The sequence below is a fragment of the Opisthocomus hoazin genome, chromosome 5 (assembly GCF_030867145.1).
Source record: "Opisthocomus hoazin isolate bOpiHoa1 chromosome 5, bOpiHoa1.hap1, whole genome shotgun sequence".
Taxonomy (NCBI): Eukaryota; Metazoa; Chordata; class Aves; order Opisthocomiformes; family Opisthocomidae; genus Opisthocomus; species Opisthocomus hoazin.
Genome location: NC_134418.1, coordinates 2654904 through 2776799, shown reverse-complemented (window position 1 = coordinate 2776799; position 121896 = coordinate 2654904). Strand labels below are relative to the sequence as shown.

The 121896-nt window shown below is 47.3% G+C and overlaps 1 protein-coding gene across 1 annotated transcript; it reads right to left on the bottom strand.

The window, feature by feature from the left end:
* Positions 1-4401: 4401 nt before the first annotated feature.
* On the bottom strand, positions 4402-81311 carry GFRA4 (GDNF family receptor alpha 4). Its single transcript, XM_075420253.1, has 8 exons — positions 80996-81311; positions 23250-23528; positions 20460-20540; positions 16626-16971; positions 12966-13075; positions 11877-12011; positions 11456-11613; positions 4402-8811 (listed from the first exon to the last, which is right to left on the bottom strand). Exons 1-8 carry the CDS (start codon positions 81033-81035, stop codon positions 8665-8667), a joined length of 1296 nt encoding a protein of 431 aa, XP_075276368.1. The 5' UTR covers positions 81036-81311; the 3' UTR covers positions 4402-8664.
* Between the last annotated feature and the right edge of the window lie 40585 nt (positions 81312-121896).

Here is a 121896-nt window from a genome sequence, read left to right as displayed (position 1 = left end):
TTGAACCTGGCGTTTATGAGCCATGAAGGTTTCAGTCACCGCCGTCGCCGAAGACCGTGGTGCTACTTCATCCCATGGCATTAAACTTGGATTAGAAGCCCAATTCTCAGCAATTGCTGCCGAGCTGAGCGGAGCGTGCCAGTGTGAAAGCACAGCGTGGTGTGTCCAGATTTGAAATGAAGTGGGCAGGGGGCAGTGGTTTTAAAGCTCGTTTAAGCTCATTTTGGACAGCAGGATGCAAAGTAGATGTATGGGGCCGTGTTTCAGCCCTGCTCTGATTTCTCCTCTAGTGTTGTAGCAAAGAGGTTTGCAGGGAAGGAATGGAAGAGATTGTGGAGGCTCTCCAAGGCTCTGCCTACGTCCAGGATAATGCTCTTTGCTGTGTAACCTATCATTAATGAACGTGGTTGGGTAAGGAGCCAGAGAGGTATTTGCCATGCAGCTTTTCTTTCCACAAGACTTAAATATCAAGCACCGACAGAAAGAGGGGAGGCAATTTAAAGTCTCTTTAGAAAGCAACCAATTTAACTCAACCACCCTACAGAAAGCCTGGACTTTGGGTTGCGTTGGGTGTTGTTTCTCCTTACCCAAGTAAAGGGTGGGGTTTGGGGCAACTGTTGGATGGGTTACACATCACTGGTTGGTATTAAAATCATCTGTTGGTCTGGTGGAAGCACAAACGCTTGCTTTTTTTCCCCATTAATGGGAAGAGGGGAGGAAAGAGATGTGTACAAATGAGCCAGAGCTCCACAGCTACCACAGCTTACCATTCTGGAAAAAACAATTCGTGGAAATTTTTCTGTTTCTCCTTGGGGGTTTTGGTTTCTTAACTAATTAAGTAAGCAACAAAGCAGGGGATGGAGTGACAAAATGAAAACTCGGAGACATAAGGCAAAGTGGATGGGGGGAGATGTTTTAATTAGATGACTGATGGGACCTGCTGATGATTTTGTGGGCTGGTGATGGTGCTTCAGGGCCCAGGTGTCACCATCAGGTGGGCTGAACTCCCAGTGTTCCCCATTGCAGGGGCGAGCAACACTTTCCCAAACTGTGTGTGCAACACAGGTAGCCCCAACACCCAGCGTCCCACGATCCTGGGACACCAATCTTCACTCTGTGGCCAATACTGAGGTCAGGTCCATGATGTCCTTGGCCGGCTGTTTTCTCCGTGGTGGGTCCAGAGACTCAGTGACAAGCTCGGGTTTAGGGAGCTGCGCTAGGGAGATCTTTGGGGAAATAAGATCTGCCCCCAAACAAAAGAGCAAGATCAAACGGTTCAAACCACCTTGAGATGACTGATCGGACCCTTCCTCTCCCCTCCTCTGCCCTGTGTTCTTGGGTCCCCACTCAGACCTTCTCATGCATGTCCCAGAAGCCACATCTGCGGGGAATTTAGCCATAAAACACTGCCAGAATTGCCTCTGACTGGCTCTGACAGGGAGGATCACCACTTGCTTCTCTTTATTACCCTGCCTCTGGCGAGAAGCCCGGGGTGCAGCTCTGCATGCACATAGTTTGCAGCACCAGGGCTGTTTTGGATCTCACCCCACTGGTGGTCACCAGCGATGCCGCGGGAGGGTGGGATTTAATCTCTCCTGGTCCTCCCACTAGCTCCTGAATTTAGTTTGGAAGCAGAGGTTTAGCGGGGAGGTCTGGGTGGTGACAGCTGATCACGAAGCGCCGTCGTGATGGGGAATTAAAGCAAAGCATGGAGATAACTCCAGTGTCTGCATTTCTCCATCCGTCCCACCGGCAGCTCGCTGACGGTTTTATCAGCTCTGCAGCCACAGCGTGCCTCCGACAGCGTGACTGGCAGTATTTCCATTGACACGTTCCCTGGGATCCCTGCTCCTGACAGAAATCATTTCCACTTCTCCTTAGAAAAAAAAAAAAGGGGGGAAGGGGGGGAAAAAGCGCTTTGAACATTTTTCATGTCAGACCTCATTCTGCAGCGCTTCCCTTTGGCTAACATCCGTCATTTCCGCACTTGGTGCAGAAAGACGACGTTTTAATAACCCAGGCGAGATGCATCCACCCCTATCAGCACATTAGCACCGTTTGCATGGAGATAACGGATGGTAAATTGTTGTTTCTGCTTTAAACGTCCCCTCGCAGCGGTTGTACGTCAGCAGCAGAATTTTGCTTGTGCTGTGTCTACAGTCACAGCGCGATGAGGGATCGCTGGTCCCCGTCGGGTCCTGCCTGCGGGTGTCTCCTCCGAACCTCCAGAGATGCCCCAGGCTCATCTCTGTCCTGGGGGCTACAGAGGTTGTGGGACCTTTTCTCTGGGAATTGGGGAAAATCACTTCATCTGCCCTTGCTTCAGCATTTTCCCTGTCTGATGTCCTTGGCTGGAGAAGGAAGTGGGGCTCAGTTTTGTTTTGGGCACAGGCAGTGCCCCCAGAAACCATACCCAGCCCCAGAGACGTGATAGAAGTGAGGGTCAGGCAAAGCCCCTGCTAGCTATTACAGAATCATAGAATGGTTTGGGTTGGAAGGGACCTTAAAGATCATCTAGTTCCAGCCCCCCTGCCATGAGCAGGGACATCTTCCACCAGCCCATGTTGCTCAGAGCTCCATCCAACCTGGCCTTGAACCCTGCCAGGGAGGGGGCAGCCACAGCTTCTCTGGGCAACCTGGGCCAGTGTTTCACCACCCTCATTAGTGGTGCTCCTGCTCCAAAGCCTCTTCACCCTCAATTTAGGGTGATTTCCAGGCTTGCATGAAGCCAGTTGCTACGACCTAGCGGAGGGATGTCCTGACCAGCCCTTCGCCCCGTATCGATCAAACCACCACACGCCGTCCCGGCGCGTAACCCACCAGTCTAGACCCTGTGACCACAGGAGTCCCCTGGTCTCCTTCCAGGCCAGGTCCCCCCCAAAAACCAGCGTCCACTGGCAACCTGCATCCCCGTCTGGCCCTGGACTGACCCCCACCATGTCTTTGGGTGCTGACCTTGGTTGAGCAGCCACCTGCCGAGAAGAGAGGACAATACATCAAACCAACATTTTCACACCACTGATCAGGTTCAACAGGCTGGAACCTTCCCAGGAAACTTTCTTTGTGTCGACAAAATCCCAGCAGCCGAAACAGCCTTCACATTGTGGGGAAGGAAACAGCTTTGACGAGGGTCCCGAGTCGGGTCCTGACCCTCAGGCTTTGCTCCCCCTCTCCATCCTCAGCTGCTTCATGCATGCATGAAGACACGTGTGATTTTGGGGAGGAAAAAATGCAACGTTTCTAGCTTCAACCTTCAACTCGCTTTGTGTTTCAGAACCGACTTGAATTTCACTTGGTATTTTTGTATAAATTTTATATACATTTGTTTTCTAGAAAATCTTTTTCACCCAAAATTGGCAAGAAAACATTCAATTTGCCTCTAATCAATTTCTCTCTTTCTTTCTTTTTTTTTTTTTGAAGTTGCCAACTCACAGATGTTCGTGGCGCAAACAGAAGTCTCCCTGGCTGGCATGAACCGCCACCCTCCCTCCCCCTCCATCTCCCCTCCTCCTGTGCCCTGTGGGAGGGTGCAGCACCAACCATCCCCAGTTATTTCCACCCACCCGGGTTACTCGGTGGCATCTCCACATTAGTGGCTCCACGTGCCCCTAATTGCGGGCAATGCCTCCCTCCTCCTGTGCTGGCACCAGCTTTGAGCTAAATCTTCCCCAGATCACAGAATCACAGAATGGTGAGGGTTGGAAGGGACCTCTGTGGGTCACCCAGTCCAACCCCCTGCCCAAGCAGGGTCACCCAGAGCAGGCTGCACAGCACCGCGGCCAGGCGGGTCTGTAATATCTCCAGAGAAGGAGACTCCACAGCCTCCCTGGGCAGCCTGGGCCAGGGCTCCGTCACCCTCAGAGGGAAGAAGTTCTTCCTCATGTTCAGCTGGAGCTTCCTCTGCTTCGGTTTGTGCCCGTTGCCCCTTGTCCTGTCGCTGGGCACCACTGGAAAGAGTCTGGCCCCGTCCTCCTGACCCCCACCCTGCAGATATTTAGAGGCATTTCGAAGGTCCCCTCTCAGCCTTCTCTTCTCCAGGCTGAACAAGCCCAGCTCCCTCAGCCTCTCCTCATAGGAGAGATGCTCCAGTCCCCTCATCGTTCCCAAAGCTTTGTGTGCTTCACCCCTGTGTGCAGCACAAGCAGCCCCAGGACTCGCATGGGTCCTTGTCACCTTCCCGGGTGGCACTGACCTCTTTCCATCTCAGCAGAGTTGGTTTTTCACCTGCTGCTCCTCCTTGCAGCAGATCAGAGCTGGGCTTCCAGCCAAGCATGGGGCATTTGAGCCCCACACCTCTGCCATCCCCCCCCAAAAAAAGATCCCCACCAGCCGGGACACGCGGGCACGGACAGCCTGGCATCGCAGAGAAGAGCAAGAGGGTCAGGAAAATGCATGTGTGCTTTATTCATGGATATGTTTGAATACTGACATGTACAGAAGAGAGAAGTACGGGTTAGACCCCAGTAGCGTAGGCAGACATCAACCATCGTCCCCCGCGTGCACGCGCGTACACTCACGCACGTCTGCGCACGCAGCCTTTAGCATCCCCCTGCTACCCATGGGGTTATTGCTCCAAGACCGGCTCCCCGCGCAGTGCCTCCTTCCCCGCTCACGCTCTTGCTTTGACAGCAATGTGGTGTTTGGACATATACAATATTTTACGGGCTTTCAGGACCGCCAAACCACCGGGAACGGTGCTTGAGCAGCTGAAAAAAGAGAGTTCGGTGGCTACAGAAAGTTTGGCTGGTTCTGTTTTTTTCTATTTTTTTTTTTTCCCATGACTCTTCTTTGTGCTTACGAAAGTCCCCAGGTATGGAGTAATTCCTAAAAAAAATGTCTCCCCTGCTCTCTCTCTCTCGGCTCGCTCAGTCCTTTGCCTTTACAAGCAGCTGCTGTTACTTTGGTGATTAGTCAAGAGGCTTAAAAATGAAGATCCGCGGTTCACTTCGCAGAGTTCAACAGAGATGAAATTTCATCAAAAAAAAATTACTGTCTTATCACAAAGCAGAAGAAATGGCCGGTGTACGTGTGTCTCTGTGGGTGGGTGGGGGAATGGAATCGGGTTTCCTGCCTCCAGAAGGACTGCTCGAAAGCCATCCTTTTTTTTGCAAAGATCGATTGAGGAACAGGGTTGGAGGGAGGAATTGACATTAAATATTGGCAAAAAGGGTGAAATGATCAGGAAAAAGTCATGCAGGTTTTTGGATCACCTTTTGTTTTAATTCTGCGCAACAGGACGGTCCATCTGCCCACCCTGGCTCTTCCCTGCTGGGCAAGAGACTCGTTGCTGTGGGCCTTGCTGACTTCATTTTGAAGCACCCCCAGGCTATGGGGAACCCATGGGAGAACAGAACCTGACCTGGGACCGCGCTTGAAGATGGCCGTTTCCAAACTCACAGCCCAGGACAAATTCTGAGGACCGGCAATGAATTTTCAGACCTGCAACCTCAAGTCTGCACGTGCTTTTGAGGTCCCTCAATCAAGGGCGTGGGGAGGAAACCCAAGGGCGTGGGGAAGAAACCCAAGGATGTGGTGAGGAAACTCCTCTAGCAGGCACCCATTTGCACTAACTCACTGCGCAATTTTTTCAGGGCTTCCAGCAGATAATTGCCATGGTTGTTTGACCTTCTCATGCAATGCCTCTGTGATATGATCCATGGTAGTTGGCTGTCACCTTCCACAGCCTTGGGGCACTTTTAGCTGTTCATCTGCCGTCCTCCCAAATCTGAGGGCTTGAGAAGACACTGCAATGGGAATGAAGGGTCTCATTGGCCTGTGATGCTTAGAGACAACATCCTAAGGAGTCTTTAAAGCAAGATATAAATCCAGGGAAGATGATGATGTCTCTCATTGGAATTGTTAAAAACTGTTTAAGATAAATCTACCAGAAAGTGTAAACAGACCATTGGTCCTGCTGTGGGACATGGTGATGGACTAGGTAACCTCTGGAGGTCTCCTCCATCTCCGATAGTCTATGCATAGGATTCTCCAGATTGATTTTTCACAGCATACCAGTCCCAAGGGAGACCTGAAGTGGGGTTGCCAGGCATCCTGACCACCTAGAAAAAGTCCATCTCTTGCTGGCTGTCAATAGGAGAAGGAAAGGGCAGGGTGGCATTTCAACAACGCCACCAGAGAGTTACAAGAGATGCAGGAGTGTGCCGTGAGAGACATCAGGAGTGGGTACTCCTGGAAAGCAGCTGCCACTTGCACGCCTATCCTATGCAGAAGCTCAGCCCATGCAAGAAAATTATAGGCTGGTGGAGACCCAGCTTGCTGGGGCCAGATGTGTAGAGCAGGGCATGACTACAGGACTTGAAAGGAAAGCGGCAGAAGGTGGCAATTGACAGCATGCCCTCATGATGTTGAGGTAGTTCCTTGCCTTTGCAGGGCTGAGCATCAGGGTTTAATCCCTTTCTCGCCTGTGGCTCAGAGGACACAAGTTTTGCAGAGTGGCAGCTGGTAGTTGTGTCACTTGGTGCGCAGATGCCTGCACGGTCTCTCAGAGGACACTGATGTCCTGGGTAAGGGGTAGATGATCACAGTAACTCAGTGCACTTCTGTGGCACTTTGAAGGTAGGTGAGGGACTTTCCTGCCTGTAGCACTACCTCCCTGCCTGCTTTTCTGATCTGGCTGAGCCTTTTGGCAGAGAAGATTTCACGTGCGTATTTCAGCTCAGAGTGGCCCCCTGCACACAAGGTCTGGATCTTGGCACGTTCCTCTGCACAGCCCCAGATTAGGACAACCAGACGCCACAGCCCCAAGGACCTTGAGGAGCAGAAATTTGGATAGGATGCAGCCAGGAGGATTTCTGTGAGTGTCTTACACATCCACAGATGTTCATCTGACAACAAGAGTGGTTTCATATTGGACCAAACCCCAAGAATGTTGCTACAGCTTCTCAGCAAAATACGGAGCAAAAAAGAAATCAGAGGTTTTCTGCAGGGAATGTAAATAAAAAGCACTGGATTTTGCTGCGTCAGCTGCTGCTGAGCCTTTCTATGCATGCAAATGCTAAGGAACTAACGAAGTTCCTTGAAGGAGCACAAACCAAGGAATAAATGGGCTGCTGCAAAGCCCAGGCCTAAATACTCAGGGAGAATCTGGAGCTATTCCTTTGCCTCCTGTAGCAGTCAGCCTGGGTAAGCATTTATCCTGGGAAATCTTCTCACCCTTCCTTACCGTCTTCTTTCTTGGCTTGATCTAATGAGGCATTCTGTCCCCCAAGAAGACGCTGGGAGTCCGCAGCTCACCTCCTCTAGGGAAGATCCCTGAATGCTCAGGTAGCCCAAGGTCACGCATCTGCCTCCTTGTGCCCTGAGAGACCAGAGAGACATTTGTCCTCACTCTCCAGGTGGACTATGGTCGCAGCTCAGTGGAGCAGTCACCTCACCAGCCTTTGCTTAAACCACCTCTCGGCTGAGTAATTAGCAGTTGGCAGGAGGCAATGTCCTTCATGTGCTAACCTGGACACAAACAATTGCCTCCACCAGCTCTTCAAGGAGGGGAACCGTAGCAATCCACTCCCCAACTACAACATGATTCATGGCTTTGGCCTTTCCAAAAATTGGCTGGATATTTGTCTCCAGGGTGGTATCTAGCAAACCTTTCCTATCCTACCTCTTCCTAGGTAAACTAACGAAAACCCCTGACTGAAGACCTTGTGCCTCCCTGTGAGACTAGCAGATGCACAGATAGCATGTGAGAATGGGTTGCTTTGGGCTGACATCAAGTCCTGCCCACAGGCGTTCATCCCTCGTGGAGAAAGGTTAATCTGGAGTGGGACAAGACTGGCCTCTGGTTGTTTGGATGCAACAAAAAGATACCTACCCCAAACACTTTACAGGACCAGTGAATAGAGATGCTAGGATTGGGAAGCGAAGAAAGCCAGCCATAAACAAAACACAACACACGTGTTTCTTCCTGAAGACCATCAATACATGACACATGTTTCTCTAAAAAGGAGGCTTAGATGACAGCTTGGAGCTGCATGCTGGCTGCACACTGGCCATGATTTCAAGCAGCTGGATAATCCCTGCCAGCCAGTTTGTAGCATGGTTACTTGGTCCACCCCAGAGGCGTTTCAGGATCCTCGCCGGTGAACAAAACCAGCCAGTTTCTCACTGGTGCTCTGGTTTCTTAGTCTGAACTAGGTGGGCTGCCCTTCAGGTCCTGAACAACCCTGGAGAGGGTCTGAACTCCACATCGCTTGATGTGTCCTGTCAAGAGCCCCCCAACGTGAGTCAGGGCTTCAGGAAACCTCCCGACAGCTCATCCATCAAAACTCTTTCCCCTCTTGGCTGGGGCAGGCAAAAGCGTTTCCTTTGCATCTCTCATTTCTTGACTCGACTCTCTCCTTCACCTTTTCCAATGGAATTGTCCATGGCTCCAACCCCATCTGCAGAGAGCTGGAGAGACAACAACCAGTCTGTGGAGTGGAAAGGTGGCCAGGACCAAGAATGAGCTGGTTGTCGATGATGCTGATTGTATAAAATCAAATAAATTGGCAGAGGGATGAGGAGGAAGAAGGGATGCCCACACACTCAACTCTGCTTCCCATCCCTTCCCTCCACCCCCCTCCCCCCAAGAAAGTTACTGGTCTGGTTGTTTTATAAAGAAACCAACACAAAGAGAGTCTCTGCCTGGCGTGTGCCCACCCTGCTTCACATCACGAAGAGGCTCAGCACAGCCAGAGCGTGGAGGAGCCACATCTGCAGTGGAGAGGCTGCCCAGTGGGAGAGAGCTGCTGGGCTGGAGGTCCCTGATGACAGACGAGTGGAGCCCCGCAGGAGCCTCTCCTCTCCAGCCACCTGCAAGAGAAAAGAGGCAGCACAGGGTGAGCAGTGGGGTTGTTCCTAACCTTGGTCCCTCTGAGGATTTAGGGCCTGGGGACCGTGCAGCCTTCCCATGTTTGTGCATGTGCAGATGGACCAGGGCCAGTCTCAACACCCCAGCTCTAGTCTGGTGGTCAGCTTAGTGAGTACTGTGTTCAGTTTTGGGCCCCTCACTACAAGAAAGACATTGAGTTGCTGGAGCATGTCCAGAGAAGGGCAAGGAGGCTGATGAAGGGTCTGGAGAACAAATCTTATGAGGAATGACTGAAGGAACTGGGGCTGTTTAGTCTGGAGAAGAGAGGGCTGAGGAAGCACCTTACTGCTCTCTACAACTACCTGAAAGGAAGTTGTAGTGAGGTAGGGGTTGGTCTCTTCTCCCAGGCAACTAGTAGGGGCTGGTCTTTTCTCCCAGGCAACTAGCAATAGGACAAGAGGCAATGGCCTCAAGTTGCATCAGGGGAGGTTTAGATTAGATATGAGGAAAAATTTCTTTACTGAAAGTGTTTACAGGCATTGGAATAGGCTTTCCAGGGAAGTGGTTGAGTCCCCATCCCTGGAGGTGTTCAAAAAACATGTAGATGTGGCACTTCAGGGTAAGGTTGGGTAGGCATGGTGGTGTTGGGTGGATGGTTGGACATGATGATCTTAGAGGTCTTTTCCAACCTATGATTCTATGATTAGCTCTGTTGGAGATGGTGGTGGTAGCACTGTGGCATACAGCAGGGTCAACTCATGGGCACAGCACTGGCCATGCAGCCCACAGGTTTGGACACTGGTTGGAGGTGTCTTTGTGTGAGGTGGGTGCCTGGATGCCCACTCTGGTCAACGGAGATCCATGCAGCCCATGGAGCCACTGCTGGCCAGCAGCTTGACCCAGTGGCCTCTCCAGGTGGAGATGTCCCTTGGGTACTGAAGACAGCTCCACGGGGCTAGAAGACGCTTCACCAAACTGCAGCTGGGAGCCAGGTGACTTACTCCAAGATACAGTGCACATGTTTGTGCGACTGACTCCCACCATGGGTGCCTACACCCTGCAGACAAACGGCACCCTTCTGCTTTTACAATGTGTTGACATCTGTGGCTGAAAATTTGCTTTACTAGAGATTTCTATTTTCGTTAGTTGATAACTGAGATAATTTAGAGGTCTGAACTACTGTGAAGGTGGGAAGCAGGTTGACTAATCTATCCATCATAGCTTTCCTTCTCAGGTCCAGGGGCACCAACCTCATTAAACATTGAACAGGGCCTGGGTTTAGAGTTGAGTCCAAAGTCAAGACCCAGCTTCCCAGTTTCTCTTGCAGTATCAGTGGGGCCCATGTGCCAACAGCACTCCCACATCAGCAGAGGGATGTGCTGCTGTTGCGTGGAGGTTGGTGACACAGTAGGACCATTCTTGACTACAATCACTTTCTCCAGCTTCCCACTTGCTGGTGGCAGCAGCGGTTGGCTGTCTGGGCTGGATGGTCAGTGAGGAGGGAGGTTCACAGCTTCTCCATCACTTCCAGGATAAAGCTCTCAGTGCAAGTTGTGGACCTCAGGCCACTATTTGGATTGCACTAAGGTCTGAGGAGCACTGACTAGAAACAGCTCCTCCAGATCTGGGTGCCAAGTTTATGGCCTGATGAGAGTACGCCTGTGCTGTGCATGGCCACCGATGCCCTGCAAAGCAGTGAGGGAAGCTGAGGCCACATTTCTGCACCTCCCAACTTGCTGCTCTGTGAAAACAAAGTGGAGGGAGGCGAATCAGATGTTTTCCCAGCAAAATAAAAAGAGAAGAGGCTTAAAAAAACCCTGTGTGTAGAACCTCCCTGAAGATACCAGCTAGCCCATTGCAAAGCCCACGCTCAGCCCTTGGAATCTAGTTAAATGACAGCTTCTGTTACCGGAATGTTCAGTAAATCAGGGTCACTGTTAATTATTCAACAGTAAAATAATTCAATCTGAAAATTACTCTGGTGGGTGGAAAATCAAGGTCATTGCTTTTTATTTAAAAATAAAATATTTAATGCCTACTACTGCCATCATCAGTAAATTAATCTGTGACTTGTTTTAAAATAGTTTCAGTTGAATATGATTTTGATACTAACAATTTGCTGATGAGTAGAACCTTTCAGGTGAAATTTTCCAATGCTTAGAAAATCTTAGTCGGTTAAACCTCTATGTTACGACCTCCAGGATCCTCATGTCACGAGAGAGGAATCTGTGCCCCAGGTAGCTGAAACACTTGTCTGAAGCCATGCGGCTGCCCCACAGGAGGGTGAGGAGCCAAACCAGTGCTCCTGGCTCTCCTTCTAGACTCCTGAAAAGCCCATGGATGTTCCCAGGACTTCTAAAAAAAAAAGGTATCTCTCTGTAGCATCCATGAAAGAAAAGAGGTGACCAAGAGGCAGGAGGGCAGAGTCAGGGACAGGAGCATATAGCCCTGTGCTTGATGTTTGGGAGGAATATGTCAGGGCACGAAGAAGAAGGTAAATCAGGGACTCCAGGAGATGGAGGGGAGGTTGGATATCTGCACATGGCTGAAATGATGCAGATGGAAGAGGGAGCTGAGGTGAGGAGGGCATGGAGGAGGTATAGACATGGCCAAGCATCTCTTAGGGCCAGCTCAGCACTCTCCTACCTTGGTGGGCTGGAGGTGCTCGAAGCTGTTCTCTCTGAGGGTTGCCACGGCTCTGTTGGCATTTCGCTCCTGCTTGTACATCTGTGTGGTGGGGGGGATGGATGGGGCCACGGCTGCATTCAGGTAGGTCCCATTGCCAAAGGCCAGAATGGCATTTTCTTCGTGTGGAAAAGAGATGGAGAAAAGCATTGTCAGGACAACATTTCCAAGGAAAAGCACACGCATCTCTTTTCCAGTCTCCTTTGACTCCATCACCCTAATGCATACCCAAGGGTCTTCAGAGCTCCTGTGTCGAATGCACAGAGAGCTGGACACCTATAGACTTTTGAGGACCAAGATATCTTCATACCCACATGCCCAAGAAGCCTCATTAGCTTGCAGGTGATGCTGCTGGAGGAGCAATGTGCTGGGTGATACTTACGGAGACAGATGTTGTCGGTGAAGAGATGCAGAAAGCTCTCACACTCGTCCTGCCGGTTGCCGCTGGCGTTGCATGTGCACCAGGGAGCTATGCTGGAAGTTGAGTTGTCAATGTAGTTGGGTGTGATGGGGCTGCCTGCCGGGAAGGGTGGAGAAGTGTTACCGCACGGCTGGTACTTCAAGAAGGGACAATGATTTCCCTCCTTGCTTCTCTCTTGGGTTGCTGTGCTTACAGCCTCAGCTGAGCCCCTCCGTGATGGCAGCACGAGAAAACCCTTCAAGTGCTGGTGCCACAGGTCTGTTTTTCTCCCAGGGAGGAGAAGAGGGGCAGTCACAACCCTTTTGTTCACCCCACCACCACCAAAGCCTTCAATCAATTAAAACGTGCTGTCAGTCCAAGGAGTGGGCAGCTCGTGGAAACTCAAGTTCCCTAATAATGTTCAAAAACTGTATGTAAGTGTGCGTAAAGGTTTCTGTACTGTCATTGAAAAAGCCAAACTCAATCCCCAGAATGGTCAGGGACAACAAAGGAAGGATGAAACCAGAATGAAATCTTGACCCAGAAAGCTGTCGATCTATCCCATCCATCAGGATGGACCAGGTCGAACGGCCATTGGCACTTCTCTTTGGACTCTGGCTGTGCTTGTGCTAACTGCTGCCAGCTGGGTCTCTGCAGCATCTGAAAACCCAATCTGACATCCTCTGAAGGCATCAAGATGGCAGCGGATAGTGATTTCCAGTGGCATCACTGGTGCAGGCATCAGGGAACCCGTGACAGAGCAGACACCCTGGCACAGCCCATCTATTTCCACCCGAAAGAGAAGCTGGGATCTTGCAGCAGCCCATGGGCATTGGTTTTTCTCCCTTCGCCGTAGCTACCCTAAAGTTACTCCATGCTCATGGCTTAGGCTCCATCTCTAATCACAGCGGAGTAAAAGCCCAGCATCTCCTGGAGGTCCCAGTCACAGCTCTCCACCCTACCGTCCTCACAGCTTTTAGCTGGCCAGAGTAAGAGATGTTTCCCACCCCGAGGAGACATTTCCCACCCAGAGAGTGGGAGCGAGCCCAGCGGAAGGCCGCAGCCCCTTACCTATGATCCCTGTGTACGCCAGCAGACAGGCAGCGTAGCTCTCCCTCCGGCAGCCGCTCGCAGCCTGCGGGGACGGCTGGCAGTTGAACTGGAACTCTGCGTAGCGTGACCTGATGGAGAGAGAGCACCACACGGAGCGTGTTAGCACGGCTATCCGGGGTAAAAAGGGACATAATTAATGGCACGCTGGAGGTGTTTACAGAAGGGAGCACATTTGCAAAATCCTTTGCTGCTGTAGGTGTTGCTAAGCCAGTTTGAGCGAGTGTCATTTTGTTCTCCTGCCGCCAAAATAAACCCAGAAGCAGCTTTTATGCCTTTGAGATAAGACATGAATAGGTGCTGTAGTTAATGTTTTACAGGCTTCCTCTGGGACTGCCAGAAAGGTCCGGTCTTGGGAGAAACGTTTGTTTTCTGGTGTGTGCAGCTGGTTTTTGAGGGCAAAGCTGTTGCAGGCAGCGAGGGAATTCATTCTGTCTTGCCATTATCTGACTCTTCGGTAATAACTTCCCCTAGAGACCTAAGCCTTCATTTTTAGGCTGATTTGCTGAAAGAGGGAATCACTCTGGTCCAGTTTCTCTCTCTTCAAAGGCTGAGCTCTAAATGTAGCTGAGTGCATCCTCAGATTAAGGGAAATGCCCAAAGGCTCAGATATGAAATGCTCTACCCATCAGCAGGGCTCCTGCCACCTCCTCTGCTGCAGCACCCATTCTCAGGAGGAGGTTGGATCTGAAGCCTGTGGAGCAAGAGGTGTGTGACATACAGCTCTCACCACAGACCACCATGTCTTGGTTTTTGTGTTGTCCAGGTCAAAGCAGCTTTGAGTCACACAGTGGGCTTGGTGGGACTGTCTGGGCCATGCAGGGAAGTAGGTGCATCATTCAGCATGTGGGTCCCCTGCTAGCTTGGTTGCATAAACTCTATAAATTGTGCTGCCAGCCAGATATTTGGCACCCAATTCTTTAGGGATGAGTCAGTTGTTGACACATAGGCATCTAGCTGTGGTTGGACATTGTAGGATAGTTAAGACATCCACATAGGGCTTTTGGGTAGGACATGGGACCTACTGGAGTTTCAGATACGTCTAAACAGATGTCCCATGGCCAGATAAGAAGGCATCTCACATAGCATTTGAACTGCTTAGGAAACTCAAGCAAGCACTAGCACTGCCAACACTTGAAGGCAGGGCCCTTAAGAGAACAACCTGCAGTGTCTGAACTGTGAACTGGAGAGAGTCCAGTGGAGGGCTACGAGGATGAGGAGGCGACTGGAGCATCTCTCCTACGAGGAAAGGCTGAGGGAGCTGGGCTTGTATAGCCTGGAGAAGAGAAGGCTGAGAGGGGACCTTGGAAATGCCTCTAAATATCTGCAGGGTGGGGGTCAGGAGGACGGGGCCAGACTCTTTCCAGTGGTGCCCAGCAACAGGACAAGGGGCAACGGGCACAAACTGAAGCAGAGGAAGTTCCAGCTGAAGATGAGGTAGAACTTCTTCCCTCTGAGGGTGACGGAGCCCTGGCCCAGGCTGCCCAGGGAGGCTGTGGAGTCTCTTTCTCTGGAGATATTCCAGCCCCGCCTGGCCGCGGTGCTGTGCAGCCTGCTGTGGGTGACCCTGCTTGGGCAGGGGGTTGGGCTGGGTGACCCACAGAGGTCCCTTCCAACCCCGACCATTCTGTGATTCTGTGATTCCGTGTGACATCAAATGTTTGCTCTTCCTGGGCAATCTTGGAAAAACTGAGTGTGTTCCTCCTCCCAGACAGCCTCTCTCTTCCAGACGTGTTGTCGGTCGTCCTGGTCAGTGTCAGCACTCCCAGCTCACCCTCTCCAGCCCGATTCTCTCCTCCTCCCCCCAAGTCTTCTTTTTTCTCTTCTGTGTTTCCATGTTTGCCCCATACCAACGCCTTTCTCCTGTGCCCTGGCCAGGCAAACTCTTCTTGTTCAATTTTTTGCTGCATTGTTTAGGGAAGGGAGGCACTGATTGCAGGTTTTGTGTTATTCATGTTAGCAGAGCCCACCCCTGCAAGCTGGGAAATTCAGGGGGTTACAGCTGTGAAGAAGCTGCAGGAGGACAAAGCACTGCCAGCAGGATTAGACCTGGTGTATTTTACTCTGTTTCTTTAAAGTGCTGTGATTTGTTTCTGGCTCTCCTTGTGGTTTCTGCACTGCTAGCTTTGACCAGGTCACACATCAACCCCTTGCTCCCGCTGTGTCTCTAGAGGATGTTTTATATTATATATTCAGAGACCAAGGAACCAGATAATTAACAGCTGTGCTGCTTGCGGGAAATGGTTTCCAGCCTCCGGGGAAGCAACTTTTCTCCCCTTTGAACCTCTTCCTCTCTGCTGGGCCCACGTATCTTGTTAGGGAGAGGGCAGTACCCCTCCAGTTTGGATTCACTGGGCAGCCGGGGGAAATCTGAGCAAGAACTGGCGTGGCTCAGGGGCTTTGCATCTTTTAGGCTCAGCTTCAGGTGTATAGTTCAGTTCTCCTTTCATCCATGTCTCTGAGGTGCAGATGGGTGAAGATATTAGTACCAGTCCATCTTTCCAACAGGATGTTGCTGCTTTCACCTCCCTTTCTGAAAAGATATGATTTTTTTTAATTGTAATTTAAAGATGATGTGCTGGTAGGGGATGGCTGCTGGAAGTTCAGCTCAGGAAGTTCCAAAGCTCACAGTAATGAGAGACTGGGACAATACTGGGAGATGTGTCCTACACTCGCTCTTGTGCTCTTCTCCAGGTGTCTGCTCACAGCCACATCTGCACACAGGACACGGGGCTGGGACCACCACGTTTGGTGCAGTGTGGCTGCTGTTACGGTCTTACATCTCTTACTGACAGATGGGCTCCACTCCTGAGACCTGCACGTGGATTAACCTTCCGGAATATCAAGGATGTTTTGAGAAATAGGGGTGAAAATTGTACAGCTGAAGGAAAAAACACAGAAGGGGTATGCCAGTGAGTGTGCACATTGGGATAGGTCTCTGCACGTGTGCGTGCATGGGGCTTAAATGGGAACAGAGGAGAAAACCACCCTGGCCACATACTACAGGGTAGATCTGGAGTGACAGCTGTGACTCTGAGACCCCTATTGCAATCACTAGAACATCCAGCCTTGCAGCAGAAGGATATAGTTTTTATATATATCATTAATTTTTCTAGTTAAAAAAAAAAAAGAAAGCCATGGTTTAAGGCATCTACAAGTGCCTGTGACTGTTAGGATAGCTTGGGTGCTCCTGTAGGATGCTCTAAGCTAGGGGAGATAGACAGTGAGGAGACAAATTGGTGAAAGTGGCTGCAAGCACCACATACCACATTCCTGCTTAGCTTGCACCTTCCTGGAACTGTTCCCATAGCAGGTCTTTCTTTAGGAACAAAGCCAAAAACCCATAGAAAAGGTCTAAAAAAGCTCCAGAGCAAACTTCTCATATCTTCTCCTGCCTGTTAAGGCCTTCTCTATGGAGCATGAGACAAAGACAGGGGTCATGGGAAGGAGCCACTCAGGCAATGGCCTGTGTCAGTGTGTTGTGGTGGGATGGGTGCCTCCAGACAGTAGCCTTTGGGTGGGTGCCTTGGCTCTGGTCACCGGCTTGCCACCGGTGGATGAACCCCAGGCTTGTCCAAGGGACAGCTCTCCATGTTGTCCACCCCAGTGTGCGAACGTTACCTGCAAACGTAGTTTTCCCGGCAGGAGTCCAGAGGCGCCAGGCAGTTGGGCTTCTCCTTGGACTCGTAGGAGCAGGCAGGAACGATGGTCTGCCGCCGGCGTTCGGCACAGGCTGTGTCATCGCAGGGGCAGAAGAGAAGCTCGTGGGTGTACTCGGGCGGCACACGGTCGAAGAACTTGCGCAGAGCCTTGTGGCACTTGGAGCGGTTGCAGGTGTCAGCCCGGGCCAGGCGCCGGATGCAGAAGGAGACGTACTCTGTCCGCAGCCGCTGGCACATCTCGTCCATGTTGCAGGCTTTGGCGGCATCCAGACACCTGTTCACCTGGGTCACCTCGTTCTCAGACCCTGTGGGGTGGTGGGAGATGGTGATGTGGTTTTGAGCTGACCTCCCCGACAGCAGCACTACCCTATGCTGAGACCTTCACCCCCATCCTGGTCCCATCCATGGCCACCTTGGTGAAACCACCACCCACTCCAGCAAGGCAATGGCCAGGGTGAAGTCCACATTTGCTCTCTGTGTTCTGGCATGACCAAATCTACTTTCCCTACTCACCTCTCCCAAGAGATGCCACAGCCACACAACAAACCTCACACCCCAGAGCCCCCTCCAGCAACTTCTTACATTTAATAAAATGAAGCTTTTCCCTAACCTGGGCATCTCATAACACCTTACCAACATGAATTAACCAACTTGAGGCCTGGGGAGACCGCAGCCATTAGAAAGTCTGTCTGCTTATGGCCACGACTGGATCCACCGGTGTGATGGGATCTCTTCTAATGGACCTCCTTTTTCCAAAATGTTGCTCAAGACCAAACACTGAGTTAGTGACACAGTTGAGTCTCCTGATACATGGGTGGTCTGCACTAACACTTGCACCCCAGACTCTCTACCCCATGCAATGAGTTTCCTCAGGCCTCCAGAGGGTCAAGTCTGGCTTTGCCAGCAGTTGTGCTATGTTCATCCTGGGACCTGCCCAGCTAAGTGAGAGCTGTCTGGGTCTCAAAGCACTACGACAGTGCTCTGACTTCCCCCATCCAGACCAGTCCTGCCCAGTATGCCCATCTTCTAAGCAGTGACACTGCCTTTGTGGGATGGGGATCAGAGCTACAATCCAGCCTGATGTCCTGGGGCCTTGATGCTGCCTGCGTGTGGGTACATGTGGGTCTCTCCCCACACCCTTTGCCAGGTCACCCCTTTGCTGGCTTCAGCGAAATTGCTCTGCGTTTCCACCCTCTTAAAGAAGTGGGCAAAGAGAGTCCCAGATTAGCAATCTGGGTGGGAGAGAAGGGGCGGGCTGTGGGGCTGCAGGGAATGTGGAAAAAATCCCACAACAGTGAGGACAATAAAGTAAAAACTGTGGTGGTGGATGAGAAACACACTGTCTTCAGTATGCACGTAGGGTTCTCACGAGTTTAGATCCCAATGACCTCCTCTGCAAATAGGGAACAGATAAGAGTGAAAGATATTTGTATAACACTGATTTTAGGGCTCCTTCAAAGATGATTGGGGCTCTTTTTGTGGAGGGGGGAAATGCTACCGAGTCCCTGGTAGGAGTCATCTGAGACATTAGGTTCTGTCTGATCGTAGAGATAAGATGAAGGTTCTCCAAGCGTGAGAGAGAAAATGAATCTGAAGCCTTTTTTCACCTCTCTGAATTAAGCCCATGACCTAATGCACAGTAGAAGGACTTTCTCCCCAGCAGAAAAGGATTTTTCACAGAGGAAAAATCCCCACAATGATAAATTTCCAATGCAGAGTCAAGCCCTATCTTTGGCCAGGAGTTAAAACCAGCCAGTCACTGCTGACAAGTGTTTAAACATTGACAGTCTCTCTGAGCACTTCAAAACTGGTTGCCGTCCTTCATTTTCACTGGCATTATCAGATTCTCCTTCTCTGAGTATTTATTTTTCCCTTCCCATTGTCCCTGATGCTTGCGGTGAGCTAGAAGTCAAATTCCAAGTTTAGCAGTTATTTTATGACGGGTGAAACTGATGGTCGGTGTTCCTACCACGTAGATACTTCCCTTTAAAGATGCCCAGAGATGAACATTGTTAAAGCATCAGTTTACGCTGGGGAGTGTCAGCAAACCTGTAGGAAACAGTTACTTGGAAGGGTTTCATTACCCATTCAGCTAATGAATCACAGGGAACACGGCAGCTTTTCTCCTCTTCCCACACAACGACGGAGGATGTGCTTTTTTAAATCACCACTACAATTAGAGTGGAGGGATATAATTCCATTTGTACATTTTTAACTGTGGCCATATGTAGTTTATGCAGAATTGGGTGAAAAATATCTGTTGCTCCTACTTGGCATAGAGTCATGGGAGTGTCGTGTGTTTCAACAAGTTCTTGGGAATTTTTTTTTTTGGCAGATTTGAGAGAGGATCCTTTGGCAATGCTGACCTTATGATCCTGGGCACCGGACAGGCACAGCATGGCAGGTTATAAGTTATGTTATAGAAGGTGTCGATGAGTATAAATAGGGGAAAAGAGGTTAAACCACGAAACGTCATGTGCCTAGATGGATGCCGAGTCCTTTGGTACATATCCCTGCTGCTCTGGCCCCATTTGCTTTGCTGCCCAACCAGTTTCAGTTTGCCTTAAAAACCTGACAATGTGTTAACGATGCATAAAAATCCCCGTCCTTGGATTTTGCCATGCTCTGAAGAGCCCTGTATGACTTCCAGTGAAAAAGGAAAAGCTCCAGTAAAGAAGGCCATGACCCGGCAAACAGCTTTGTGCATGCTTCACTTTCCATGCTCAAATCAGTCAAGTGGAGTCAGCAAGGAGACGTGATGTCAGGGAGCACCCCCCTTCCCCTCGCTGCTCAGATTGTCGAGGGCTGATGGGTTAATTTGCTCCCGGACATTTTCACCTAACAAGTGCTCACCAGCGCAGGGACTGCAGACACCCGTCGGCTGCAGGGACCTGCTGCTCCTTACTCCCTTGGGTGCACTCCAGCTGTGGATGCCACCCCAGAGTCAGGTGCACATTTGGGAAGAGCTGCAGCGGGACTGCTGCTTTGGCACATCTGCCAGAGACACACGAGGAGTACGTTACCTGCTCCCAGACAGGTAGTCTGGTAACAAAAATCACTGTCAATAAAGCTTCCCCATGGCTGTGGTGCATAAGCACAGTCAAATGCTGGTTGTGGTGGCAGCTGTGGTGTTGGTGATGGATGGCTTAATAGCTACCGCATTGACCTTTTAACTGCTGAGCTGGGGGTTCATGCCCTCAAGGGGGTTAAAAGGTGTTGGGCAGCTCTGCTCACGTTATTAAGCAGATTACATGATGCAGAGCAGAACATGGGTCTGAGTCCTGAGGTTGCCCTCAGGGCATGGGGTTAAAGGCTGTGGCTGGGATCAACCGGTAGGTCGAGTTATTGACCTTTTTGCCTGCAGAGTTTGACACTGTGACTGATGTGGAAGCACCTCCTCATATTTAACAATACCCGAGCAGCTCCTGCTCGGCAGGTTGTCTGCATGGCACAGGTCATCCACTTGCTATGGAGAATCAGCCAATTTGTGATGGCTCGCTGGAAGAGGCCGTCCCACCATGCCCCTCAGTCCCAGTCCTTCACAGTATGGACATGAAGAAGCCAAAGAACGAAAATCACAAGTGCTTCCTCCTAGGACATGTTCTTCTACCAACAGTTTAGCACAGGAATCATAAGCAGCTCCTTGGAAAAATGATTGCAAGGTCTCAGCAATGCTTTGTGAAGAGACTAAAAGAGATCGTAAAGGACTGCCTTTTCCATAGCACTTGATCCTACAGCCAGTTCCCCCCTAGTTAGAACCAGTAAGTGCAAGAGCATCTTCCCACACACCTACCTGCGGTGATGGATGCCAGCCGGACGTAATCAAAGCCTCTGATGAACGGCTCATAAGGGGAACTCTCCAGTACATTCATGCCTGGGTTGAAAACAGAAGTTAGTGAGAAGGCAGCTGACGTTCCTGAGGGATGTCCGAGATATATGAGGTTCAACAGCTGTAGTGAAGGTTTGCTTGGTGAGTCCAAGAGGATGTATGCTCTAAAGGCCATAAGTAAACAGGTACCCAGACTCACAGGAACTTATGTATGACCATATACTAAAGAAGGGAACAGAATGTAACTGGCTTTCAAAAATATATCACAGCTTTGGAGCAGAACAGCCTCTCAAGGAACTGTTGAATTGCAGCTCTCGAGAACTCAAGTCTTGGGCCCCTTTACAGGGTTGCCACTGAGGACACCAGACTCTAGCACAGGCTCTTGTTCATGGGCAGAGTTCAAACCACCAGCTCCCCACATACATGGGGCTTCCATCACCATTCTTGCTATTTTCTATACATCCCTCCCTCGGTCAATGGTTCTGACCTATTTCTAGGACACAGTCAGGGCTGTGAACAGGGTTGTGTGTGTGGGAACACATGCCTTCATAATCATGAACATCTCTCCCTTTCTCCTAGTCAACAGCCCTTTCTTACTTGGCGTGGAGCTAATGACCCATAGCTCCCATGGAAGCTTCCCTTCTTCATTTTTAAGTTGCCAGGAAGCTAATTTTATTCAATTGGTTCTTCCTTTTCATCCGCTCAATGGTCTGTAAGTCCCCGTCATCCTGATGGATGCCACAGAATATTATTGAAGCAAACAGCTCGGTATTTTTTTTTTTTTTTATTAGACATTTAGATGGATATGGACAGCAACAGCAGATGTACTGGCTGGGATAAAAGAACTATCAAACCTCATGCTCCGGGCATATGCTGATCACCAGCTGTGGTCAGGAAGAAATGGCTCCCAGGGTACACAGCCCTGTGCAATTACCACAGGTGCATTACAAGGCAGCTTTACACCTTCATTGAAATATCTTGCATCGTTACTGGCTGGAGAGGGGCCCATTTCTATGTTCCAGAGTAGCAGTTTTATGTCCTGATGATATAGCACCTTATCAGAGAATTGTTATCGGGTTGTCATCATGTTATTGTGTCTTCAGATGCGAAGGTGGCTAAACACAGGCGCGCTCAAGAGAAGCTGAGTAAATAGCGTGCTTTGTAAATTCCCTGAGCACACACTTCCACAATTGATTTTATAAGAGGGTTTCTAGGAAGCTTTTTACAGCCTCCTGGGTATGTATGACTGAGAGACAAAGCTCTGCGCGGAACATGTGGGTTGGCTTCCATTCTCAGTCAATTAAACATGTGTAAGGACTCTGAAACGTGTGACTATTATGAAATATATTTCCCCAGGGAAATTAAGGCGAGGAAATCAAAGGATTGGGAGTGTGAATCTGCATTGCAAGTGAGCTCAGTGCTTGAAAAAATGTGAGGCTCAGGACAGGACAGCAGAGCAGAAGTAGGGCAGAGACTTGTATGTCTCCGATGACAGTCCCCTCACAAGTCATCTCCAGGATGGAGGTCCCAAGCCGCTGGGCAGGGTGCCCGTCTAACCTGGCCATCCAGCATCCATCTCCTACTCTGCATCTGGAGACCCACACCTGGCCCCTGCCTGCTCCCAGCACTCCCTGCCTTCCTCTCCCTGCTCTTCCAGCAGTGGTTCCAGAGCTGGAAGTCCTCCTGACACCACTGTCCTGCACAGCCACGTCGCAGACGAGCTGTGTCCATACCTTCAGGCCAAAAAGGTCAGCGGGGAAGAAGTTGTGACACAGCCTGTTAAGACAAACGGAGAGGCTGGATTGTCACCTCTTCCCCAGGCTTCACTTCAATGCAAACAAATTCACCTGGCAGGTAATTGTGGGGAAGATTGGATCCTGGAGGGTGCTGAGGTCTCTTATTTCCCCAGTCAGTTCATAGCATCATGCTCTGCACCCTGCAAGCTGTCGCACCTGAAAGCTTTCCGGGAACTTGATCAAGCAGTTCCCATTCTGGCAAGCCTGTACATTACAGTCTCCATCCTCTTTGTTTTGCTTGGCCTTTTGGCCTGTGTTATCATCACCCCTGCACCTTCCCTTTCAGCTTTCAGCCAGCAGTGTTTTATTAATCTATTTCGCAGCCCATGGCTGGAAGGTTCTGTTTTATTCCCCGCTTTAATTTTCATGGTGCATAAAATACTCACCAGCCTGACAAGGAAGAGTTATGGCCACTGAGGTGCACTTTTATGATGACTCTTAAAAAACGTCAAAATCCAAACTTACTAAATACCGGCTCTGGGAACACTTTAAATTCCAACTTGATGTCACCAGCCCCAAATCTTCACTAACCCAAAGACAGTGATGCATTTTTGAGCCTCCAAGAGAGTGATTTTTTTTTAAGTTCATGTTGGTTTTTTTCCTTGATGCCCATGCTTTGTATAGTGTTTCTGTAAAATCCATGGCTTCCATGGTCTTGGCTAGCATACTGAGATGTAAAACATACCATGCATTTCCGCAGCGAAAGATCTCAAGGTATACTGGTAATGTCATAGAAGAGAGGCCAGGTTAAAAAAAATGAAGGAGGTGTCTCAGATTTTCAGGATTGCTTTCCCCAAAATGCCGTTAGCTTGGGGGTCAGTAGGTCTTGGGAGGGAACAAGATACTACAAGGGTGACCTTATTTGTGGCCATTTGGGTTCTGGGGAGCTCTGCAGAAAGCCCAAGCAGTAATTCACTTTTAGGAAGATCATCAGAAATGAGTACCCTGCTCAACTGACCTTCCATCAACGTGTGGTGGATGCTCCAGTAGACACTCAAGCAGTGCTTCTCCTTTTTCATGCCTCGCTTACACTTGCAGCCATATAGCTGGCTGGAGAGCAGGGCTGTCACGGTGCTCCGGCACTGGTTCTTGGCATCGGGGCCCAGCTTGTTGGCTCCATTGCCTGCAATGCATTGCCGGAGGGTCCTGAATTTGGCGCTGCAGATGGGGTCATTGGTGCAGGACTCTCCTGCTTGAAGGCAGTCCCTGCTCGAGCTGACAGCTTCTGCCATACCTTCTGCAAGAAAACCAGAGAAGGGGTTTGAGGGTGATGGAGCAACCCCAGGTGGGAAATAAATTTTGTCTCCCATGAGCTGGACCAGGCTGGGATGTCCATCTTCATGTGCAGAGAAATCTTTCTCATCACCATGCACTCTATAAGCAACAACCCTGCTTCTTTAGATGGGCACATCCCTCCCAAGCAGGTCAACTGGAGGGTTTAAGTGCCCAGACTTACCACTCCTGCTCATGGATCACCCCCATGATGGGGAGCACTGGCTGCTTGAGTGTACTGCAGCACTGCTCAGCAGCATCGCAGAGGAACGGGAGTGGGTGAAAGGAAGTTGGAGGGATGTAAGGAGATAAGACACAAACTGACATTCAACACCTCAACCCAGCACTCTCCCATATTGCTGGACCACCAGCAGCAGTGAGATGCATGTGGCGTCTAGCTGAGGAGCCAGAAGGAGAGGTCACCTCCCTCCTGGAGGCCAGACTTTTCTTAATTTCAGAGAGTGACCCTAGATGGGGTCAGTCTCGAAGCAGGATTATATGTGACCAGTTCCTGGTGCTTGCTCTTTCCTGCTTGGAGCACAAAAGCTGTCCAAGCCTTTTGCTTCTCCAGCTCCTTATCTCATTTCTCTCATCTGATGTTAACAACACACCAATGCTATGGAGACCCCAGCATCTGCTCCTTGCACATGATTTAACTGTGCCTACACCTCTCTGAAGCTATGAATGGCTCTCTGTGGGGTGTTTGGACATGGAGTCAGCCCACATGTGTCCCAGGAGTTGTCCCTTGTTCACTGTCACCACCTCCCCAGGACTCCCCCTGTTTTGCCTTGGCTTTTTCCAAGCTTCTGTAAATTCTCCTCAGCGACTTCTAGAAATACCAGAAGTGCTCTGTTCCCCATGCTGAAAGGACAGAGGATAGCACGGGAGGAAGACGTTATCGCTACGTGTACACCCATAAATTAAACATGGTGTGTGGGGCTCTGTGGTGGTGTGCCCCCATCTCCTGGAGCAGACCATTTCCATGCTATTAAATGCTCTTCCTCTCTAAAGCAGGCTGGCCATGTCCAGAGTGACTCCCGGGGATGTGCTCACACCAGGGCTCACGGCTGCATCGCTGCATCCCGGCAATGGCAGGGCCAGAGGCTCAGCTGTGCTCAGCAGGGCATGGGTGATGGAGAGGAGATGGGGGCCAAGACAAGGCAAATCGCACTATTTCCAGTTGGTGTGGTGTTCTGGAGCATGTTGACATAGGTCAGGCATGACTGCACCACAGCCTGGGGGAGTGATGAAGAGGGAAACCTGGTTTATGGAAGGGGAGAATCAGTCCCTGGGCCTATAACATAATTTTGGATCCTGCTGTACTGTAAAAACAGAAACCGCTGTCATGACCTTGAAGAAGGACTTCTCAAATATTTCCCAAAGGAACTCCTTGTCTCTAACATAACTTGTCTTCTCTTTGGATAGGAACCAGAGGGATAAGGACACCTTACCCTTCACAGAGTAGATAAAGCGGGGGCACCTTCTGGTTTTTGGAGCCTCTGAAGAGTCTGTTCCTGGTGAGACCGTACTTGGAGAATATTAGAAAACCCTCTCTCCTGAGAAAAATGTAGAGCCCTGATTTCTGAGGGCTTCATGAGATCTCCCCTCTCTCCAAGAGTCTAATGATCTCTACTTAAAGTCTTTTTCCTCCTTCCACCTGTTACCTCTCTTGCCCTGAATTCCTACACCTGCTTCTGCTGCCCTCCCAGTTCAGCCTGTGAGCCCAGTATATCCATTTCTCTTCCCTCAGCAGTCACAGAGTGTTTGCTAAGAAGGAGCTGCTTCTGTTGATTAGAGTAGAAAGTAGCAGCTGGAGTTCAGGTATTTCAATTATGTTTATTACAAACTTTGGGTGAACCCACCAGGAGGTTTCCTGGTGAAATATCCCAATGGCATCTCAAATGCGAAACCTTTCATCAAACTCCAGACTATTTCGAAGTGCCTCATGGCCAACGTCAAGCTTTCAGTTATTTCAAATCTCAGAACACCTCAAATTTGAGCTCTCCTACCCCTGATTTATTCATAGACCTGGTTTATTTAGCACTCAAGGCTTATTTGGATCTGCCAAATGTGGAGAGAGAAATTATTTCCAACATATAGGAAACTCTGCCTTGGGCTGTCATATCTTGAAGAACTCTGAACACAAGGAACCAGTTTCCTTGAAATAGCATTTGGTCTGCAATTTCACCGAGATCCATAAAATGAGCCGGAGTTGCTCATAGTCTCTGCTTTCAGACACCATTGAATTTTCCATGCACGCATCTGAGCAGAATCCATAGGGAAAAAAGGAAAAAGTGCTCAGCTTATTTTGCCCTGGCTTCCTCCAAAGGATCTCTGCTGGACAAGGATAAAGCATGGCAGATTTTATTCTAGAAGAGATGACTTTGTCAGTGTCATGTCAGCTGCTAGAAAAGCAGGTTAAAATAGAAATTATGACCCTCCTTCCCCCTCTCCGCTACATGAATTGCAGAAGATACTCCCCAGGATGGTTATAAACACAGCCAGCCTGTAAAAGTTGTAAAACACTTTGGGATCCCGCTTTGAATAAATCAAGCAGATTGACCATTTGAGAAATTTTCCTGCAAAATTTTAAGTAAATATATCCTCAAGCTGAGACTTGCTTCATAGAACAAAGGTCAGGGGTGAATATTTACAGCCCGAGCCCAAAGCATAAAGCACCCCCGTTCAGACTTTATGACAGAGGTGCTTGAAGCAACTTGAAGTGGAGCGTCACGAATGACCCATTCCATAATCATGTCGCTTAAAAACCAAATCATTCAGGGGCTTTTATTGTTAGCGATGTCTTTGCAACTGAGACAACAGAACACCACGTTTTCCTCCTCACACTACCCCTGAGAGAGTAATTTTATGCAACATTAAGAGAGCGCCTCTTAGGGAAAGAAAAAAAAGTCTCTGTGACTTGTAAAATAGATGGTGCTTCCTAACAGGCAGGGACAAAAGCACAGTCAGGTCTTCTCTCCCAAACATGGAGTGGCCTTTCTGGTTTTGCCTTCAAAAATAGCACCTTGCAGACTCTCCGCCACGGGTTTTTTTCCACCTCTGCCCTTGATTGACCAGGGTGCTCAGGTAATGCATCGGGTTGTGCACGGCTTGGGCTTTCCATGTCTCTGCTTTTCTAATAGCAGCCCTTCCAGCTCCCCCTGCTCTCTTTAAAAGGCCATTTGTCTGGATTTTTATTCCTCGCTTGCTGCTAATTTCACGCTGTTTACGGTGGGCAGATGGAGTAATGAGTTTATTTTCGCATCCTGTTTGTAGCTATGCTCCACATCTGTTTCTGGTCTTGCTTACCTCAGTGACACTTGCACAAAGTTACTCCTAATGCGCAGGAGTATGACAAAAATCTGGCTCTTCCCATTGCCCTATCAGACCCTTGGTTCTTCTTATAGAGGTATCTCAAATGCGTTTTGTTGAACATGGTCTGGTTCTCCTCCAAGGAGACCATTTCCTTCACCAAGGCAATGCAGCTGTGCCTGGGGTACAGAAGTGTGAAGGTGACCCCATAAGGTCTGGAAATGGTGAACAAAATGCCTGGAGAGCACCAACATGGGGCCCTGCCACTCTGCCTGTCCGATCCAACCAACACTTGGGCTTCAGATGTTGTAGGAGGAACCAGCTTGTCTCTCATGGTGCTGGTCAGCCTGGGGCTTTGGGATACATCCCCCTCCCCTGCAGCTTTTGTATGTATTAGGTGTAAATCCTCTTACAGCCCTGATTCATGCACAGTCCTAGGGAGTGATGAACACTGCTATTATTTCTATGACAAGCTGTTGACTCCAGAATTTTTGGTGTTTGCTTTTACAATATTTGCTGCCAAGAGGAGAATAACTATCCAAAATCTCCAACAAAGCAACAGAAGTTGTTTATTACCCCGTTGGTGTAGCTGGACATCTTTTACAGAATTCTTCCTAAATCAGGCCTGCCAAATCTTGCACAATGACTACAAGTATGATGCTGAAGGCTCCTGCCTCTCACTCCCTGCATGCTCATGCATCCTCCATGCAGTGAGATTCCTTCTATTCAGGCACCTTATGTGCCTGCCACACTTCAGAGGTCTTCTGCTGACCGGACACATCACATGCAACATGTCATGGCTGACCCTCTACAAGCCTTGGCTTGCCTGCAAAGGTGGATGGCTCTCTTCATGCCACAGTCTGCCAGCCAGTGCCCAGGCCATGTAAATGTCTGGGAGAGGACATTGCAAAGTGTACTTACATGCTGTGTTAAATGTGACAGACACCTGCAGAACCAGGATCTAAACCTCAGGTGGGCACTAAACCATCACTCTGTGTTCAAATGGGAGAAATGGCCATCATTGGGCAATCCTAACAGGCTGGGTCAAATTAAATCTGCGGGACAGATGTTGGTGCTTCCTATTAGGTAACTGCCTGATATCCAGAAACTTTCAACTTATGCAGAGCTGTCAGAAATAAGTTGTTGCATGCAGTTGTCCTGGAGTGAAAAATGATGGGGAAGGGAGTCTGCAAGAAATATTCCTAGTGTTTCCCAAATATTCATAAACTAATAGTGGCAGATGAGTGGGGCAAGGTGGCTTATGCAGGTGGTCACTGCTAAACCTTGTTTAGACTATGTTTTCACATCATTATTTTACAGCCAAGTGCTCAGGATCTCCTAAGGAACAAACCCTTGCATACAGCTCAAACTTCCTTTCCCATTTATTGTTTAAATAGCTGTAGAGTGTGCACAGGACTGCCTTTCCTCCAAGTGCACACTTCGGATATGCCTCCACCTGCATAACTTAAAATTTTTCCAGGCGTGCAAGAAGTTGTGGCTCACAGGTGTCCTGCTCTCCGGTGGTCCCATCTGCAATGGGGCTGAGGCACTCAAGAGTGCTTAAGGCGTGCAAGAGTGGTGATGTTCCACGGGGAATTCATTGTCTGCGTTACACTAACATGTACTCACATGGGCTCATGTCACTGGGCAAAACCCCTGCACCCTGCCTGATCTGGGGAGAAGCATACAAAGCATAACCTCTGCCACACCGATGGTCCTTCCGCAAACCTGCCTGAGAACAGCCCTTCCATGAGATCCCACACACCTTGTCCAGAACTCATAGCTGTCATCTGGATTTTGTGGTCCTCAGCAGTCCCTTTCAGCATGCTCCAGGCAAGGAAAATTTACCTTCCCTTATGTCTGTCTTTCCCTGAGCTTAGTGCACGCTCAGTGTTGTTCCAACACCATGAACGCTTCGAGGGCTGGATCAATGTTTTGCTGGATTAGATCAGAGCAGCTCATGCGAGGAGGATGACACCACTCATTGCTACCAGCCCTCTGTGGATTTAGATGGGTTTACAAACATAACACACACATAATAAAATCCCACAGTACAAAGTGATCTTATTTTGCTAGTCACTCTTCCCAGTCGACACTGGGGTGGTGGAATTTGCTGAGAACACCTCAGGAATATAATGATTGAGGGTGTCAAAGCAGTGCCGGAAAGTTCAGGGCAACAGCATGCTGCATGTTGTGAGCAGGCATTAAAAATATGCTGCCTGACACTTCGTACCTACAATTCTGACCTTTCTCCCCTTACTTTCAGGTTAGAAGCAATCTTGTCTGTATTTTCTCAGTGTCTTCAAGCAAGGCTTTACAGGCACTGAGGAAATACAAATAAATACAGTAACATTCACTAAGTGTTTTCTTCTCTAGTAGCTGATCCACATAGAAGATAATTTACTCTGTGTATGGAATCAAAACCAGAAGAAACCACATTCCTCTGATCTGTCATCCTGCTCATCATAGACTAATCTCTGATACCTAGATACCCTCAGAGAAGCCTGAAAACTTGAGGCGTCCTGAAAGTCAAGACCCCTGCTGTGGCAGGAATTTTACTAAGCAAGCCATCCCACCTGCCCTTTGGCATGATGGATCTGCGCAAGTCAGATGATGCACAGACATATTAGTGGGCAATTCTCTGCCCTGTTGGGACTTAAAATGCAAAGTGAGAGTGAACTGTGACGGCCACAAGTGTTAAATGAAAGCCAAAGTGGGCTCTGTAAGTCAGGTTTTAGACATCTGCTGAGATGAAGTCAATAGTCCCTAATTTGTCTTTGACAGCCCTTCTCATGTGTGTCTCTCTTAGCCATTTGCCAAGTCACTCTGACTTTGATGAAGCCTGAAAAGATGAAGTAATCTGTTTGTCCCCCACCAAATCAACAACTAGAATCTGGCTGTGAAAAAACAGTCATGGGCTGGGGCATTACTTGTTGGATTGTGTCTGCAAACTTTGAAGTTAGAAGAAAATCCGGAGTCCTATGGGTGTCTGTGGTCTGGCGAAGTTATATCATGCCTCCACCACCCTTAAGGAGAAAAGAATTCTTCATGAAAACTCTCATGATAACTCAGGTTGAAGTCTCCCTAGATATCATTACTCTCCTACACTAACACATCCTTTTTGACAAGGCTTCAGCCTTTGTTTTCTAAACATGCCTCTGGAATGCCCTGTCCTGCTGGACTGACTCAGTCAGATTAACCACAGAATCAACTATAAACAATATTTTTATGAAAAGAAGATGCAAATCAGACCATCATGCTCAGTGCGTGACCTGATTGCAAATAGTTGAGTACATATTCCAAATAAGAATTAGCCAAGTACTTGAAGTAGATACATATAAGACCAGAAGCTCTGTCTAAGTTTGACTTTGAAATGTCCTGGCCACATGGTAGAGACACAAAGATTGCCTGCTGAGGCATAGTAAGGCGAATTTAGACCAAAGATGTCTCCTTTTTAGGTCTAACAGTGGCTGGGCCTGCTTGATCATACCACCCTGTCTTCTTTCACTCTTCTGATCTCTGATGTTCTTCACCCAGATATCTTCTTCTGTGCTGGACAGGGCTCAGATGTACCCCTATTCAGCCAAAAGATGATGGTGCGCAAGAGTTTTAATCACATGCCTTCCTGTGATTCCTAGTGTTGTATTTGCCCTTTGTATGCTGTTGAAAGCACATCCCAAGGAAGGTGACTCAATAGTAATATCAAGGCCTCTTCATATGCAGAGTGTTATTTATTCTTCCTATTACGTTCATCCCAGGAAGACATTGTGGACTTCTAAGAGAGGAATTCGTTATGCATTTTCTTGAAGAGACATGGCACAGTGAGGTGGCCATGGCTGCAGAGTGGGAAGCACACAGGTTGCCCGCGTCTCTTGGAAAACCTCAGTCTGATCTCTCCACAAAGCAGGGAAGAGAGAACATCTGCGCACACGCGCATGTGAGAGTGTGTGTGTATGTGTGGAGGGAGGATTGTGGAAAATGCAGTACAGTATTGTTCATACCTAGCATTTATTCAGTCAAAAATACAGCTGATGGGAACATATATGGACTTTACAGCCGAGGCACTAAGTGTATTGCTTTCAATGTGTATTTATTGCTGGCATTTTAAAACAACTCTTGCTGGCATATCAAAATACTTCAAATGAAAGCTGCCATTGAAAGAGGAGTCATTATCGCTTCAATTGGTGCTGCATTCGGATAAACTGAGAGTGATCTAAAAAGGATAGCAATCGCCAGCAATGCTCCACACGCGGGTGACTTCCATTTGCCTGTCCAGTGCTGTGACATTTTCTCTTCCTCTTCAATGTCCTTGAGAAGAGTGTGCTACCATCACAGCCCTCCACTCCAATGGTGAAAGCAACAGTCCTGATGAGCTCTTTTTCTAAGCAAGACCTGGCTATAGCAGCCCCAAAGATAGAAATCCACCCCCACTGAAGGGGGGAAGATGTTTTTAAGCAAGTTACCACCCTGAATTGTGGTGAAAAGGGGCAATTCTAGATGAGAAGCTGGAGATTTAAAAAAAATTACAGAATCATAGAATCATAGAATCATGGCATGGTTTGGGTTGGAAGAGACCTTTAAAGGCCATCTAGTCCCAACCACCCTGCAGTGACCAGGGGCATCTTCAACTGGATCACCTGCTCCGAGCCCCATCCAGCCTGACCTTGAATGTTTCCAGGGATGGGGCATTGACCACCTCACTGGGCAACCAATTATAATTGTGATGTTGATGACTTCTTTTGTGCCACCATCAAGAAGCTGATGACCTTGGTCATTGGCTGGTTCTGACACACAAAATGGAAATAAAAAGTCCCTGTCCCAGATGTAAGTTTAAGGTAAGGAACAAGCAGAGAATTCTGCAAGTGGATGCAGGAAGCACGGGGCAAGGGTGGCACAATCCTATGCAGAGACTTGTAGAGACAAATGGAGGTCTATATATGGGGGAAATGGGAGAAATAAAGAATAATTTAATCAAAGCAGTATTCTTGACATCAACAGCATGCTAGATATTTACAGCAGCCTCCCCTACTTTGATTACATGCTCAAGTTCATTATCAGTAATTGACATGGGACTGATTTTCGACTCTTTGTGCTCCAACTCTTAGTACAGCCATTTCTCTGGTGCTTCTAACGGCTACGTGTACTCTTCTCAAGGCAGAGCAGTGGTAAGCGTACACTGTTTAACTACAGTCACTGAGCCGTGAGATCCCCAAAGAGCTTAGTACTGTGGAGTTTGGGGTTCTTCAACAGTCCAGACCTGTAGAAAGATTTGTATTCAAAAGAAATGTTTCAGAAGCCATATATGGAGATTGGAGTATGTGCTGTTAACATGTTCTCTTGGTCTCTGTTTCCTACATTAACCTGAGCATAAGCCCTTTACATCTCTTCCTTTTGCAGAGATAAATTCTTCTCGCATTGCAGCTTGTGTTCAACTGCCACTGAAACAGCATTCAGGGGTCATCAGCTACAGGGCCTGTAGTAATTGAGCTGCCCACCCATCATTTGATTTTGTACATGTGCTTTATACATCTGTCTATCTGTGCCTCAAGATCAGCTCAGTCCAGAGTTGAATAGGCAAGGCAGTCTAATTCTCACCTTTCTGATCAAAATTTGGGCAAGCAAGATACCTTAACAGAAGAGTCTCTAATAAAGCAGTCTCAGAGTACCCTGGACAATCCAACAGATCCACCAGATCTAACCTGTCGTCTCTTTTGCTTCTCTCTGAGGTAGAAATTTCATGGATATCCATCTTCTTCATGTCTGTACTCCTTTGTGGCCACTGCAACATATTTTTGAAGATCTCACAGATTCTATAGAATACCTCAGGCTGTAGTATTTTTGGTGCTACTAATTTTTGCATCTGTACGCTATGTTATCAATTACAGAAAGCTCTGATTTGAACTGATATATAATTCCCAAGCCTTCTTTCAGTGACAGCATTCACAGCTTTCAGCAATGTCTTGTCTTTTGCCATGGCCTCCAGAAGTTTTCTCCCTACTGTGTTTGAGACGAGAGAAATGCAGATTTGCATGCATTATGCTGTTCTCCACGCTGTCTTCAAGAAGAGACTCCCCAAACTTGCCTGATCTCAGCTCTTGTTTTCATGGTTTGCGCACTACTCAGATTTCATGGATACAGCTGGAAAACGGAAGCTAAACACCTTTCTGCTTGCTGGTAGGTGAATGAGCTTTTTGCTTTGGGAACAATGAACTTGGGGTCCATTTTTTATTTGGATCCATCTTCCCTGCCTGAATGTATTTCTTTAAGATCTTGTGCAGTAAAGACATCCCTCTATGCATTAAGATGCTGTTTCCACAGTATTTCTGAAAATCAACGTCACTGGTCTGCAAAGTGCACATGAGTTTTGTCACACTGTCCTGAGTCACCTACAGAGGGATTTACTGGCCAGGTGGTTCATCTTTGGGTGACACAGCTTGCCAAAACTCAGCTGCTTGCTTTCTTCTCTCTTTGACTTTCAAATCTCCCTGTCCAGGTTGGCAGTCCTGTTTCACTTTGACTCCTTCTGCAGAACATCCCAGAAAGAAGAATTATAATCTTCTTTTATTCCAGGAACCAAAGTCTACAAATATTTCTTATCTGTCAAAGCAGCATTTCTGTAATCGCCTGGCTTTGGCCAGAGTCAGTGTGTATGTCTATTCACTTGCACTTTCTCCCAAATATCTCATGTTTCTGATTTGAAATTAGATTTCTCTTGACATGTCCCATTTCCTGACCCATTTCTACAGCCTTTTCTTGTCTTCCCTCTTTGCTGTCCCCCCTCCAATCTTTCAGGATATTATCTGTGTGTATTGCAATGCCCTCATTTCCTTGAAATAATTCTTGCGCTTTCTTGTCAAAAGTCTTAGGAGCAAGTTAAAACCCAGAGGGAAATTTATACAAGAAACATCTCCCATCAAGGGCATTGAAAATGCAGACTCTCAAAGTCTTCTCAGTTAGGGCAATTTGCAAAGAGCCAAGAGTGGCAGCTAACAGCATAAAAGAAGATACATCTCCAGCCATTGTGTTGAAAACATCTCCCTTGGCAGGCAAAGGAAAATATTTTCTCTGAATATTCCTATTGAGTTCATTGGGATCTAATCTCAGTCCGAGCGACTTGTCCTTCTTTCCTGCTGTTCCCGGGGGCAGGCACATTGCAGTAGCTTCTATTTTTACAAATGATTTCCAGTCTTACTAGATAGCCCAAGCCCTTCCCCGAATTTCTGTCTCATGGACAGAGGAGCATTTCCGGAGGCTGAGGCACTGGGCACTTAGGGTCTCACACCACAGTTTTCTATGCCTTGTTTACAAATGCCATTAAAGACATCTTAATGCTGTTTTATTTTTAATTTTTTCTTTTTCTTTAACCAGATTCCTTCTTTCAGTCACCTTTGTTAGAAGGCAGAACCTCACTGTGATCCACCCACACTGCTGATGAATTTTATTTTTCAGTTTATTAAAGTTTTAGCTTAACTTAACCCCTCTTCAACCCATCACTCCTGCTTCCTGGTCTACACTTGTTCGCAGGATATCACTTTCCTGCTCCTGATACCATCTGGTGTTTCAGATTCTTTAAAGATGTAAAGCTGAAAAGGGATTTAGACTCTGGGAAAAAATTAAAACACTGAAAAAACTTTCCATCCGTCTTGGTTTCTGATTGCAGTTGATTCCTATGGAGGAACTGTTAACCATGAAGCAGGTGATGGAGTGTGGCCGAGGGTGTGGAGAGGGATGTTTGTACTGGTGGTCCACCGTCGGACAGGTGCGTACTGATAAATTGTGAACAGAAATATACCTGGCATGCACGTCATGGGCTTCTCCTTCTCTGAGAAAGTGAAGTGCAAGACCCTGAACTTCTCCTGTTGCCCAGTCCATGACACGTGGTGGGTGATGAGATGGGCAGCAATTCCAAGGTGAAAAGGCACTTTCAGGACCCTTTTGGGCAAGACCCTCAGAATGACATCCAGGCTGCTTCCTGTCATGTCATACCACATTCTCCATAGAACAAGAGTTTTTCACTTCAGATGCTGTTTTAAAATCCACACCTGATGCTGCACAACTGCTTACACAGAAATATGTTCTCCCAGGGGCTGCTGGTACCTGCAGAGAGTCTATGTGTGTCAACTACAAGAAATGGCAGAAGAGTAACATCTTTATCTTTGCAGTCCTCATCAAGAATGAGATCCCAAAGCAGTAGATAAAGAAACGCCCTCTTTAGAGAAGCAGAAAAAGGAACCAGGTGAATTGCAGACCAATCACGTGGAGAAAACTGGCCAGGAAATTAAAGAAGTGACAGGGAATGATTTTACTTTTGTAAATTGCTTGACACATGGTGTGCCCGTAAGAATGGCCTGTGAGTAATCATGATAAAGTGGGTGCTCATGAATACCATGCTCCAAGAAGACTAGAAATGGCACATTTTCAGACTAAGAAGGTCTCCAAGGGACTGTCCTGAGTCTGGTACTGTTCAATATTCTTATAATTAGTCGGATGATGGAATAGAGAATAGATTTATGTAATTTGTGGCTGACAGAAGATGAGGAGGTCACAAGCAATGTGCAGGACAAGACTGGAATTTGAAATTATCTTGATCTGTTAAAGGCAGTGTCTGAAATCAAGAGGATGACGCTGAACAGAAGCAAAAGTAGCACTGGACATTGGGAGTGTTAGAGAACAGGAGGGAGGAGTAAACCTAGGAAATGGGTGGCTTGCATGAGAATGGGGTGGGAGGTGGTCATAGGCTGAACAACAAAAAGCAACAGCGTAAAAACCAGAAAACATGAGGTTTGGGACATGAGTGGTGCATATATGTCACAGGAAGCAATTATCCTGCACTGCTCAGCTCCAGTGAGACTTTAGCTGGAGTTTGGGTCCACTTTCTTGATGGGACAACTTGTGCTAAGGAAGGTGACAAGATCCCAGAGTAATTTCATTAAAATTATGAGTAGCTTTGCAGGGTGAGGGAAGACTGAAAGAACTGGGTTTGTTTAGTTTCAGAAGGCGGCGGTGAAGAAACAAAATCAGAACACTCAGACATGCAAACAAGACAGTTCAGAAGCGGACAGTTATAGATAGCCCTTCAACACCACGGGAAGTAAGAGGAGAAGTAATTTTGAGTAAATGTGCAGCAGGGGAGATTTAGTTAGATATTAAGAAAAATGTTATATGGGAAGTTAAAAAGTGGAACAGATTACGAAGGGTCTGTTTAATCCCCAGCAGTGGAATCATTTACGGAAGCATCTGTCAAAAAGACTCTTGCATCCTCCCTTCTCTGCTGGAGCAGCAGGCTATGTACGTGTGGTCCCTTTCCCGTTCTCTGTCTCTATGACACTGTCTAGTTGCGATTATTGAAGACTTTGTGGCTCGTGCGGACTTGTAAAATGAGAGCAACTGCCTCAAAACCAAAGAAATCACTCTGGAGTCAGAGCCAAATGAAAGGTGAATAAAGTCCGTGTGAAGTCTGGCTCTCCCAGAACAAGGCATCTCCCGCTTCTTGCAGTTAAGCTGGTGTTAATCAGCAGTGACTTCATTGAAGTATTCAAGAGGAAGGTGCAGAAAACCAAAACTGAGAAGAAGGAAATCTGGTGAGACTGCTGCAAAAAAAAGAAGACGTATTTCCTCCTCTGAGGATAATTATGCAGGCTGGTGGGTAGGGAGTCTCTTGGGAAGCAAAGGAAATGGGTTTGGAAGCCCTCCCTTCCCACAGAGAAGAGCTGTAACCACCACACTAACGCATGAAAGAGAAGCTGTTTGAGACTGAATGCAGAGCTGGGCATGTGCTGAGCATGGCAATAGGGAAATTTAGCCATTTGGATCGCCCTGAAAATGAAACATAGAGAAAGCACGTGCATGTGCCTACTGGCTCAGCACAGGGCTCTGCTAGGGATGGTGGACACCCCAGTAATGAGCAAGCTGACCGAGTGCCAGAGAACATCCAGGTCCCAGGAGACATGGTAGGATGTTTTCCCATTTGTATTTAGCTTTCAGATCCATGAGTGCCTCGGGCTTCTTCAACAAGTAGATCTGGCCAATAATCCCAGCTGCCCATCTGTGTAATGAAGAGAGTAGCTCTTCCCAGCTTCACCAGGCTCTACTACAGCTACTGAAGCTCTGTAGATATCCATTGGCTACCACCAAACGCTGACACTCTGTCACCAAAGCAGTAGAAAGGTGGCTGTTTCTTTAAAGAACATTTCAGCATCCGCTGGAGGTCTGTCTCCTTCTTGGCACTCACTGGCAGAGAGCTGAGGCAACTGCTGATCAAGGGCAAGCTGAGCCCACTTCTTCACTCCATATCCTCCTTCAGCTCAACACCAGCTCTATAGGCTTGATGTTAAGGCAGAGCATGTAGCACCCCCTTATCCACTCTTGCCAATAGCAAAAGAAGCGTAATACCTTCAAAGGCAGAGGGAACATGAAGTTCAGCAAGCTCTCTGAGGGAGCCATGCAGCCCACTGCATCAAACAGTCCTAAGAGCATGTCAACATTGTTGGTTCAGCAGGGGCCAGGGCTCATTTTCAGGTTACCATTCTCACTGTAGAGAAGCATGGAGATAATTACATTTTCTTTGTTTGATCTCTGGCACTTTCTAGATCAGGAAAGTCCATGGGTGTTGACTTTGAAGTACTGCCAGGCTAACAATTGTTAGCAAAAATGGACAGTATTTGGATCATGCCTTCAGTGGTTTCAACACACTCTTATCTGCTCCATACATCATTACGCATAACTAAGCACTGAAAAACCTTCCAGCTCTGCCTGGCTTGAAAAACACAAGAGCCTCCAAAATGGGCCAAGACAACTGTGCAGACCTTGAGCATTCGTTGGTAAGGAGAGAGTCTCACCCATTTTTAAAGGGTCGTTTATCAACGAGCTCTCTTCTTAATGTACCTCTTTAAAACTCTTAAATGGCAGTGCATTCAGCACTGGGCTGTTATGATAGAGAACCCAGCCATATGTCAAGAAGGAACTGTGACCCCTTTTTCTGTGATTAAGTTCATTTTTGTTCCATCCACTTCTTTTTTGTACATGATTAACTGGTGAATAAAAAGGCTCTTTTTATTTTTCTTTGCAAGGACTGAAGCAGTTTTAATCATATATAATTCAACACTTGCTATGCGATTTGCATTCCCTGCTTTAAGATGAATTTGGCACTAAACAAGCTCTCAATTATACTCCCCCGCCTCTGTTTTCTCTGGAAGTCACAGAATTCATTCAAACAAAAGCTAAACCCCCCTGAAGTTTTATGAAGATGGATGATGATTAAAATCAAAGAGCAGAGATCCTTCTCCCGACTTTACAAAACCACAGGGTTCTACTATACGTTCTCCAGTGGCACTTTTCCAGGCAACCTTGGGTTCAAAGACAAAACTGTGTACATGTCTGTACCAGCCCAGGTCATTGGATCTATCTATCATCTCTTCTCCTCAGGCTGATATTTTTTTGCTTCTGACACCAGATATTAAATATGAAGGTTGGAGTTAGCAAGCCCAAAGCATAAGTGAGGACAAAGGAGGCAGAAACTGAGATCAGAGAAGGAAGCCAAGCTGGAAAAACTGGAGAAGGTTCTTGCTGGAGAGGAAGAGAAAATGCAGAAGGAAATGAGTACTGATGCAAGATACCCGGAAGTTAGGTATACAACTATAGATATGTATTTACATATATGTATTTACATATATAGAAGTATGTATTTAAATGTAAGTACATAATAGGTAGATAATATATATTTCAGCATCACTGCAGAGAAGTAGTCAACACAAACATGATCATAGAATCATAGAATGCTTTGGGTTGGAAGGGACCTTTAGAGGTCATTTAGCCCCATCCCCCTGCAATGAGCAGGGACATCTTCAAGTGGATCAGGTTGCTCAGAGCCCCGTCCAACCCGGCCTTGAATGTTTCCAGGGACAGGGCCTCCACTTCTTCTCTGGGTAATTTGTTCCAGTATTTCACCACCTTTATCGTAAAAAATTTCTTCCTTATATCTAGTCTAAATCAACCCTCTCTTAGTTTAAAGCCATTGCTCCTTGTCCTATCTCTACAAGCCCTGCTGAAAATATTTTCCCCATCTTTCCTATAGTCCCCCTCCAGGCACTGGCAGCTGCTCTAAGCTCTATCTGCAGCCTTCTCTTCTCCAGGCTGAACAACCCCAACTCCCTCAGCCTGTCCTCCCAGCAGAGGGGTCCCAGCCTCCTCTGGCCCCACTCCAACAGCTCCAGCTCTGTCCTGTGCTGAGGGCTCCAGAGCTGGACACAGGACTCCCGGGGGGTCTCACCAGAGTGGGGCAGAGGGGCAGAATCCCTTCGCTCACCCTGTCCCCACACTGCTGAGGATGCAGCCCAGGGCACGGTTGTCCTTCTGGGCTGCCAGAACGTATTGGTGGCTCATGTCCAGCTTTTCATCCCCCAGCACCCCCAAGCCCTTCTTAGCAGGGCTGGTCTCCATCCCCTCATCCCCCAGCCATCCCTCTGGGTGGCATCCCGTCCTTCTGGTGTGTAAACTGCACCACTCAGCTTGGTGTCGTCTACAAACTTGCTGAGGGTGCACTCAATCTTGCTGTCTAAGTCACTGATGAAAAGGTTAAACAGCACTGGTCCCAATATGGACCCCTGAGGGACACCATGTGTCACCGGCGTCCACTTGGACATCGAGCCATTGACCACTACCCCTACCCTCTGGCTGCAACCTTCCAACCAATTCCTTAGCCACCGAACATTCCACCCATCAAATCCGTATTTCTCCAATTTAGAGAGAAAGATGTTGTGAGGCACTGTGTCGAAGGCTTTACAGAAGGCCAGATAGATCACAAGAGTCTTGATTAAGAGTTCCATAGAGGAACCTAAAAAATGCTTGCACTTACTCTCTGGAAACACTTGCATGCCTTCAGCAACTACAGGAGAGACTTGGGAGCCTCACTTGACTGTGACCACCCCCATAGCCAACGAGGCTGATGGGGGGAGACAGGCAACAAACAAGGGGTGGGAGGTCATGGAAGGGAAGAGACAGGCTGTGCTGGAAGAGCAAAAGGACAAAACCATAAGAACTTATACTGAAAGAAACAAAATTCCTTATTAAAAGGACATTGAGGCTGTAAATGCAAGGATTCATAAGTTGGGACATGCCATGAATAATCCGGAGGGAGCTGAAATCCACCCTTCTCATCCCAAATCAGTGTGATAGTATAGTCTATACCAATACAGTCACATAATAACTCCAGTCTATGCATTAATACAACTTTACACACAGGAGTGTTCCTTATTATGTACATCTACACTGCCCAGAACATCAGGGGCTGACTGCAGGTTAGACCCAGAGGTGCTATTTTAATCATCAAACTCAGGTTAAAAATCTACATTTGAAGCAATACAAGCCTTGCAATTGTACCTGGTGTAATATTTAGAGTGCTGTGCAGAGCAGTAAGAAGGTCCATTGAAAGATCTAAGCAGCTTTGGCAAGTCTTTTCAAATACATCTCATAAAAGAGAGAGTGAAAGGTATTTCATCTGGCTAACTGTTAGTAATAAAAGGCATAAAACCAATGTGGAGGCCACAGAACAGGGAATCACAGTTGAAACAATGTGAGACAGAGAGAGAAAGAGTGAAGAAAAACTGACTATGTGTTGACGTTGTTCCAAAACCAAGATGACATTCTGGCTTCCTCTGCAGATGCGGAGTTGAGGCACTGGGCAGGGAGTACGCAGAAACGGGCAGATAATGAACCATGGGGGCAGTGGGTTAAAAAAATAAGTGAGAAAATATAGAGTAAAAGGCAAATAATTAAATTATTTGTCATAGGAGAGCTTTACGTAGGAAGGCAGGTGGGAATTGTCTGGCATTCATTTAGTCGCTCCCATCTGAGCTAGATGTTTATGTTCCTATATTGTTAGGGGAGCTGATTGCCCACATGTGGGCACGTAGTGCCATGCAAGATGCTCAAGGGTATCTGAGCCATCAGTGGGACTGCAGATGGGACACAGTCCCGTGGGAAGCCTGCACATTTCTGGAGCTGCAACTGAAAGCCAAGCAGAGCATCAGGCAGGGAAACCAACTCAGCTGTAGGTACTTATTTATATGAAATTAGAGGGATACGACCCTTGGAGCTTAATCCTGGTCACAGAGGAACAGGATGTTCACTGGAGGTGCTCTGAAACAAAGAGAGATGACAATGGAAATGTAAGTCCCAGGTGTCAAATGTGGCCAAAGCAGGGATCATTAACTTCATTGATGGGGGAAGTAGCAAGCCGATTAAAGAGAAGACCCCTGGCCTGTGTCAGGAATTAAATAAAGCATGTGGAGCCAGCCCGCTAGAATCAGAGCTCGCTTAACGTGGTATGGGCTTTCGTAATGTAACACAGCAGCAAAGCGCCAGAGGTGTCCATCAGCTATAAACACTGGGTCCCCCGGAAAGCAACACTTCCTAAACAGCATCCTTAAAGTCACGATACCTTCACCTGAGTTAGACCTGCATTTAAGGCAGTTATGTATTCCTTCCATCCTAGAGGTTCCAGGGGATGGAAAGAAATTAAATAATAGTAAGTTATTAAGCAAGGTTTGAGCCGTCATGCTGAACTTTCTCCTGATGACCTCCCTATTCCTATTCTGGAAATCTGTTTTCAGTCTCAGCTGAAATAACCAAAAAATTTTGCTGTAGGAAATGATCTTCCAGACCAAGACAACTTGATCCATACAAAGGTCTAGTAAGTTGCTCGAAGGCTTCTCTTACCCTTGTAAAGCAAGAGTCCACACAGGAACGGGAGCAGAATCCTAGAATTTAATTACTGGCTGCAGTACTCATGCAATTATTTACATCATACTTTCAATGATTATTCATAGGTTTCATACTAGGCCGGGGAGGGGGAAAGGTCACCAGGTTGCAAAGAAGCCTGAAATTCAGAATTGCTTGCTGAGGAGAGCTGGGGGAAGATGATCATGATGGATAATACAAGAGAAGAGCATAAGGGAAATTGAATGTGAAGGTTTACCAGGAACATGTGGACTATTAAAAACTCTGTTACACTTCAGTGAATTTCAGACCCTTAAATCAATGGGACCTTTAAAGGGAAATCACATTTTCTATCATCTAATCAACGTAGGTAGTAGTGTGTTTGGTCTCTCTTCCCTGCTGTGTGTTGACTTCAGTTGGCCAGTTTAAAGAAGTTTAACATTTCATCTGATATTAAGTGTCACGAACTTTGAATAGACCAGAGGCAGCTGAAAAAGCCAGAAGCAATAAAGTTCAGCTTTCTCCATAACTGTCTGTATAAAGTCCAGATAACCATAGCTCTCCTTGAATGGCATTTGTTATTTCAATAACCCTTTTTTTCCCCCACAGGGCACATTGAGGCGACTCTCAGCCCCGTGCTGCTCTGCTGAAGACAACACAAAATTGTGCCAGCATCTGACTGTGGGGACCCCGTTCCTCCACCACATGCTGAAAAGTAATTCAGAGCTTCTTGGGACCTGGCCAGGGACAATACTACCACTCAAGTCCGGTTCCTCTGCTGCCTTTCACCTTATAGAGTCATACTGCTGTTCACAAGTGCTATTGCAGTCAGGGGCCAGCGTTCCTGGCTGTCTGCAGGGATAAACAACAAAGCAAAGGGCTTCACAGGCTGCTTTTCATCTTCAAAGTGTTTTTTCAGCTGTGGAAGAACTCACCGTTCCCAGTGCCCAAGGAAAAATTAAGCTCCTACAGTGCAGACTCCATGGTGCCCTGCTTAATAGCAGAAAGGTCCCGGATGCAGAAGAAGGTTGGGAATCACCAAAAGAGGTAGTGACTGCAGTTCCCTTGGGGAAAGGAGATTGCTACACCCATTTAAAACTATAGAAATCATGAGGGAGAGATGACAGCCAAGAGGGAATGGGCACGAGCCTGTCTCCAGACCAGACCCACCCATGAAGAGCCTGTACAATCTCAGAGGAGGGTCCTGCTGGAAATGCAGAAGATGGGCACATTTAGGATGTTGGTGTAAGTGCAAGATCCCTTGCCTGTGTGGTCTTATATCGAGTTGTCAGCAGCTGCTATGGAGCAAACAAGGTCAAGGAGAGGCAGAAAATTAGGGTAGGCATTAGGATTGTAGGAATGAAGGGTCTCTGTTGAATGAACAGAGGGTGGATGCGGTCATGGGCCAGAAACACAGAGAATATACATAGTCTGGAAGTGGGTCAGTGTAAGGTTATTGGGAGCAAAAAGCACCGGTGGGTGGAAGAGGGGAAGGTCTGAACGCTTGGCTGTTCCTCTATCAAGACCTGCGTTACAGTCAGCATGAGCGAGCTTCGCCGTTCTGCTGTGGTCAGCAAGTAGTTGATTAAATCTCTCAGCGCTGCCTGCGTGAGCGAGGCAGGGGCCCTTCAGAAAGCAGGACTGTATGATTCACAAGTTCAGAGGCCAGGAGGTCAGAGCTGACCTTTTCCCTTACACAGGCCAGAGGATTGCATCTACTTACAGTGGTAATGGCTCCTATAATTTCTCTTTGGCTCAAGTGTATTTTCCAGAGAAGAGCCCCCGTTGACTAGAAGACCTCCAGAGACAAAGAAATCTGTTATCATCCTGGGTAATTTGTTCCAATGGTTAATCACCCTTCTTGCCAAAACATGCTTCTTTTGGCTGCTTGGGTTGTATCTGGCCCAACTTCTTCCCCCACCTCTTGGTACTGCTTTCCCTGTGCGGTTTAAATCTTTTTTCCCCCTCCTCTTGAAAACACTTGGATAACAGAATCACTGCACCACTCATCTCCCTTCTGCAACAGCTTCATTGCTTAAAATCTTTGTCCCTGGAGGGTGTTTGGAGAAATACAGACTATTTCTGCAGCTCTTTACTGACCCAATAGTTCAAAATATACCCTCCCAGGCATGGGGAGGGGGCCAATCCCCACTTTTTTGGCATCCATGCCAGCTGTGCTCGTCTGCTCTAATATCGAGCTTTCATTTCTGTGTCCATGAAAGGTCTGAGTCCTACATACAACATCTTCTCAGCAAATCGCCAGGACTGCCTATCCACCGTGGCCCCCAGATCCTCTCTCTGCCAGAATATCATTATTCTGCGACAAGGGATTGCGTTTTTCCTCCCATTCTGGAAAAGCAGACCCAGCATTCAGCTAAAGAGAAAGCTCTTCGAAGCTGCCTTGCTTATGGACCAGTGACAAGGATTTGTGTCTTCAGTTACTCAACACCTCCACACTACAGAATGTTATCTTGTCCAAGAACAGTATCAATATTTTTAATCATGCAATTAAAGACCATATCAGAATGGATATGCACCAGGGGAAAGGAATTAAATTGCACAGCCAGCCTTGAATTTGTCATCGCCTGTCTTTTCACTGCTTGGCTTTTCTAGCTTAACCATTCTTCCTCTCCTCCCCCACAAGATATCAGCAGCTGTAATGTACCTGTGCTGACCTCCCACTGTCCTCAGTGCCTCCAAAATAAACACTTCACAGCTTTGCAAATTACCCTAGAGAGGGGCACAGGCATGTCATCTTCAGGCATTGCTGAACCCCCTCCCTCCCCAAATCCTCTACGATTAAAGAGCACACATGGGAGCAGTAGTGAGCACCATGTTGTATGGTTTGTGTCTCACGAGAGGACATGTAGCCTGTTTGAGAGAGGTGGCATGTATGCCTGGTGGGATGGTGTGGTCTGCAGCAACATGAGCCTCAGATGAGGACTTCTGATCTAGTTCCTAACAATGACACTGGAAGTCCCTCAACATTTCCACGCCTTAATTTCCCCAGCTGAGAGGTGGGTTTGGATGTTGGGTTCTGCACTCAGAGCTTTGAGAACCCAGGTTTACTGCAAGGTAAGTGATAGCCATAGGGTGTTTGTTTCTCATGGTTTTGGAGTGAGCCTGGAGCACTCTAGAACTAGGTCCAGGCGCAGCACAGAGGTGTCTGTGCATGGCTGGTTTACCCAGCCAAGGTGACTTGGTCATATGGCCTGACTGTGCCCAGGAGCAGATCCCAAAGGGCAGTGTCACTGATGGCACTCCGTGCTCACTGCGGCACAGTCTCCAGTGTTGAAGAACAAGTCAGTTTGGAAATGTCTGATTAAATGATGATGAAGTTCCTAAATCCTTGAGAGGTTTTTGATGATTTCAGTCTGATTTTGACTCTTTTCTGGAGATGGATTCACTTTCTTTCAAGGAACCCCTGTGTCACCAGCGGCCACAGCCATCCCCCTGAAGTGCTCAGTTTCTTGCAGCTCTTGTGGGGAACTTTTCAGGGACAGACAATGGCAACAGATCTGAGGTGGGCTGAGCTTCTCTCTGACCTGTGAAGCTCATCTGGGTTCAGCAAGCATTGTGCCCTCAAGACTCTTACATCTCCTACAAGTCTAGGCTGATGATGTTGAACTAGGCAATCCTCTTGCTAGTGATGCTGGTTGCAGTCTTAGTTGTCTGCTGGCTCTAAGTCATGAACCAGTCACCACTGGTCTCCATCCACCCCTGCTTCAGACAGTCCCTCTTTAGGTTGGTTTTCTGAACTGGGAATTTTGTACTACACTTGTGCTGCATATTCCCACCTCATTGCAATGCCATTCTCTACAGAGAAATCCCCAATTTTGTGAAATCAGAAGATGGCACAATCGAGTGAAAACACGGCTGACTCAGACAACTGTACTGAAGCGAAAGCCTGGGGGAAAGCCACCATAATTTTCCTTTGCTTTGACTGAGTAGCCACAGTGACGAGAGACTGAATAGATGACAAAATAAAACAGATCATGAATCTAGAACATGCAGCTGGAATTTCCCCAGCGGACTCACAATGTGAAACATCCAAAAAAAGGCCTGTGAAATATGGATTAATGTAAGAACAAGGTTTTAATCACAGTTAAACAACTTTAAAGCCACAGTAATTCCTCAGAGATGCTTCTAGTCCACAATGAACAGACCTTGGTCTTATTTTTGGTGGTGTTGATTTTGCAGTGAAGTCAGTGGTGTATAAAAAGTATGAGATCAAAGGTAAGTTTCATGGGCTGGATGATTTGCTGGTGTGCCTGGCCATCTCTGCTTCCTCTTCTGGAGGTACAAATACCTATGCTGGGTCGGGGCTCTGTCCCTGCCAATGGTCAGCAAGGCTGTTGTAGAATCTCTGCTGTGAATACTCAGTGATGTTCCCTTTTTTGGTACATATCAGGAATAAAAGATATGAAAATGAAGATCAGGAGACTGGGTTTTCATTTGCTACTTTCTTATGTAGGACTGTATCAAACAGAGTACCATGGACTGACCTCCTGCTGAGCACTGCAGGTATTTGGCTGCTCTGAGTGCAGAGTGAAGCCCTCCAAGTCACGTTCAGCAGCAGAAAAACCATGTGAAGGGTATGTCTGTCACATCCCTTGCCTTGTGGGCACAATTCCCAGAACCAGTACACATGACAGTTACGTGGGATTCGCAGGCTGCAGCCTGACGCTTCCCAGGTGTCACCACAGTAAGGCCACTGGGCTGCATGTGAGATCATACATCTTGACTTGGGAGTGGAGGAAGCAGCAGCTTGGGCTTAATCTGCCCTGCTTGTCTTTGGATGATAATGTAGGGACATCTCATGTCCATTTTGCCTCCTCCTGGAGTCCTAAAAACACACAGGTGTGCACACAAACCAGAAGTGTCTTTGTACCATGGTTGCCCACACCCATGACTAGTCCTGGCAGCCATCACTCAAGGTAGCCCCAGTGAAGACAGACTCCTGCATCTCTACAGTGCTAACTAACTCATACTTCATCAAGAGAAGAGGAAAAGTCACAGAAATTAGGGTCTTGACCTGCTTGGTCCCTGAGTCCTTCCAGGCTATGCCTCCAGGTTTCCTTCCTATGGAGACCAAAGCATAGATCAAAGTAGAGCCTGGTGTGTACTGAACCCTTGACACAGTTTTGGTCCAGGGCCAAGGCACACCAATGGGCACAGGAATGAGAGATTTCTCCTGGTCTTGTAGTCTGGGAGACACGCTCCTAAAATTGTAAAACACTTCTGGAAATGAGGTTCCCACATTGCATAAGTGCTTCTGAATATGAAGAACATTATGTGAAAAACACAATGGTGCTCGGGTCCAGAAGAACAATAGATCAAGCAGGAAATCAATGTCACTTTTACTAAATTAAGGAAAATACTGTATTGATATTGCATGTGCATGACTGGGTAAAAGCACTGTCTCATAGCTACCCATGGAGAGGAAAAGAGACCGCACGACAGCAGGAGAAAGCTTGTTGCTAGTGCCATAGAGAGAGCAAGGAATTTGGGGAATTTAGTCCCAAAATTAGCTGCAGAGTCACTCAGTAAAGCAGAATTGGTTAGAAACCTCATTTAGACCAAAAAGGAGGGATTTACCTCAAATTATCTAGCCAGCCCATCCCTCCCCCAAATGAAACAACCTCTTCCCTACAATTTACTTTGGGCAAGTCCTATTTTCAGGGGAAATGTTGTCCCAAATGGCAATTTAAAAAAAAATATCTGCCAACATTAGTAACAACTTCATCTGCCTGCATATTGACAGCAGCTCTGACCACTAAATTCATTCCTAAGCATGGATGTAAAAGTAAAATTGGTGCAAAAATAACCTCTTGAAGCAGTGCTGTGGGACTGAGCATTTCTTTTTACCTACCCAAAGCTCTGGCCTTACACAGAGCAAGTAGAGATGCATGGGGAAACAGAAGATGGTAGATATTTTTGCCTTTAAATCAAAAACCTGAATGTTCCCAAACAAAGACAAATGTGGCCATGGTAGGTCCTGAAACCTGGCTCATTTCTGCTCTGAGTTTTTCAGCTGGAGTTCGTCTCCCAGCATGTGCTACAGATGCAGCTAAGAGTCCAAATCACCTCCTTTTCGGCCAAAAAAACGTATTCTTTTTTGCCAAAAATTCAGAGGGACAGTCTTTCTTGCCTCTGGTTTTGTCAATATTTCCCACAGAGCGGAAACAAACTCCAAAGGTTTTGCAGCCTGCTCTGCTCGGTTAGAATAACTGCCTGCTTGGCGGGGTTTGTCTTAAGGCTGAGGCTGCCCTGTGGCTGATGTCTGGACTACCCCACAGCAAGCTCTTCTCTCGTTTTTGAAGTGAGTTGTAAGCTGCCCGGGTGGTGAAGGGTCTGGAGAAAAAGTCTTACAAGGAGCGGCTGAGGGAACTGGGGCTGTGTAGTCTGGAGAAGAGGAGGGTGAAGGGGGACCTTATTGCTCTCTACAACTACCTGAAAGGAGGCTGTAGTGAGGCGGGTGTTGGTCTCTTCTCCCAGGCAACTAGCAATAGGACAAGAGATAATGGCCTCGAGTTGTGTCAGGGGAGGTTTAGATTAGATATTAGGAAAAATTTCTTTACTGAAAGAGTGGTCAAGCATTGGAATAGGCTGTCCAGGGAGGTGGTTGAGCCAGCATCCCTGGAGGTGTTCAAAAAATGTGTAGATGTGGCACTTCAGGATATGGTTGAGTAGGCATGGTGGTGTTGGGTGGAAGGTTGGACTTGATGATCTTAGAGGTCTTTTCCAACCTATGATTCTATGATTCTGTGATTTGGTTATCAAATCCCTGGTATCTTTAAAGAATATTTCTTTCAATATTTTCTTCAGCAGGCAAAGTTGGGTTTGTGGTCACCAAGATCCAGGTGGGGAGGCTTTTGGTCTTGCAAGGACAAGACAAGGATGAAAAATTTAATGGAGTGTGGACAGTTTTGAAACCTTTTACCTGGGCTTCTCTGAGACCTGAGTCAAAAATAACAGTTTTGACTTGCAATTGCACTCATCCCTGAGAGATGTGCGTCTAACTTTCATTTCAAACACTTCCATCACATCTCCAGCTCCGGTGTTTCTCTTTCTCAGTGCTCAGAAAGTGTTTCCTAACTCCTAATCTTGCCTCATGTGAAGATGATGACTTCCTATTCTTTATAAAAGGATGCAAGGGATGGATTATCTCCTCTGCTGCTCCAGGCTGTACCCTCCTGCACCTCTCCTCCAGCCTAAATGAACCCCACTTCACCAATAGTTCCACTCAGCCTTTGACGAGTCTGGGGCCAAATGCTATACAGGGATATCTGAGCATATTGACAACATGCATTTCTTCTGGCAGACCCAGGTATTTGCAATTATTACCCCATTTCACTGGTGCCACCAAGACCCATTTCCAATCAAAAATCAGCACCAGATGAAGGAAAACCTAGGAGCTATAACTTTGATTTTTGGTGGATCTATCCAGTAGAAGAACAACAAAGCTGATGCAAGGCAGGGTTTAGCATGGCATCAGGACAGCTATTACAGCTTCTCACTTTTCAGCATTATTTCAGCTAGCCCAGGGCAGATCTAGGGAAGCATCCATATCTAGGCAAACCATCCTGCAGTCACTAGCAGACAGTTGCTTGCCTTCAAAGGAAAATCTCGCTGGTTCTCCTCTGCTCCCCAGGTGACCTGCGAAAAACCAGGTGCAGAGAGAGTACCTTATGTAGAGAATTTGGTAAGGCAGAGCTTGCTGAAAGCAACTTTGTTCTCCCTTCCCCCCTTGGTCATGTACACTTAGTAAATGTGCTTTTAATCTCATTAATGTTGTTTGAAAGAAGCAGTAGTGGATGAATCATCTGATGCAAATGGAATAGTTTAGGGAATACATGCATTTTCATTAGCCTAACTTCTCCTCCAGCACTATGTATTAGCATGGAATTAACCCATTAATTCTATTGATTTCTATTAATATTGTGCGTTCCATCAGTGCTCAAATCCCAATGGACTCCCAAGCCCTTCCCAACCACCTATAGGAACTGGCTTGTTTAATCAACATTGCACAACTAATCAAGGCAATCGTTTGGGTCATGAAGTGAAGAAGAAAATTGTTTCTAATTGAGAGTATGGGAGGGATTTGGGGAGGCAGGATGTAATTAATACCACTGGAAGAGGGCCAGGATGCCAGCAATCACACTCTGCTCATCTTGCCAAAAGTGCCATGGGAGTTGTTGTAAGCACAACCGATGGAGGCAAGAGCAGATCATTTCACCCATTCTCCTGTCCCAAAATCCAGCCAGCACCACACTGGTGGGAAATTTGTAACCTAAAATCCACTGGGATCTTCTCAAACATCTCCTGCCTATCTGTCGCAGGCTTTCATCAGCCTCTATCGTAGCAGTATCTTATTACCTTGGTTTACTCCCCATATTTATCTTCACAACACCCTCTTTGCCCTGTGCAGACCCTCTGTGCCATTTCTGGCCACACTCTTCCCATCCCGGTGCCGTTGATGGACACAGTCTAGGGTGGAATCAGCAAAGGTAGTGGTCTCTCCCACACAGCGGTGAGAGGAGGTGGTCAAAGTGCCAAGTCCCCATGTAGGACAAGGAAAACTTCCCATATCTCTGCAACTCCAAACACCTCCCTGAGAGTTTCCAGGAGCTACACAGAGGGATGGCATCACTCAGAGGAGTGCAGGAATCAAGAGATGGGGAGAATCTCCAGAGACTGTCAAAGTCAAAGCAGGGTCACAAAGATGGTCTTTCATGTTTCTCGCTCAAAGCCGCGGGGCTTTTCTTGCTGCTCAGGTAGCAGGATGGCTCTGCCCCTTTCAGCCTTTTGCTTGGAGGAGAGTGTAAATGAGGTCTTTGATGTAAAAACCCAAATGAAAGCAAACACGACAAAGTTGCTCTTTAAACTTCGCTTATTCACCAACATCTAGTTCTGGCAGTCTCCTCCTTGGGCAATCAGTGCAACAAACTCGCCCTCCCGTTGACTATGCACACTGAGACCATATCCGTGACATTTTCTACAGCACTCTTCTACCAACATTTTGTCTCAAATTGCCTTTGCAAAAAAGGCTCTTTTTATTCCCCTCATCATAAGCCCTGCCTCATTTTCAGCAGCGAGCTGAATCTCATCTCTTGCATCCTGGCCTAATTATTAAACAACCCTGTCAAAGTATTCAGTCGTTTGCTGATATTTTACTCACAATTAGAAGTACGAATGTGCTCCATTAGGCTTCTAATATCCTTTATGTTCAGCCTGACATTTGGGGAGCTGTTTTATTACAGCTGGCACTCTGGGAAATCGGGCTGCCGTAGTTAGCATCAGTAATGGTGTTATTGACCCTAATTTTATGAATGCAGGAGGATGTCTGGATGTCACACACGCAGGTACCCAGAGGGTTCTCGCTGTCTCACACCAGCGTCTGCTTTGGGAGTCCACATCCCTACCTTTCTGTGAAAGTGTGTGTGGGGGTTTCTCACTCCTCTAAAGCTCAGAGACACTTTTCTGATCAAGTGTTTCACAACTACTTAACAAAAAAAGAGCCCATCTAGATAGTGAGGATTAAGGTTCAGTTTCTCATTAAAAAAACTGCTGTCATGTTGATAAGCATCAAACACAACTGGGAATGCTCAGGGTTGTTCCCACTTCTGAAGAAGACGGGGGGGCACAGTCCTGGGCAAGTTCCTTTGCTTCGCTGTTATTTTACTCTGGGTCAAACAGTGGTGGCATTGTGATTTTTTGTAGCACAGGAGGCTGTATATTCCCACTCCATGTCACCACTTCTCTCTAAAGCATAGGGGGAGCTGATCCCTGTCATGAAGGTCTTCAAGACCAAGGCAGAAAGCCCTCATCCTAACTGAAAGGATAATTTGAAGGCTGAGATCAGGACATGGGTAGTCTGAGTCACAGTTCACAGTCACAAACCACTCATACCTAATTCTCACCATAGAGATTTGGCTGGCTTTACACTTGTTTTTCTGGCAACTCATTAAATGGATCTCAGTCAACAGCAGGTGACTGCGGAACTTTCCTGGTGCCCATAATGCAGCAATCCCAGAGCAATACCAACCAGAATAAAGCTGGGGAAAGAAGCATCAGTGAGCTACCGTACCAACATCTGACTGCTAAGCATGAACAAAAAAGTCCTTCATGCCCACCTACCCAGACTAACACTTGGGTCCTTCTCTCTGACCACCAACAGGCAGCTGGAGTAGCTTTTTGAAGAGGTTCTGGATGAGGCTACATGGACATAACCCAAACCACCACGTTTCTGAGATTGCATCTGGGGTGAGTTTCAAAATGAGAGCCTGAACTTACCCCAGCTGGGTCTTTAAGCAGTGACTGCAAGAGCAGGCTCAGTGGCAAATGCAGCTGGAATCTGCAAAAAGCATGTCTGAATCATGCTGTTGCCCTCTCTTCCTTAGCAGCCTTGATGCACAAGCTCTCACAATTTCATGCAACAAGGAAATCCTCCCCTTTTCTCCTCTCTCTTTTCCTAGCACCACATGGGCACCTCAGGACAAAAAACATGCATTATGGAACACGAGAAAACACCCATTTCTCATCAAGCTGAGGCTATTGCTGAAATTTTGCCCATTTTATTGCTAAACAGAAGTGGAATTCTTTACATCAAGAGTAGACTCTAAAGCCTTTTTAAAATAATAAAAAGGAGGAGCCATTTATCCATGACTGTGGGTTTTTTTAATGCAAAGAGACACGGCAGGCATGGAAATGACAGAGTGAGGTGGCTTCCCCGGGGGACACAACAAGTCACTGGCAGGGAAAGGACAGCCCAAACTCCCCTGAGCCCCAGACCAGTCCTGTGGCTTTCACACACTCCTGATCTGAGAAATTCAGCTGAGCCCCAGGGCTTGGATCCATCCTTGTTGTGCATTCAGATAAATACCTGTTGTGGGGGAGTACGGAAGACAGAGACTGATTCTTCCCAGTGGTGCCCAGTGACAGGCCTGGAGGCAATGAGCAGAGACCAAAACACAAGGACTTCCACTAAACAGAGGAAAAACATTTTCTTACTGTGAAGGTGAGTGAGGATTGGCACAGGTTGCCCACAGAGGTTGTGGAGTCTCCATCCCTGTAGATATTCAAAACCCAGCTGGACACAGTCCTGGGCAGCTGGCTGTAGGTGACCCTGCCTGAGAATGGGGGTTGGACTAGATGATCTCCAGAGGTCCCTTCCAGCCTCTATGATTTTGTTCAATGCCGTAGCGTTAGCTGTAATTGTAATGCAGAATTTCTCAGAATGGGCTGGAAAATGCAGGCTCTGAGCAGAGGTTGAAAGGCTGGATCATGAAAGAGCTACACAGGTTCTCTTGTGACTCCAGGATATTTGGCATCTTGATTGTGGCTGCCTGCAACCACTCCTGGCACAACAGTGGTCTGCCTGTCAGAGGTGCCAAACGTTGTCTGTGTTCCTCCTGAATCATAGAATCAGAGAATGGTTTGGGTTGGAAGGGACCTTAAAGATCGTCTCGTTCCAACACCCCTATCATGCGCAGAGGCACCTTCCACCAGACCAGGTTGCGTAAAACCCCATCCAACCTGGCCTTGAACACTGCCAGGGAGGGGGCATCCACAGCTTTTCTGGGCAACCTGGGCCAGTGTTTCACCGCCCTCATGGTGAAGAATTTCTTCCTAATATCTAATCTAAATCTCCCCTCTTTCAGTTCAAAGCCATCACCCCTTGTCCCATCACTCCCTGCCCTTGTCCCAGCCCCTCTCCAGCCCTCTTGCAGCCCCTCCAGGCACTGGCAGCTGCTCTAAGGTCTCCCGGCAGCCTTCTCCTCCCCAGGCTGAGCAGCCCCAGCTCTCCCAGCCTTTCCTCCCAGCAGAGGGGTTCCAGCCCTCGCATCATTGCTGGGGCCTCCTCTGGCCCCGCTCCCACAGCTCCAGCTCTGTCCTGTGCTGAGGGCTCCAGAGATGGACGCAGGACTCCATGTCAAGGCATCGAAGCGGGGAGGTCAGCACCTCTCCAAATCAAGCTGCTTATTTGGTGTCCGGGGATTCAATCTGTCTAGAAAATTTGGGCTTGCACTGCGCTATGTATTTCCAGCCCTCCTCTCAAACTGGCGAAGTGGCCAAACGTCCTTGAGCATTTCAGCCGCCTGGAAGGTTCTTCCAACCACCACCAGCCGCAGGGACCAGGAGAGGGAAATCCCATTGTCACAAGCAAGAAGGAACATCTTTTACCAGTTTGGGGTTGGAGCATGGAGCTCAGCATCACAGAGCAGCTGTCTCAATTCCCATTGTAACCAGTGGAGAGACTGGGCAGGATCCACATGCCCGTACAGAGGTGCTCCGTGCCCTCTGGATGCCTTGGGATGCCATAAAGGATGCAGAGGCTGTATCGTTAGGAGCTCCCGCCTCTCCCCAATAATGAAGCTTTCAGAACAAATCATCATCCAAAAAACCACACAAGTAGTTCTCTTTCTTTCCAGCTGGGTCTGCCTCTGGCTGACCACACAGATCCAGCCCTGCACTGCCCCGTGCTGATACCGAGCAAAGTTTAAATGTCTCTCCTGCTCGCCATAGCCTCCCCCCTACACACACACCCCCCCCCCTTCTGCAACAACAAGGCTCCAGCTTCTGCCTCTGAAAATTAAATCTTATCTCCTCCAACCACTCCAGCTCTGCACACCTAGGATCCCATCTCTCCCTCTCATCTGACTTTAATAACACCACCGTTCCCCCTCAGAAGGAGGAGGATGGAGCCCAGATTAAAAGGAACTGTTTAGCTGGCAGCAATATTACCTTCCTTTGCCCTTTGATTTTTGATTTTTTGTTGTTGTTTCTCTTGCATTTTTTATTGAGCACCCAGGCTGAATGGCTGAATAAAATCAAACTTCCCAGCTGAGACCGCAGATGCTCAGCTGTGCATACCTTAGGCAAAAACGTGTGCAATTTCCATTTTGGCCAATTATTATGCAGGGGAATCTTTTATCCTGGTGGGAAGGTGGATAGGGGGAAGAAAAGCCTTTATCTTTATAAGGAATGCTGGCCATTTCAAACTGTTGAGCTAGAACTTCAGCAGACATGAATCAGCAGAGAATCCTCATAAATACAGGTACGAAGAGCTAAGATTTTAGCTGGGAATTCGGGCGTTTGGGTGTGGATACACCTATGTTTATTTATATATCACTGCAGTTCTCTGTAGTGGGTGTATTTGGAGTTTGTACTTTTTGATTTGTGGTTTTTTTTTCTTTTCCCCTGGACACTGGAAATCAGCTTGTTTGTTTGGGATCCCATTTCCATGAGTTAAATTAATCCCAGGACAGCAAGCACTCCTTCCTTCCACCCTTGCCAAGTGTGCATAGGTCCTGCACTGCTGCTCTTTGCACAAGCACAAACTCCAGACTCACAAAGCTAAGCTTTATTTTTCTTGTTTGTACTCGTTTAGACTTTCCAGACCACCTCGCCTTTCCTGCTTTCGCTCGCATCCTTCCTCATTCTGTTATCTCACAACTGGGTCTCAGCCTTGGGGCCTGTTTGAGGTCCATGGTGTCAGCACGAGGTAGTTTATTCAGTCATTGAAGGAAAAACACTTGTCATCAAACACAAACCACTACATGAGGCAGCTTTGCAAAGTTGGGGTCTTGCGAAGTTGCTCCTGTTTCTCCTGTTCAAGTCAGCAGATGCAAATGATGTTTGGGTCCTGAGAAAATCAGTTATTTGGGGGTAGAAGCTGGTGCTCATGATCTCTTGCAAGACCTAGGATCGCTTTGAACAACGTAAAAAAAACAAGGAGTAACTTGTCATGATGCACTTGCTCCCTGTTGGATATCAAAGGCTTCAGGGGTAAGTTGACAAAGCTTTTTTCGGAACAAAATAGTAATTGTCCCCTATGTGGGACCAAAATTAGACCAGTGCTAACAAAAAAATTCTATGGAAGTTTATAAAAGCCCCTTTAAATCCACCCCAATCTCAACCATTCAAGCCCCATCGCATCCCTCCCTGCACACACGTGCTGGGAAAAGTCCTTCCCAGTGCTGCCATGAAGTCCTGTGGCATCTCTCCACCCTGAGCATGTTGGAAAAGCTGGACTCCTCCACTTTTTCACCTCGATCCTTGAGTCAACCTGAGACAGCCCAGTAAGGACCAGTCCACCCACCTCAGTGGGGACAGAGCAGCTGGGCTGGGGTGGGAGGGGGACGGCACAGGGCTGGCAGACTCAAGAGAGGAGTTATTAGCTTTCCCCTGGAGAAATGCTCATTCTTAACTTTGATCAGAGACACTAAGAAGTATTTTGACTCCAGGCGTACAAATGAGCTCTTTAAAACCTGCCCCTCCATCCCTCCTGCCCCCAGTTATTGTCTCTGGGCTCCATGCTGCGAGAGGCTGCCATCGAATTCAGGCAGCAGTGCTTTTTCTCCCTCCTCACTTAGCAAAGATATCACATCACTTCTTACCCAGGAGGGAGGCTTAGATCTTCCTTCTTCCCTCACCTGCCTGATTAGCATCAGAAAGCACCCTGGGCCTGAATACCCCAAAGAACGTAATCCCAGCAAACCATGTCTTCTTCTAACATGCTGACTCCCTCCCCCTGTTTGCATTTTTTCTTCTCCCCTCCTCCTCCCTCGTCTCAAAACATTTTCTCTTCCTGCTGGCTTCGTTTCTCCATCTGTTGTCCATCCGTTTTCGCTCCCTGCCAGGCTGGGAAGATGCTGTAGGGTTGCGCCACAAGACCGGGATCGTGCTCAAACAGAGCCTATCCTGCCAGCATCACCAAGCCGCTCTTCCCCCAGCATCTGCTCTGGGGAGCATGGGTGGATTGCTGCTTGCAATTAATTTCTTGTAAAGTCAGGGTGGTGGACGCAGAGGAACTATGAGTCCAGGGAGGCTGAAGCTGTCCGTTCAACGGTTTGGGGTTCGCTGTTCCAGCTCCACCATCACCAAATTGCAGGCTTAGCTCTGTCCATCCTTGGAGCTTGGACTGGAATTGAACAGAAAATGAGCAGCAAAGCTGGAGTCCTGGATGGGACGCCTGTCCCAGCGGGATGAAGCTGCAGCTTCCACTGGAGCTATTAAATAAGACGGACTGGATACAGCCCCTGAGTTAGGAAGTTTTTAAGCTGCTGATAATGTTAAGCTGGGAGCACAGAGTAGGGTCATGCTGGACAGACCTTTGCTCTGTCGTCCTTAAATCACACGCTGACCCCACAAAGTGCTGTTTAACCTCCTCTGACCCAGATTTGCACAGCAGCAGCCGTTCAAAGGTGCATCTCACCCTGCAGCCTGGGTGCAGCAATGACCAGCAGAAGATGCCTGTGGAAGACTACGAAAATGGGACCAGTGCATGATAATACTCTCTGATACCTTTCCAGTCTTTAGCTATATTTCATTCCTGTGGACAACCTGAGCAAAAAGTGGTTTCTACGCAAGGCAGGAGGAGTTCCACGGGTTGTCTACCTGATGTCTGCATGATGCCATCTTGTACTACTCCATAAGACCCAGCGAGCCTTAAAACAATAGAAAGTGATCCTCCACAGAGTAACAAGGAGGATAAGCATCAATTGAAGATGCAGGAGGGGGATGCCATCCCTACAACTTTACTTCTGACAGGTGCTTTATACTGAAATTCGCATCAGGGAGCTTCCACCCTGGGTCACTGGGCGTTCTGTTATGGCAGCAGGGTTTCAGCTACCGTGTCCCTCCTGTGTCTGTCACTCTTCTGTCCCTCCTCTATCTACCTGGCACCCAAAGGGATGGCTTACCAGCCTGCTAACCTTCTCCCTCGGCAGGGGTTAAATAAAGAGGGTTTTTAAGGTGCAGGGTCATCCTTTCAAAAACAACATTACAAGAGCCTCTGCCTCCCTCTCTCCATAGCTACTGCAGAGATATCCACAAACTGAGATGTCTTCTGATAGTGTCCTTCACCTCCAGCTAAAAGCAAGGTCTTCAGAAGACAATGAAGATTGTGGGACAAATGTCTGCAACCAGGACAACTATCATTGCATGACATGGAAAAACACAAGTATAAAGCAGGACTATGAACAGCATGCTCAGCCTGGTCAACACCACTACCACTTTCAGATACACAGCACACTGTTCCCATTAAACTCAAAGTCATCCGACCCCAGGGCTGTCCCCTTTGAAAAGTCGTTCAGGAGGATAAAAGTTCCCCATACTTTTTAAATAATATAAATACGATACTGATGGGCGTTCAATACAATGTGCAAAACAAATGTTGTGTAATGGAGACTGTAAAAGCCTCCTCAAAAGATCTGAAATAAAGACAAAAATATGGAAAGGGTGAAAAAGGAAATAACGTTTTGTGATGCCAACAGACTTGTCCTGCGCAAAGAAGAGGAAAATGGGAAAAATAAAAAGAGTTGGATGATTTAACTATTTGGCTTTTGTTACTCGATCTTGTCTGCAAAATTTTGGAAAAAATGAACTTTGAGGGGAAAAAATAAAGAGATATTTGGAGTGATCATGTAACAACAGCCCTGGGACACATGACAACTGCAACTAGGAGCAAAATCTTCAGTATCACTCTTTCTGCCAAAAGATCAGACTTTTTAAGGGGTAAAAGAATGAAGACAAGAGTGAAAATGTGAGGGAATACATTATAAATATGTAAATCATATTGGGTTTTGAGCTGCTTGGTTTTGGATTTGGGGAGAGACCAATCCAGAGCAGTCTCTGCTTCCCATTGGGACGTGGAAACCTGGGGACAAACGGAGAAGAAAACAACCTGGAGAACAAGACTCCGAACACAAACAGCCCCAAGGAAAATTGCCAGGAGTCATTCACCCACTGGCACAAAAGACATCAAACCCAGACCCTTAAACGGTGAACCATGAGAATCCTTTGCCCATCTCACCCCCTGGTCACTGCTTTCACCGAGGTTAGAAATCCCGGTGACTGATGACTACCACCGCCCTGCTCCCCAGTGCAGAGGGACCAGCAGTATTAAAAAGAGTTTCCCTTTTGCTGGAGCGTAAGGATGCTCCTTTTCCTTTCAAACATCATTATGTTTCTGGTGGCGGGGTGGCTGAGAAAATCTGCATTAAATACAGTCTGACAGGCCCCCTGGGTATAACCTTGAAAACAGCAGCTTCTCCCCAGTATTTATGTGCTATTAAAGGAGTATGAAGAGTTCATTTTTTTTAACCAAAGGGGTGATGCTTTCCCAGATGTTAAGAATAAGGGTGGAAGACGAGGGGTCTCCGAGAAGTCCCCCAAACCCGGCAGGTGCCCACACAGCCCGTGTCCATTTCTGCCCATTAACTCCTGTGCACTGGCTTGGCTTGGGTTTTTCAGTTTAGTTTAGTTGCTGAATTTAAAATCCCTGCTTTCAACACATTTGTTCCTCTGCCCAACCTGAACCTCGCAGAGTGAATAGCTGCTCCTGCTACAGCCCTGGAATAGCTATAACCATTATTATAGCTCAGTTTGCAAACACAGCACTTGGGTTTTGCATGGATGGCCTGTGCTAACCAAGGTTCCTATCTTTGCTTACAGAGCAGATAAAAACCTCCTTTAGCAGTAGCTTACAAGGAATTGTGCATGGCAGCATTTCTCAAACAAAGTATTTTGGGGTCATACGAAGAATATTGCAAACCATTCCAAACCCAAAGAATAATACATTTGCACATTGAGGTCTAAATACAAGCAAAGAAAACCCGCAAAGCCAGAGGCCACCTGAGCCTCGGATGCAGTTCCTACAAACACATGAAGGTGTTTGTATCAGGTGAGTCAGGAGTGCGCAAGGTTTCCTCTGTTACTTGGGGCTTTGGTGGGAAAGAGCTGCATGTTTTAAAGGAAAATTTATGACCTTGTTAAATTTTATGCTGATAATTTACATGGTCATTTGATTGATCTGGAATAATTGATCTTTCATAAGATAGTGACACCAGAAGCACTTCTGACTACTTATAAACTTCAACCAGAAATGCTTCTAAAAGTAAAAATTCTTTGTTTTCTTTCAGATTGATGAACAAGAGGGATCTTACACAGATGGTACGAGCGCTGCTGTTCCAAAGCAGGTTTTGTGGATTCTCTTCAAGCAACACACGGGTTTAGTAGCAAGTGGGCTGGGGAAAGTTGACAGCTTTCTGTAACACCCTGATTTGTGCCGAGTCATGTTCCTCCTCTCCTCCCACCTTGGTATCACCTCTGCTGAATTCTTCTGCAAACGCTGTGGCTGAGCTCTTTCCTGCATGTAAGGGATGCGTTGGTTTGGGGTGGTTCAGGAGGGAGCTGCTGGTTTGGGTAGGTACGGGGAGGCACAGGGTGGGAGATGAGTGCTGGTAGTGGGGAGCAGAGTTGGGCAGGGAAGGGGACCATGAAGCAGATAACATAAAGGGGGTGATGAAAGGCATACAGCTGGCTACATCTGGAAATTAGACTAATTAGGCTAAATTTTTTTGTTGAGAAAAACGAAAACAATGACTACAGAGCTCAAACTGTGGGGAGAGGTGAGGGTCTGAAAAATTTCCAACCAAATCATGGTAGCACTGGAAAGAAGCAGTAAAACCCTCCTCTGCTTCTCCCCACACCTCTGTCAACACCTCCGCACCCAGATATGTCAACAACATTTTGGCTAAGCCCTTCCAAAGCCCATTTCTCCTCCAGTTCAAATCCACAAGTAGGGCTTGAGACACAAGTCAAAGGCAAAGAGCATCTGCCTCTGGGTAAATTCCTGGTGATTAGTGAGCAGAGTCTGAGCTTTGCCCCTGTCGTAAGCCCCATGGCAGCCACCAGCATCTGGTCGCAGGTGCCCTCTCCAAGCCTGGCTCTGGGGCCTTGGCAGGGAGTTGCTTTCCCCAAAGGCTGCCGCAATCAAATGAATGTTACAGAATCATAGAACAGTTTGGGTAGAAAGGACCTTTAAAGACCTTCTAGTCCAACCCCCCTGCAGTGACCAGGGGCATCTTCAACTGGATCAGGCTGCTCAGAGCCCCGTTCAACCTAGCCTGGAATGTTTCCAGGGACGGGGCATCGACCACCTCTGTGGGCAACATGTTCCAGTGTACCACCACCCTCATTGTAAAAAATTTCTTACTTATATCTAGTCCGAATCTACCCTCTTTTAATTAAAAACTATTACCTCTTGTCCTGTTGCTACAGACCCTCCTTAAATGTCTATCCCCATCTTTTTTCTATAAGTCCCCTTTAAGTATTGAAAGTTTAAAGTATTGAATATTGCAACAGTTCAAGTTGAAAGAGTTTAACCTCAGGAGACTGCTCCTTCTTCCTCCATGAATTCTGCGTGCTTTTCCATATACAGCTGGTTTTACAGCTCCCAGCCTTGCTTCTAAAAGGCTGGCAATCTCTTATCCCATTCACATTTTTCTGCTCCAAACCAGTGCACTAAGAAAATTTTATCCATAAACATGTGCTCTGAACCTCTCCAAAGAAGCCTTTGCTTTCAGACACCCTGATACCTCCTCTGTGCGACAGCATCTTTGATTTGAACAGGGTCACCAGAAATGGCCCTCTGTGCCTCCAGGGACCGGGAGGGTTCACAGCCTCCGGGAAGCAGGTAGGGTTCTGCAACGGCTGATAATGAGCCAGTGCAGCCAAAGTTACTTCAGCTTTAAAATATCACTGCATCATCAAATATAAAGCTTGGTTTGAGATTTCTACAGCTTTCATGGCTTTATGAGTAACAAAATAATGACTGTGGTATTTTAATTAGCACCTCAGTCTTTCTTCATTTCTTTTGCCAATACAGTCTGTAATTTTTGGAGTACCTATCTTTCATGAAAACAAAAAGTTTCAAAGACTTGGGAGCCTGCAACTCCTGTTTTGTATAGCTGAAGATCAAGGCTTAAGCATTTTAGACATACTGCTGCTAAAACATACTTAAAACTGTCTCTCCCTGTGTATCAGTCAGCATGGTGTTCTCCATCCACATCTGAAGCAGTGGTTTTGATCCTCTCTCAGCACTTTTGAGCCAGTCTGTGTGCTGTGCCTTCAAATCCTTAGCATTTTATTTTGACTGGTCTTAGAATGCAGCAGGACGAGGGGTGGCTGGTCACGACTTTGCTTTCCTCAGAACTGCCTTTTCAATTGTATTTTCTTACAGTATATCAAAAAATCTCTCAACTGAGATCCCCAGCCTCAAAGGAGATGTAGAAACCACCTCTCCATGCTTCACTTCTTTAGGAAATATATTGAGTTGTCCAATGTTTTGAGGGCTTTGAAGGCTGAGAGGAGAAGAATCTTCTTATAGGACAACGGAGATGCAGTGGGAGAAGCAAAGGCAGCCTGGACATACCTTGAAAGGGATCAACACAAGGGAAGGGCTCTTTGCATCCCAAAAGGAATGGGATGACAGTCTTCTACATTTTGCTTTCTAGCACCTCGCCCCGTGCATGGCAGATGGCTGCTCAGGGAAAAGATATGAAATTCTCCTATAAGCACCTGATTCCAGAAGCTGAAGCTTTCAAGGAGAAATGCTGAGTCTCAAGGCCAGGCTTGAGCAGGGGAGCACATCCAGACACTGGGACAGCCCAAAAAATGGTGCATCAGACACGGGTGAGGCTTGCAGTGTTCTCTGGCCATGAGATACACAGCAGAGTGATGCACATCTCCTTTCTGATAATTTTTTGGGGAAAAATGTAGGTTAAATTCCTGGGCAAGTGAATGGCATGTATTGAGGCTCAAAGACACAGCCAGATGCATTTATGAAAAGAAACAGACAAATGAAGACTTTTATGTAAGGAAATAAATTTTTCTTGTTAGTCAATTTATTTTGTTTGAAGTTTGATCAGCTTTAATAATGTACCTGCAGCACTTTTCTTGTTTCCCTTCTCTCCAGTTAAGAAGAAGCAAAATGAGGAAGATAGTGATTTCTTCTTCCCACTCGCAGAGGGGATGCGGCATCACCCCACTTGTTTTTTCAACTCAAACCCACTAAAATCCAGGATGGGACTCCGGTTTTGCCTGTATCCCCATCATATCGCACTGAGTTACTCTGGGTATAAGCCGCAGTGACTCTGGCAGGTATCTGACCTGTTATTTATTGACCGTAAAGAAGAAGAACAATTGATATTATCTTCAGGTTATTTTTTTAATCCTACCCCGAACCTGTTTTCCTTCATGAGATGGAGTTGGAGGAATTCAGGCTCTGCAATGAACATGGGACGAGGATGTCGGTACTTGACAAGAATTGTGAGGCTCTGAGTGATGTGCTGGGGAGTTAATGAAGCCATCTAGAAAGGCTGACATATTTGCATTCATGTTAAAAGAAAATAATAATAATAATTTGAGGCTGTTGAAAAGTGCTGCTCTGACAGCCCCAGAGAATGTCTTTCATTTACCCACAGACACAAAGCAGCCTCTGCTCCTGCTGTGTCACCGCTGTTTTGAGAGAGAGCAGCCTGGTTTTGGACACAGTTGCTCCCTGCTGAAGATGAACCCCAGACCCCCCTCCAACCCACCTCCCCGCCACCCACAGCCTCACTTTCCAGGCTTGGGGCAGCCGGGGCTCTTGCAAGCTGCGTGCCCAGACATCGCTAAACCACCGACTCATGGCCATGGCTCATGCATGGGGCAGCTGCAGGGTGGGAAGTGAGACAAGGAGACCTTCCTGGTCCTGAGGTATCCCAGGCCCTTCCTGCTAAGCTGGGGAGCAAACCCCAGCCCCAGCACATGCTCTCAATTAAGCAGCATCTCATGGCAGGCAGGGGATCTTGCTGCTTCCATCTTCACAACATTGCCCCAGCCCTTCCTCCCTTGGCAATAAGTACTGCCCCTAAGGACTATGTCCTGTCCTGCCTGAACTTCAGTATTTTCCAAAGCATCAAAAAAAATCAGGTTAAGGAAGTCTGCAGCAGCTGTGGCTAATGATACAAAACCAGACACCGTTTCTATTTGTTGATGTGTGCTTTGGGTTTGAGTGTGGTTTTTGTCCTTCCTTCCTTCCATCCTTCTTTCCTTCCTTGCTTCCCTCCTTCCTTATTTCCTTCCTTCCTTATTTCCTTCCTTCCTTGTTTCCTTCCTTGTTTCCTTCCTTCTTCCTTTCTCCTTCCTTTCTCTAGGAGCCTCAGAGGCTCTCTGGTCAAATCTCAAACTGCCTGCAGGGCTTGCAGCACTTCCAGGATTCTGTGGCCCCCATGACAGAGACTTTCTAGATCACTGTCCCTCTTGTCTCACAGAAATGGCTCACTGCTATTCCACCAATGTCAAGTCTGAGGTGACAGAAGTGGCCCTGGGACCCCCAACTGCTGTTAATCTGCTGCCACCCAACCTCAGCTGACTGCATGGTTTCTGGCCAGGCTCTACCAAGATCTGCTCAGGAACCTTGACCAAAGCAGGGCTTTGGGCTAGGAGGAGGGTCGAACTTCCACGGCACACTAAAGAAGCTCCCACTCTACATCAGGCCTTGCCAGGACATGCTTCGCTGGTAAGAAAGGCAGAGGGAAGGAAAGCAACAGTGAGAAGCAGCAAGGAGAAAAGCAAAGAGAACTCAGGACTGGGTAATTTCTGGCCAACGATTGTCTCTAATAAGTTTTGACTGTATTAATTAATTGAGATGTGCCTTGGAGAGCTGGAGCTGGTGCTGCTGGAAGTCAGCCAGGAAGAAAAAAAATCTCATTTTCTCTGCAAACCTGCTGATTAGACCAGATCTCTGAGGTTCACTGTAGCAGGCTCTGGGGAGACAGGCAGCCTTTCAGGGCCCGTGGCACAACCACAGGTAGAAACTGGCTGTCATGAACTACCAGGGGTGGAGGTGGACCAAGGTTTGCAGTGGGACCGAGTTGCATCATTCTTATGCATAAGCTTTTGATTGATTTCCTGCGTTAAGCCAAAATGTATGTATTTTCCCTGTCTGTATAAGGAGAAAAACACAAATCAGGATATGTGCCATTCAGCAGAGGTCCAGGTCATTGGTAGGACTACGATTACTCTTGAGTCCTTACACACTCATTGTCCATGCTGTCAGTCCCAATAACAACTCCCACATGGACCTCTCTGGGAGGTGGAGGCAGAGACATCGGTGGACTGGATGGACTAGGACCACAAAAGGTAACCTCTCGGTCTCACATAAGCTCTTCCAAAACACCGTGTAGATATGGTGGGCCTGTGCACCAGTTGGGCGCCAGGCAGCAACACGGGCAACATAGGTGCAAGGTCCCCAGTGAAGAAAACATTTCAGGCTGTTCTTCAGCCTGTCCTGTGCTTTGCACTGTGGCTGTGTCCTTGAAGGACACAGAGCATTCATGTGCATGGTTGGGTGTGTGTGGCCATGGCTGGGGACACTCAGCGTGTGCAGCAATAGTCTCCATGTGTCAGGGGGTGCAAGGAGCATGTGTTTATAGTCTGAACTACAGAAATTTCCTAGATCATGGGAAATGTGCTGGAAAAGATAGTCTGTGCATATTTCCAGTCTCAACGCCAGTTATGAACTGGCAGACAGAGGACAAAACAGCCCTTTCCAACTTTGCTTTTCTGCGATGCAGAGAAACTTTGCTCCTTGCTTTGAACTCAGCGTGAAGGAATCAGCAGGTAGTCTTTGTGCCCTTGGTCCCTCCATGAATCTGGAGTCCCGTACGTCTCCAAGAACAGCCCTCCCACTGTTGCTATGAGAAATTACAGAGGTCGAGAAACATCCTGCAGACCTGTTGACCTGAGAGCAGTAGCATGTTCTGAGGTTTCAATACACTAATATTGACCCAAACACAAAAAAACACATTAGAATAGAGACATGTCTGTGTTAGACCCAGTGACTCCTGGTTGCTTTTCCATGTAATTTTTTTCTCTCGGGAGTTTTTACATGGAAGCAGAAGGAATACCTCAGATAGCTGTTTAGTTGTCTTTTTTCTTTTTTCCTAAAAGATATAACTCCTATGGTTTAGAAATTAGAGACTCTTTTCAGACCAGATGATAGAGTCAAAATGCTGCTAACAACCTCGGCAACTCCTACTATGGCTTCCATAGCATGAACTTGAGAAGATGCTGGACAGAGGTGGGTACTGGATGGTGCAGGAGTAAGAGATTTTGGGCCAATGTTGCGATTGCCTCATTTTCCCTCTCCCCTTTAGGTATGATTTCAACACGCTTGGTAAGAAACTGTCCCAAGTTTTCCACAGATTCTTTTTCTGCCATAACAGGAAAATAATCGAGGCTATACTACTTCCACTAATTGTCTCATTTTGAAATCTGAAATGCTGCCAAGTTAATGCTTGGGAATTGTTCAAATGGCTTTAGTTACCCTTCTCTCCTGAAGGCTGGGCTCCTCAGCAGGACTTTGCACACCAGACGGTCATTCTGCACCTTGGGAGATATACTCTGGTCACACAGTCCAGCCCAGCTACTCTCTTAAGTCAATCAAACTGCTATTCCCAATTGCTGCTGTGCTGTCTGCTCAGTGAAAATTTGGAGGTCGGTAAGGGCTATTACATTTTCTTAAACCTCAAAATAAAAACAATTGTAGCAGAAGGCAGCTACTTTCTCCCAGAAGACAAATGATTCTAAATGGCTTCAGATGATTGAAAGACGTATTTATGCAAAGGAAGAAGTGAAATGAAATGTTTTCAAGCACCTTTGTTAAACTCAAAAGAGCTTGCTTCAACCATCAGTGGTTCCTACGTTGCTGTCTGGAGCCATTTGATTGCTGTCTACACCAATGTCTCAAGCAGGTAAGGTCAAAAACCTTAGAGAAGGTTTCTCTCCAAGCTGGAAAGAAATCATGGTTATGGGCTCAACTCAAGCAAACTCACCCAAGATCTACACTAGATAGCTGGTTCCAGACCCCTAGGCATTCAAGACATACCTCCTTCTAAGGTACCTAACTCTGCCAGAAACCTGCTGGAAGCTCAATGCCCTAATGTGGTGAAGTCACCTCAGTATTTTGGAAGATACTGTCCAAGCTCTGATGGGTCAGTCAGTTCCAGCATCTGTTAATAATCTCATGTAACATCAAAGCGATTGGTTTACCTCTGGATCTTTTGTGATTAGAAATGAAGCACTTTTGGTAAGTTACCTAGAATGGCATCTCCATTGCCCCTCCTGGCCCCCACATTTCAGTCTTGGGCATCAATACTCTCCCTATCCTTTGATATGTCAATCACTTGCTTTTCCAGCAACCCCTTTCACAAAGTTTTGGGCTTATTGAATAGTAGGCTGCATGGGTGTATGTACAGTTAAAACCAACAGAAATTCAGACAGAAGAAAGGAAGAGAAAGTCCCTGTCCTTGTCAATGCTTGTGGAGAAGCAAGAGGTCAAACATGGACTTACCCAAGAAAAGCTCTTTGCCCCATATATTTCCTATTCACGTTTGTTGACTGCTGACCCAGTTCTAACTTGGGTCTCAAAGCATCCACATTGCTCTGAGGAATAGCTGAAAATGGCTGACTCCTGGTGGGAAGCATTTCTTGGAAACCAAGGTCAGCCCCTTGCTTCTGATGGCATCTCGCGATCTCTCCATACTACTGCATATAACAAGCCTGGACAAAATATTTGGCCCTGGGGTCAAAAGGTACATTCTCACTTGCCTGTGCCCACATGCTTACACCTTGCTCCACCAGTACAGACACCTTTACTGCTATGTCCTAGGTCTATGGTACCTCCTAATTGTGCCAAGGCACTGTTTGGTCAGGAGAAGCCAAAACTTAGAATCATAGAATCATAGACTCATAGACTCACAGAATGCTTTGAGTTGGAAGCGACCTTTAAAGACCATCTAGTCCAATGCCCCTGCAGTGAGCAGGGACATCTTCAACTGGATCAGGTTGCTCAGAGCCCCGTCCAACCTGGCCTGGAATGTTTCCAAGGATGGGACATCTCCCACCTCTCTGGGCAACCTGTACCAACCTGTTCCTGGCTCTGTTGACTATTTCACACTGACAGATGTGGCTTTTTCCTCATTTCATGTATATGTGCTTAAACTCAGACGTGTGAACCATGTGGGTGTGGGAGTGGTGTGGGAACGTGCTTGAATGAAACCATGGCCATGCATTCATGCGTCTGTGCTCACTGTGAGTCTGCTGTCCCCACGGGGAACCTGTTTTATACTAAAAATGTTTTTTGCATTAATGTGCAAATTAAAGTATGACTGCAATAATAGTCAAAAGGGAGCCCAAAAGACAACAGAGAAGATTGATTATGTGCATATTTTAAGTGCTTTGTGTCTGTGAATGTTTATTTGAAAAATAAGAGTGAAAGAGAAACACTGACACTACAAATAAAAATAATATAGGGAAATACATCTCTTTTATTATTAAATTATAGATTAAAATAGGAAACGTGGAGGAATATAGAAACATATATCTCTTTGTAGAGGCTTTCTATAACAATCAGCATAAAATAACGTAGCAGTACCTGACAGCTTAAATAAAGATAGGAGCCTCAGCTCCTATCTGCGCATTTATCTCCTCTGATCCAGACAGGGTAAAGAGGCATAAAAGGCTCAGATAATAGCATCTTTTCTGCACACCAGCTCCCAAACGATAGGCAGATTTTATACTCGGTTACTTCACATAATGTCAACATTGTTAGAAAACAAAAGCACCATGAAGGAACATTTTTTTCCCTCCCTCTCCTTCACCTTACTTTTTTTTCCTTCTGATCTTTTACCGTGTGATTTCTGTATAAAATACTGTGGGGTAGACACAAAGCTCTACGCCCTCCCCTGAATTTGTGGGGCAGGAGGACATGGGACAATAGGAACAAGCAGTGAGATTCAGATGGGTGCACACAAATCATACACACAACAGCAGAGAAAGCACGAGCCAATTTACTTAAACCCTGTCCCCTCCTTGCTGCAAGCTGTCACAATATCTATTGTAGTCGACAGCTATCGACCATTGCATGCCATGCCATTAACCTTTGCCACCCAACACGTCAGATGACGGAGATCGGGAAAGCTGTGTGACACATCTGAGCCGAGAAGCACATGGGAGGTGCCAGCAGCACACGCTGAACGCTACAAGGATGATGAGGGGACAGGAGCATCTCTCCTACGAGGAAAGGCCGAGGGAGCTGGGCTTGTTCAGCCTGGAGAAGAGAAGGCTGCGAGGGGACCTTCGAAATGCCTCTAAATATCTGCAGGGTGGGGGTCAGGAGGACGGGGCCAGACTCTTTCCAGTGGTGCCCAGCGACAGGACAAGGGGCAATGGGCACAAACTGAAGCAGAGGAAGCTCCAGCTGAAGAAGAGGAAGAACTTCTTCCCTCCGAGGGTGACGGAGCACTGGCCCAGGCTGCCCAGGGAGGTTGTGGAGTCTCCTTCTCTGGAGATATTCCAGACCCGCCTGGACGCGGTGCTGTGCAGCCTGCTGTGGGTGACCCTGCTTGGGCAAGGGGTTGGACTGGGTGACCCAGAGAGGTCCCTTCCAACCCCTGCCATTCTGTGATTCTGTGATTCTGTGATTCTGTAACCAGGCAGTAAAGCTGCTGAAAAGTGTTACTACAACCCGGTGTTCTCTGTTGTCCGTGCTTTGTCCAACGAGGTGGATTTCATCTTGGGAGGCTTTACCCTGACCTCATGGACCTTCTGAAGACCGGCCTGCTCTTTCCTCAATTCCCTTCATCACCAACAGTTAACCCCTGCCCCCTGAGCAGTTCTGCTTCCTTGGCGTGTTCAAGGTGACACTACGTCAAGCAAACTCCAACCTGGAGGAGTTCCTTCAAATTTCTATGCAAATATCCATCTCTTTGGAAAATATAGCCCTCCTCGAAGGGTGCGGATGGCACAGAGCAAGGTTCTGGGCATTGCCCAAGAGACGGCACATCATATCAGCGTGCACAACTATGCTGCTTTGTGATGGTTAATGTCCACAGGACCGTACTTGCCCTTGGACATTATTCATCTGCTTTTACCTCCAAGAGGCAGTCCTGAACCCATGTAAAATTCTGACTTTGCCTTTTCTCCCTGGACTTGCAGGTTGCATCGACAGCCTTTATGGTCCCAGGAAGACATATCTTTGGCTCTACACAGATCTGCATCAGACACTTTACTGTTAAGCTGGGAAAATATAAGTAACAATACAAAAGGAGCCTGGATTTCTACCTCTTGTTTCATGTGTGCCTTTTCTGCTATGAACTTCACTAACTTTTCCCCCAGTGGGCAACATTAGGAGCTCACTTCCCTTTCTACAGCCAATGTCACATCGACCTGTGGGATCTGAACAGCTTCTGAGACTTCTATCAAACCAATCTAATGTGGCCAGGGGGCTCAAACTTTATTTGGCGTGGACAGATTGACACACATACACAAGATTCATTTTCTCAGGAAACCACAGGCTGAAGAACAGCATAATTAACTTGTTTACCTTCGCTTGAATCCACTCGTTAATTCTTACTAGCCTGAAGGGTTTTCTCCAGGGACATCTATATTTGGCTAGTTGATTTGTTATGAGAAGAAAGAGTTCTTGGCACTTGCTTGAGGAGACAGGGAAAAATCTTGGCAGTAGCTACCTGCATTTTTTGGAAAATGATTACTTTCGAGTCCCAGCATAATGGAAGGTGACAATAAGAATAATTGTCCAAGCCTGACTTGGAGCCAGTCCCTCAAGGAGGTCTCATCCAAGCTTCTGCCTTCCTCACCTTCCTTTCCATGTCCTGAGGGCAGGGAGGGCCTGGGGGAGGTGGGGAGGTTGAGAGCAGGTCTAAGGCACCAAGAGCAAGGTGGTTTTACTGGAAAGGAGGAGAAGCCACCTCATCACCCATTAACAAGAAGCAGAGCCCACGGCCAGCTAAGCCTCTTGGCTGACCCAGACTCATCATCCATCACTGAGCCACCTCCCAGCTCCACCATCAAATGACCACTAAGACCCTTGGCTGAGCAGCACCATCTTTCCATGATAACTTCCATGATAATTTCAACAGGAGTGTGGGATATATGGGTTGCAGGGAAAAGGGCGTGTGGAAGAACTTTGGTCAACCCTCACTTCCAAGTGCTACTAGGCAGCAGGGTGACCCGATACCTAGTGACACTGTTGCTGTTTTGGAGGCTACACAGGTCCCTTGTTTAGCTCATGGAAGCACCTAAAACCTGCAGATCCTACCCATAGAAGCACCATTTAATCATCATGCCCATGACCCATGGCTGTCCTAAAAATAATGGCATCAAGCCTAGCCTAAACAGAAAGCCTTCAACTTCTTCTTCCAGTAAAAAGAAGAAAAATTTGCTAATACTCAAAACTTTTTCTTTCTCTGCTTCATGCTGTTGCTTGCTATCCTCCCCTCCCTGTCTTACACAAGTGTGACTAATCCTCTCTTCCCTTGCACTGTTACCTTGAAGGTATTTATAGAGTGTGATCATGTTCTATCCCGTGTCTTTCTTCCCTTTTCAACTCTGGATAAATCAAGCTTCCTCAGTCTTCTCTTATGTGTCTTATCTTTCAAGAGGTCATGCTAACTGCAATGGCAAGCCAAGAAAGGCTTTGCCTGTTGGAGAAGACACTTCAGAGCTGATACAGTCACTGCACAGCCTCTGCAAGAAACTTCTGATGAATTCGCTCTGCATATGCACATCCCCAGCCCCTTGCCATGTCGGCATGCACCTGCGTGCTTTAGAAACAGGTGGATTTGTTGGTTCCCGTTCAAATTAGGCAGCGCCATCATTTCTTTTATATTATCTCATGTCATTGTTAGTGTTCTGCCTTCTGAGCTGGAAGCAGCAGGAAGGAAGATGAATGCAGGGGGTTGAAAGAGGTTAAGCTGAAACACGTTTGTCCGACAACATCTGCAGGCTGTCTGAGAAATGGACGGTGTCTGGGAGGGTAAGGGTGGACTCTCATGCTGTGCCTAGGTTAGTTAGTGAAGGAAACTCAGAGTGCTGGTCCGAACGGCCCAAAACTGCCTCACCTGTGCTATTAAACTCTTTAACTCTTCAAAACAGAGCAACCACTTGCAAACCAACTGGGAATGGTCCTCGGCTTGTGCTAGCTTCTGACCAGTGCCCAGGAGATGGGCAGGTGGCCATAGCCAAAACCACTTCAAGGATTTTAAAAGGTGTAACAATCAAATTCCCACGGCTCCTGGGTATGTGTGATTTATAAGTGGCCTATGTGACCCTTAGTAGGGTTACGAGCTCCAGGTACTTCTGATCATCACTGTGCCCGGAGCCATCAGATCTGTGAAACAGCTGGAAATTTCCCATTGGATTTCTTTCTTTCTCTTTTAACCTTGTGAAAATGCGTTCCATGGGAAAATTTGGGGGTTTCAAGTAGATAAAAAAATTGCTAAATATTTTAATACTATTTTCTTAAGCTTTCCCTTTTTTCTTAAGCTTTCCCTTTTTTCTTTTTTTTTTCCTTTTTTTTTTTTGTTTTTTTGAGTTGAGTACATTGAAATCACAGCTCCCTCCATCCCCAGCTGCTCTCTTGGAGGACAAGAAACCTTGGTGGCTTAGGTGAGGTTCATCTCATTGAACTTTAAGCAACTAAAAATCAGGAAAAAGTCTAAAATTGTAATCTTGACTTGCTTCATAGTTCTTAGAGGTGACACTGATCTGTAGAGAGCGTAAGTGTCCCTCTGGACCTGTCAACCTCTCTCCGCTGGTTTAAAGGAAAATTCCAGAAGACCAGGTGAAAACCAGGTGGGCTGAAACTCATCTCCTGCGGCCTGCTGGGACCCTCCCTGTTTGGTGCATGAGCAGGGGACAAGTGCAAAACAGGGTCCATTTCTCTTCCTGTCCAGTGTCTCTCTGGGAAGACCAATTTCTGTTTTCTTAATAAAAGCAGGTAAAACAGAACAGGGACATCTGAGGCTTTATTTTAGTCCCCATTTTTCTTCCCCTGGAATTATCCTTAATAAGCATTTTATTTTTCACTCGCTATCTTTTATTGCAATTTTTATTATTCCTGATTTGTCACTGTTGTTCAGAATCCAAATTGTTCCAAAAACCCAATATTTTTCTGGGGGAATGATTTGCTGTTTTCCAGCCGGCTCTTCTATCGGCTGCTTTGATTTTTTGTACCCCAGCGCTGTTCCCTTCTCTGTGGCACATCGCTGAATTCTGCCCCTTCTCTTTAGCGGCGCACATCTCTAATCCCGGCGCAAGGCAGGATCACAGATCCCCATGTAGGGGATATGGGAAGATTTTCAGAGCAGATTAGTCAGCTGCTGCACTTGTATTACATTCCTGTCTGAGTACCAAAACAAGAGCTTGGTAGATTGTGTGTGCAGCAGGTGCTGCTAAAAGTCATGTCGTTCCTGACACACTGATGAGAAATTTGGATTCCAGCTTGTAGTTACCCGCTTCACCCAAGCACAAATAACCCAGGTCATATGCTGCGCTGTCGCCTGCTTCTGCCTCACAAGAAGTCCCCTGCCTTAAAAACGTTCGCATTTTACACCGCAATGAAACGCATTTGCATCGTTTTCCAAAACCTGCGGGACACCCAGAAAGAGGTGCCGTAATTCCTTATCCTGTGGGACAGCATTCGACCTGCAGATTAGGCACTTTTGGGGGAGTTCACTGGATTTCTTTTTTGTTATTTGAGGGATTTTTTTGTTCATTTCTTTGTTAGCTTGTTTTTTGCTCCAGCCCTTCCAATTATAATAATACTTCTTGGTAATGCAATAACATATAACGAACTCAACTAGAGATCTAGACCCCCTAGAGTCAGGTACTTAATTACTAACAGGCTTTCCAGCACACATTAAGGACTGGCCTGGCTGGGTCTGCAGGGAGGAAGAATGAAGCAATATCAGGAGAGGGAGATAAATTTCCTTGTATTAGTCCCGGAGGGGTAGTAACTCTGAAGATGCTTTACCCAGTGTGTAAGCCTCCACACTGATGGATGGGTCCCCGAGCTGTCACTTCACATGCACCTCACCTGAGAGGACTCACGTCACTGTTTGCAGATGGGGGGATCCAACCCTTAGGGCTTCCCCAGCTCTAGAATGGCTCTCAGACCTTTACGGTCCTACACTTTCCTCCTCCCAGCTCCTAGAGTCCCTACCAAGGTTCACCTGCATCTTCTGTCCAACCTCACAGGAGCCCTTTCTCCTCCACTTCCCACCTCCAGACCAGAATCAGCTCAGGACCTTCTCCACTGTTTCCTTGTAACATCTTCTGTCCCTGATGGAGAAGTGTTGTCTTGCAAGTCTAATGTAATTCCTGATCCTTTTTCCAGAACAGCAGGAGAGCCTCATAAGGCTGGATCCTAGAGGAGGTTCCTTATATGAGTCTCAGAACAGTTGCTTTAGTTTTTCCCTGCAACTACCACCCTAAATTATCACAAAAAGGAGACGAGCTTTCTGATCGAATAGGAAAAACCAGGAAATTCTCTGAGAGTGGGGCAACTGACCACCTTTCAGGAGTTCTTTGGGGCAGCACACCTTATGGCTTTAAGGTTTGCTAAAGCCTACAAAGCCTGACAAGCCCGCAAGTGATCCATCATCTTCCCAAAGGGAAACCTGCCCTTGTCCCTTCCTTTAAGTAATCAGATGTTGTCCTGGTGGAAAGCAAATCTCTTATTCCTAATGTGCAGCTCGAGTTCCTCCTCATTGCAGCTCCTTGCGAGGCAGAGAGCAACTCCTTCACATTACCTTGAGGTATTTATAGGCTGTGAGCACCATGAGCCCCTGAGCACTTTTTCCCACCCTGGAAGGAAAGCTCAGCTGAGATGACTCTGGCTGTGCCCTATCTCCGAAAGATGATGTGGCTGTGGCAGACAGACCAAGATGTGCAGTTTGTCTCTCGTGCAGCCTCGCTGGCTGATGTTCTTTTACCAAGAGGAAGGAACAAAATAAACAGATTGGAAGGGGAGGGGGAAAAAAAAAAAAAGACCTGCCTTGAAATTGCTATAATTCCTGTGTCAAATCCGGGGCATAAATCAGCTAACCCTTGCAAGGAGGAGTGTAATTCCTCACCGTGCAGAGGAAACACTTAGGCAAACTCAGCCTTGTCTGAGGCTTTACGGAAACAGGTCAAATGGCTTTGATTCATTCCAAACCCTGTCTAATAATTCAGCGTGCTGGTTTGCTCGCCTCTCCATTAGTAGATGGCAAACACATTGTTCTAACCTGCAGCCTTTACTACAGAAGATTCAGTGTGCAGGAATTTATGTCACCTCATGCCTTGTGACATCTTTTTAAGGTGCCTTCTGCTGTACACACTGAACGTCAAAGGAAAACACAGACAGCAACGAAGGAAAAAATGCACGGTGCTACAGGAGACATCTGCTACCTATTTCCAGATTGCAGGTAACAAAGTCAGCTGTATAATATCTGAGAGATATTGCCGTGAAGGCTGTCATGGGGAGATGCATTTTTCTTCGCGTGTACGGAAGTTAAAATCTCAGAAGAAATACACAACCTGTTATTAAGACTTGTTTATCCAAAGTCACAGAGACAGGTAGCTCTGAGAAGCTGTGACTTTCCTCCCAACTTTTCTTTCTGGGGCAAGTCTGAAGAAGGGGCCAGGTTGGCAGCAAGTCAAATCCTTGCATCTACAACCAACACTTGGGGACCCAGTCTGCAGGTCCTAGACACCAGTTAGGGGTGATGCAGATGAGCAATGGACAGAAAGAAAATGCAAGTTATAATCATGGTGGAGCTGATACTTTTGGAGGGTCCAGTATGGGCAGCAGAAGGAAAAAAAAATAGAGTGAAGCATCCAATAAAGGCTGCCACAGTAAAAGAAGATGAATGGAGATTTTCAAAACCCTTTGCGATTGATTTGACTGTTTATATAAAACTCTCACGGACAAGACCACATGAACCCTGTACAAGTGGTGGCCCAGACACCAGGTTTCCTCCAAAAAATTCACAGCCGTCATCTAAGTGACGGCTCCTTTCCCATGAGGCTGTAGCTGCCCTATGTTTCCTTTGCTCTGATTAATCAAGGATGATGGGATTTCCCAGGTGGCTGCTGCAGAGGCATCAGCCAGCTTCATTTGATGCAAAGCTTGAAGCAAAGCTTGATTATTTTGCAGCAGTTGTGTTCAATTTTCCCTCTCTGAAGGCACCCTGGAGCTCTCCTAAGACCTGTCCTGAGCATTTCCTGGGTCCAGCTCAGCTCTGAGCCTCCAGAGACCTCAAATCACGCAGTCAGGGACTCCCAAACACATTCCTATTGCTGCCTGTCTAAAGAGACGAGCACTTCCCACAGACACCTCAGGTGGGTTTTGCAGCCATTGGTGGCTAAACTCCCTTGAGGCAGAAGAGTTCTGAAACACGTGCGTGCAATGTGTCCGGCAAGGTGAGCTGCAGCATGGACCACTTACCGTCAAAGCCCTGCAGCTCAGACAGAAACATTAACGTTGAGTCTTGACTCAAATTATGTGTGCAAGTAACAGGAAGAGACGAGGAAAGCCAAACCCATCAGTTCCTCGGGTCGTAACTCACAGCCTTTTAGCATCTGGACCTGTTTAAAATCCCATCCCAAAGTGGACTGCCATCCCCTTGGGGGGGGAAAAAAAATAGACGGCTTAGCCTGGCGATGCATAAATGATGAGCAATATGATCCCGATTTTGGAAGAAGCACCAGAAAACCTGCCCCATTCCTTTCTCCTCAATAAACCGGACCCATGCACTTGAAACCAGCTGCCTGCACTTCTGTGCCAAAACGACCCCCCAGCCCATATGTCAGCAGTAGCGTGGCGAGTGCTCCTAATAACTCTGTCAAAGTACTCAGCGAGAGCAGGTATCGCGGACAGGATTTTCCAGTTGGATTCAATAAATCAAAACCACCGCACAACTATTTTTAATGCATCTTTCATGCAAACGGCTTCCCAGATGGCTTTGGACAGCAAGAGGAACGTGTGCGCTGAGGAGCTGCCTGTGGAGGAAGAAGGGGGATCTGTGTGAAGGGAGGTGAACAGAGATGAGACTTACGAGTGACAGGATGTGGCCAAGAAAGTTTTGAGCTGGAGAAATATATATCTAGTCCAATGGGATACAGGGAAACATGTTTCCCCCATGAGGACAGTCAAGCAGTGGTCCAAGGGCCCAGAGGGGTTTATTCAGCCTCCATCTCTGGGGGTCATTTGTTCCTTCAAGCCATCTGCTGCAGGCAGCTAAATCCCAGTCCCCCAGCAGCTCCAGTCAGACGGACCAGAGAGTGCAGGAGATGACCAGGCTCTGAGGACACGCTGGAGGCCTGGTCATGCCCTGCACCTTGTGTGGTTGCCATTCCCATCATCAGGGAAAGATGTGTCACTGCTGGGTGACTGAAGGACCCCCAAGGCAGATCTGCAGCTGGGGTAGGGCTTCTTACCAGCTCAGCTCCTGTAGGATTCAGGGAGATTTTTGGAAATATTCATGAAGATAACAATCCATCTTAACACCTATCAGCTCACTAATCTCAGCAGCAGCCAGCTGTGGCATCACTTGCTGTTAGACCAAAATCTTGTAGGATTCACAGGTGATTTAAATGTGATGCAACTTTAGAAGGTACCCATCCTTCCTACACACTCATTTTTCTTCCCTGTGGTGGTCCCAGGACCTCCTTACCCTGGAAAAATAGTGGCTTCCCCTTCTGGAAATCCTTCCTGCTCTCCCTACAACAGTCCTGAGTCCTTGTCCTCCATCACCTTGATCGCCACAACCCCGTCCTGGTCACACCAAACTTGGTTTTCCTCCTTGTCCATCTCCAAGACCTAATGCCCATCCATGGAGCTACTTCCCATCCACCTCTTCAAGTTCATCTTCTCAGCCCTGATTTTCCACTTGGATTTCACCAGCCCCAGTACACCCATATTTGAATTTTTAAAGCTGTGATGCCCAGAAGAGAAGAAGGCAGTCCACGTGGAGTGGTGGAAATGTCTTCCCAGCCCTTCTCTCCCACCCGCTACACACAGCTGCCACCATTAGTCCATTCAGGCTTGAAGTCCACTGCCAGGAGGTGTTACCAGAGGGAATTTTGACGGATGCATTTGACACAAGCGAATAGTACTGAACTGAAGATTGACAGGAACAAGCTTTTCATAGTTTTGTTCCTTTTCATTTGTTTTCATTGAAATGTGTCCCTCTAAAAAATTGTTTTAGCAGAAGAACTTCCTTTGAATTTGTCCTTTTCCACTGTTAGGTTGAGAATAAAGAGGTCATTTTTTTTTTCTTTAGGAAGCAAAAGGAATATAAAGTCCACTGGAGGGAAAAAGAAATCATGGATATCTTGGTAGCAGAGTATTTTTATTGAAAGGCAGCAAGCTTTAGCAATGTTAAAAGTCATGTTTAAAAATGACCAAGTGGAGGGTTATAAAAACGAGCAAGTCTTGTGTGAAAATGATGACTGGAATTTCAGGCACAATAGAATTCTTCTGTGAAAATTGCCAGGAGAGCAGAGAAGACATTTCTGTCTCCAAAAGCAAAATAAAACACTATTCACAGTAATACTAATTATTAGACTTAAATACTACTGATTTTTACCCAGCCGTAATTACTATTTAAGGCTTTAGAGCTCTGTAAAAAATACTTTCTGGGCGTGGTGAGATCCTTGCAGAGGAATTTACACAGTGTTTGAAGACAGCCTGTTGAGGGAGAAGTTTAACTTCTCCTCCGTACCAATGCTGAGAGACATAAATATCACATTCTTATTGATGCAAATAACGGATTGCTCCTGTCAGAACTGACAAAGACACGAATTCAAGGAGAGTTTCCCTTTCTTATACACACAGATGCATATTTCAAGAGACTTTTTCTCTCCCCCTGGGCTCTGAGTTCCCAAACCGGGTGAAAATCCACCAGACGATCTCTTGTGTTTGATTCCATCTGTGAAGAGCCTGTGGGTAACATATGCCAGAAATTATGCTAATGACTAAGCACAATAAAACTTGCCAGGTAAACACGACTGTTGTCGGCAGAAGACAGCCCAAATGTCATTTCGGGATCCTGCACTCCGTCGCAACGGTCCAGAAATTACCCTTGGTCCCATGGGGACTTCACAACAAACTGCCGCTTTCAGCTCTAGCCCAAATTTTCATTCTCATCATTTAATTATGATTTTTTTAGTGCAGGGACTGATGTGACCTCTGAAAGGTGCACAAGGGATAGGCAATGCTTTGGGGGCCGGTTACAGGTATAATCCAGTGTCCTTCTAAAATTAATTATATTCTTTATATTTAATTATATCAGTGCTGCCTAAAGCATTGATTTTCCATGAAGTCTTCCCATTACTGCCTTGTGGGTGGGATTTCTTGCCAATACCACAGGTGCAAGTGAATATCAGGGGACACCAAGCCACCAGTGAACTCCTTCAAAGCCATGTCCCCATCCCCAGCTGTGTGCTCCTGTTCCATCCTTGGTGCTGTCACTGGCATTCGTGTGGCTGCTGGTGAGACACATCAGGGAGCTGATCTGCCTGAAAAGTGGTTGAGTGGGAAAAAATAATCTGTTCAACTATATACATTGCCTGCTGTGGGTCACCTTGTGTGCCTGTGCCACCAGAAAGCTGGGTATGAAGTGCCAGTAGGAGCTCTCCATCCAGGCTGGATGATGATGATGCTGCCTAGTCCCACCTCAGAGAGCCCTGATTTCTCCAAACCCTGTCTCCTCCACCCAAGATCATCCCAAAAAAGGCAGGGGACACACACACAAAACGCAAGGTGCTCATACTGCAGCACATGTGGTTTGCAGCCGGTGGGGATGAAGCTGGGGATTGCCGTGCTTGCAGATGTGGAGGTCACCATCTCCCCCCCGGCACCCCTGATCCCTGCAGGAGATCTCCCCAGGCACATCTAAACAAGCAGCCCTCATCCATCCACTACACAAACATCTAGAAATCATCTAGAGAGCAGGCTGAGAGCATTGAATGGCATCTGCTGGGACGGTGCTGGGCTTGCAGGGGTCAAATGTCCATTCAGAGATTAAAAAGTCCTTCTGGAGACCCCAAGATCAAAAAGCCAAAAGGTGAATATTAGCTGATGGCTTTGCTCTGGCTTGGACTGGAGGCGATGGGTGTACCCTTAAACCCTGCCCACTATTCCCAGTTGCATTGCTGACAATGGAGAGCTGGCCATTTGCTTTTTTCTTTAAGTCCACTTTCTCTAGAGAAAATCAATCAGCGCACCCGTCAATCAATCAGGCAGTCAATCAGTGAGCCAGTCAACCTGAACCACTTGGAAAACGGATCCTGCAGAGACCTGGACCCCCACCCAGAGGCCCTGTGAACCTGGCAGGAAAAATCCCCAGCCTTGAGGGAATCCAAGACCTTCCCCAGCCCAGGGCACAGCTCCAGCCCCGACGAGGCAGCAGCTGTCCCAGCCTGGGGCATGTCCAGGTCCTGGTGCTCCTCCAAACCCCCGGAGCAAAGCATTAAAGCACTCCCTGGCTGGAGATGGCCTCTTTCGGGGGGTCGATATCCCCCCCTTCCCCCCCTACTTTGGGACTTACAGGAGTTGCTGCTGCTGACATCTAGTGACAAGGAAAGCCGGCAAAAAAGAGTTACCTGGAGCTCTCACAAAGCCTTCCCCATCGAGGGCAAAAAACCTCCCCGGGGTCTTCCCCAGGAGGTGGGCTCACAGCAGGGATGCTCGGGGTGCGGAGGAGGCAGAGCCGGGGGGGGTGACACACACACGACACCGGGTTGTCCCAGCCACCTCGACACATCCCAAGACCTTTTCCAGCCCCAGCGACCACCCAAAAAGAATCGGCGCATCCTACCCCAAACCCCCACCCTCCCCACCCCGCAGCCTTTCCTGGTCTGTTTAAGCACAGGCTCATTCTCGGGTTTGCTATCTCAAAGGAGCTCGGGGAGGGGGGGAAATACCCGAAGGGACGAGCTGCAGCCCCTTCCCCCGCGGCTCTTCCCCGGGACGCGGAATTACACGCCGGGAAGCCCCGAGCAGGGGGGAGAAGCAGGGGTGCGAGTGGGATGCTCCAACCGCGGGTGCTGCAGCCCGCGTCCCCGCGGGTACCGCGGCATCCCCCTGGGGACAGCATCTCGCAGCCACGGCAAGGGGACGAGGGGTGCCGTCAGAGCTGGCGGAGCGATGGGGGAGGCATCTGGGTTCCTTACCCCAGTTGAAAAAAAAATAAAAGCCCCGAGGAGAGCTTAGTTTTGGGGGGGAAAGCTGAAGCAGGAGCCCCTGAGCACATCCCCACACCCACTCGGGGTCGGGCCGGAGCTCAGGACGCGGTGCTCGGCGCTGCACACTACAGAGCCGGAGCGGGGGCTGCCAGCCCCGACACCCCGATATTTTCCAGCATCCCCATCACCCGGCGCCGTGCAAAATTTGCCTTCCTCCCCCCCCCCCCCCCCCAACACACATCTCCGAGCTCCCCTTCCCCAGCGAGAAGAGCCTGGATCCCCGGTGTAAACCCAGCCATCTCCGCGGCAGACAGGACTATCCGGAGCGGCGGTGGGGAAAGATCCCAGCGCTCGGGTCCAGAGCAAAGGAGGCAACAGCAGGCTGGGGGGATGCTCCCCTCTGCTCCTGGGGTGCTGGGGATGGGTGGGAGGGTGGCCGAAATGCCCCCCGCAAGCAAACCCCAACAGAAAGTTGTCCGTGTGTCTTCCCCCCTCCCTCCGTCCTTCCCTCCCCCCCGGTGCCTCCCCGCTACTCACCCAGGAGGATCAGCGTGCAGAAGTAGAGGATGCCCCTCATCCTACCGCTCGGCACGGCTCGGATCCCACCGACTCGGCACGGCACGGCACGGCCCGGCCCCGACCCGCGCGGGCGGTGCCGGAGGATGCGCGGAGGTTGGGGAGGGGGGGGGGGGGGAGGCTGGGGATGGGGGGGGCCCCACCGCCCTGGCCCGACCCTCCCGGGGCTCACACGGCCGCCGGCTCAGCCCCTCGCCGGGCCCGGCTCATGCCGGATGCTCTCCGCCTCATCCCTCCGGGGCACCTGCGGAGGGACCGCTCCTTTCCCTTTTTATTATTATTTTATCCTTATTGTGTTTCCCCCCCCCCCCTTTTCCCCCTCTTTCTCCCGCCCCCCCCCCCCCCCCCCTTTCAGCAGCAAACTTCTCTCCGCGGGGCGCGGGCTCCGCCGCTCCCTCGCCGCTCTCCCCGGGCTGCCTCCACCGGCTCCCCCCGCCTCTCCTCTCCCCCTCGGGGAGGGGCTTGGCGGCCCGGCCCCGCTCCTCCCCATCCCTGTTTGGTGGAGGGGGGGGAACCGTCCCCCCAACCCCGAGCAGTGTCTTGGGCTAGTCCCTACATGGCCGCTTTCACCCCTCCCAGCCCCAAACCAAGCTTCCTCCTTTGGGAAGAAGCTTTTCATCTTCTTCCTCCCCCGCTATCCTCCTGGGGGGCTCCAGCACCCCTCAGAGCCCCCCAGACCCTCATCCCTTTGCAGCCTCAGACAGGGCGCTGGCTCAGAATGGCAGCCTCAGCCCCTTGGACCCATATCCTGGTCTTGACTGCTAGCAGAGGCACAGCCCTGAAGTCTTGGGCTACACCCTGCCAACCCTCCCAGCCATGATACGTTCCATCAATCCCCTGCAACATGATCATCTCCCAAACCTCCTTCAAAAACCACCCCTGTAAATTCAGGCTATGTGCCTCCATAACCCTCCATCCAGGTCCCCACACCTCCTTCCCCATGGTGCACGGAGCCCATCCAGCCCCTGCAAGAGGTCCCTGGCTGTTGTCCCCTGGTGCTTCCCCCAGCCTCCCCCACCTTTAATTTCCTTGTCCCAGCAGGTGACTTTCTTTTAGGAAGCCAAGCAGCTGAGTCTGGCTCCTAAAGCCACCTCTTAATCTTTATGATGATGAGTGAGCCTCATTTTCCTCTACCTCCATTTCACGCATGGAATAGCTGAGACACAAAACGTGATGTCGTCAGGTTCACCCAGTGCGCTGACCGACAGAAGAAGGCCCATTCCCAAGTCAGTACCCTGTAAACACGGCCACCTCTGCTCCTCCTCCTACTGCAGGCTTGCCCTTTCAATGGTCTTTTCTTTTTTTTCCTTGTTTTTTTCTCTCTTCTTCTCTTCTCTTTCTTTTTCCTTCTCTTCCATTTCTATTCCTTCTTTTCCTCCTCTCCTCTCCTCTTTGCCCTTCCTTCCCTGTCTCTTTTCTTAACACTGAGGCTCCTCTGATGATTGAGAGAAGCACCGGGGTGCTTTTTCCACACTGAAAGCTCAAGCAGCGCTTTTGAACATTTGCAGCAAGAGTTTTTCTCAGCTGCTGGGTCAGGTATTTTAGCTAAACAGGTATTTAAACTCTCTGGGAAGGTTTCTTCGCTGGAGCTGTTCAGGGTTCTTAACTGGCGTTTACTCGTGGCATCACCTCATTAATCCTCCAGCAAGTTCTCCCAGAAAACCAGAGGAATTGCACATTCTTATTTTTCACGAGCAAAATAGAGAAGGGAAATAATTTGTACAGCCATTTGCATGTGATATATGTATAAAGCATAAAGAAGTCAAGAAAAAATTACTTTTTTTTTTTTTTTTTTTTGTCTTCTTTTTTCCCTCTTGGCAAATCCAAAGGAAAGTGTGATCTCTGGCCTTCCTTTCCCTTTGAAAGTTTCTACCTTGTTCCAGTCTGGAGCTGTGCATTTAGCAGGTTTTTTTAGTCCTCCGTCAGGTTTGGAAAGTTGTAAATAAATTAATGTCTTTCATAACTGTAGTTCACATCCAAAATGAGCATTTCTCGAGCTACTCAGTGGGGAAAAAGAAAGTGTTAATAAAACCTCATTTGGACTAAAAAAGCATTACTCTTGAGCTGGCTTGGTTTTTTTTTTTTTTGACTTCTTAAAAAAGAGTATGATTATGTTTAAACAATTTTCAAAATGAAATTGCAATGAGCTGAAATTGAAACATCTAGCCGGGAAACTGGGGAAATGATTGGAATTTTCTGCTTATTATTATTTTTAATTATTTTGCAGATTCTTTTTTAGTGCTCTATTTTTCAAGTAGCTATTTGCCCAGGAAAAATAATATCACTGGAACATATGTGAGTTTTATGGGATTTTTAACAAATGAAAAAATATTTTGCCTTGGAAAAAGTCAGCCTACCCCTCAGGAATGAGATATCCTGATGTCCTTGAACAGAAGGAGGTGACCTGAGCCCCGTCACCCCATGCATTAAAGAGAGATGGGTTTGGCTTAGTGTCCCACCACAAACAAGGGTGCAGAGCAGGGACACGGGGACTTGCTTTCCCTGGCACTTTGCCTTGTCCCTTTGTTGAGGTCTGAGCTGCAAGAAAACCTTCGTTTTGGGCAAATCAGGGAAGCTTTATCAACCTCCTCCACCTGCACAGCTGGAGCTGGAGAGGGCAACGCGATGGCAGCCTTGCTGTCCGCTCCTGGGCCAAGAACAAGCTACAGCCTCCCCCTCTAGACAAACGGAAGCTATCAAGCAATCAGTGCTAGGAAAGCAACATTTCTTCCTAAGTTTGAAGAAAAAAAAAGAGTAGCAGGGGTCTGGGGACAACCTCCGCTGCCCACCCCACCAGGGAGGCATTTCCTGCCTTTTCTATAATTACTTGTGTGTGGGGAGGAGGGGACACCCATGCACTAGGAAAAGCCACCCAGAAGAGACGTGACACAAATACTATGAAGAGAGAGGGATCATTGTTCCTCCTGCTTTACTTATCAGATCTGGGCTTTCTCGTAATTGCTGGGTGGGTGCTGAGATGAATGGAGTTAGGTAAAAAACACTCCTTCCGGGCACACCCCTCCTAAAATTACCTGCTACTGTTCCTTACAAATGAATCAAGGTATTGATCAGTCAGGTGTAAAAATATCCCATTGTTACTTATGTTAGTCGTATACCAAAAAGCTCCTCCCTAGAGCTCCGGACAACAAATTTAGCAAAGGCAGTGAAAGAAAGGATTGTTTGGGTAGGTCCATGGAGAAATCACTGGGCAGGAAAGGCACATAAAATATGCTGACTAAAGAAATGCATTTGTGAGAGTGAAACTGGTTACAATGGAATCTGGAACACAACTTTGGTCTGTCTTGCTTGAGTAAGATTGCCTTGAAGGACCCTACCATGCACACTCCCATGACAGTAGATGGTTCTCTCATCCAAAAATAGCTGTAGAAACAAGGCAAGAGAACTGTAGCTGTCTCTTTTTATGAACGGTGAAATGATGACTGGGAGATTAAGGGATTCATGCAACTCAGGAAACTTGAAAAACACCCAGGACAATTCCAGAACTTCTGCCCATCTACCCATCCATCCATCCATCCATCCCAGGAGAGCACCCATGCACAAATGTCTTTTGCTTCAAAATGCCCCTCAGAGAAATGGTGGCAGAGTCTTGGCTCATGACACGCAGTGGACAAGACAAACCATTGCTGGAAGGAGACATGGGGAGGTTTAGACTAAGAAAGAAACTGTCTGGAGAAGTGGGGTGGCAAATGTGAGAACTGATGGAATCAGCTGCTGGGGGGGCAGAGAAAGCCAGGCAGATAAGGGGAGGATGCACCAGGAAGTATGAGGTGCCATAGAAGGCCCCCACACTGACTATCTTGATCTCCAAAACTGGGAAAGACCAGAGTGCTCCCTTCCCCAGGTGTTTCTAGACCTCACAGTTTGAGATTTGGAAAATCTCAAAATTTGGACTAAGATACACCAAAAAAAAAAAAAAATGCAACACACTTTCAGGTCATCTCTGCAAGCTTCCATGATGTGGCTTCAAAAAAGCCTACTGATGATGATTGATAGGATTGTGTCATAATCGCTGAAAATTTCTGGAAAAGCATCCAGCCTCACATCAGCTGTGTATAAATCAAAAAACTGCAGAAACCCAGTCCTTCTTCACTTTAGCAATAATCCGAGTTTCCGAACTGGATTCTGTTATGCCTCTCAGGGTCAAAACATTTGTTGCCCTAAGCAAAATCTTGCATGAAAAGAGAAATATTTACCAAAGCGACCTGTAGAACAAAACAGGAATGCACTACCTGCTGTGCTGAGGATGTTCAGAAACAGGAGGAAAAAGCATGGCCTGTCTTCCCTTCACCAGAAATATTTGGCAGTTTAGCCCAGGAGGAAAATCCCATAGCGGCAAATCCAGTTGGACAGCCCTAAGGAGGGTTGATAGAGTGATGGGCATCAAAGAACGAAAAAGACAGGCCAAACCTCGTTCTATATGAGCAAAAATGAGGAGATCACCCAAAGGAGCTAGGGACAAGAGGGTTTGGCTGGTGGTGTTAGAGCTCAGGGAGTGAGAAGGATAAACTCAGAGCCCAAGGGATGGCTGGCACCTTCTCTTCCATCACAGGAGGATGTTTCTGAGTCAGCCGACACGCAACGCTCTGCACAGGGGTGGTTACTGGACAGGTTCTCAGGTGACACCCCTCCCCATGCACGTACACCTGTAGGACCCTCATCTGATGCCCTTCAGGAGCACAACATGGAGCAGGAGTAGCAGTTTTCAATGTGAAGTTGATAGCACTCTTGCCACTAGGGTTTTGATGCTGCTAGACCTTTTCCAAACAACTTCCTTCAAAAATCATTTCCATCTGCAGAGTCAGAGGAGCGGTTGTTCTCACTCACTTCATCTATACCATATCATCCAAGATGTGGATCAGCTGCTGTAGATGGAACGACTTTAGCCTGACTAAGTTGCCTCATCAACCTGGAGAAGACACAGCTGCCGGCTGAGAGGGCAGAGATCTATTTGGGCAAGGTGGATGGAGATCACCTGTCCTCTGCCTCATCCCATATCAGAGTGAGGGCCAGGAAATCAAAGGAGCAGGAAGCAGATCCAAAACTGATTGGAAAAAAGTGGATCTTTGGCGTGTTGTTTCCTTGAGACAGGATTTTGTGACTGTTAAAAGCTAACATGGTTCCAAAGAAATAAACAGTACGATCGCACAGAAGAGCGCTCCAGCAAGTGCAACGCAAACACAGAGACCTTACCTGTGGCTCAGGATCTCCCAGGGCTGCAAGTTTGGAGGTTAAGGGAATGCTTTGAAAAGGTTTTGCCCCATGCTGTCCCCATTCTTATCCTCTTCCTTAGATATCCATTGCTGGTCACTGTCGGAAGCAGATTAACCTTTTTCTGATCTAGAAAAGCTGCTGTGACGTTCATCCTTGTCTGCTGTGCTCAGGCACCAGCTCACATTATCTGCATCACCTCTCCAAGCAGGTGTTGCCTCTGCTGGTTTTAAGAAAGAGAGGGCAGGAGGAGGGGCTTGACTCTGTCTTATCAGCCACTTGTGAGAGCTGCCAGTTGGAAATTTGGCTAGGTTTAGCCAGTTTAGGAAGTGTTCCCTTTGCTCTTCTCTGTTGGTTGTAGACGTGTTGCCTTAGGACTCTGCTGAATTTCTGGGACAGTGTCACAGAAACCTATCAAACTGGGAAGGCAGGAGAGTAGGAGAGTCATTTGCTACCATTTAGGAACAAATAAAAAAAAAACCCCAAAACAATAACTGTGGCTGCTGTCAAACCTTTCTAGGAAAATGTTCATTCTTCCAGGGACTCCGGAGTGTCTCAGCACTCATAGGGTGTTTAAACTCATTGCTGAGCAGGTTTCACTTTCCAGGAAAATGGAAGAACTTTGGGAGCCCTTGTGCATTTTGCAGACTCTGCTCTATTGGTGAAATCCTGGGAAGCCTGAGCGCCCAGCCAGGTCAGTTGGGGGACCACGCTACCTTGCAGAGTTACAGCAGCAATAAACGGAACAAATGATGCTCCTTGCCTTGCTGGAGCGCAGCCAGCCCTTGGGTGGGATACAGCAGGATTAATCGGCCACGGTTTGTAATTATTTTGAGGTGAACAAAGGGAAAAAGGAATCTGAGTGATGTAATGACCCCAGTCCCCCTGTACTCTTCATATATCCATTCATGGGTTACGTTGAAAAGAAAACACGGAAGATGGGCAGACATTATACAATGAAATGAGGGATGAGATTATGGCTGATATCCAGATATATGTTTTGCCATAATGTAGTTAAGAACCCTTGGGAAAAAAACCCCAAATCCACCTTTTCTTTCAGTAAAGATGAACCATTTTAAGGTTCATCTTAAGAGGGTGGCAAAAGGAAAGTGGGTCATGGAAATGCACTGAGAAATGAGCACTACAGGGAAGCTCTATCCCAAAAAGCACCGTGTCAGAAGGGCTGGCTACTCTCCATCACCAGATCTCCAAGGACCAGCACGTACGACTTCAGATGTGGAGGCAAGGAGGTGAAAGACAACTATCGAATCAGGATCCAGCCTCTGGGCTGGGGACCAGCAAAACCACGGCTTAAATCTGAAAGAGAGAGGTAATACGAGAGACATCAGAGATGCTTGTTGCTGCTCAACAATTTTCTGGGTTTTATAACAGTATGGAGGGGAGGGGAAACTAAAAACATAAGGAATGACTAAGAGATCATAGTGTGTGAACCTGGTGTTTCCTTGGATAAAATAAATTTTGGCAGGAAAAAAAATGAGCATGTGAAGAATCTCCTTTCTTTGGATTTTAAATGAAAAATTCATGCAGTGCCATGAGGTGACCTTGTTACTCCAGTGGAAGAAGATAGAGTTTGGGGAGGGAACTGTGTCAAAAGTAAAGAAGTGGCTACCAGAGAAATGATCAAACAGTGCTGGGCGAGGGAGCCCATCTATTCGTGGAGCTTCTCCTGGGTCTGTCCTGCAATTGATTTGTTTGAGGTTTGCAATAACAATATTGGCCCCCAAGGTGGAAACGATGTGCTAATGAAGTCTGTTGATGGAACGAAGCTGAGTAACCACAGCAAAATGTAGGAGCTGAGTATCACAGAGAAGACCACGAGAATGAGCAGGAACAGGCTGAAATAGTATGAAAAGTAAAGTAAGGATTTCCTTGAATGGGGCACTTGTTCAGCCAGTTCAGCTGGAAACCATTCCCAGCTTGAGCCATGCCAATATAAACTGGTAATGGACATACATAGATGGAGGGGCAAAGTTTCCGGGTGCCTGACTAAAACCAGACATTTAGCCCGGGTGAAAATGCTGGAGGTACCACACCAAGGCACAGAAGGTGACTTTAACTGAGTATCTCAAAATCCAAACACCCTGCTGCTGGGGGCTCCATATTCATCATAACATCAACGAAGTGTGAGGGAAGAAGGACTATTTTGGGAAAAATCCCTGGATTAGACAGACCCAACCAGGTGCTGTCCCTGCCAGGATGTGACACAGTGTCTGGTCCAGCTTCCGACTCCTGAGGTAGAACCACTTCTCCTAAATCCACTTAAGATGTGCAAACAGCCTTGTCAATAGCAGCTCGCCAAGCTGTGTGTTGAACTGTGGCTTTCTCTGGGCTGCAGTAGCCTTGGTAACTCTCAGGGAAAAAAATAACCTAATTTTCTCTTTCATCCATAAGCCGAACCCTTTAATTTGCTTTCAAGTGAATTAAACATAAGCCTCCATTTTTCTAATTCCTTTGTCCTAATTTAAAAGTACTGACATTTATCAAAAGAGTTTTCTAGATTTCCCGTTTTTAGCTCATTGTTTTAGTATTTTTTAAATAAACGAGAGATTGACATTTTTATTGCTGGAATGCTTTCCATCCCTCCTCCTTTTCTTAATAACATGCTGATATTGTGTTCATTTCAGAATTTTTTTCTAACAGCAAGGAGAGCAGCCTGTGTCCTGCTGCATAATCAAGGTGACCATGTTTTATAACTGAGCATTACACATTGACTTGTGTAATGCAAGAGGATCTCGGAAGGCAAACAACTTCATTGAGGTGTCCTGAATGCCACCTTAGTCCCTTGAATGTTCAACATGCCAAATGACCTGTGGTTCATCCCATGAAGTTATTAAAGATATCAGATACTAGAGACCAACCGCAATGCTATGAAAACAGCTATATACCAGCACCAGTTTGTTTGCATTTCCAGAAGCAGCAGCTGCCTGACTAACCTTCACCCTGTGAAGTGGGTTTGATACCCTTGGTCCAGCTGCCCAGCTTTTCTGAGAAAGGAAATTCTCTTGTGAAGTGTTTGTGCAGTGTCGTGCACATTGAGGCCGTCCTCTCGCAGTCGGTGTGAGCACAAACACAGCATAAAATACACCCTGGGGCAAAGAATCTTCTTCTTTGTGGTTGAGGGCCTTCTTGGAAACTCTGTGCATTTGCTTTCCAAATTTATTTTACTTTTAGTAGATCATAGGGTTGGTGGAATGGCCTCAAAGCTGATGGACAGCCCTTGGGGACTAAAGGCCTCTGTTTATCCCCTGGCATGGAGGGCTGACACTGGAAATACTTCCCACATGGCTTTGCAAGCATGTCTCAGAGCTTTCTCAGAAGGACAAGAGGGCAAAGTTCACCCGTCTCTAGATGACAGCTCTTCTCCAGACAGTGTTATTCTTCATTCCAACACCAGGCTGTTTTTCAGTGATACATGACAAGTCTCCATTTTCCCTCAGAATTTTGGGTTGTATTTTCTTTTGCTTTCTGACACTGAGAGCCATTCCGCCATACATTAAGTTACCTAAGAGCATCTGATCTTCCATCAGTGTCAATCTTGGGCCTGGGCATTTGGGGAGAAATGATGGGAAGTTCTTAACACCAGACCTAATTAAACATCTCTCATGATTTGGTCCAGTCAAGGTCAAATCCTGAAGCTCACACTCCACTGACATTCCCACCTGCTTAGGGAGCTCCCTGTATGTGCTGAGAACTAAAGAGATCACCATTATATAAAGGTTATAGAATAATGAATTTCTACTTTCAACACATGGGGCATCTAGGGATGTACTGAGCTCAGCAGGAGAACTAGATGTCATCAGAAGATAGGTTGTATGCAGGGAAGAATGAATTTGAAAGCAACTTGAAGCTATGATTTTCATATCCTTTTGCTGGGATTTGGGAGCATGTGTTGTGAAAGCTTCTCCTTGGGACACCATGTTCTGGCTGGCCCAGTATAGGACAGAACCTTATCCTCTCACAGACATTGCAGTTGCCCTGTGGTGTCCGGTCTTGGACAGAGTACCGCCTTTTTTGGATGGATAAATGGAGTTGGGCCAGTATGTGTAGGGTTGGATTACAGTCAGAGGGTGGGTTAAGACTGGGAGTAAAGACAGCTGCCCAGACCCAGGATCTTATACTGTAAAGCAACGTGGAGAAATAGGCTTGAGAGCAAGCATAGACATTCATTGAGACTCCCATAATTTCCTCATTTTCACTGGCAGTATTTTAGGTTCAGCCCTTCGCTGCAGAGGAATGGAAGAACAGCTGAGCAGGAGACCTCTGATCACTGTAGCTCCGTTGCTACTGAATCCATCTGAGCTGCCTATTGCCAGGAGCAGAACTCCAAAAGGAAAAACACACGTATGTTGTTTTCCAGTGCACTTCTGTTTCTTGTTCCCTGATGGACATTTTCTGTGGAAATGCCTTGCAAATAAAAAAGTTTTCTTTGTGGAGTTGGAAAATACTCTTTCAAAAGTAAAGTAAGTTTTCAGTCTCTTCTGCTAACAAGTAGGAACACAGGGTATTGGGGCCTTTAAAAATGGAGCCTCTCATTTAACTGTCTAAACACAGATCTAATTTTCCTGCTTTTGGCATCTAAGATTGAAAATTTTCATCTTACAGATGAAAACAGAACATTATAGACATTGAGTCTATGCCATTTTTTTTTTCCGCTTGGTGAGAGATAAAAAAAAATGAAGGGAATAATTTATCAGTATTTGCACCTCTTTTATTCTTACAACTTTGAACCAAAATCCCTCATGGATATCAGCTCTGGACCATTCCAGATATACTAGCAAGATTATTTTTTTTCCTCAGAGCCAGAGTTAGACAACCCATGGCAAGTGGGCAAGTGTTAGTTGAGCTGTTTCCCTCTGGAGGTCTCAGCTGGGTTCTGCTGAGAAGGTAGCATTTAAGTGGGAGAGAGAGGAGCAGAAAACACACTGTAAATTTATGGGGAAGATGTAAAACCTTAGCAGAGTCCTGTTAAAACACAGAATGCTGTACAAAATAGTCTTTGGGAGGTCTGCACTTCCTTAAGCTCTGTTTTCCAGCCGACTTCAGGTGTGGGGAGGTTGCCTGTTCAGCATAGCTCCATCACCCTGCACGGCGACTGTGCGAGTAGCTGATGCACTCTTCGTAGCACAGTCTGACACATCCACTCTCGCAGCTCCAGCCGCAGCAGTCCACACTTTACAATGCAGCAACCACTTCAAGCCCAAGTTCTGCAAGCCATCCAGCAACATGTCATCAGAGGCACGCAGCAGATACGGAACAATCACAGAATCACAGGATGGTAGAGGCTGGAGGGGACCTCTGGAGATCATCTAGTCCAACCCCACTGCCAAAGCAGGGTCACCTACAGCAGGCTGCACAGGACCTTGTCTAGGTGAGGTTTGAAGAACTCCAGAGGAAGAGACTCCACAAACCCTCTGGGCGGCCTGTGCCAAGGCTCCGTCATCCTCAGGGTGAAGAAGTTCTTCCTCGTGTTCAGCTAGAACTTCCTCTGCTTCACTTTGTGCCCATTGCCCCTTGTCCTGTCACTGGGCACCACTGATAAGAGTCTGGTGTAGATACGGTTTCTCCATGCTATAGCTTGTGTAGCTCTTTCTGACTTCTCCTATGTTTGCCAGTAAAATTTACCCATGCCTTAGGAGGAACCATGGGAGATGATTCAGAAGAAGGGATGGGAGATGTAGTCCTGGCTGTACCGCAGTCTTTGGACCCAGGGCAAGACATTTTGCCTCTGCAGCCCACCTTCCCCTGCCCTTTTCCCATCTCGGATTAGCAGTTCTTTGGAGTAGACTCCACCTATTTTTTCAGTGGTGTGCCTAACAAGGCTTTGATCTCAGTGGTAGTCTCTAGGCAGTCATGGAATTTGATTAAGAAATCAAGTGCAAAGTGGAAGCGTGGGGTGATTCACATCTGCATCCCCTCCGTCTCTTGTGCGGGGTGCCTTCCCCAGGGTGCTGCACAGGGCACAGGGGTCAAGCTTTGAGGACCAGAAGAGAAGTCCCTCGGGGGCTATCACTGCAACCGCAGTTCCAGGGCCTTCGCGTTGTGGATTGTCTTTCCAGCCATGCTGTTTGCTTGAGGGGTGAGTGAAGCGGAGGGGGGGGGGGGGGGGGGATGGGGAGCTGCGTGTTAGAAAATCGGAGGAGGATGTCTTCATCAGCTTCGATGATAATGGGGAAAACAGAGCAGCCAGGGTTGCCTCTGGTAAATGCGTTCCCGAGGAGTGATGGGCTGCTGTGTCAGAGTGTTGGATTTGGTTTTGCTCCCAACGGCTGATTTAATGAGGAAAAATTCAGCAGGGAAAAAGGAAAAGCACACACAGAGGGAAATGCCTCTGCTTCTGGAAGGGCTGCGAGTGCAGCGGGTAGGGAGGAGGGGGTGGTCATCAGAAGTGTTTCCACATTTCTGGTTAATTGGGCAGGTCCAGGCAGGTGGACTTGCAAAAACCATTGATGAGCTGAGTTGTGGGGAGCTCTGAAGTTCCCTTTACACCACCACACATCCAGCCAGGTGGTCCTTGGACCTCAGACCCCTTTTCACTACTTTTCATAGAAGATTCAGCCTTTGATTGGCCCTTGGCACCTTGCAAAAAAGCTGGTCTTGTTCTCTGAGACCACCCCGGGGAGGGAATAAAAACAGCTCACGCACATCAGAGACAGTTGGCCAGGGACGGTGAGAAGCAGTAACATGTTGGTGTTTTCTGTAATTGTCTCATCTTTCTTTTTCCCACTGTTTTCTCTTGGAAAAGGGGAGTAGAGAGAGGAGCAAAGACAAAGTGAGAGATAGAGCAAAAGCGCAAAAGAAAAAGAAAAGAAACAAAGGAAAGGCTTTTCCAAATCTGTCCTTTCCAATTTCTCCATACATTTATGATATCTACCATCCCTCGCCCCCCAGTTCCACTGGGTTTGCATCTTCCCAGCCGTGATTTCATGCCTTGAGGAGTCCCCTTCCACCCAGCAGCTCTGCCCTGCGTGTGCTGCCCGACAACATCTGCCCGTTCGTCCCCGGAGCCAAACCTCCAGCTTCCCATACCCAGCGAATTCACCGTAATTGCCATAATCTGCTGCCTATTATATCTGATAGCTCTGTTATCTCTGTTAATAACAACTAATTAGTGAGGCTGTCACAGGGAGTGGTTCTGTAAGGGAAGGTATTTGTCCTTAATTTCACACAAAGGCTCTATATTAAATCAGAGGAGGGCACACTGCTTCAAGGACACCAGCGCTCGGTAACTTTTAGTCCCTAGCAGCAAAATGGAAATGCTCTGCCGACTTCTCCCCAAATGAGCCAGCTTTGGACATTTGCCATATAGAAAAATTCACTGGAAAGGGGTTACCAAAACTCCTAAACGGCAGCCAAAAATGTCAGCAGGGCAGGAAAACACGAGCCAGGATGGAGAACGCAGCAGGGTGCAGGCAGCTCTGGGCAGATGCGGGGCAGGCAGGGAAGGATGTGATGAGAAAGTGGAAAAAAAAGGGCAAAGAACTGTCTTTTCTTGACATCTTTGGAAGTACCAGACCCCCTCCACCCCTCAGAAGATGTGTTGAAAGCCGACAAAGGTTGCTGCTGAAGAGTGAAGGAAGTTTTCAGTTTTAATGATGATACGTGAACGCTTTTCCCACGGTCGTTATTTCCTGGTGAAAACCTGCTCAGTAAAAAGAAAAAAATCACCCACATTCCTCATTCCTAATTACAGAATCACAGAATCACAGAGTTCTATGATTTCCTCCATAAACCAGAACCTAAATAGCTGCTCTGTCAGGAGACGGAAGGCGTTGGAAAGGAGATGAGTGCTCACCCCGAACGCCAACGAGCCCAGCTTTGCAGTGGGATTGCCTGAGTCCTCACTCAGGTTTCTGGTTTTGAGAAATGCACTCCCAGAGCTGCCACAGCAGGAACGGGGATTGAGAAGATGGAGATGTTCAGAGGAAAAGGTAGCAAATAAATACACCCCTGAACGCCTTTTTCACACGAAAAGACATATTTAGGGTCTGTTTCTCATCACAGCAGTGTGAGGAGTGACCATCCCCTCCCACAAGCATTTGTTGAACTAAAAGGCTAGCAAAAATAAAACCCTTTCCATGCTCTGGTCCACGGAATCACAGAATCACAGAATGGTCGGGGTTGGAAAGGACCTCTGTGGGTCACCCAGTCCAACCCCCTGCCCAAGCAGGGTCACCCAGAGCAGGCTGCACAGCACCGCGGCCAGGCGGGGCTGGAATATCTCCAGAGAAGGAGACTCCACTGCCTCCCTGGGCAGCCTGGGCCAGGGCTCTGTCACCCTCAGAGGGAAGAAGTTCTTCCTCATCTTCAGCTGGAGCTTCCTCTGCTTCAGTTTGTGCCCGTTGCCCCTTGTCCTGTCGCTGGGCACCACTGGAAAGAGTCTGGCCCCGTCCTCCTGACCCCCACCCTGCAGATATTTAGAGGCATTTCTAAGGTCCCCTCTCAGCCTTCTCTTCTCCAAGCTGAACAAGCCCAGCTCCCTCAGCCTTTCCTTGTAGGAGAGATGCTCCAGTCCCCTCCTCATCCTCGTAGCCCTCCACTGGACTCTCTCCAGTAGCTCTTCATCGTTCTTGAACTGGGGAGCCCAGAACTGGACACAGGACTCCAGATGAGGCCTCACTAGGGCAGAGTAGAGGGGGAGGAGAACCTCCCTCGACCTGCTGGCCACACTCCTCCTCATGCACCCCAGCAATGCACCCACTTTACCCCACGTAAGGTCAGGCCTCTTTGCTCCTGAGCAGAAACAACCCTCCATCATCCATCATACGTGCTTATCGAGTGAAACTCCTACTTATGAATAGCAACGAATACCTAAATCACTTGGACAGTGAGTGCCTTTCCTTTCCAATATTTGATTAAAAAAATCCAAATCTTTACAGTCTCTCTTTAATTAGAACAGCAGCAATTTTATGAGATGATGGATGGTTCTGTGATGACTTTGCTAAGGTGGCCTCGTGCTGCTGCCAGGTTCAGGAGGTGAATCTGCCGGTTTAGCTTGTTTTACTGCTGCTGCCACTTCTGGGGTTTTGGCATCTGGTTTCATTTGTAAGACAAAAAAGTGCTGGTCCTAAAAGCTTCCTTAATGGATGTTTGGGACCTTGTAAAGGGAAATGGTTGCGTAAAAGATGTCACAAGGGACCAGCTCTTGGTTCTGTCCTTTAATCTTCCTCCTTTTCTCTTTCCTTTTACAACTGCTGCGGGCAGGTCACCTGCAGCCAATATTCTCCCTCCCAAGTCGGAGGGGGAGCAATATCCCATCCAGGAAGGCACATTTTCTAATGCTCAAAGCGCTGGCCTAAGCATTCAGACATAGAGGTTCTGCCCTCTGCTTGGCCACCCAGTGCTTAACATGCTTGGGACTGTCACTCTTGCTACCACAGCTTGCCTCAGTTTCCCCAGTTCTAAGAAAGCCAGTAGTGTTTAGGACAGGTGCCAGGGGCTTAAGAATTTTTTGAGTGTAAGAAGCCACTGGACAAAAAAGTGCTTTTGCAGGAAGACAAACACACACCCTGTACAACTCTCCTGTTGTTTTTGAACGCTTTTGCTTCCCAGGATTCATCAGAGACCTTCCTTTCACACATCATTGCTGTCAGCACACATAGATGTTTGCGAAGCAGATAGATACTGGCAGTCTCTGCAGACGATGAGCAGAAGGTGTCTCATTGCCAGGACTCTTCCGTCCTGAGGTACTACGGTCTTGCCCTGACTTGTCCCAGGTTTATGTCTGGTGGTGTGTCTCCCCTGGGAAACACGGAAGACAAAGCTGGAACTTGAAATAGGTGGCAGATTGATCACTGGAGATAGTCATTCAGATTTTCCTCACAGTCAGAGAGCAGAAATAGGTGTTTTCAGGGTGCAGCTTTTCTTGTCCCATCTGCTCACATGAACCATGTCTTAGCTCCACTGAAGAGCAAATGGGGTGAATAGGTGCCTGCATTGCAGACATCTGAAGGTTGATGGGATCATTCTCATCCTCTGAGTCTATAATAGCAGCTAATTTCTATAACAAACGAATGCCACTTCTAGAAGATGGTGAGTCCATATAATAAGACAGCAGCAGCACTTCTGTGTGATGTTCAGCGCTGTTCGTCCCTGTCCTGCCAGGCAAGTCCCACTGCAGAAGTTGTTTCTGAAGTGTGACACTTCTTCTCATCTCAGCCTCAAAACACCAGGTCACTTGCAAAAGTGATGAAGGCTGTTGTGTGTCCCGTCCACACAGGACTGGGAAAAAATAGTGGCTTCAACAGGAATGGGAATTTGCAAAGCCACAGCTCCATGGGTGCTGGTTTACAGCATGCATTTGGGCTCCCCAGTTCAAGGAAGATGAGGAGCTACTGGAGAGAGTCCAGCAGAGGGCTACGAGGATGAGGAGGGGACTGGAGCATCTCCCCTACGAGGAGAGGCTGAGGGAGCTGGGCTTGTTCAGCCTGAAGAAGAGAAGGCTGAGAGGGGACCTTCGAAATGCCTCTAAATATCTGCAGGGTGGGGGTCAGGAGGACGGGGCCAGACTCTTTCCAGTGGTGCCCAGCGACAGGACAAGGGGCAATGGGCACAAACTGAAGCAGAGAAAGTTCCACCTGAACATGAGTAAGAACTTCTTCCCTCTGAGGGTGACGGAGCCCTGGCCCAGGCTGCCCAGGGAGGCTGTGGAGTCTCCTTCTCTGGAGATATTCCAGACCCGCCTGGACGGGGTGCTGTGCCCCCTGCTCTGGGTGACCCTGCTTGGTCAGGGGGTTGGACTGGGTGACCCACAGAGGTCCCTTCCAACCCCTGCCATGCTGGGATTCTGTGATTCTGCGATTTACATATATTCCAACACGCCCCTTCCAAAACCCAGCAGACCAGGTTGCTGTCTCAGTCACCACACTGTGTATCAAGATTGTCTTGGATTGCGATGGAGTTTGCTGCCCCGAGCACACGGGCAGATGTTCTGCCTGCAGAGTTAGCAGCCGCAGCCAGCAAGCTGTGCCCCACATGGCAGCGGGGAAGGAGAGATTTCCCTGGGAAAAGAAACTTCTCCATCCTAATATGGCTAGATATCTGCTTTCAGTTGCAGACTGCAAAGTGAGTGATATTAGGTACCGGTTTTTGATATCATAATGTGCCCTATTTTCCATCTTTCGGGCATGAATAATGGAGTGTTGTGTCTGCAAATGCACCAGTCGTTCAGGATGCTGGCAAAGGAAGTGCAAATCTCCAGAGCTCTCCCACGACTGCTCTCCTTTCATCTAATCCAGGGGCCAGGCAATTGCTAGAAATGCACTCAGTGGCCAGCAAAGAGCTGTCCTTGTTGCTGAGAGAGGAGCTGGACACGGAGCGATGTGCAAAGCAGGGGGAAGGAACTGGCCAGCTTCACCCCGCAGACAGCAATCCACCTGTGGGACTGTAGTTGGGTTGACATCGTGCAGAAATGCTGCATGTAAATCCATGAGTGAGCTCAGCTGATGGTGCACACAGCTACATCAGGTTGGTTGCGCAGGGATGAGGCCACGGTGCTGCTTTTGGATGTGTCCAGGGCTGTTCTGGAGCCTGGTGTAACCCTGATCCAGTTACGATCCCATTCCTTCCCTCTGTTCAGGAGCATCCTTGCTGGGCAAGCAAATATCCAGGCAAGAAGTTTTATTAGTGCAAGGGGACAGTCCTCCGGACTCTTCTGCTCCGGGTGCCCAGGCACTAGCTGCTGTTTGCTGACACCTTCGTCTTGTTACCAGAAAGCGGCAAAATAATTCACTCTCTAAAACTGAAGTTTGGAGTTTTAGAAAGCAGGCATTCTTTATTGCAGAGCTGGACGCACAGGGGACATCTCCACCCAAACGTGCGTACCATAAAGACACAACTACTAGGTATTTATGCTATGTTAGTATACATATTCATTATATTCCTAAGAAATGCTTATCATATTCATGGCTTTTCTGGGAACTCATTCACATACGTTAATGTCCTTCATGCATGTCTGTTGGCACCTCCGGGTGGTTGTTCAGGGGTCTTCAGATGAAGGCTCATACTCTTCATCATGATGTCTGCTAGTTGACCTTTGCTTCTGCACAAACTCAGTTCTGAGATCACATATACTGTGTTCTTCAAGGTTGTTTTGTTCTGGTCTTGTAGTCATCTTGCAGCTTCTTTATCTCTACAGTTCACACATCTGCTCTCCCAAGGCTGAACTGTCTAGAGTGGGATTATTTGGGAGTCTCTTCTCTTACAGCCATCTCGATTATTCTCAAAGAACCAAAATTTGCTTTTTATTTAGTTACATCCGTTGTGCAATGATTCTGGAGACTTAAAGTGATAACTTTATCTACATCCACTACATCTATTACATCTGCTACATTAACAGGTATCAGTGTCTTGGGCCTGACCATGGAGAAACACATCACGGGATCCAAGCTGATCATTTTCCTTGGGTTAGAAAAGAGCCAGGATGAATGAGCTGAGGTGATGTTTTCCTTGGGTATTCTTATTCAAAGCTGAAAAGGTGGCTATATCGTTATCTGGAGTGTGGGAAAAAGATGTGGGAGGGTCTCCAGTCTGCCAGGAAAGTGCTGACTCCGAGAAGGCAATATTTCTCCTGGGCTTCTTTATCAATGCCCGTGCTCAGGAGCTTTAGGTTTTTCCCTGGTGATAATCTCTTACATGTATTGTACAAGAATAAATTCACCCTTCCCTTTCCAGTCCTTGCAATGGATGGCTGGATGAGCAGGTTCTCAAGCTGGACCCCAAGTTCCCTAAGACTCTAGAGGACATCAGCCCCAAATGGGTCCTTTACAGCGGACAACTGTAACTCGTGAGGGTTGAAACATGTCATGCCGACATGTGAAAATGTTACAGAGAGCTCTGTGCAATGGAGTTTTGAAGCTTGGTTGTTCTCCTGTTTGTACGTTGCCTGTGGCCACATTTCTCCAGCATCGGGATGAGGAGCATTCCAGCCACATCTCAAGTCTGTGCTTGGGAGAGATTAATCTACTCTTTGACAAAGTCTTGGGATGGTACAAAACAGCAGAGAACCAACCTCCATTTTCATTTGGGAGGGATCATTTTCTGCACCTGAGGACTTGCTAGGGTCAGTTCCCTGCATGGCCTCAATCTGGCCTCCAGTCACTACAGAATTTGGCTGTCCCAGTGGCTGTGGCAGGGACATGCTAAACCAAACCAAGAACACCATCACAGAGCAGACAGCCTTCTTGTGTACTTGTGTATGCTACTCTAGTCATGCATCTTGTCCTCCTTTTTGCTAACCAGCAATGACGAACAACTAAAAAGCCCTACTCTGCTGCACAAGTTGGATTTGTCCTGATCGGATGTGCTGGTGTCTCTGATGCTTTTTGGAGGCATTGCTGGATATGAGGGAGTTGTTTCCAGCAGAATTCAGATCCAGGCTTTGAAACCAGTTACATTTCAAAGTGCTCAGATCTTGTCTTGGATTAGGAAGAATTTGGATCTGCCTTTAGCAGCTGTCTCCACAACTTGGAGAATTCAGAGCCAGATATTGGCATGGATTTCAAAGCTTTTCTTCATGACTCTGCAGAGACTTGATGTTAGTATCATCCATTGATTCATTATCGTATAGGATGTAAGTACAGCCCAGAGGCAAGTTTGAACTGAAACTTTGGAGATCCCTTCCAAGTTTTCTAAGATAATCCAAGACTTTGACCTTACCAGCCTTCAAGGTGAATGTGGCTGGCAAATGTTTTCTTCTTTCCTGAAAACAGATAAAATCAACATAGAAAATCTTCTGTTCTTTCAAGGATAAAAAAAATCAACCTTTCGCTGAACCCAGTGTTTTGTGAGGTTTTGGCAAAAACTTCCTTGAGTTCAGTCTTTGATGAGGAATGTGAGCATTTTCAAAGGAAGCAAACACTTTCCACATACAATAAATAAATAAAATAACGTTGTTTCATTCCCCTCAAATCACTCTTAAAAATGGTGTAATAATAAACATTTTAACAGCTACCCCCTGGATGCAATGCCACTTCTTAACGTATTGGATCAGCTTGTAGGAGAAATCCTGCCAAACCCTGCTTTTATTAAATCCTTACTGTCCAGACTTCTCCATCCTGAATCAAGTGATTAATGAATGTCATATCTGCTTCCATTCACACTTAGGTAGCTGACAGCATCAAACACAATGATTGTTCCCTTTGGCACTTCATACTTCCTGCGAAGCCAATGTGCGGCTAATCATTCCTTCACTGGCTTCCCATCTGTCCGTTGGGCCAAATACTTCTGCCATGGAGGATGACCCCTCCTGGAGGATGACTCATTTTATTACTACTTCAGAGACTGATTTCCAGTTTGTTAGATGGGAACCTTCCATTTCATTAAGCAGGAAGTTCTGTGTTTGGTTTTTTTTAAACATTATAGCATCCTAGATCTTACTCTGCACTCTCCAATTAGTGTTTCCAATAACCACTCCAATAGTGAGGAAAAGCATTCTTTTAAAGGCTTGTATTCTCCCACATCTTCTCTTACAGCTTTTGAGATTAGGTGCTATTATGACTTTCCTCCAGGGAAGCATTTGAGGATGTTCTTTGCTTCCAATCACAATTATAATATATCCTCTTGGAGTTCGTCTCCCTCCTGGGCTGGAGGATAGGAGTGCAGAAGCACATCTTATTACCCTAGAGTTTCATCAGCCATGATAATTTTCTGCCTACTCCGGGAAGCTGAACAGAAGCAAATACAACAAGGAGATCTGCAGAGTTATTCTTCCTCTCTTGTACTCCTAAAGATCCTTCTGTGGTTCAAAGGGAAAGGGGTTCGATTCTCCCCCTGGTCCTCAAGTGACACCACTTATCAGAGAGCCTGATTCTTTGGCACCATAGTCGAACTGTGGTTTTCTTCAAAATCTCTGGTTCCCATTAAAGGGTCTTCCTTCTGCTTATTTCTGCCATTGATTTTCTGGTCTTGTCAAGATGCACGCTCAGATGGAAAAGCCAGAATATACATTTATGTTCACTTAGCCCAATGTCCTATATATCTCAGCTGTTCAATCCAACATTGCCCAGACACAACCCATAATGCCTGGCCAGACTAAACAATGTGGTCTATAGACTCTGGGTTTTCTTCTGATATTGGAAATCCCTGCGTTAATGGTGAGGACAACTCCCTTTGATGGGTTGGTTTAGGATCCCCTCATGTTCCAGGGCAGCATTTCCTAAGGGTCACTCCTGGAGCTGTGTGTCAATACGCGTTTTCCAAGCTTTGCTCCATGAATGAAGTGTCTGGTTGCCCATGGGGTTGTATCTCATGGTCAGCTGCTATTGCTGTCTATGAAGGTAGTTGTACTACAATTTCTGGTTTATTGTCGCATTTTTTTTTCCATGCCAGGGAATACAGGAAGATCTCTTTGTCTTATGCTGTCTTTTATCTAGAAAATGGTAAAGGCTCCTAAATTTTACTAGGAAGTCAGAGCTTGCAAGTTCCAGAGTGCTATTGGCACACACAGTTTTGCCAGTTCTTTTCCACCCCGGAGGCTGGCGTTGAGCTCAGGGCTATCATATTTGCAGGGCCAGCCCACAGCTGTGCCAAGAGACAGCTATGCCATGTTCAAGAGTAAATTCAAGAGGAAAATCCAGAGCAGATCTGGACTCAGTGAATCCAACATCTCCTCCCAAAGCTCTGTGAGTCTCCAAGCCAGGCCCTCTTGCAAACATATCTCCCACCAATGTCTGTGTGGGGTTTTGTGTGACCTTCCCCCACCATCATACCCCAGCTAATATCCAGAGCTTGGAGGGGCTTCTCAGCCATACCGAGTCTCTTCAGCCATACTGATCTCCTTGTCTTGCTGCACGGGGCACAGAGTGGATGCAGTCTCCATCACCTGTGCAGACCTGGCTTTACTCCCACCACCGGCTCCATCGCCCCGTTACATGACCCTGAAAAGGGAGGACTCCTTTACTCCTTGATGGTGCTGAAGGAAGAGGATGTGCCACAGTAAACAAGTTCCTTGTCCTGAAACTTTAGCGGTACCAGTTGACCCCAGATGACTTTCTCCTCCTATTTATCTGGATTTTATTCTGGCTAACCATCCGTCTCCCTCCCTTCATTCCTGGGGAACAATAAATCAGAGTTCAATGTTGTCTATATAACGAGAACCCCAGGCCTTGTTTCTTAGCCATCATAAATGAGTGTATATCCACCAGCTCCACTGGAGTCAACATGCACTCAAGGTGAGTACCAACCCCCTTTCCCCTGGTCCATTTTAGTCCTCTCTGTAAAGCTGTAAAATAAAATGCACATGTAAAAAGATGTCTTTCTTTTTCCCCGACAGACATTACAGAAGAGCAATTACCTCAAAGTGTTCTCTAGAAGCAGCACATAGTATGGCTTGATTAGTTTGCAAGCTTTTTTTTTTTGTGGTGCAGCTGCCCAGAATCCAGACTGAGAGCAAGAGTGGGAAACTTTGCAGCTCGCAGCCTCAGTGCAAAGAATTTTTGCCGGCTTAGCTGATCTTTCGCCTCCAAAGATCCTCTTTTTTTGTGCATTCCCTCTGGGGCTGCAGAAGCAACGGTTTGCTTAATGGTATTTCTTGGTTTGTTGTTTTTTTTTTTTTTTCTTCCTTTCCTGTCTTTCCTTTTACATATATAAAAAAAGGGTGTGAGTAGGGAGGAAGAGGTGTTGAGCACAGGTTCGATGCTGAGTTGACAGGGCACAGAACAGAGTCCTCTCTCAGGAGAATGCAAATGTGTCAGAAGAGGAAATCCCAGATTGCTCTAATTTTAGTGCTAACAGCCCCAGCATATGTCTGACTCTTCAAGGGAGATTTACAGAGGAGGTTTGCATTGGGGTGGCTGGAAATCTTCTTTTTCCACCTTCCCACTACTGCTGCTGAGAGCCGCCACCTCCCCATTGGTGTGATGAGGGAAGTGTTTACACCATCATCTCTTAATGTCAGCGTGTCAGATCCTGCTTTGGACCTGGTCCGCCTGTAGAAAACTATCACAAAAAATTACTCCTGGTGTCAGCAGGACATCTTGGACATCCTCAAACTCCTCGGGTCTTGACAGTAGACTAAGTGAGATCCTGAGGAGCTCGGCACTGAAGTCTGACCTGTGCTGTGATATACTGAGCAAAGGTGAAGCAAAGCCCAGAGCCAAAAAGGCCAATACAGCCTTGTGCTTTGGGAAGGATCCTAAAACATGTCCTAAGTGCCTGAAAACTAGGCTGAGTTGTGTTGTTGAACGGTATGAGCAGGAAAGTACAGAGGCTCAAGGTCATGAGATGTGAACACCTTTCCTCAGTCAACTGCCTCCCTCCGCAAATAAATCTCTATGTTTGAGAACAAAACCCACTTTCTCTCCTTGATTACAACTGTGAAGACCAGGACCTTTGTCCATGGGCATTGCCCAGTCTCTTTCTCACGGTTGACTGATTTTCTTTCTACATTTGGAATACATTTAGGGTCTCTTACCTGCCACTGATTCTCTGGTGTCTAATACAGGAGACTGTGTTTCACTCGTCCCTTCTGAGCTTATGGGTCTCTGTCCCCTACCTTGCAGTTTTTCCCAAGCTTTGATAGCTCTGAGAGTGCTCCCTCTGCTTTGAAACTGGTTGAAACAGGTAAACGGATTCAGAAGTTTTTGGGAGGAGGATAGGGAGGAGGATGGAATGAAAGACCTAGAAAAAGATGGAAATAAGCCCAGTTCTTTAAATAAAAGGCTGTGGGTATACCTGGCTGCTGCAATCTGGAATGGACAACATGGAGGCCCATGCATCAGTACAGGCTTGGGACGGACCTGCTGGAGAGCAGCTCTGCGGAGAGAGACCTGGGTGTCCTGGTGGACGACAGGTTGACCATGAGCCAGCAGTGTGCCCTGGCTGCCAAGAAGGCCAATGAGATCCTGGGGTGCATTAGGAGGAGTGTGGCCAGCAGGTCGAGGGAGGTTCTCCTCCCCCTCTGCTCTGCCCTAGTAAGGCCTCATCTGGAGTCCTGTGTCCAGTGCTGGGCTCCCCAGTTCAAGAAAGATGAGGAGCTACTGGAGAGTGTCTGGTGGAGGGCTACGAGGTTGGTGAGGGGACTGGAGCATCTCTCCTACGAGGAGAGGCTGAGGGAGCTGGGCTTGTCCAGTCTGAAGAGAAGGCTGAGAGGGGACCTTAGATATGCTTACAAATGTATCAAGTGTGGGTGTCAGGAGGACGGGGCCAGAGTCTTTCCAGTGGTGCCCAGTGACAGGACAAGGGGCAACGGGCACAAATTGAAGCAGAGGAAGTTCCGTCTGAACATGAGGAAGGACTTCTTCCCTCTGAGGGTGACGGAGCCCTGGCCCAGGCTGCCCAGGGAGGCTGTGGAGTCTCCTTCTCTGGAGATATTCAAGACCCGCCTGGACAAGGTCCTGTGCAGCCTGCTGTAGGCAACCCTGCTTCGACAGGAGGGTTGGACTAGATGACCCACAGAAGTCCCTTCCAACCCTGAACATTCTGTGATTCTGTGATTCTGTGATTCTCTGAAATCTGCAAGGAAGATGAGCCACATTCACAACTGACATGAGACCAGAACTCAGGCATTTGGGCTGCTTTTTTAGTAGCAATTTTTGGATGTTGTCTGCCCACCAGATTCTGGGCCAGACCCTGCAGGTTGTACTGCAGGTCTCAGTAGGAAGCATACACAAGTCAGCATGCTCTTGTGAGCGTATTTAAATAGAGACTGCAAGTCCTGGGAGGCGCTGGACACTGTGTGAGCACAAGACACCCTGAGGGAGCAGATCTTGTTCCTTTTCTGTGCTCACTGCCCCATTCACAGGAGAGAAAACCAGGATAGTGGGATCAGATGAAGAGCTATGGGCAGAGGTGCTCTCCTCAGAGATCTGATGTAAGCTGAGCTCTTTCCTTCCCTGATGCTGCTTCTACTGTGGGAAGGGAACAAGCTGGCAGTGGCATGGTGTCATTCTCATTAAAGTGACCCCAAGGCTCCCTGCTCGTTGCCTTACTCTTACCACATCTAGCACCTTGCCCCAGCGCTGTCTCCAGTCCTGCCCATCTTCTAAGGACTGGTGTGCTTCCAGCTGAAACCCCAGCAGAGTTGAGGACTGTCGACATCCAGGAAGTTGGTGAGAAGTTCAGAAAGCTTTTCTTCTTCTCTGTTTTTCTCCCAAATTTTTATATTTTCAATGACTGTCTATAAGCACAGACTATTTAAAATCAGGAAACAGTACTCCACCCACGCTACCGAGAGATACAGCATGGTTCAGAGCAAGGTTCAGGGCTTGGGAATCATTCTTTTTCAGGTCCCTGGCTTTACTGGAAAATCAATAATAAACAGCTGGTATAAGTCAGGCCCCACTATTTCCCTCCTCCTTTTCAGAGAAATCAAAAATAAAATAAAAAAACACCAATTAGGATCAACCCAAAACATTTCCCTTGGCCACCTAATTAAATTTTTTTCTTCATTTCTAAGTTATTAAAAATAAACAGGTCCATTCTGGGAGAAATTCCATTTTGAAATGACGAATAGAAGCTGAAAGGTTTTGCTTTGAAATTGCTCTGGTGTTTCTGATGTGAAACATAAGACAGGTTGAAAAGAAACATTTTGACATTTCCCTTCCATCATCCCCATACTTTTATTTTCAGCTGAAGCCATCAGCTACACTCAACCCATATTCACAAATAACACACTGCCCCCATCCCTCCACTTTTAATTGAATTAATTCTTTGTGAAAAATGACTCACTGGACTCTACATAACATTTGGTCCAAGACAGTCATCAACTTTTAATTTCTGCTTTCTTCCTTTGGAGTTTGCTGATCATCCAGCAACAGTGAGAACAGTCAAGATTTGATGATTACAGTCTAAAATGATAGGGAAGAGATCACTCCCTTTGTATGGGGGGAAGGGGGGAAAAGAGGGGAGAAATGACGTTAAACTTTTTCCTGAGCAAAAGCCCAAGGCAGTGACCCCAGAAGGACTGCAGAGCTCGACCCGTCATCGGAAGCACATTTGACCCATCAGGATCTGGCACAGCACAGTGCCCAGGTGTGGGAGCAGACCAGCAGCCAGATCCAATGGACAGCGACCAGTGGCCACCCCAGCTCTTAAACCAGCTGGAAGGAAGAAAAGGAGAGTGAATTACCCAAGGGCTGTGTCAGGGGTGGGTTGCAAAGTAGAGCCTCGTTGTTTCTTTGAGAAAATCCTCTTTTTAGCATCCCTCTGCAGCCAGCACTTTCACAGACTGCAGTTCAAATTGGATAATCGTCTGGGTTAAAGTAAATCTTCCCCTTGTTGCGAAACTGCCATTATTCTGCTGGTTTTCCACACGTCTCTCTATAATTGCATCAAAGAGAGAGGGCAACGCATTCATTAGATACAGCCACAAAGAGACTGAGAAGACATCGGTTTGTTAGACACGGCATCTACCCAAGAGAACGCGTATGTGCGCCGTGCCTCAGCACAGTCTTCTCTGAGGGATCTTAAGTTGAGGTATATTGCTAGGAGGAAGGGTTTTCCAGGAGCAGAGGACCTTGCCAAGAGCACTGATATTTCCAAGGGCATGTGGAAGTGTATCTTTGTTAGTCCTGACACTTCAAGAGCCCCAGCTTTGCTCAGCTCTCACTTTAAATGAACTGTGATCAATTAAAAGCTCTGCTCACTGCTTATTCACAGAGCATATAAATCTTCAGAGTCTGATTTTTCCTTTTGGACTGCCTTTGGAAGTCAGAAAATAAAGCCAATGCCAATTTTCAATATTTCATGTCTCCATGTTCCCAAGCTCAAATGAGTCTGACGCCTCTGGTAAGCTGTAAGGAAACAGCCAGAACAGACCAGAAATCTCGGAAAAAAATATTCACCTCCTATCACCTCTGCAGGGAAAACATTCCTTTTGGTGTTCTTCCTTTTTTAGATGAACGTGGACTCTCAGGGGGACAAACTGGCGGGCGCCAGCACTGTTTGCTGTTAGATTGCTGTCAAAATCCAGCTGTAAAGACCCAAATGAGCTTCTCACTCGTCTGAAATGATTTCAGTCTGGAGAGGAGATATCCCAGCAAGCTGCCATGAAGCAGCTGCAGATTGACTGTAAGAGGTGAGGGATAATATTTGTCTACCTGGAGGTGCATCTTTCTAACAGGTAGCCCCTCACTGAAGACAGTGGGCAGAGAAGACTGAGACTGTAGAGCTATTATCTCTCCTGTCCCTGTTTTGAGGGTAAATGCAGGACCATGCTTTCCCAGGCTGTCAATGTGGCACTTTGGAACATGTCCCACATTCACTTAAAATAAATAAATCTGTGTTGGACCAACTTTCTCATGCTAATCAAGTATCTGGAGACAGCGAAAACAAATGCTGTGGGACACTGCCTGTGCTTACCGGGGAGGGAATGACCCTCCTGCCCCCTGCTAAGGCCAGATTCATAGTCAAGTGCCTGCAGCCTTCCCTGAATTAGCACTGCTGGGTGCTCCAAAACTGTGTTTGAAACAACCACAGGTCACTGCCCAGGCAATCCTATCCTCAAACAAGAACCGGTGCTGGCTAGGGACCAAAACTTGATTTCACCGTTGGATATTGGAAGTGAACCACGAATTTCTTCCATCTGCCCTCCTCTGACCCATGGTTTCAGAGACACTGATGGCCACATGGGCTATTAGATCAGGCAGAGGGTGACTCCTTTCACTTTGTAGATATGGTCTCTCTCCTGTAGCTGAAAACGAAGGGCTGCTTCTCTTCCCAGACCCTTACCTTCTCAGCACCGCTGTCTATGAAAGCTGCTGGACTCAGGCTGTAATAAGAGCAGCAACACTCGTGTCCTGTTTTCAGAGTAACTCTGCTGTTCAAGATCCTACCTGACTGTCCACATAAGCCAGTCAAGGAAAGTGTCTTGATTGACATCAGATGATAATCCAGTCTGGTGTCTAAAAGCAGAGGAAAGAGGCAAAGTTCCATAAAACCAGAGGTGGATGCCTGGAAAACTCATTAAAGCCCTCAAAATACAATGGATAACAAATCCTCAGTGGGCCGTAACGTCTGTGTAACCCAGTGGGCAGCTGACACTACATTTATCTTCCAAATGTTACCTCTGGTCCCTTAAAACACATTATCAGAGCAGATCTGTGTGCTGGAGGACTGGAAACATAAACACTCCAATTAAAATCTTTATCAGTCAGACAATGCCTGAGAATTAAAGTCCTGTGCCGAGCCTGCCCATCTCCCACTGATGCCCCCTAAGATACACTGCTGAAAAATCGTTGCAAAGTAGACTGGGGAAAACACTGTCCTTTTGCTGCTTGCCAGCTAATTGTGGGTTGCTGAAGCTTTTTTGCTGTTGTTGTTGTGTTTCGGTTTTTCTTTATCCCCCAGCTTTGAAAATTCATTAGTCACAGGGGCGTGAGGTTAAACGGCACTTCGCGCAAGTCACATTTTTATTCTAGGTTGCATAAGCTTCATAGAATTTCTGCCTAATGCTTTTGTATTCTCTCGTGCCCTCTCCTCCTCCTTTCCATTATTCTTGTCAGTCTAACAACCGACAAGACTGATCTTGCTCACCGCTTTCTGATCCCTGCTCCCCCTCCCAGGTCTCAGTTTACTGTAGGTTTTATTGTAATACAGCTGAATAGGAAAGATTCAGAGGCACAAAGGACCATGAGGGATTTGCTTCCCCTCGGTCTCCACTGAAGCACAAGTATCTTTGTGCCCTTGAAATCTCACCAGCACTGAGAAGCTGTGGGATGTTCCACTGATCTTCAAACTAATCCTCGCATTGCTCTTGTTCTACCTCCTCCCAGCTTCTTTTTGGTACTTAGGTTCATTGGCCAAGAAGTATGGAAGTTAAAAGAGGTAGCAGGTTCCCACCAGCTGGGAAGCTGACCTGTGATGCCTGTTTAATAGCAGAACATGTGGTCTTGGCACTGTATTTTTATTCTTGTTCTTTATTTCATGATAATCATTAATTTCCTTCCTATTTATGTTGTAACCATGGTCATTTGGATTCACATCATCTGAAGTCTTTAAACTTTAAACCTCTGAGACTTTAAATCAATGTACACATCTCTATCTGAATTAGCCACCCACCCTCCATTTCTAATCAAGGGAGCAAAATGGGTACTTCTATGAATGACTTACTGCCCCCTAAGTAAATTTCTAAAATAGACCAGATGGCTTGTATCCTGTTTTGCCCCAATGGCTGCAAAGGGAGCTCCAGTGGAGACTACTACATCACACACCTGTCTACTTGGCAAGAGGAACCCCACTGTTGATGACTGGCTCAGGAGTGGGCATCTAGGCTGAGGGTGTTTAGTATTAGGGAAGATTCAAGTAGAACCGGTTTCTGGGATTGATAGTAGGTCAGATAAGGCCTGGTAGTCTGGATTATGGGTGCTTTAAGAAAAATGATAATGGTCCTTTCTAGATAGAAGACCCTTTCAGCTATATTCTTGTCTAACGTCTTTGAGAAATTTGCTGCACTCTGAAAATACAGGCACAATGACAGCTCTGGGTAGGAAACCATGAGATTTAATGAGGATGTAGAGTGGGTTATACATGGAAGGAAATGTCGAGGCTAAGAAAAGGGTTTCTATGGCATATCTGCTAATGGTTTGTTGGGTTTGGCTGTCCTCCTGCTATTGCCAAAGAATCTCGGGAGGTTACTGGCAGTATTCGGACTTGGGTGTATTCTTGAACCTTGGGCTATATTTACTGCTCGTGCCACGCTCAGCAGCTGGTGACATTTAATTCTTCCTCAAAAAACAAAAAGGGAAGGGTGTCCATGTTCATCCCAGCAGTGATGCAGTGTTGATGCTGGTAGGAGATGCTGGTTACTGGGACACAGGTGAGAGACTACCCTGCACAAAGCACCCGAATGGTGAACATGCAATACACCTGTATTCTGAGGAAGTCTATCCTCTGGGCCAAAGTGCCAGGCCCTCTCAGGCAACACTTAACCAGAATGCAATTTTTTTAACCCTTATTTTGACGCTGGACAAACAAGATCAACAGAGCTCCCATATTTTGCTGATATCCAACCAACTTGCTCAACATAGACTTGATAAAAAAATTGTCTCCTCTCTACGGTGATGGACACCAACCAACATCCCCACCTCAGCGCATAAAAGGGCCTCAGACAAACTTGAGCTTTTGTTTTTCAGCAGGTATAACTGTTTAGCATAAATTGACCTGGGTGTCTACAAGCCATGGAAATTCCCCTTTGGAAAACGTTCTTGAGGAAGCAAATTGGGGAGGGAGATGGATGGGAGAACAGTTAGAGGCCAACCATGCACTCCATCAACCTTAAACGAATGAGCTGTCACATGGATATATAGGGAGAGGGACACAGGTTAGTAAATTAAAGCCCTGACAGCTCTTGACTCCAATCCAAAGTGCTAATTGGAAAGACTTCAACTGTTGTCGTCCCTGGAGACCTATATCTCAATCACAGGCCCGCCCTCCCCATGTCAGCCCAAAGAGTTGTTATCGCCTACTGCTTGGTCTTTTCCTGGAAGAGGCTCAGAGTATGAGAACAGGCAAAAAGATGTTTTCTTTACTCCTACATGGCTTTTCTGAGCTCTGCTCTGCCTGAGTAGGAGCACACAGCGGAAGGTCTGATCCTCACCTGGTGGCAAGTCAGTGTCTCACCACCACAGAGTTGCTATCACCGTCCAAGAAGCTGTGCCACTTTGTGCAGATTGGAGACCTTCTGGTGGTGGCTGATGGCAGAGTTACTCCACTTCAAATTGAGAGAGGATCAGTCCTCATTATACCGATGTAATAAACACTGAAATTTCTCGCTCTTAATTACGGCTATAACTGATTCCACTATTACTGGTTAAGTACCAATTATGCAGATTTACAATAGCCTGTGGCATTGTCTATATCCAGCATTCGATGATCCAAAATGACTTGGATAACACTGTATTAACCAGCAAGGTGGTATCTGCGATACTGCTCTTTCTTGCTTGACTGGCAGGAAATAACTTGGTTACAGGCAGAAGAAACCTGACTTTCTAATGGCGGCTGCTTTGGCTTTGCTAGTTGGATCCATCTCATCTTGATTCATAAAATCTTGTTGTTTCCCTCACAGGATACTGGAACCTCTGACACCAGTTGGCTGCATTTGTGGGCAGGCACTTTCTCAACTGGTTTGTGTGTAGCTATCCACCAAAGCTGGACCCAGAGACTTTATTACTAAGCCACATACTCTTGCACTCTCTTTAACAGAGAGAAACTACATCTTGTTCTCTTCTGCGGATGCTATACAAAAACTTGGCAATGTGCATTTTTCACATTGTATCATTACAGAAATGCACAGACGTTGACTTGGGGACAGGTGCTCTAAAGTTATTGAAAAGCCTGTTCTTCCCCAGAGACAAAATGTGATCACCTCATTCAAAACTGGCCAAGAAATTCAGACTAATCTTCTACCTCTTCCAAGAGAGCCCCAAGAGCCACAATTACCTCGAGAAATTAGGACTATAGCTCTTTCCCATGACCCAGTGGTAACAAAGAAAATATTCCTCTGAATATCTGCTTCAGTTGAGAGTGATCTCATTGGTAGCCCTGAGTAATGTAAAGTTTTCTTACCAAGTTATTGTAATTCCATCTCATTGAAACACTTTTCCTGTAGCCTCTTAGAAAATGAGCATTTTTGGTAAATCCTTGTTCATGTAAATAGGAGAGAGGAGAGCCATTTTTGTTGCCGTACAATGGACTACGGAAGCACATGAACAATGCCACCACAGTGGGATGGAGGAGAGGAAGGTTTCCTGCAGTAATATTTTTCAAAACGTTCGTTCAGATGTATTGTTGTCAAATAGCCAAGCTACTCAGAAGGGCATTTGATTAACTGGTGGCTGGTCAGCTTGGATCTGCTCTTCAGGGAGAGTGGAGTAAACACTGCTCCAGAGGATGTCAGTGGGAGAGCATGTCTGGGAGGGTTCAAAGAGAAGATGAACCTGACGTATAACATCAGGATGGAGGATAGCTGAAAAGGCAGTTAAATGCCACTGTACTATGTTCTGATCTCATACCAGTTTTATACGGGTGGATTCAGACATTTTGAAAAGGTCTGGAGTAAAATGAAGGGGAGTGAAGGAAAGAAAGGGGGAGGTGAGGCCAGTATTCAGGGTGTCTGAAGCACTGAACTCCAGAAAAGTTGGGACCCTGGAAATGACCTCCAGGTAACAACTCTAATAAAATATGTATTAATAAGACTAATAAAATAGAAATAATCAAGGAACCCTCACCCCTGAAAAGCTTCCAAAAAGCCTATGGGGTACCTCCACAGCATCTATGAAGCTACTCTTGATTCGCACCTCAGAGTAGAAGGATCAGGCCCAGATTCTACAAAGATGTGCTGTGCAGCTGTGCCCATCACACGTGTTCCAACAGAAGGAAGGTCCATCCTCTGTAGACCAACCTCATCCTGGATCATCCACCTACTTTGTCACAGTTCCAAGCACAGCTTCCCAAGGACAGAAACATCTCAGAAAGGAAGTTTTGGCTGAGTCTTGGTCCCTGAGCTCCTGCTGTGGTGCCATGCAGCCTCTGGGTTCAAGATGTGGACAAACTGTTGCTACCATGTGGCTCCAGGTGAAGAGCCTGGCTCAGGGCTTGAAATCTGGGCAGTCCTCCCAGCTCAGCACTGCTCCAGAGGCAATTATCTCTGCAGAGCTGAGAGCTCAGGCAGGAGGCACGTTCCCACTCTTGAAACAGCCACTCAGCTACTGTGCCTGGCACTTCACCCAAGCTGACCCTTGACTGAGCATTCACACTTGGCTTTTAATTACCGTTACAATTAGCATCGGTTTCTTGGCTTCCTTTTCATGCAGCTTTGTGGGGAACAGAAGCACTGAAGCCACTGCTGCAAGCTCACTATGGAGGAAGGGATTTGCCTTTAAAGCCCAAGAGGATGGAAAGGCAAGGGCAAGAAGTGAGCTAAGCTGAGAACGAGCAAAAGTGAACCTGCTAGAAATGCTGAGGGCCTTGTTCAGCACCCAGAGAGAATGACAAAAAGTGATTTGGAAGAGATGTATGGTCTTTTAAATGCAGCTATTCACACTGCATTTGGACACAGGGACCTGAATAAAATGCGCTGGACGCATGGAGGAAGGCACTGTCAATTGCTTTCACATGCATACTGAGTTTTGTGATGATACACTCTCAGGATTTGTTTCCTCCTCTGGAAAAAGCAGCTCATACCCCATAACTTGTGAAGGTCTGACGTCCATGAAGGACTCAGGTCTCTGATGAGCAACGCTGTTACTGCGACCACACTCTGTGAACATAAACAAGACATCTAAGGAGAACTAGCAACCATGCCAACTCTCACTTTGCTAACTTCTCTGCTCCAGTGATACAAGCTCCAATTGTTCCACTGATCAGTGAGTAAAACATGGAATAATCCTCTCCATCCTGATCTTGATTTGAAGTTTATTGCGTATGTTTCAGACCTACAAAAGCCCTTGGGAACCCGAAAGCTCCCTTGTTCCTCCCACACACTTCTATCTCATGCATGAGTAAGGGATGCTGCCCTTTACATACCATCTTACTTCATGACTCAGCATTGGAAATCAACCTGAGTTTGCACTGGGCAGTCAAGCAGTGATAATGCAGTTGCATGCTCTTCCCAAGACCTCCACGGGAGCATGGACTTTGCAGCATGACTCCAAACCTCAGCAGACTGCAAAGGAGGATGGTCCTGGTTATTTTCCTCTGTTTCCATGCTGAATGTCTTCCCAGGCTTTCTGGGCTCTGTCCAGATGTTTTCTGCCATTGACTTGTGCTGCTCCTAGGTGGCCCTTGCCCAGACACAGTCCCACTGCTGGGATAACAGAGGTTCCTGCAGGAAAACACTACCTTCTGCAAGGCATATTTCCCAAGCACAGCCCTGCTGTGTCCACAGCCCTGAGAAGGTCCACAGCTCTGGTATGCATCATTGTTGCCAGCTCAGCAACATCTTAATTTTATCGTCTCAACAGTCATGCAAAGAGCCTCAAAGTGAGCAGTATTGTAGGTAAGGCATCTTTCAACTATCAGAGTGATTTTATCAGATGCCACTAGCACCTTCTTTGCTAGGGCTTCAGCACTATTACAGTACAGCCTGCACTCTTGGACATGGGAGTCCAACGCTACATCGTGATGGGTCTAGCTTTGAGACCCTACTGTCGTTTGCTATATGTGTCTCGCAGCACACAAAGGGTTACTGTGCAACCAAGGAGTTTGTGGGGTGGCAAGGACATACAAGGAAAGCATTAACCACAAGGAAAAATGTGAGGAATGTCACCCTCTGTAAAATCAAGCCCTTGTTATCAGTTTGAAAGACTACCATTCTGGCGCAGGCTGGGGTTTGTTTCCCTCCCAGACCTCCATCAAGTCAAGTCGCTGACATGAGGCATGATTTACCTTTCACTCTGCATTCTTGGGACTTACACAGTCACAAGTCACCCTCTAAGTACAGTGACAGAGACCTCACTGCCTTGTCAGGCCCCCTGGGATCTTGCAGGGCTGCAGGAATTTGGACTCTCAAAAACCAGGATCAGAGCATGCCAGGGAAAGCAGCATGACCATGGTTGGACAGACTGGATTTTGCAGGGGCTGGAGAGACTGGGTGCAGGTAGGGAGTCTGAAGGTCAGAGGAGAGACCTTTAGCTCCATGGCTGGTCCAGGTGGAAGAGCGGGGTGGCACAGCAATGACAACGAGCTTTCTCACATTGTAGGGGAGTTGTTGAGGGAAAGAGCAGAGTCTCCAAGGGCCAGAAGGAAGGTTGCACCAGTAATGCTGTTCCTCAGTCAATCCCACAGCCTTCCTTTTGCTAGAATTCTAGCTGTTTTGCCTTGCTAGAGGTCACTTTAGCTTATGGGCTGGTTATATGGGAACATCCCTACAATACAAGTAGCTTCTCACAGTCCTCTCAGTGAAAGAAGGAAATCCCCGAGAAACTTCCAGGCATGTAGAGGACCTTCAAAGGGTCATTCCCACACCTTCTTCCCACATGTGCAAACACAACCTCACTTCTTTTCCTCCTGAGAGTTTCAGCTTGCACCCCTTGAAGTACTCTCAGTTTGGCTTCTGTCCTGGTGACTGCTGCAAGTGTCACTGGAGGAGCTTCAGGATGGACATCTGAAACTGGAGGCCATGTATCTCAGTCCTTGCCAACAGCTGAAGGGTAAAAAGCAGTCCCCCATCTGGAAGGTCTGGTCTTCCGTGATTCTGGCTAAACACTGAGCAGATGTAGTGCTGTGACTCCTTCCCTCCATTCACCATCAGGTGGCAGAAGGAGTTTCTTACTCTCTGAGCTTTAAACCACAGCTCTGATGCCCCTTTACACCTACAGAGGACTTGTAGAAGTGTTTCTTTTTTTAGCGGAAATATTTTTTCCTGGTGGTGAGTTTCACTCAATTACATAATTTCTATAAAACATGGGTTATACACCTGAGGATAAAGGTCTTATAGAAACCAAATCGTGTCTCCTGGCTTCTCTGAAGCAAGGCTAGTCTCAGCTTATATGCAAAGAAGCTGAGAAACAGATGGGTAAATGGCTTTCGTGCAATCCAAGTCTTCACTCCCATCCCTGGGGTAGCACAGAAGCTAGATAAGAATGGCAGCCTTGGAGGGACCCACTAGCACCCAAAAATACTTTGCCCTGGCTCTGGAATGCAAATGCAGTTGGTAGTTGGCCAGCAGCCCAGGTCACACACCCTCCACTCTCCACACTCACTTTGGAGCAGGGAACAGCAGCACGTCTCTGCACCCAGACACTCTTCACAGCATGAGCTAGGATCCAACCCCGGGTGATGGACCTCTTCGCCCCGCTCAGGGGTGCTGGGACTTTGGAGAAAAGCAGCAGGAGGCAGGATCAAAAGGAGGAAAAGGAGGTGCTTCTTCATGCGCATCGTTAGCGGTGGTGGTCCTTGCTGAAGTATGTGGTGTGCACACAAAACTTGCAGCAGTTGGAAAGTCAGTTGGATGAGTTCAAGGTGGGCAATCCACTGAGGTCTGTTAATTAAACAGATCCATGAATTATTGTGGGTTGGGGGAGTACTCTGTGGTAGTGTCATGTATCTGGTCCTGTTCATATTCTTCTCACAGCTTCTGCTGTGGCTGCTCTTAGAAACAGGAGAAAGGCCAAGCTATAGGATAATTCTTCCACACCTGTGATCCAAGGTTTGGGGGCCTTTTTTTGCACTGTGGGCTTAGGTGAATCCAACAATTTTAGTAACAGCAGAGACTTTTACAGCCAGACACACGAGGGCAGAAATGCAGCAGTATGTTATTCTATGGACCTGTAACCATAGCCCCAGACTGATCTTCTGAGGATTTCTCCATTTTTTCACAGGTGGCAGATAACAGCTGCCTATTGCCTAGGACAGATTCCTTGAAATAACACTTTCACACCCAATACACATGTGAAGCTAGCAGCAAGGAAACCATCTTCCAGGACTGGAAAGGGCTGAGACACCAACACAGTCTCCATCCTTGGAGGTTTTCAAGACCAGACTGGACAAAGCCCTGACTTCCCTGGTCTGATCCTGTAGCTGACCCTGCTTTGGACCAGAGGTTGGACTAGAAAAGTCCTGAGGTCTCTTCCAGAACCTATGACACTTTGGGCTATGAATATGAAAATGTGGTGTGAACAAAACCATCTCTGTTGCATCTTGCAGCCTCATAGATGTGGCTGATCCAAGATCCCAGCATTGTCAGTGGCGTGGATCTCTGAAAGATAGAATGACCTTCTACAGCAGTGTTACCAGTACCAAAAGGAAGTCAAACCAATCTGCAGGGGCTTAGCGCTTTCCTGTGTGGCTCCTTTGGCTCCTCTGACCCAAGCCATGACTCCAGCTAGAAGGTGGAGGAGCCTTTGCTTGTTTTACTTGCTCTGTTGGAGATATGTAGAGCCAAAATATGAAGTCTTTACAGGTCCATTGGCTTCTGGGCTGAGGGGCCTGAGGGTGAGTTTTGCAGAACAGTAGATTGGTGGGAGAAGCTGGCTGGGGTTGCTTTTCTTTTTCACTGGCAAAATCAGTACAGCTGAAATTATGTAAAGAAGTTGGAACGAGGATCCCAAAGCCATAGATTTACTTTGTGGGTGAATATAATTGCAGATTCTTTTGGAGAGAGAATTTTACACCTTTACTCCCCTGTGGGGGATATATTCACAAAAAAACAAGAGCAAAGTCAAAAGAGCAAAGGCTTCTCTCCTCTGATTTATCCAAGTGGAAACGGGCTTGGAGCATTGCAACCCTGGTTGGATTTTCCACGGTTTTTGTGTTATTGCAAACGTTTCGATATTTATTCTGTGTGGATTGTTCATGATACTGGACCACTTTAGTGAAATTACAATGCGAAAAAAAATTGACTGTGTGCATTTTCAAATTGTAATGCTTTAAAACTGCACAGATCTTGCATGTTCAGTGACCCCAAATGGCCAAAAGCAGCTTTTACATCTCATTGGGAATCACAATGACTCAGAACTAAGAAAAATTGATGAGAAAATTGATTTTAACAGAATTTCAATGGAGAATAATCCAAACGAGCCTTCTCATTTTGCACCAGCACACATCTCTGGGTCTGCCAGTTCCTCCTGGAAGCATTTGTTCTCAGTGCTGTTAGCACCAGGTTTGCTTTATGTGCTCCTCTCTCACCTGGACAGTAGCTCAGAGTGTATCTGGCATTCTGTTCCGTTGCCTGAGCTAAATCTTACCACCTTGTTGACAATTTTTTCTCATGTTTGATTTGAATGTTTTTCAATATATTGCTTTTCTTGGCTCAGTTCAAGAGAAGAACAAATGTCGAAAACAGGGAAATTTTTTGAAAGGTGAAACTTCCCATATTTAAACCCTTGTTAATTAACTTTCCCTTCTGGCTTCCTCCCCAGAGCTGATCAAGTCACCCCCTTGCTTCGCTGGCAAGAGCTGATGAGGTCACAGCCCAATGTGAACATAAATTCCCACCTTACACTTCTCGTATGTGAAGAAAATGACATATTGCAAATCCAGTTCAGCTCTTTAATCCCAAGGTAGCACGAATCCAACATCAGGATACAGCTTCTTCCTTGAAACTAGACTAAAACAATTATTACTGAAATGTTTCAGGAGTGATTCTTGTTGCTAAGCTCCAGAATTGCTCTAATTTCTTTGCTTAAGTTTGCAGGATCATTTTCTTTTTCAAAAATTTTTTTTAACCTAAGCTGACATTCTTTCCTGTCTCAGGAGAAATTTCTGTATCGCAGTTCGAGCAGCAGCTGCAAGCTGAAAGCCGCACACGCAAAGGGACACTTCAGCAAATCAATCCTCTTTGCTGTTTAAAACAGGGCAATCACTTAACAAGGAAGGCAGCAGGATGCAAGTTGAATGCCAGCCTGTTTTGGAAGGCAGCGAGGTTCAAGGGCTTGCCTCTGCCTCTAAAACTCTGTGTGATCCTATGCACATCACTTTGGGCCACATCACCAGCTCTTTGCTCGCTGTTGGAGAGGTCTCATCCTTCTCACAGGGGTTCCACCATGCGCTCAAAGAGCCCTGCTTGAGTCCCGGCAGCTCATGCCTTCCCTTCAGTTCTGTGCCAGGAAATCCCAGGGTTACGTCCCCATCCCAGGATAGTGAATTTGATGGCTGCTGACTTTGGTCACACCTCAAGCAAACCAAACCCAATCTGCCAGAAGGAGGTCTTCACAACGTTACTCCCAACTAGAGGGATTCTAAAGCACAGCAATCAGAGTCAGGTAAGCACGATTTCACTTTGCTCTCCCCATTTGAAGAGGGGAGAGGTACCAGCTCAGACACATAGGGCATCTTGGCCTTGCAAACCTCCGGTGTCCCTCAGGCCATGTCTCCCTCATCCCATTTTCCATGGATAAGATTGCCCCCTCCCTTCAGACTAGATCAGCCCTGTCTCCACTGCCTGATGGAAACCATCCCTGTTCTGCATGAGGTCCTGAACCATGCCTGGAGTGGGAGGCTGACATACCTATCAATGGGAAACCTTGGGTAGGCTCTATGGGGCAAGAATGGGATGCACCATGCAACAAGGCTGTTGATCTTTGTATTCAGAAATGCCTTCCCTTGAGGTGGTGGGTGTCTCCATCCATTTGAGGAGCCCTTATTGAGTGGCCTGGGTCCAATAAATCTTAAAGATAGCTCTATTGCCATCTTGCTGTGAATGGTTTACCTGGGAGAGAGGTGGACCTAACAAAGGGGAAGATCTTTCACCTTCTGTGCTAGGGCATTAGAACTACATAATGTGTCTCCTTCACCAAACTTAAAGACATCTTCCTACCTGAGGTGGCAATCCTCTGGGCCTCCCTTCTGCTTGCAATTACACTTTCTACACAAACTGCTAGTAGGCACCCTTGCTCCAATGCTTTGGAGGCCTCTAGATGTCCATGGTAGGCTCACAGATCTGTAAGCCAGAAGGGATCATACATGGATGGCCAGCCTAGTCTCCTAGACATCCCAAGCCAGAAAACCATCAGTGACTCCAACACGGAGAGTGTCTTTGAGATGTGTACCTCTCAACTGAAGCAGCCAACCAGCTATCTGGCTGGGGCTGATTTACTGTCTTTTGCCGTGGAGGAGAAGGCTGGAACAACCCTACACTGAGGTAAGAATGAAACTTCTGCCAGGCCATGACGGATCTCATGAAGCCCCCATTCTAGTTGTGAGTATCACCAGGTTAAGATGAGGACAGGGCATTTCTAAACTTCTGAAGAAGATCTGTTTGGACATCTTTATTTTAATCTGTTGATCTCCTTGGGCTCAGCCACTACCTTGGCTAGGAGCATGGTGCAGAAGGCACAGATCAAATACTCTTGTTTGTTTGTGTGTTACAGTGCTGATCACACTACAAGCCTGAAGGCCAGGATTGTTCCAAGAGCGCTGTGGGAATTAAGTACCCTGGAGAAATTTGTATAAGCCTGGATGCATTTCAATAGGATCTGGGCTTCTAGATTCCTTTGGCTCCCTTTGAAGATTTCAGCCTTTAACAAATTAATAACAACAGGGAGACAAACATGGCATTTTAAAGCACACTGTGTCCAATCCTCAGCAGAGGTCACAGGATGTCTGTCACTTTGCAGCAGCTGAGGATCTGACCCAGAGACAATTTGCTTTGTTGGGGAAAAAACTCCTTCCCGAGCATCTCAAAGAGGGGAGCACTGGGCTTTAAATCCACCCAATTACCTTCAGCACAAATGTCCTTCAACCATACAGGAACATTAGAAAAAGGCATGAAAAGTTTCCCAAGTCCAAAATGAATTTAAATAAGCCAAGAGTCGAGCAGCAGACTCATTAGTCTTGCTGCTGTGTGTCGCCGTTTAGTCCCGTCGTGGTTTTGCACTTCCCAACAGCTGCTTCTGTTGGGGGAGATGCATCCCTTCCCGACTGGGCTGGAGGATGGAAATTTGGACACCCAGCCCTGCCTGTTGTGACTAGCATGCTGTGCCGTAATTGCAATCTGCCATCTCAGGGAAACAGACAGATTTGTTTAAATAAAGGCAACCCCAAAAGCACCTGTCCTCAGATGGAAATGATTATGTCTCCAAAGCCAGCATGAAAGGTGCAATTTTTGCCCGTGACTGAGTTTTATTAAAAGCTCCCTCAAACTCCCTCATATCGTTATCAGAGTAGGCACTGTTGCACTCATCCTCCCGACACATCAGTATTCACAGAATCACAGAATAGTAGGGGTTGGAAGGGACCTCTGTGGGTCATCTAGTCCAACCCTCCTGCTGAAGCAGGGTCACCTACAGCAAGCTGCACAGGACCTTCTCCAGGCGGGTCTTGAATATCTCCAGAGAAGGAGACTCCACAACCTCCCTGAAAGTATTGCTTCAAGGCTGGCAAAAGCAGCAGTTTTGGGGTATGTAAACTGGTATTTTCGTAAGTTACATGTACTAGAGAGTTAAAAGCATGCTTACAGGACGTTGTTTTAGAATGGCTCTTACTCATATTAGTCACTTCACAGCTTGCCTTGCTGACCAGTTTTTATTCCACATTCAGGGATTAAATCCTCACCAACCATCTCTCTTTTTTGATTCATCCCAGGAGGCCTCATCCCTGCACCCTTATTGTGCACCTACACTGGAGATGCCATTGAGTGGTACCCACTGACGCTGGTATCGACTCTGATTGTGCAAGCGCAGAAGCTGCTTGCCAAGCCCAGGAGTGTGCCCTCACATGTGGTAGCTCCTCAACAGACACTGAGGAACATCTTCCTCTAGCTTATGGCCTCTCCATCATACTGTACGGTGTGGTACAGACACTCTGGTAGAGAAGTCCCTTCCCTGCAAAGCTGTGCATTGCCTTTCTGCCTACTTTACTGTGCCCATCCTTGACAAATTTGGGATGAACAAAAGTGTTCCACAGCTAGGATGGCACAGCAAATGCCCACTTGAAGCACGGCGCACCAAAACCAGTGTTGAGCCATGGTGCACAGCAGCACTACATGGCCCCTCATGAGTCCCTCAGTACAGCATGCAGGGGCTGTTGCCTGGAAGCACAGTACAGGTCTCAAAAACCAAGAAAAAAACCCAAATCCCCATTATTCCCTTCGAGGGAGTATCCTTTGCTTCCTGCCTGACCACCTCCCCCCTCCAGGATGATCCCTACAGTCCTCAAATGCCGTGTGATCCCGTGTTTGATCTCTGCTTCACACCTCTTCTCATCCTCTCCCTCTATTCCTTCATGTCTTCCTTCTTTTCCTT

Coding starts and splice junctions, on each gene's coding strand:
- GFRA4 (XM_075420253.1), bottom strand. CDS start 81,035: ATGAGGGGCATCCTCTACTTCTGCACGCTGATCCTCCTGG. Junction 23,529..80,995: donor CTGCACGCTGATCCTCCTGG/GTGAGTAGCGGG, acceptor GTTTTCTTGCAG/AAGGTATGGCAGAAGCTGTC. Junction 20,541..23,249: donor CCACCACACGTTGATGGAAG/GTCAGTTGAGCA, acceptor TTTTCAACCCAG/GCATGAATGTACTGGAGAGT.